This window comes from Petaurus breviceps, unplaced genomic scaffold (genome assembly GCF_028583685.1).
Source record: "Petaurus breviceps papuanus isolate PSGF00001 unplaced genomic scaffold, PetGlider_PUasm1.0 90784, whole genome shotgun sequence".
NCBI classification, from domain to species: Eukaryota; Metazoa; Chordata; class Mammalia; order Diprotodontia; family Petauridae; genus Petaurus; species Petaurus breviceps.
In genome coordinates, this window is record NW_027187345.1 from 5,353,328 (window position 1) to 5,497,506 (window position 144,179).

At 35.7% G+C, this 144,179-nt stretch overlaps 1 protein-coding gene across 1 annotated transcript; it reads right to left on the minus strand.

Moving 5' to 3' along the window:
* Positions 1–4,922: 4,922 nt before the first annotated feature.
* LOC138147346 (VIP peptides-like) lies at positions 4,923–119,027 on the minus strand. The gene is made up of 6 exons (XM_069069747.1): positions 118,674–119,027; positions 12,618–12,731; positions 8,719–8,859; positions 6,784–6,879; positions 6,095–6,153; positions 4,923–5,122 (listed from the first exon to the last, which is right to left on the minus strand). The coding sequence occupies exons 2-5, from the start codon at positions 12,719–12,721 to the stop codon at positions 6,132–6,134; spliced, it is 363 nt and encodes a 120-aa protein (XP_068925848.1). The 5' UTR covers positions 12,722–12,731; positions 118,674–119,027; the 3' UTR covers positions 4,923–5,122; positions 6,095–6,131.
* Positions 119,028–144,179: the final 25,152 nt, after the last annotated feature.

Genomic DNA, 144,179 nt, shown 5'->3' on the forward strand with positions numbered 1-144,179 from the left:
CATAACCTATTCCACTGTTCTACCTCTATTTCTTAGCCAGTACCAAGTAGATTTGATTGCTGCTTTATAATACAATTTAAGATCTGGTATGGCTAGGTCTCCTTCCCTAGCATTTCTTTCATTAATTCTCTTGATATTCTGAACCTTTTGTTCTTCCAAATAAATTTTCTTATTATATTTTCTAGTTCTACAAAATAATTTTTTTTTGCTGGTTTGATTGGTATGTGTAGCATCAATGGAATATTTACAGTTCCTATGATAACGATAAATCTACCAACCATAATTATAAATATTCCTACATGGTGCTTAATTCAAAATTTAACAAACTCTCCATATAAAAGACAGAAGCAAAACATTTATTCAGACACCAGAAAATCAAATCCCAATACAAGGAAACTGGATCCATCATAGCAACATAGAAGTTAATGGATTGCAATGCAGCAGAGAGCCACACCATACTTTAGCTTTCCCACAAACCAATACAAGACCAATATTTACTCACAAACCAGATAGAAGGTGGGAGATAGAGGATGGCCAGGCAAGGAGTCATATAGGCTCATGAGTAAATACTGCCTTACTGCATGTAGGGCAAGCTAGCTATCTATACCTGAGTATAACTAGTCCTCTAAACAATGTAAATCATATCTCGCCAAACCATATGTTCCTGGATACAGTGCTGGGATATCTTGCCTCACAGTCCAATACTCAATATTCAAGATCTTATGTGTCTGCTTTTTCTAATGTGCAGATTTGGGGTCATCATTCTGGCTAGAGGTGTATTTCCTCCCAATGGTCTATTATTCAAATTATGCAAAGCAGTGAACAAATTATCTTTTCTATGTTGATCAGAATTATTAGAACTTAACTTCCTTAACCTTTAAATAATCCATTCATTCTTTCAATTAACCCAGATGCTTGTGGATAATGTGGAATATGATATATCCATTCAATATTGTTTAATATACAATATCTCTTCATTTCATTACCTTTGAAATGTGACCCATTGTCACTTTGAATTTTCATTGGGGTTCCATCATATAGACAGGAGATTTTGAGTTTTACAGGTGTTTTTCTGGGTTGCATTCTTATAAGGACAAGTCACTAGTATACCTGAATAGGTGTCAAGACAAGTACATATAAATTTGCATCGTTTATCTTGTGGTAGGAGACCAATATAATCTATTTGCCAAATTTAGGCTGGGAGCTTTCCCCTTGCTATCTCCCCAGTTACCATCCAAGTAACAGTTCGTTCCTTTTCCAATTGACATATAAAACATTCCTCTATCTGTTTTAATAATGAATGAGAGATGCTAATACCTTGATCTTGTGTCCACCAGTGTGTGACCTGGGTCCTTAAATGTCTGGCTGTTTGATGGACCCATTTTGCTAGTACTGGATCATCAGTTGGTGTCAGAATTGGGATAATATGTCAAGTAGCAACTTTTGATAGTTGATCAGCATGTGCATTTTGATAGTTGATCAGTACTCACGTTCTGGCATGGTGAAGGTCATGTGAGCATCTACATGAAGAACTGACAAATTAGTCACCAAAGACATGTCCCATATATCTTCCCACAATTCTTTGCCCCAAATTTGTTTACCATGAATTTCCCAATTTTGATATTTCAAAATGGGTATCCTTGTAGCTAACCCATTAGCTACTGCCCATGAATCAGTAAATATGTGACACTGTTCTCTTTTTTCTGTCTGGATGGCTTGATGTACTGCCATAAGTTCAGCATGCTGACTACTTCCACCTATCCCAGTAATTTCCAAAGTCTGCCTAGTATATGCGTTATAGGCTACTGCTTTCCAGTGTCTTTTATGACCCAAATATTTTGCTGTTCCATCAGTAAACCATGCATGTTTCTTCTCTTATTCAATTAATCCACCATGTCCATTGTTCCATTTTACCAAGGATTGTACCAACTGTTGCTTTAGTTTAGGGAATGGATCATTTCCCTCAGTATCAATGTTTTCTATAGATTCATGTAGAACAGAAACTCCACTTTTGCCTTCTTTAGCTCTATTTTTAATATACCATTGCCATTTAATTATGCTAACTTCTTGTGCATGTCCACTTCTGTAAGAAGCTAGAGTACTCATTACTCATGTCATAATCAGGATTCCAGGCCTTAATATCATCACTTCATGGCCCAGAGTCAGATGTTCAGTCTCTACCAAAGCCGAATATGCAGCTAACAACTTCTTTCCAAAAGGTATATATTGAACTCCAGATGAAGGAAGTTTCCTAGACCAAAATCCTAAGGGTATATTTTGGTTTTGTTGTTTCTACCATAAACTCCAGTTTGCATAATCATCCTGTACAGTCACTTGTAATTACACAGGGTCATTTTTCATAGGCCATAAATCTAGGGTCAATTGTATAGCAGCCTTGGCTTTTTCAAAAGTTTTACTCTGCTCAAGTTCCCAATCAAATTCATATTTCTTCTGAGTAACTTTATATAAGGGTTTCAAAATCTGTCCCACATGTGGTATGTAAGGTCACCAATGTAGAAATAATTCTATAAACTTTTGGGACTCTTTCTTATTGGTGGGGATAGAAAAATCATAAATCTTTTGTTGGGTTTGTGGAAGAATCTCTTACAGTTCTCTATTCCATTGTGTATCCCAAAATTTTACATTTTGAGCTGGTGTTTGAATCTTTGCAGGGTTAATTTCCCACCCTTTGCTTTTCATATGCTCAATTAAAAGCATCAAACTTGCAATTTTTCCCTATAATATGTATATATATATATGAATATACATTATATATATGCATATATAATATCATCAATGTAGTAGATAAGCTGTACACCAGGTAGCTTTAATTCATCCAAATGTTTAGCCGCAATATTATGACAAACAGTGGGGCTATGCAGGTATCATTGTGGCAAGTGGGTGAAAGTATATTGTCTGCCCTGCCAAGTGAAAGCAAACTGGTCCCATTTTTTGGAGTCTATTGAGATGGAAAAGAAAGCATTGGCTAAATCAATAACTGCATACCAAGTCCCATCATATTTCTGGATCCTTTCTATTAAGGTGATAATATGTGGAACAGAAATGTCATCTCCTCCCAACCATCTATCTGTTCTGACTCCCATCTTCCTGTGGGCTCTGCTCTACCCTTCATCAAACTCCTCCCACCACAGGCTCCATGTGATTACATTTAGCCTATTAGGAGGTAGAGTATATTTTCAAATCAGGGAAGATCTTCAAATTCCCTTAGGCTTATTAAAGAGCAGGGAAGATCTTTGAAATTCCATTACCATTATAAAACTACAGAAATATAGGTGCCCATGCTCTTACATTTATACTATTGGATTAGCATCCTTATTAGTTTCAATGATTCAAGTCATTACCCTTTCTGGTTCATTTCTTCACATAGCTCCCAGATTATGTTCCTAAAGCACCAGTTTCCTTGCTCAAAAGGCCTCATATGGCTTTTTCATATCTTGTCAACGGACTAAAGTCCTAGCTTATTATTCAGGTATTTAGGTCCTCTACATTCATGTCCTCACCTCCCTACCTTTCCAGGTTCATCTTCCACTCATCTTCTAGATGGAAACATTCTATTTCTATCAAATTGATTATGCTTATGCAGCAAACGTGTTTCAAGTATCCCCTCTGATTTGTGTTATTTGTTATTCAGACTTTCCTCACTGCCACCTCCTCTCCACCTGTGAAGCTATCCTGACTACAATTTCAATGTCCAACTCAAATCTTAATTCTTCTGCAAAGTCTTCCTTGACCACTTAAGCCATAGTGATGTCTCCATCTTCATCAATAGGCCCTGGTAGGTCTTGGTAGCCTTATGGTTTCATCATTTTATTTACATATTTCTTAGATCCATGACTAGGATGTTACTTGAAGGTATGAATGGCATTTCATCCTTCTTTTTATATCCCTGGCATGCCTTGCACATAATTGATGCTCAATAGTAAATATTCATAGGTTCACCATAGTTAGATCCAATGTCCAACTCACCGTTGTTGGTGAAACTACCTATTCAGTGGTAGCATCCAATATCTGTGATTTAACCTCCACTTTTGAATCCATATTTATTGGTTATGGTGGCTACACTTGAATTAACTCAAAATGTAGACAAGTTTGAATTTGCTTTTTTCATGTAAATGTTGATCTATTAGTCATTATTTTTTAGTCAGTTCTCTAAGTACCTATATTTTTCTGAATGTGCTTTTCATAGATGGCAGTGGAACTGATTCCTTAGATCCTGGAGACTCACAGCTAACCCAATTCATACACATAAAAACGATTTTCAGTGAAAGTCAAATGTCTTTGTTGTCTACATTTCATTGGTTACATTTGTTTTGGAAAAAAAAAAATAGTTGTGTCCCTGGATCTACCTTCTCTATGAGACTACTAATGTCACTAGAGGCTTATAATGAGGGCCCCTGGATATATTTTGCTCCTGTAAAGCAACACAGCTATCCCAGCTATTCCAACATCATTGCACACCTCCTCAAACCTAGAATACAGTGAGCATTACATACCTCAGAGCTACTTCCGTGGAGCCAAACCCCTAAATCAGAAATGAATTTATTCCATTGCATATACATGCTTTGGAAATTGTAAAACCAAATGTGGGCAGTTTCTAATGATGCTCTAATGAAGGCTACTTTTTAGAGTTGGAATACTAAGAAACACTGAAAACATGAGGTTCCATGAACATGAGGGAATTATTAGTTTTCTTTTTGTATGGAATAATCTTACTTATACTCATGACTTATGGACCGTTTATAACTGGACATTCACAGCACAGTTTTTCATAATTTTTTTTCTCTTTCCATGCTTTTAAAAAGTTAGGGATCATGGAGTATTGAATATCAGTGTGCACTTCTTTTTTCAATGCATTTATTAAAAGAAAGGATACATAGCATAGGAAACCATTGGGTGTTCCTGATTTAAGACAAGATTTAGGTAAAGATCTCTAAAATGATATTTGCAGTGTAAACCCCACTTTTATTACATGAGAAGAAAGTAAATTACAATTTTTACTACAGTATATACTTGGATTGGTTTTGACATTGAAGAGGTTTCTTAGATTTATATAGAACTCAAAAAATAGCAATTTGTTCATTATAGATTTCTTTCAAAGATTCTGAAAAATAATAAAAAAACAATTATTTTAAGAACAAGCTTCATTTTATTTAAAACTTTAGTTTCATTTTTATAATAAACATCTTAAGGCTAATCAACACACTGTGGGCAATCATGACAGCTCAGAGAGGGGTCTACTTTTCAAAGTGTGTGACCCTTATACAAAGAAATGAAGTATTAGAGGCCTAGATTATGTTCCTAAATTAGAGCAGATATAGAATTAAATAATGGCCATTTCTATACAATGAAACATTAGCATTCTGTTTCAGAGAAAATTCATATGTATTAAGAAGATATCTAATCAGAGAGAAAGGGTAAGGATGAACATTAAATAAAGAACAAAGTCATGACTTGGTTCTGAAAAGGAAATTCAATTTCTGCTCCACATCTCAGCAAAAGAAAAAAAGGGGGGAAGGGGATAAATGACAAATAGGGCACCATTCAGAATATCAAACTGTTCACTCTTAATTCTTGATACAAGTGATGATAAGTCACAATGAGTTATTCCAAGCTGATTATTGGATTGAGTTCTATATCAATAGAAACCAGAATTGTATAACCTGAAGTGGTCCACCAATATGAAGTGTCTCACTCTTACGAGGTGATATTTCCCCCCAAAAAAGAGCATGTTCATGCAAAATGACTCTTGGATATAGAAGGGGGAAGAGGAATTTATATAGCTCCTGCTACATTCCAGGCACTGTGCTCAGTACTTTACATATTTATTCATTTGATCCTCACAACAACACTGGTAGGTCCATAATGTTATCCCCATTTTAGTCAAGGAAATTAAGGTCAACAAAAGTTAAGTGACTTGCTGAGGGTCACATAGCTAGTAAATGTCTGAGGTTGGATTTTAACTCAGGTTGTCTTGCCTAACCCAGCATTCTGTCAACTCTGCAACCTTGCTACAGACTTAGAGGGTGAGGCAATTGTCCCTAGAGCAGGATGATTAATGTTTAGTCAGACTTACCATTAGGAAGTAATGCATCAGCTCTGGTTCTAGAGCTTTACTTTGAGGATTTTTCTCCACTATGATAGATAAAGGAAAAATAAATTTAGAGATTCTAAAACAATCATAACTAATTGCTCTGAAGATTGGGGCCTCGTTTACCAACATTTGGGGAAGCTAGATGTGAGCAATACCCTGAGTATAGTTGGAGTGACCCCTAGAGGTGAGAGCAATGAGCCATCAAGAGAAGACTGTGTCCTTGGGGATAACTCACTACATTGGAATCAGTAGACATAGTACACAGTCTTGGCATTGGTACTTTCTCCATTTACACCAATATGTATATGTGTGTGTATGTATACACACACAGACATATTTCCTTTCCTTTTTCTTTGTTTCAAAAAGGTTTCTAAATATTTCTTCAATGCATCCTTTATCAGGTATGTTCTATAACTGTCATTGAAGATTGCATCAGTCTACTGCTTTTCTAGCATACAGGTCATGCTAATTTTCTTGTTTTGGAGGGAAAGGAAACACATGAGATTTAAAAGTTTTAGCAAATATGTCAACAAACCAATAATTTATGGGTGTGACTAGGTAAAAATATCATTAAAATAATATCCATTTGTTACACAAAATCAAATATCACTGTTAGTAAAAAATAAATTCATGACTAGTAGATTAAAATGCAGGTAGTAAAAATAGTTTACCTTTCTGGTTTTTTAATAAGCTCTTTAATTAAGTCTCTCATATGCTTGTCCTTCAAGACTTTCTTTAATTCACTTGTGAGTACCACATCAGCTTGTCTGCAATTTCAAAAATAGGGGAAAAGGTCATTTAAAGGTTAAATTATTCATTTTGCTTGAACATAATGGAAAATAAACATTGTCTTTCAATACCATGAAGAAAATTATTTGGAATACATTTTTAACAAATTATTTTAAGTTCTTTAAATGACAATTCTGATTTTAGTCTTATCACCTTCAATGCAAAATTATCTTTATCCAAATTTCATGATAACAACTCTTACTTTATAAAATTATAGCATGCAATTAAAGCTTTAAAATAATTTGGAAAATAGTATGAACCTAGCTATAATTAAAATTAGAATTTTGTGTTATGCTTTTTTTGGAAAGGGATTCATATCTGATTAAGCAGATTCTATAAGAATGCATTTATTGCCTTTATTTCTTATTCACTGACAGTTTAATTAATTACTTAATTGTATTAAAGTGAATGGAACAAAACACATTTGCAATTATAGAATTATGGAATGAAAATTGTTATTAAAGTCAAGTCCAGTCTAAGTAAAGAATCAGTGGCTCTCCCATTTTCAGCAAATTGCCCTCCAAATATAAATTTTGTAGTGATGGGGAACTCATTACTTTTCAAGATAGCAAGTTCAATTCTTAGTCTACCTTTAGTTTTTGAAAGTTCTTTGGATAGAGTTAAGATCTCTTGGCTACATGGAGAGCAACTCCATTGTAGCCTTTGAACATTTAATGTTCCTAGTGTATGGCTATAATGCCAATGTGATATTCACAGAGCCCACGGCAGTTATGAATTTGCTGGTGTAGGTGTGAATCACAAAATGTAACAGACTTTCCACGTGGATGACAGAACCAACACATTTATGCAAACACCAGAAAGCCAAATCCATCATAGCAACAAATAAGTTGGTGTTCATAACCAATGCAGCAAGCACTGCCTTCCCTCCATCAGGCCTTCAAAATAAAACAGGCCCACTTAAGCAAAAATGTCCATCTCTCACTCAGGCTAGCTGTTCTTCCTCCACGCTGCTTGCTCCCAGCTCTGTTCTGGCTCTCCCTTGCTCCTTCCATTCCACCCTTCCTGTTTCACCATTTCAGCAATTTCTTCCCCCTCATGGGTTCTATGTTATTAAATTTGGCCTATTTGTTATTATTATTCCTATTATAATGGCACAGATGAAGGCATTATCAGTATTGTGGAACAGAGTGCTATTGAAAGATCTGATAAACCTGACTCATTATAATGTATCTAGCAAACCCATAACTGCGGGGGATATAGAAATAATGTTAATGAGCTTTGGTGAACTAGATTGACCAACTTTATGGTACACATAGAACTACCATGTGGTATAGGAATGGCCTTCAGTAGTGCAGTACACAGCATCTTAATGTAATAATAAAGATAGTAATAATGATAATAGCAGTAGCTAGCATTTATATAGCATTTTGTGGTTTGCAAAGCAGTATAAAAATATGACCTCCTATTAGGCTCACAACCAACCTGGGAGTTAGGTGATGTAGTGGATAAAGTACTGAGCCTAGAATCAGGAGAACCTGAGTTCCATCCCAGCATCAGACACTTACTAGCTATTTGAGCCAGTGCTAATCACTTAACCTGTTTGTCTCAATTTCCTCAATTCTTAAATGGGAACCCTGGAGGAGACAATGGCAAACCACTAGTATCTTCCCCAAGAAAATCCCATAAAGATGGGACAGACATGACTAAACAACCTAACAACAACACAATTATATGTTTACAGAAAGAGTATGTTCTACCTAGGTTTACAAAGCTAGTGAGTATTGGAGCCCAGCTTTGATCTTTGGTCTTTATCTAACATCCTCAGATAACAAAATAATGAGCATAAATGAACTCACCTCCTAGAGGATTTGGGAGCATACAAAAAAGACAAGTCATTTTCAGGTAATAAACTTTCCAAATAATTTTCTACCTTCAATAAACCTAGATTTTGGTCAGATTCATTAGGGGCATCAAGCAGCATACCATTGCCCGGCTTGCTGGAAGAGAAAAAACTGTGAGTTTTACTATGGATTACCACATGACAAAGCATCTCTAGAAACATTAAAAACCATTCAAAACAAGACTCTTACAAATGTATCCTAAAAAATAATTCTCTATTAATAGTGAACTGATAATAAATGTAGATAATTCTCTGCTTTCCTATGATGTGCATGCATTTGCATGTGCATATATGCATGTGTGTGTATGTGTGTGTGTGTGTGTGTGTGTGTGTGTGTAATACAGACTATACAAATTGAAAAAATATCCAACAATGCCTGAGGGAACTATTCCTATCATGGTTTAAAATGAAAACAAACAGGGAGTCCAGAATTAGTATCACTGAGAGAGAGAGAGAAAGAGAGAGAGAGAGAGAGAGAGAGAGAGAGAGATGGGTAGGGAAGAGTGTGAAAAAATAATGAAATGTAAATGATGAGAATGTCTTGTTTTAGGCAGATTTGAGGGACAAGGATATGAAGTTCTGAGGAAGATAGTAAAATACAGGAAGAAAAAAGAGAAGATGGAAAGATATAGAAGGAATGAAAAGGTAGGAAGAATAAGTGTGTGGGAGGAATCTATGTTTGTTACCTTAGATGAGGAGGAACTCTTGTTATAGCTTTTTAAGGTTCATAAAGTACAACAGGCAGCACAATGGATAGAATGCTGGCTCTGGAGTCAGGAAGACTTGAGTTCAAATCCAGCCTCAGATATTTATTAGGTGTGTGACCCTCGGCAAGACACTTGACCTCTATTTGCCTCATATTCTTCAACTATAAAATGAGGGTAATAATAGTACTTACTTCACACCTGATCACTGTAAAGATCAAATGAGACAATGTTTGTAAAGTGCTGAGCACAGGGACTGGAATATAGTAAGTCCTATATAAATGCTTATTTCCCTTCCCCCATACACCTTTTCCCCATAACAACCCAGTGATGTGTGTAGTGTCAGTATTATTATTTTTTGTTTAAAAAATATTTATTTAGTTAGTTTTCACATTCACTTACATAAGATTTTGAGTTCCAAATTTTTATTCCTTCCTTTATCTTCCCCAAGATAGCATACAATTTGATGGGTGTGTGTGTACACACATTCATATTAAACCTATTTTCACATTAATCATGTTGTAAAGAAGAATTAGAAACAAATGGAGGAGCCACAAGACATAAGAAACAAACAAAAAAAGAGAGAGAGAGCAAATACTATGCTTCAAGCTGCATTCAGATTCCATGGTTCTTTTTCTGGGTGTGGCTAGCATTTTCTATCATGAGACTCTTGGAGTTAAAGAGGGAAGTCTATCAAAGTTAAGTCATTGCACAATATTGCTGTTATTGTGTAAAACTTTCTCCTGGTTCTGCTCACTTCACACAGCATCAGTTTATGTAAGTCTTTCCAGTTTTTCTGAAGTTCACCTTCTCATCATTGCTTATGGAAAAATATTATTCCGTTACATTCATATACCACAACTTGCTCAGCAATTCCCCAATTTATGGGCATCCCCTCAATTTCTAGTTCTTGGCCACCACAAAAAGAGCTGCTAAAAATATTTTTGTATATGTGAGTCCTTTTCCCATTTTTATGATCTCTTTGGTATATAGACCTAGAAGTGATATTGCTGGATCAAAGAGTATGCATGGTTTTATAGCACTTTGGGCATAGTTCCAAATTACTCTCCAGAATGGTTGGATCAATTCACAACTCCACCAACAATGCATTGGTGTTATAATTTTCTCTCATCTTCTCCAACATTTCTCATTTTCCTGTTTTGTCACATTAGCCAGTCTCATAAGTGTGATGTGGTTCAGTATTATTATCTTTATTTTACCAATAAGAAAAAAGACAGGCAAAAGTTAAATAACTTGTTCCTGATCATATAGCTAGAAGTTCATGTCAAAGCTGAAATATAAACCCAGGTCACCTGACGTCAAATACATCAGTCTTTCTACTTCACCCTGCTGCATCTTATCCTGCCTATGCACATGCCATTTGTGTGTGTGTGTGTGTGTAAGTGTATATACACACATGTGTACAGATATATAAATATATAGAAAAACATATGTACTACTGATGTATTTATATGCATAACAAATATATTGATTGGGTATATTTGCATTATGAATGTTATAAAAATAAGAGAAAGAGAAAGTTGATATATAAATTGTACTTACACTTTTTTCAGTTGTACATTCAGTTTTCTGGTGTCTGAATAAATGTTTTTTTGCTTCTGCATTATTTATGGGGAGTCTGTTATATTTTGTGATTAACCACTATACTGTTATGTTTATAGTGACCATTGGCACTGTGAATATTACATTGGCAGTATGCCTATTCAAAGCAAAGTGCCCAATGAAAATGTCAATCTTCCCAGAGTTTTTAAAATGTGCAATGATGCAGCATCCTACATGGGAATGTACCCCTCAGCAAGTAACATGGTTTAGTATTGCTACCTGGACCAAGAAGGTGGATGACCACTAAAAATTCTGTATCTTACATTATACTCTAGAATACTCTGTTGGTGCTGCCACTGTTCTGCCTCAGAACTGACTGCTTTCTGGGCAAATTTTGAGATATACAGGAGCCTGCTTTGATTGATTATCTTAGAGAATGAGTACTCCTGACAAAAAAACAATTTTTACTCAACTGGAAAAAAAAAGTCTCAGGAGTAGGGAATAATGAAGGGCTGCAGAGGATGACTAAGGATTTAATCTATGAAACTAGAAAGAGAGATTCAGATTGGGGATTTTTTCTTTTCCTTTTTTTTTTTTTGCTTTTTTTTGGAGAGGGGAAGGTAGGGCAATTGGGATTAAGTCACTTGCCCAAGGTCACATGGCTAGTTTTGTGTTAAATGTCTGAGGCTGGATCTGAACTCAGGTCTTCTTGACTCCAGAGCTGGTGCTGTATTCACTGTGCCACCTAGCAACCCCTTTTCTTTTCATTTTTGAGATTTAGCATAAATTTATTTTATACAAAACACTGAAATATATTTATTTTTTGCTTTATCTCCACTCAGTACAGAAAAATTTTTAAAGGTATAAAGTGTGGCATCCATCATAGAGAATTGAATAACTAAATATTTAGGGATAAAAATAAAATTATATTACAAATTATTAATACCACATATGATTTGCTTTTAAACAGACCTCATATTGAATTAATTCTGTCAATATCTATGGTTTACAGATTTGAGTCATTTATATATCCAAAATGATCTTATCTCTCTTGGCTGTGATACACAATATCAGAACATGCCAAAGTGCTAAAAGAAAAAATTTTGGAAAACATTATTATTGATGAAATATTTCATGAAATTTTTATCTAATGCATTCTAGAAGAAAGTAAGTGAAATGATAATACTATGCAGATATTTGATGATATATGAGAAACTGTACCAAGTTAATGATAGTTTTAGAAATATTTTTGTACTAATGAGACCTTAATAATGAAAGCAAAGGAGAAAAGCTTCCTTTTGGATTATTTGGAGATGTGCTCTGACCTACCCAAGGCCTACATCCTAATGCTTACCTGATGCTAGAGAAGTGAATTCCAGAGCTTCTTCTTAATAGTTTATATTATAGTCTTCAGTTGATTAGGGAGCAAAATGAGTAAGAACATCACATCATCAAAGATCAGCAAATCAAAAAGACACATTTCCAAATAGCTCTAACTGTAAGTGGTCAACAGGATATGGGTCCTCATCCTACTTCACAGCACAGTTGGGAGAGAAAAGGCAACTTTTCAAGTTAGAAGATAACTTACCTCATGGTAGAATATATTTCAAGAGGTAATGCCAGTGTTTGTGAGTAGAGAACACTAAGAAGTGTCAGTGATACCAGGAGCTGGGATTTACTTCTGGCTTCCATCTTTGCATATCTGAAATAAATGAGAAAGAAACATTTAGATCACTTTCAGTGGCCACAGATGTCATCTACAAAATAGCCCAGAATAGCACATAGAAATATACCAAGTTTTTGCCAAGGTCGGTCAAAGCAAAGGACTGTCATTTCATCAAAGGAGATAAAGCTGCACCATGGTTATAGATTCAAGCTACAGAATTTCTGCCATTTTCCTCCATCATTTTGAATATGTTAGCCTCCAGCTATATGTAACACTACATATGGATTTTACACAATTATATAATATATGCTGGTGTTTCAAAGAAGCACATATGAATCCAAGAAACACTAATCCTTTTTTGAACAGAGGCATGAATAGTCAACTTGAAATCCTATTCTATCTAAAGGAATACGTTTAAAAAAGGGACTAATGGATAATTGAGTTCTCATCTAGTTCTATCTTAATTATCTAGTAAAGATGGAGAAAATTATAGAGAGACATAGAGTTGTTGAAACATTGAAAGATCACTCAGAGGTCTCTTCCTTTGCTCCTTCAGTCAGACACCTTAAACTCTAATAATAACAACAACAAAAAATAGTTCCAAGTTCTCATTGAAGAGTATTGTTATTCAAGTATTCCTTTAGAAAAATGAAAATGTATAGAGGAAGTAAGGGATATTTATATCTATTCTCTTAACATATCTTTGTAAGTTTCTAAAAAGAAAGAGAGGATTTTGAGTTCTTCTATGAGAGGATTTACAAAATGAAATATTTAAAACAGCAAAAAGCAAAGACAATTACTGACATAATGAAGCAATTTATTTTAAATGAAAACTTCAGTGCTTGAATAAGACTCCAGCTGAAATCTTGTCACAACCACTGATTAAAGAGTGTTCACCTGTAAGACAGAAAGAAGTCAGTCTTGAAGCAAGAGAAATCATGTAATAGCAACTAAAACTCAATGAAGAAGAAAGGATAAAATATTTACAAATTGATAGAGCGAATAAAAGCAATTCATATGAGATACGCTTTTCTGTTTCATAGTATTACCTGAGAAACATGGTTTTGTTATTGATGTAAAGAAAAAAAAACTCATGGAAAACTTCTTGCTAGAGAGAGAAAATTCTGTTCCAGGGAAAAGAAAGACAAATAGAATTTCTACTCACCCTGACATGTAATGTCTTCTCTGTAATGAGAAGCGCTCCTTTCTCAAAGATACTGGTTAATGTTCAGAATCTTCCTATGCAGTGGATTCCTGTGAAACCACAAAGGACTTTACCTATTCATTAAGTAGATCTTAAGCTTGGGTACAGTGACTACTGTTCTTCCTAACTCCTGAGCTGACTCTTTGTTTCCTCTTCACTGTACTCTGACTAGCTTTTTAAACACCCTCCATTTTATAGGGTTTACACATGAGGCTAAACAATCACAAAACTATCCATGATAAATGTTGCAAGAGTTACTCCTCCAGAAAATGGACAATTTCCCTACTTTATGAGGCAGAAGATCGTATGTAATCCTTGAAGAACACACAATGTTCTTATTATGGATGATTTGTATTAATTTATGGTGAGTAAGTGCAAGATGTCAGGTACAGGGCAAAAAAAATCTTAACTTATTCAAATAACCACTAGGCCCATTCTTGGTAGGAAATAGTTTTTTTTCCCCTTTAAATGAATGTGAATATAATAAGATAATGCTTATGTTAAGTGAGTTTTACTGGTCATGAAGCATTGTTTTACAAAAGAGGTTTTTCCTGAAAAAAGTTTCAAAGGAATTGGAAATAAAATCATCTTGTAAAATCAAAGAAATGGAATAATTTGGGAGTTATGTATGTCTATGTGTAATCTCATGTGCAAAGACATGCATCACATTGATGAAATATTAACTAAATATTATTGTTTATTCTTATTATACTGGGAAAAGAACATTGTTAATACTTTAATTATTTATATTCCATTCTCATTATTATAATTTCTCTCTCTTGCTTAGTGAGATCTATGAATTATGATGGGACTTTCAAAACAGCTTCAGGATCATTTGAACATTCAGGGGTTATTGATTATTCCCTATAGAATACTGTTTTAGGACATTAAGCCTCAAAAGGTTCATTTCTTTAAAATGAGGTATTTTCACCTTTTCTCAGGTCTCACATATATTATATGGATACTTTTTTATCTGCAAAGTTTTCATTTCCTATTGGAAGACAACCTTATTGATACTTCCAGAAAAAATATAACTCTTGGTACATTATATAAATATTCATATATATGTATATGTGTATATATATTACTCTAGGTACAATTGTAGATTCTAATGTTTTACCACCAAACTTCAAAAGAAAAAGAAAAAGAAACTCATGAAATGATTCTCTTTGCAAATGGGATATAATATGGATTCCTAGGAAGGATGTGGATTTGGAGTCAAAGACCTTGGCTTTGAATCCTCCCTCTTCCACTAACTAGCTATGAGTTCTTAGGTCAATTGCTTAACCTCTCTGTGGACAAAATGATCTCCAAGCTTCCTTCTACCCCTAGAATGATTACTTCATCACCTTTTTTTCTGAAAGGAATATTGGAACATTCCCCAAATACCCTATATCAGAACAGCTATTCTAGTAAAGTATGTAGTTTTTTTTTTTTTTTTACTCTCTAAACAGTGACATGAAGGCCTAGTCATAGAACATTCTGGTGTGGTTGATGGGCAATCTGAGGTGGTTGAAACAGAATGCTGAGAGTGAGGACAAGTGCAATGGTGGATGTATGGGAATCACCTGGTTTATATTTCTTCTGCTGATTGCCTTTGGAGGGACATGGGGACCAGATAATTCTGTCTCCATGTGAGGAAACTTCATAGACTTTGTCCTGGCACTATTCATTCAGAAGCGTAGCTCAATGTATGTGCATGATCTCAAGCAAAGGAGATGATCAACACAAAAACAGGGTTCCGCTAGTTTCTGCATTCATTAGTGTGGTGTGAAACACTTCCCTATTTGTGGACGAATTGCCTTTGCTTTGCTCTTGACTGGTAGTCAATAAGGACTAAATTTCCAGGCTTTCTACTGTTGGTTATTTTTTGGGTGAGGTGGGGTAGGGTCAGAGAGGAGACTGATTGAGGGTTGTGGTTAGAGATATATGCATGGGAGAGCAGGCTGGTGGGGCGCACATGGTAGAGAGTGGGCTGGTGGCAGCAAGTTGATCCACCAACTGCAAGGGCCACTCCCAGGCCTATCACCACAGGGCAGGGATCTGTTGGAGCTGGGTAAGAGACAAATACAGGGCCCACAGCCATGTCAGCAGCTACTCCTGGGACTATCAACCCACAGCCTGAAAATTTTAAAAGCACCTATCTGAACTTCCAGGGACCAGGATGGCAGAGTGAACCCCAAATGCTCCAGTCTCCCCCTCTGACCCTGAAAACACAGAAATTATTGCCCCAGAGTAAAATTTTAAAATAATGAAGGCTTGGGAGTCCTAGAGGAAGGGCATGGCTAATGCTCTGCCTCAAAATGGGAAAAAGACAGATTGCAAAAACAAAAACTCTAGAATCATTTCATTGTGAGTAGGGAGCAACCAAATTCAGAAGGAGACAGCATTGACTTCACATTCACAGCTAAAGCCTCAACCGGGAATATGAGCTGGTCTCAACACCAGAAAGCATTCTTAGAAGAGCTCAAGAAGGAATTTATAAATCAAATTAGAGAGGTAGAAGATAAAATGACTAATTATTTTCAAATCAAAATTGTGAAAATAGAAAAACTTTTCAATGAAGAAAGCAGTACCTTAAAAAGAAAAGTGTGTGAAATAAAAATGAAATCTGAACATATGGAAAAGGAGCTTCAAAAGCTAATAGAGGAAAATAATTCACTAAAAATCAGAATCAACCAAATTGAAGCTAATGATTCTATGAGGCACCAAGAATCAGTCAAACAAAACATTAAGAATGAAAAAAGAGAAAAAGAGGTAAAATATCTGAATGGAAGAATAACTGACCTAGAAAACAGATCCAGGGGAGATAATCTAAGAATTATTGGTCTACCAGAAAATTATGATGAAAAAATGAGTCTGGACAACATCTTCCAAGAGCTCATCAAGGAAAACTGCCCTGATATTCTAAAACCAGAGGGTAAAATAGAATTTGAGAGAATCTACTGGACACCTCCTGAAAGAGATCCCAAATTGAAAACTCTGCAAAATGTCATAGCCAAATTCTAGAACTATCAGGTAAAAGACAAAATACTGCAAGCAGCCAGAAAGAAACAATTCAAATATTGTGGAACTACAGTGAGGATTGTACAGGATCTGGCAGCTTCTACATTGAAAGATCAGAGGGACTGGAATATGATATTTCACAAGGTAAAAGATCTTGGGTTACAATCTAGGATCAGCTATCCAGCGAAACTGAGCATAATCTTTCAGGCAAGGAGATAGTCATTCAACAATATAAGGGACTTCCAAACCTTCCTGATGAAAAAGCCAGAACTCAATTGAAAATTCAATCTCCAATTACAAGACTCAAGAGAGACATAGAAAGGTAAATAGGGAAAACACACACACACACACACACACACACAACTTGTTATTTAATAAGAGCAAACCATTTACATCTCTATATGGGAAGATGATGCTTGTTAATATTGATAATTATATACTTATTGTGACATTTAAAAAGGATATAGATAAATAGAGGGGGTGGGGATACATTAAACAAATGATGATAAAAAACCTATTAAGGGGTGCAAAGGGACCTCAATGGAAGAAGAGGAAAAAACAAAGCAGAAAAGGGTAAATTATGCCACACAAAGTGGCATAAAAACATATTATAGTATGGGGAAATAAGGGAGGGAGATGAACATTATATGATCTTTTCCCTCATTGATCCTGGTGTAAGATGGGAATAACATAATCAGATAAGTATATGACCATATCAAGAAGAGACATAAAACCTATCATAATAGAGGGAAAGAGGGGAGGGAGAGGAGCACTGCATGAGATCTGTTCTCATCAATCTTGGTTCAAGGAAGAAATAACATACTACATTAAGCATAAAAATATATCATACCTTACAGGTAGTAGGAGGAAGAAGGGCTAAGAAAAGGTGGGGTGATTAGAAGGGAGGGAAGAGGTAGTAAGGGGAAAGGGTAAGAAAAGGGAGGGGGGCTGATAAGGAGGGAATACTGAGGGAGGTGGGGGGTCAAAAGGAAAACTCCTAAGGAGGGGAAAGGAGAAGGGGAAAAATAAAAGCATAAACAGGGGAAGGAATAGAAAGGAGGGAAAGACACAAATAGTAATCATAACTGTGAATGTGAATGGGATGAACTCTCCCATAAAACAGGTGGATAAAACAGAATGGATTAAAAATCATAATCCTACAATATGCTGTTTACAAGAAGCACATTTGAAACAGGGGGATACACACAGTGTAAAGGTAAAAGGCTAGAGTAAAATATATTATTTTTCAGCAAAAGTAAAAAAAAATCAGGGGTAGCAATCCTTATCTCAGACAAAGAAAAAGCCAAAATAGATCTAATTAAAAGAGATAAGGAAGGAAACTATATCCTGCTAAAAGGCACCATCGAAAATGAAGCAATATCATTACTAAAAATTTATGCACCAAGTGGTACAGCATCCAAATTCCTAGAGAAGTTAAGGGAGTTAGAGGAAGAAATAGATAGCAAAACTATACTAGTGGGGGATCTCAATCTCCTACTCTCTGAACTTAATAAATCCAACCTCAAAATAGACAAGAAAGAAGTTGAGGAGGTAAATAAAATCTTAGAGAAGATAGATATAGTAGACCCCTGGAGAAAACTGAATGGGGATAAAAAGGAATATACTATCTTCTCAGCAGTACATGGCACATACACTAAAATTGACCATGTACTAGGGCATAAAAACCTCACAATTCAGTGCAGAAAGGCAGAAATATTAAATGCATTCTTCTCAGATCATGATGCAATAAAAATTATATGTAATAAAGGGCCATGAAAGGATAGACTAAAAACTAATTGGAGACTAAATAACTTAATCCTAAAGAATGAGTGGGTCAAACAAGAAATTATAGAAACAATCAGTAACTTCATTCAAGAGAATGACAATAATGAGAGAACATACCAAAATTTGTGGGATGTAGCAAAAGCAGTTCTCAGAGGAAGTTTTATATCCCTGAATGTATACATAAATAAAATAGAGGAAATGGAGGTCAATAAACTGGGCATACAACTGAAAAAAACTAGAAAAAGAACAAATTGAAAGTCTCCAATTAAATACTAAATTAGAAATAATGAAAACCAAAAGAGAGATTAATAAAATTGAATTTAAGAAAACTATTGAACTAATAAAACTAAGAGCTGGTTTTATGAAAAACCAATAAAATTGATACACCTTTAGCCAATAAGATAAAAAAAAAGAAAGAAGAAAACCAAATTATGAGTATCAAAAATGAAAAGGCTGAATCTACCTCCAATGAAGAGGAAATTAAAACAATAATTAGGAATCATATTGCTCAATTGTATGCACATAAATTTTACAGTCAGTGAAATGGATGAATATTTACAAAAATACAAGTTGCCCAGATTAACTTAAGAGGAAGTGACTTGCTTAAATAACCCCATCTCAGAAAAAGAAATCAAACAAATCATCAATGAATTCCCTAGGAAAAAATCTCCAGGGCCAGATGGATTTATAAGCTAATTCTATCAAACATTTAAAGAAAAATTGATTCCAATACTCTACAAACTATTTGGGAAAATTGGTGAAGGAGGAGTCCTACCAAAAACTCTTTTTATGACAAAAATAGGGTACTGATACCTAAATCAAGAAGAGATAAAACAGAGAAAGACAATTATAGACCAATCTCCCTCATGAATATAGATGCAAACATTTTAAATAAAATATTAGCAAAAAGACTACAGCAACTTATCACAGGAATAATATACTTTGATCAGGTAGGATTTATTCCAGGAATGCAAGGATGGCTCAGTATTAGGAAATCCATCAGTCTAATTGATCATATCAACAATGAAACTAGCAGAAACCATATGGTTATCTCAATAGATGCAGAAAAGGCTTTTGACAAAATACAACCTCCATTCCTATTAAAAACACTAGAAAGTACAGGAATAAATGGAATCTTCCTTAAAATAGTAGGTAGCATCTATTTAAAGCCATCAGCAAGTATTATATGTAATTTGGGATAAACTAGAAACATTTCCAATAAGATTAGGGGTGAAACAAGGATGTCCACTATCACCCCTCTTATTCAATTTAGTACTAGAAATGTTAGCAGTAGCAATTAGAAAAGAAAAAGAAATTGAAGGAACCAAATTAGGCAAAGAAGAGACTAAGCTATCACTCTTTGCAGATGATATGATGATATACTTAGAGAATCAAGCAAAAAACTACTGAGACAATAAATAAATTTAGCAAAGTTGCAGGATATAAAATAACCCCACACAAATCCTCAGCATTCCTATATATTTCTAACAAAATCCAACAGGAATAGATAGAAAGAGAAATCCCATCTAAAGTTACTGTAGACAATATAAAATATTTGGGAATCTACCTGCCAAAACAAAGCCAGAACTTATATGAACACAACTACAAAATACTTTTCACACAAATAGTCAGATCTAACTAATTGGAAAAATATTAATTACTCATGGCCAGGTCGAGCTAATATAATAGAAATGACAATTTAACCTAAATTAAATTACAAATTTAGTGACATACCAATCAATCTACCAAAAACTTGCTTTATAGAGCTAGAAAAAATAGTGACAAAATTCATTTGGAAGAACAAAAGGTACTGAATATCAGGGGAATTGATGAAAAGAAATGTTAGGGAACGTGGCCTAGTCATATCAGATTTTAATCTATATTATTAAGCAGAAGTCATCAAAACTACTTGGTATTGGCTGAGGAATAGAGTAGTGGATCAATGGAATAGATTGGGTACATGAGACTCAGCAATCAATGACTATAGTAATCTACTGTTTGATCAACCCAAAGACCCCAGTTTTGGGGATAAGAACTCACTATGTGACAAAAACTGCTGGGAAAAATGGAATATAGTATGGCAGGAACTGGGCATAGACCATTATCTAACACCATATACCAAAATCAAGTTTAAATTGGTGTACAATCTAGGTATACAGGCTGATACTGTAAGCAGTCTGGGATAGCAAGGAATAGTGTACCTGTCAGATTTATGGAGAAGGGAAGACTTTATGAACAACCAAGAGTTAGAGAGCATTATAGAATGCAAAATGGATAATTTTGATTACATTAAATTGAAAAGTTTCTGTACAAACAAGGTCAATGTAACAAAGATTAAGAGGGAAGTGGGAAATTGGGAAAGAATTTTTACCACCAGTGTGTCTGATAAAGGCTTCATTTCTAAAATATACAGAGAATTGAGTCAGATCTATAAGAATAAAAGCCATTCTCCAATTGATAAATGGTCAAAGGATATGAACAGGCAGTTTTCAGAGGAAGAAATTGAAGATATCTATAAGCATATGAAAAAATGTTCTAAATCACTAGTGATTAGAGAAACGCAAATCAAAACAACTGTGAGATACCACATCTCATGATCAGATTGGCTAAGATGACAAAACAGGAAAATGACAAATGCTAGAGAGGATGTGGAAAAATTGGAATACTAATGCATTGTTGGTGGAGTTGCAAACTGATTCAACCATTCTGGAGAGCAATCTGAACTATGCCCAAAGGGCTATAAATAATTGCATACCCTTTGATCCAGTAATACCACTTCTAGGTTGAATCCCAAAGAGATCACAGAAGTGGGAGGAAGACCCATATGTACAAAAATATTTATAGCAGCTCTTTTTGTGGTGGCAAAGGACTGGAAATTAAGGGGATGCCCATCAATTGGGGAATGGCTAAATAAGGTATATGAGTGTAATGGAATATTGTTGTGGTATAAGAAATGAGGAGCAAACAGACTTCATATTCACCTGGAGAGACTTATACAAACTGATACTGAATGAGAAGAGCAGAACCAGGAGAAATCTGTACACAATTATAGGCACAACATATGTATAATGACCAACTTGGATAGACTGGACTCTAATCAGCAATGCAAGGTTATAAGACAACTCCAGAAGACTCATTATGGGAAAAGATGTCTACATTCAGAGAAGAACTAGAATAAACACAGTTTGAATGCAGATTGAAGTAAACTACCTGCTCTCTCTTTTTCTTGTTTGGTTTCATTTCCTCTTTCCCATTGTTCATTCAATCAGTTACAATCCTTCTTTACAACCTGACTAATGTCTAATGTGAAAGTATTTGCAGATCCTATACTTGATTGCATGCTACCTTGGGGGTGGGGAGAGGAAGGAGAGAGGGGAGAGAAAATTTGAAACTGAAGGGAATGTGGAACTGAATCTTGTATAATGAAAGTAAATAAATTAATAAAGATAAAATTTTACCTTAAAAAGGGATATATGCATGATTGCTTTGCTATCATGGTGCTTATGCTTTTAAAAATATGAGTTTGTTTAAATGCATTCTAAAACAATATTAGGGCAATTAAGTGACATATAGCATTAGGGGCATAAGGAAATTTTCACGAAATAAGGGAAGATTGGAGATAAGAGATTGATTGGAGATCGCCCAATGAAATGATTGATGAACACAGGCACACATATAGATGGGCATTAAAACCTGAGTACATACCCGTAGGGAACCGAGTTAGCAAGTGATTGATAATCAGCTGCTTTCAGGATTTCAGAAAGAACTATAGGCAACTTGGACTTCTGGTGATAATGGGGTGGTAATTACCCTAGCATTGCCATGAATTCAATATCAAGATGCCCTGAATGTCTTGAGTAATATTGCCCTCTGCCTTGGTACTAATCACAAATAAAGTTGTTTATATTAAAGGGTGGTGAAAGAATTAACTGTCCATCTCCTTAATGGTCCAGAATAGCCAGGAATCTCTTAGACTTCTAAATAAAAGTGACAGGGAAATAGGGATATATAAGGAAAACTGGGTTGAAGAAGATTAGGTAGTTGACTTCATGAAGGAATAAAATCAAAATATGGTCCTTTGAGATGTTTTGGTTAAGTCCAAGGTCAAAGGAATCCATATAGTTTTTTGGCCAGTTCTCACTTTTGAGAACATGTGAAAACAAATTAAAAAATAACTATAATAGTGACTATAAAGGCTCTAATTTTGGAGGAAATTCTAACTTTTTATGTCATGTCATACTTGATATTAAGCAAGGTGAGACCATTTGACCACTTGTTCCTTATTTGAACATGTTTACTTATTGCTACATTTCAGGCCTTCATTTTGTCCTGAGGTACACACTAAATGGCCTTCTTGCCCTCCTCTCTCCTTACTTCCTCTCTCCCTTCCAGGTGACCCTGGTTAGGTTACCAAAGGGAAAGTGCTGAATCCAGGCAGCCATGGGAATACCTTGAGTAGCAACATTTCACCAATAACCTTAAATAATTTGTAGATTAACAATGTTACCAGCAAGACACAAATGGGGCAAATGATGGGAGAATGAAGTTTTCTTTCTGAGGCATTGTTACCAACTTCCTATTTTCCCCTGAGATCAATCTTTCTCTGTTTCAAGTGAATGAATGCTTCTCAGATCAGAGTTATATAGAGAGGATGAAACCCAAAAAGAGCTGTTGATATCAGAGAAGTAGGAGAGAAAGATTGACATGATTTTAGAGGTAATGAATGTGAACAGAAGGAAAAATGCTGTGTAATTGCTTCTCTTCCTCTCCCCTCATTCACATTCTATTAATAAAGCAAGCAAGAAACCATTTTGTTTTGTGCCCATAAAACTCTCTTTAATGGTGAATAAAGTTTATATGACTAGATAGTTCAATAGATAAAGCACTAGACTGGGAATCAGGAAGATGCATCTTCTTGAGTTCAAATCTGTTCTCAGACACTTGCTGTGTCTCCCATATACACGTGACCCAGGGTAAGTCATTTAACTCTGCCTTAGTTCCTCGTCTGTAAAATAATCTGGAGAAAGAAACAGCAAACCATTACAGTATCTTTACTAAGAAAACCACAAATAGGGGGTCACAGAGAGTCAGACAAAACTGAACAACATTTCAACAAAATTTACCTGGAATTACTATTAGTAAGTTTGCATTCAAGACAATGAAAGTCTTAGTGAGGACAATAACAACTGCTACCCCACTAGATAAACACATGTGATTCTAGAATCATTATCTGAAATGTAGACTGGGAGACTTTTGTGACTGAGATGGGAACAACTTCTCAACTTTCATGGTTTGTAAAAAGTCCTGATTTATTATCGTGAATAAATTCTGCTTCAAAGCAAGTGTGCACAATTTGTCTAACTAGTGTACTCTCTGCCTATTTTATGGTTTGAATATATGTGGTGTATTTCATTTGCATAGGACTTCTTGTGTGAATTGCTCTGCCTCTTATTTCATGGGTTTTTAGACTGTTGAAACTAGTGGAGAATATTTCAGATTCCAGGAATGTGCTTGGGAAAGGGCCATATTCACATAAAAATGAAAGGAAGAAGCTAAAGAAGGAAAACTATAGCCAGGATGGGGAACATCTGTGTGAAATCCAGCATAAGAGGCCTGTTTCACAAAAAATTCTTAAGGTTCAATGGAAGTGTTGGATTTGGGGCAGGAGGAAGCAACAAAAGTCCCAGACTTGGTTTGCTTTTTCAGAAACCTTTCTAAATTAGCCATGGCTTAACTCTGGAGCTGGTGGTGATGGTCAGCACAATATTATGGAGTGAGAGATTCTGCAGGAAGAGTTATTGCTTAATTTGCTTTCATTTTTTTTCTTTTTGGAGGGCAATTGGGGTTAAGTGACTTGCCCAAAGTCACATGGCTAGTAAGAGTGTCAAGTGTCTGAGGCCATGTTTGAACTCAGGCCCTCCTGACTACAGGGCTGGTGCTTTATTCACTGTACCACCTAGCTGTCCCCCCTTTTTTATTGCTTTCATTTCTTACCCACCATTTCCCTGGCCCCAATTCCCTATACTTCCCCTCCCCCCAACCAATTCCCACAACATAAAGCATGGCTCCATTGCTTTCACACAGCATTCTCATTTCAATATTACTCTCTTTTGAAAGTTCTCTACACTCCACTCATATTTTGTCTCTGTTTGAACTTCTCTGACCTCAGTATCTTTTTTTTTGCTTTTTGGAGGGGGGAGGGCAGGGCAATTGGAGTTAAGTGACTTGCCCAAGGTCACATTGCAAGTGTTAAGCGTTGGAGGCTGGATTGTAACTCAGGTCCTCCTGACTCCAGGGCTGGTGCTCTATTCACTGTGCCATCTAGCTGCTCCAGACCTCAGTATCTTTTAATGCAGACATTTTTGTGAATGACTTCTAAGGTCCTTTTCAACTATAGTCCCATATATTTCTTCCTTCTTGAGGCTAAACTCTCCTTTCTTCTATCTTTTTAATTCTCTACTGTCTGTCTTGTGATCTTATCATTCAAGTACTCTTTCTGTGGTTTAATTGTTTTCTGTTTTTCATTCTTGAAGTGGACCATGGCATCAAGAAGATGATGCCATGACTTGCAAGTGAATTGAATTTGAGTAAAGGAGGGCCATAAAAAGTTACTAGCCTCACTTTCTGGAGCCATCTGGGTTCAGTGGCAAGATACAGATCAGGACAACTGGAGATGGCTCCTCATGTGTTGGAAGACCTTGGCCTTTTTAAGCTCTCCATGGTTACTAACAATCTCTTAATTGCCAAATATCATAGCTGTTTCTTAATCCTCATTCTTCTTGACCTGTCTGCAGCCTTTCACATTGTTAATCATGCTAATTTCCCAGATACTCTTTTCTCCTTAGGTTTTGTGACACTTCTCATTACTAATTCTCCTGTATAATAGTAATGGAATTTAAAGATCTCCTGTGTTGGCTTGGTTGAGTGCTAAAACCCAGAGCTTGTGAATCTCACTTGTGGAATGGACTTGTTGACATGAAGATAGAGAGGGCTGAACTGGGAGGAGCTGGTGACATGGATTTACAGAGGCACAAGCAGAGAGAGAGAGAGAGAGGCAGAAGAAGTTTTTGGAAGCAGCATCGCAGAGGCAGAGTGAGAGAGAGAGGATTCCTGAGGGCCAGTCTGAGCTGCCCAGGACTTTTGAGAGCTGCCACCCAGAGCTGCCAAAGACTGAGAAGACATGGCTGTGATGCTGGTACTTTGTCTGTCTGTGTTGATGTTGTTTTGCCAGATTTGTCCACTGGTGAAGGACAGTACTGTTGTTTCAGAGGTCCTGAAACCTTGCTGTTGGTTCAGGAGTCCTGAGACTGTTCTGCAGACAGAGAGTGAATTGCGTCCACTGGTGAAGGCCAGTGCTATTGTGGCAGAGGTACTGGAACCTTGCTGTTGGTTCAGAAGCTCTGAAGAAGGATTTTCTTGTTGTATGTTTACAGAAATCCTGGAAGAGGGATTTGCTAATGTTTTCAGGGGTCCTAGGATTCTTCTGTGGCAGAGAATGAATTAATGAGGACACTGGCATTGTAACTTGTGGCCTTGCTAAGCTTTGTCTCCCCAGGAACAGAGATTACTGAGAACTTGCCTTGGGTCAAGATGAAGAGAAGATCTCTCCTTGGGTATTAAATGCTGTGAAGACATCTTAAGTTTGTTGTAACTCTGGGGTAGATGGCTATTCAGTTTTGATCCAGGGGTGGGAAATTTTTGACTTTTTTGTGCTCTGTGATTGCTCAAATGAATGTACTTTGTTTATGATTGGAAACTAATCTCCATTTGAGAAGAGAGTCTTTGGGATTGACTAAATGAAAGTACTGCTTAGGGGTGGAGAAATACTTAGAAATTATTGAATTATATTTGGTGAATGCTGTATTTTGAATTATGCTATATTTTGATTTTCTCCTTTCTTAATTTGTCACTGAATGAAATGGAGAGTGGCTATTCTGGTATTCTGAACCTTTGGGAAGCTGCCTTTGCTTGGCATTACAACCTGTCTGATTATTCCTTTTCATCCTGCTTTGCTAGATATCTATTCAGGCCACGCCTACTAATCATATGAGTCCTGGAAGGTTCTATCTTGGGCCTTCTTTTCCTTTTTCTCTATTGCATTTTACTTGGTGATCTCATCAGCTTTCATGGATTCAATTATTTACTTCTGCAGGTGATTTTCATATCACCTTATCCAGCCCTAACTTCTCTCCTGACCTCCAGTTTCTATCTCTAAATACATACTTGACAACTCAAATGAATGTCCTATTGACATCTTAAACTCAAAATGTCAAAAACTGAACTCATCTTTTCCCCAAAACTTTCCCCCTTCCAAACTTCTCTATTACTGTCAAGGATACCATCACCTTTTCAGTCTCCCAGGCTCACAACTTAGAGGTCATCTTCAATTCCTCCTTCTCTTTTACCTCCTTCTTGCCACTATATCTAACCCATTGGTAAATTCTGCCAAATTTACTTTCTAACATCTCTCTCATATGCCTTCTTCTCTCCTTGGACAATGCCACCACCCTTGTGCAAACCTTGATCACTTTACACTTGAACTACTGAAATAACCTGATGGTTGGTCTCCCTGACTCAAGTCTCTCCCCATTGCATTCTGTCTTCCACTCAGCTTTCAAATTAATCTTCCTAAAAGTCTAACCATTTCATCCCCTATTCAATAAACTCCAGTGACTTCCTGTTACTGTCAGGATCAAATATAACATCTTGTTTGGCCTTCAAAACTATTCACAACTTAATCCCCATCTCTACCCTACTCTTCCAGTCTTCTAATGCTTCAGTACAACCCATGTACTCTGAGATTCAGTGATATTGTTTTCCTCTCTATTCTTCAAATAAGACACTTGAAAGAAATGATTATTACCAATTAATATTGAGGGGATCCAGGTTTTTTCTCTATTTCCTCATTCAATTACTAGATCAAGGAAGCCTCTGAAATTATGTCTCTAATATTTTTCATTCATCACACATTCTGTCTTTCAAGTCAGGGCATTTTTATTGGCTGCACCCATACCTAGAATGCTCTCCTTCCACATCCCTACTTCCTGGCTTCCTTGGCTTTTTTCAAGTCCCAGATAAAATCCTACCTTCTAAAGTAAACTTTTCTAGATCCTTTTTAATTCTAGTGACATCTCTTTGTTAATTAGTTTCAATTTATCCTGTCTATATCTTGGTTATACATAATTGTTTACTTGTTGTCTCCTCCATTAGATTATGAACTTAAAAGCAGTCTTTTACTTTTCTTGTATCCACAAATAGCACTTAGCATGGTGTTTTGCACATAATAGGTATTTAATAAATGTTTACTGACTACCTCTAGATTTTATTGAATAGAGGGGTGACATGGTCAGACCTGAACTTTAGGAAGATCAGTTTAATAGCTGAAGTATGGAGATACTAGAGGACAGGGAGAACAACCAGCAGAACATTGCAATAGTCCAAGCTTGAGTCAATTATCTTGTAACTAGACTCCAGGTTTCTTAACCTGGGGTCTGTGATGTTTTTAGAAATAAATTTTGATAAATATATTTCAATATAATTAGTTTCTTATGTATTATGTTTTATGTATTTGAAAACATTACTCTGAGAAGGGGGCCATATATTTCACCATACTGAAAGGAGTCTGTGATACAGAAAAAAATTAATCACTCCTGTTTAGAGTTTGACAAATTTTAGGGAGGTCTTTCACCAAAAAGTTTGGAATGTGTTTCTTTGACCAAAAAAACTCACTAAAACAGTCTACTAAATGCACGTAAGTGTTGTGATTTTCACCAGTGAAGGAAATAAATGAACCAGTGAAATCATGTATTTTTTTAAGTGGGCAGTTCTTGCTTAAAAATTTTCCCTCTCTTGATGGGGTGGTGAAATATATGAAAAGGAAGCCTAGGATCATAGATTTAGAACTGGAAGGGGCCTCAGAGGACATATCCCCTCATGTTAAAGAGGAGGAAACTGAAGTCCAAAAAGGTTAACTGACTTTCCATGGATAGCAAGTAATAGTTAGGTTTTGAAGCCAGTGGATAGAGCCTGGGCCTGGATTCAGGAAGACTCATCTTCCTAAGGTCAAATCTGGCCTCAGACACTAGCTGTGTGACCCTGGGCAAGTCACTTAACCCTGTTTGCCTCAGTTTCCTCATCTATAAAGTGAGAAGGATGTGGCAAACTACTACAGAACCTTTGTCAAGAAAACCTCAAATGGTATCACAAAGAGTTGTGCAATGACTGAAAATGACTAAACAACCACCTCTGACTCCAAATCCAGTATATTTGTTCATTCTACCATGCTCTTAATAGGAAAAATAGGTAAGCAAATACTCCATTTACCCAAGCTGTTGACAACTATATTATGTGATTCTAAATTAGAAATCACGCTAAATTACATCAATCAGCAAATATTTAAGGTACTTAAATACTTGATACTTGATACTTGCTGTCAGAGTGACCATGATTAAATCACCTCTGTGAGCCTTGGTTCCCCCATGTGATGTTATAGCTGATCATCTGTAATATTATTTTAAGTAAATTTTGACTAAAAAAACCCCTTACATTTTAGAGTTAATAATTTGAGATATTCAACCCCCCTCCCCAATTATCTTTGAAATGTCACTCTGCTGATTTTTCCATGCTATTTTTCCTTCTCCTGTCAGCTGAGAAGATCAGGCAGAAACTAATTTCTTTTGCATCTAGTGCTCAGTCCCTTTTGGCAGCAAAAATGGAGTTCTTCATAGCAGGTGCTGAAGAGGGTCATTAATAGTCATTAACAGGGTTGGCCTTCATCTTCATGATTTCCGTTACAATCTGGGAGACACTTATTTGTTTCCCCAAGATTACACTGGGAGTCATGCATCTGGCCTTTGTCATTTCCATATAGGTTACATGGTCATACGAAGCCATTTTTTTCTAATTGCAACCCATTTTATTCCTGCTGGGAAGAGAGACATGACTTCTGACAGGCATTTTTTTAAAAATTAAGTATTTTATTTTTCCATAGTTACATATAAAATGATTTTTAAACATTCATTTTTAACACTTTAAATTCCAAATCCTCTGCCTTTCTCCCTCTCTACCCCCAACATTGAGAAGACAAGCAATTTGATATAGGTTATACAAGTGTAGTCATGCAAAACATATCTGTAATAGTAATGTTGTGAAAGAAAACAGTGATAAAAAAAACTCAAGAAAAACAAAGAAAGTAAAAACAAGTATGCTTCAAACTGTATTCAGACACCACCAGTTCTTTCTCTGGGAATGGATAGCATTTTTCATTGTAAATACTTCGGAGTTGTCTTGGATCATTGTATTGTTGAGAATAGTTAAGTCATTCATAACTGATCATCTTATAGTATTAGTTACTTTGTCCGTAGTACATTTCACTTCACATCAGCCCATGCAAATCTTTCCAGGTTTTACTGAGAGCATCCTGCTCATCATTTCTTGTAGTACAACAGTATTCCATCATAATACCACAATGTTACAACTTGTTCAGCCATTCCCCAATTGATGGACATTCTCTCAATTTCTAATTCTTTGCCCCCAGAAAAGAGCTGCTATAATAATATTTGTACACATAGATCCTTTTCCTTTATTAAAAAAAATCTTTTGGGATACAAATCTAGTAGCAATATTGCTAGGTCAAAAGGGTATGCAAGCTTTTATTGGGCATAGTTCCAAATTTTTCTATGGAGTGGTTGAATCTGTTCACAACTCCATCAACAATGCATTAATGTCTCATTTTTTCCCCTCCAGTATTTGTCATTTTCCTTTTCTGTCCTATTAGTCAATCTAATAAGGATAAATCAGTACCTCAGAATTGTTTTAATTTGCATTTCTCCAAACAATAGTGAGACTAGTTTTTTTTATATGGCTTTAGATATATTTGATTACTTCATTTGAAAACATACCTTTTGATCATTTATCAATTGGGGAATGGTCTTATTTTTTTTTATAAATTTGACTCAGTTCTCTATATGTTTGAGAAATGAGGTCTTTATCATAGAAATTGCTTCAACATTTTTTCCCACAGTTATTGATATCTGTATTTCCCTCTACCCTATTCTCCTCATAAATTCTATTCTCTCTCTTCTTTCACCCTATCCCTCCCCAAAAGTGTTTTGCTTCTGACTACTCCCTCCCCCAATCTGCTCTCCCTTCTATCATCCCTCCCTTCTCTTATTCCCTTCCCCTCCTACTTTCTTGTAGGGTAAGATAAATTTCTATACCCAACTGAGTGTTCATGTTTTTTCCCTCTTTAAGTCAATTCTGATGAGAGTAAGGTTCACTCACTCCCCTTCACCTCCCCCCCTTCCCCTTCACAGTAAAAGCTTTTTGTTGCCTCTTTTATATGATTTATATAAATGTTATCATTTACCCCCATTCTAACTCTCCTTTTCTCTTTCTCCCAGTACATTCCTCTCTCACCCCTTAATTTTATTTTTAGATACTATCCATTCCTGTCCCTTCATATTCAACTCACATCTGTGCCCTCTGTCTACATACCCTCCTTCTAACTACTCTAATAATGAGAAAGGTCTTATGAGTTGCAAATATCATCTTCCCATGTAGGAATGTAAACAGTTTAATCTTATTAAGTCTCTTATGATTTTCCTTTCCTGTTTACCTTTTTATGCTTCTCTTGAGTCTTATATTTGAAAGTCAAGATTTCTATTCAGCTCTGGTCTTTTCAACAAGAATGCTTGGAAGTCCTCTATCTTATTGAATATTAGTTTTTCCTTGAAGGATTATACTCAGTTTTGCTGGGTAGGTGGTTCTTAATTGTAGTCCCAGCTCCTTTGCCCACCAGAATATCATATTCCAAGCCTCCAATCATTTCATGTAGAAGCTTTTAAATCTTGTGTTTTCCTGACTATTGGCTCCACCATACTTGAATTGTTTCTTTCTGCCTGCTTGTAGTATTTTCTCCTTGATCTGGGAGGCCTGGGATTTGGCTATAATACTCCTGGCAGTTTTAATTTTGGGATTTCTTTAAGGAGGTGATTGATGGATTCTTTCAATTTCTATTTTACCCTCTGATTCCAGAATATCAGGGTAGTTTTTCATGATAATTTCTTGAAAGATGATGTCTGGGCTCTTTTTTTTTTCTGATCATAGCTTTTAGATAGTCCAATAATTTTTAAATGATCTTTCCTGTATCTATTTTCCAGATCACTTGTTTTTTCCAATGAGATATTTCGCATTGTCTTTTACTTTTTTTCATTTTTTTTTGTTTTTGTTTGATTGTTTTTTGATTTCTTATAAAGTCATTAACTTCTATTTGCTCCACTATAATTTTTAGGGAATTATTTTCTTTAATGAGCTTTTGGATATCCTTTTCCATTTGGCCAATTCTGATTTTTAAGGCATTCTTCTCCTCATTGGATTTTGAACCCCTTTTACAATTTGGCTTAGTCTGTTTTTTAAAGTGTTATTCTCCCCAGGATTTTTTTTTTTTGTGTCTCCTTCACCAAGCTATTGACTTGTTTTTCACTATTTTCTTGTATTACTCTCATTCCTTTTCCCAATTTTTCCTCTCTCTTACTTAATTTTCAAAATCTTTTTTGGAGCTCCTTCATGAGCAGAGACCAATTCATATTTTGCTTGGAGGCCATGAATATAGGAGCTTTGACTTTGTTGGCTTCCTCTAACTATGTGTTTTGATCTTCCTTGTCACCATAATAACTTTCTATCGTCAGATTTTTTTCCCATTATTTGCTCTTTTTTTTTTCCAGATTATTGACTGGTCTGTGCTCCTCTCTCACTCCAGTGCAGCAAACCTTTCCTGATGACCCTCCAAGTTGTCTTGGGCTGGAAATTTGTTTCATTCCATCTTTTTGTGGGTTCTGCTGTTCTAGAAATTTGTTCAGTAATTTTTCAAAGGTATTTGTAGGGGTTTTGGGGAGAGTTCAAGTGCCCTGCCATCTTGACTTTCCCTCTGTCTATCAGATATTTTTGAAGTTATTTTGTACTTATATATAAGGATAGACAAAATGCGAGTAGGCAGTTAATTTTAATACAGCATTTTGAAATAGTCAACTTTTGATGAGAATTTTTGACATTTATATAATGCCTTAAAGTTTGAAAAATACTTTACAAATGTTGTCTTCTTTGAATTTCACAACCCCACTTCATAGGTAATAAAAATTATCTTCATTTTACAGATGTGGAAACTGAGGCTCAAAGTGATTTAATCATGGTCACTCTGACAGCAAGTATCCATAGCTACATTTGAACACAGGCCTTCCTGACTCCAAATCCAGCATTTTAGCCACCCTGAGGATGAAAAGTTAAGTAACTTGCTCATGGCCACACAACTGCTAAGTATCTGAGGCAGGATTTTAAATTATATCTTAACTCCAAACGCAGCATTCTATACACTCCACCACATCTAGATATCTATCTTCTAAATCTTAAAGATGACTGCAGTATTCCTCCTATGCTCCCCCATCTCTTCTCTTATATGAGTTTTAATTTCTTTATTTGTCAAATTCAGATTATATTTCAGAGGGCTATTGTGAGGATCAAATGAAATAATGTATATGTAGCATTTTCTAAGCTTCTCACATAGTAGGAACTCAATAACTGTTAAATTGAAGACTTTTGTAGTTTATAAAGGGCTTTACTAATAAGAGACCAGTGAGCTGATCTTATTTCCCATATCTTACAGATGAGGGAAATGAGGCTTAGGAGGATAAAGTGGTTTTTGTACTTTAATTTGGTTAATAATGTCAAGGGTCAGGGTGATATTTGAACTGAAATCTTCTGTGTTCCTTCCTCAACATCCTACCTCTTCCCATCTGATTATATGAAAGGATTAGAGTAGCAGGCTAAAGGATACAAATCAGATATAAGTAGCAAATCATTGCTGAATCCTCAAGTATTGTTAATAAGGGAAAAAATACCAAAATTCTTCTGTTAGTGAAATGAGTCAGAGACCAGGAGCTGATGGATAAAACGAGAGAGAACCAGGAGAGTCTTTTGGGCATCCATTGACTCCATCAATGTCTCATCATTACACAAGAGTGGCATTTCCTCTTGCTGCCTGGGGCCCTCCAGGCCTCACTGCTCCACAGCTTGCTGAGTAAATGTCAGACTCAGGTTTTACACTGTTTTCTTGTTTTGTCAAAAAGTTCCTGTAGGGTTCCTGATTAACCAGCCAATTTTCTGACTTCACTAGTGCCTGCAGTCAAGCGTAAATTATTTCAGTATGAAACCAATCTCTGAGATACTCATCATCCCACCAGCAAAATGACCTCAGGGCTGTTAGTCATCAAGGTTCAAGAGATCATCTATTTTTAATCCAACAACTATAAGTAACTTTGATGCTTTGTACAAACCAAATCCCAAAGAGAGTGCCCTGAAATTCATTAAGGGTACTACTGAAAATCTGGACATACTCGTCAGTCTGGGCCAGTTCATCAGTCACCCCTTTCTTTTTTTCAATGGATCTTTTGCTGCCCCAGTACAATGAAGAACCAAACACAGACCTTCGGAGGTTTCTGATGGGATTTTTTCTTTCCTTCTTCAAATTAACTGACAAAATGGCCCTCTCTCTCTCTTCACCACTATCCTTCTCTTTTCCCCCTCATCTCCTTCTCCCTTTTCTCATTTAGACTTCACAAGAAAAAAGGGAAGCAAAATAATAGGCAGATGCTGATATCAGATCTTTGTCTACAATGTTGAGTCAGATATACTAAGAAGATACACAGAGATCAGGAAGTATAATGGAATGGTGATGAGAACATTGACTCTGAAGTTGGCTTCTCTGGGCTTCAATTTACTTATCTTTTCAATAAGTGGGTTAAATTAGATGGTCCTTGAGGTTCTTCTAACTTCAAATCTTTAATCCTGTGAATTATGACTATAAGAAACTTGGCATCTGAATTTGCATTAAGGAGACCTAGATTATAATTGTGTCCCTGACTCTTACCAAGTGTGTGATTATGGGCAAATCAAGGTACCTTTCTAGACCTCAGTTTTCTCATTTGTAAGATATGGATAGTCATACCCTCCTCACCATCTACATATCACATAATATTGATGTAAGGAAAACACTTTTTAATCCTTCAAGTGCCACATTTTTACTTCAGAAGAAAAAATGTACTTTTACCATCATAGACATTTCTTTATAAAAGTTGAGGGCAGAGACATGGATTTAGGAATGACTACAGAAAGGAACCCTTTTCTCCATGACCACTAAAAGACAGTATGTGTCTTGAGAATATGAAGCACCTAACCCAATACAGTTTCAGACTTGGACTTAGGATATATAGGTTAAAGTCCCAGTTCTTATCTTTGAGCCATGAGAGCATGGCCAACAATCTGTAACAAGTTGCTTCTCCATTTTAGTATGATCAAGTCTATCATTATTCATGGTTGTCATCTCCTGAAAATTCAGTTTTCTAATCTATAATCTATAAAATTGGTATATATCCCCTATCTATTTCACAAATTCTTGTGAGGAAAGTGCTTTATAAACCTCATGATGCTATAGAAAAGCAAATTATTTGAAATGGTGGAATTTAAATTAAAAATTCAATCCAACAAACATTTATTAAACATCCATTATATGCCAGGCATAGTGGTGGGTACTAGTGATATAAAGGTTAAAAAAATGACAACAATCTCTACCCTCAAGGGGCTGACATTATATAGAGAGATAATAGTAAGTATATGACATTCAGAGAGTTTTAATTTTGCAAAGTTATGACCATAGATGTAGAATTAGAAGGCACCAAGAAATCTTCTAGTACATATCACTCATTTCACAGATGAGGAAACTGAGGGAAGGCTATGACTAGATTGTGGTAATTTAGTTGAACCTTGAAAGAAACTGCTAGGAACTCTAAGAGGTGGATATGAGGAAATAGCACCTTTATGGAATGAGGGGAATTCTCCACATGGGCTAGAAAATGGAAAAGGAATATCAAGTTTAGAGAAGAGTTGGTAGGACATTTTTGAATGGGAAAAAGGATAGGGTAAAAACCAGTAAAATGAAATGTATTCAGAAAGACAGAGGCACAGAATGTCCCTACTAAAGTCTAGGTGACAAATGGTCATCCTGCTTCTCCTTGAAAAGCCCCCCAAAAGGGAAAGTCTACTAGTTTCTGAGACCATCCATTCCACTTTTCTCTCATTGTTTAGTAAGTTTTTCCTGACATCAAGCCCATTTTCTTTTGTGCAACTTTTACCCATTATTCCTACTTTTGCCCTTTGAGGTCAAGTAGAAAGAACCTAGATCCTTTTCTGCATAACCTTTGTAACATATAAAAAGTTAGAGAAACATAGTTTCTGAGTAATTAATCATTTTATTAATTGTGCTAGTGAGTTATTAATAAAAGGATTGGTCATCTGGCAATTTATCATGAACCAAAGACTCCTTCTGGAAGCCTCTCAACACTTAATAGTCCCTCAAAAAAAGCAGGTCCTTGACAGGTGGCAATCAACTCTGATTAGTTAACAAATAATGAGAGAATAAATATCACAATTAGAGGTGGACTTTTTCTAAAAAGGGTCTGGCAGATGTGACCCTGCTCACTCACTTCAGTCTTGGTCAAAAAGACATCTATACCCATACCACCCAGTCTAGGCTAATCCACTTCTACCCTGATCTGTATGACTAAAATACAATGGTATGGAATCTATCAATTCACCTAAAGTAGAATTTCTTTACCTTGTTATCACATCTAAATTTTCCCTCTCATTATCAGCCCTACATTTCAAAGGCTTCCTCAAAGCCTACATGAACTGATTTCTAAATGAGGAAAGAGAAAAAGAAAAAAAAAACTCTTAATCTTATTTCATTAGTTATTAATATAAAAGAAAATGATTTATTTCACCTTTCAAATACTCAAAAACAACTATCCTAGTAACTTATGTCTTTTTTTCTTTAGTTTCCTTAGCTAGTCCTCCTGTGACATGCATCCTAGGTAGGACTTTCACCATTTTGGCTCACCTACCCTTTTAATACTCTCCAATTCATCCATGTCCTCCCTGAGATGTGCTCCTCAGAGCTGGACAAAATAGTACTATAGGATTCTTGCTTTCTTACTTCTGGACATTATGCTTCTTCAATGAAGCCTAAGATCTCATTAGCTTTCTTTGCCATTAAATCATGTTATTAACTTATACTGAGCTTACAATACAACAAAAATCTCAAATCTTTTGCAGACAAAATGTAATCTAGCTATGCCTCTTCTATCTTTACTTGTGAAGTCAATTTTTTGAACCTCACTGTAAAATTTTATAGATTTGTTTTCATATTAGTTAGCCAGTTGTATGTTTTTAAATGTTTAACAACTAGCTCTCTGAGGAAAAAAATGTGTCTATAACACACTTTTAAGTCTGATCTGTCTTATTGACATTTCCTCCATCACTTAAGTGTAGATAATCAATGAAACAACAAATCAATCCCTGATTTGTAGTGTTTGAAAAATTCTGAGGTGTAAATATTCATCCTAAAAAGTTAATAATGGATTCTCTACAAGAGCTGGCTCCAGCACACTCCTGGTTAGCTTAATTTTCTTAACCTGACAACATTTTTTTGAATGCTGATTTAATTGGCTAATTATCCAAACCAATCTTGTGTCATCTACAGATTTGATATTATGCCATCTCCACCTTTATCTAAAATACTAATAAAAATGTTAGCCAAGATAATGCAAAATACAAAAACCCTAAGACATTCCACTGAGGAAATCCTTCCAACACAACATCAAACCTTTTGATGATTAATCTTTGTGTCTGGTTATTCACCAAGCTATGAATCCATCTAAATAGACTGTTGTTTAGCCCACACATCTCCATCTTTTCCACAAAAATTGAAAAGGGACTTTTTTCAAATGCTTTGCCAGAACCTAGGTAAACTACATCTGCAATATTTTTCTGATCTACCAATCTAGTAATCCTGCCAAAAGGGGAAATTATATTAGTCTGACATGACCTATTTTTGCTGAACTCATGCTAACTCTTTGTGATGATTCCTTCCCTTTAGAGATATTCATTATCCATCCCTTTAATAATACTTTTTTTTGTACTTTAGATAGATTGATGACAGATTTTAGAGGGCTTTAAATTATTAAGGAACTTGAAATAAAAAAATGAAGTAAAATTATATTTTATTTTAGTCAGTTTACACACATTTATTTTTATAAATCTCTACTGTTCAAATTGTGTTGATGATATGAAATCATGGATATTGAATCATAAAGGATCTTCTTTAGAGGTCATCACATCCAATCACCTCATTTTAAATATGAAATAACTGATGCAGGTAGAGGTTAATCAACTTGCCTAGGGTTACACAGTTAAAAAGTGATCAAGGATAGGATTTTAACAGGACTTGACTCTAAGAGCAGGGATTTTTCTACTCAATCACTCTAAAATTCCTCACCTATTCCACTTGCTTAAGTATTTTATTGGTAGTATGGTTGAATGCAATGAACACTGATGATACTGCTTGTCAAGAGACTTGAGTTCTACTACTGACTTTTCTGCAGTTGCTTGTGATCTTTAGTAAGTCACTTGCCTTCCTGTAATCTTAGATTCTTCATCTGTAAAATATAGCACTAGGGACAATAGATCACAGGACTATAGATTTAGAGTTGAAACTTTTGGCACAGACTAGGCACTTAATAAATACTTGTTGATTGATTGATCTAGTTCCCTGTCCCTTGTTTTACAGATGAGGAAACTGTCTCCCACAAAAAGTTACTCAAGATCACTGATTTGAGTCTATCTCATCTAACTAGAAACCCACTCTTTCCACTAACCCATGTTAGCACTCTATAAACTCTGATATTCTCTAGTTCCATTATTCTAAGTGTGGAGACTGTCCTGAAGTCCCTCATTGCACATTTAAAGATCAGATGACTACTGTAGCATCAAGCACTATGGAAGTCAGAGAAGGCTGTACTGAAGAGCTTTTTCATGAGTGTTATTTAGGATCATGGCAAAATTTGCAATTTATTTTAACTGTATTCATAGGGCAATGGAAACTACACATATTTATTTTGAATGAGAGTCATAAAATGTTAGAGCTATCCAAAATCTTGGAGATGACCTAGTTCATTTTTGTTTCTTTTTGCTTTTTGGAGGGCAATTGGGATTAAGTGACTTGCCCAAGGTCACATGACTAGTTTTTGTGTTAAGTGTCTGAGGCTGGATTTGAACTCAGGTCCTCCTGACTCCAGGGCTGGTGCTCTATTCACTGCTCCACCTCACCGCCCATCCTAGTTCATTTTCAACTGTCCATTTTACAGATAAGGAAACAGGACCAGAGACATGTAGTGACTTGCCCAAAGCCATACAACTCTTTTGGATGAGATTTATAGTACATCTCATTCATTTTGATTTATTTTTTTTCTCAAACTTGGAATTAAGTCATAGAGTTAGAAAATATTTTAAAATTGAATTGAATTAAATTAAATTAAATTTATAATTTTAAAAGACATTATTAAAGGGGAGGAGCCAAGATGGTGGCATAGAAGCAGGAAGACTCCTTGCACTTCCCCCCAAAACCACCTCAAATACCTATTAAAAATGACTCTAAACAAACTTTAGAGCTACAGAACTCACAAAGTGACAGAGTGAAACAAACCTCCCACTGAAGACAGCCCAGCAGGATGGCATGAAGGGTCCATTGCAGCATGCTGGGAGCAGAGCCCAACCCAGTATGAGCCTGTGGTTTTAGTCCCAGGGCAGCCTGAGCAGACATGGCTGGAGGGACTTTGGGAGAACAGATCACCAGCAGCTGTAGCAGTTTCCAGAATTATCAAACCATAAATGCCAAAGCAAAGTGAGAGGTCAGTGGACTTTGGGAACAGGGGGTCCAGGAATGCAGTTTGGCCTCTGCCCCCCCCCCCCCGGCCCCCCCCAGGGAGAAGTGGTTAAGGCGTAGTGGCCATGCAGCCGCTGCCACGTGGCTGCTTCAGAGCTCCTGGCCTACAGGTGGTAGGGGGACAAAACAACCATTCTGAGGGGTAGTTGCTCTTGCTTTAACCTGCTTGGATCTGGATTGCTGTCTGGGGTGGAGTTCCTGGGGTGGGTGACCAGGTGCCAGAGCTGGTGAAGGCTTCAGAGAGGGCAGCCAACTAATAGCTCTGGCAGCTGTGAAAACCCCAGTGATTTGGGACAAAGTTCTCTTCTCTGGAAGCAGAGTTCTACTGTGGCAAAAAGCTCAAAAGTCAAGTAATTGGGTGGCAACATGAGCAAGCAAAGGAAGCAAAATAAGCACAGCAATCCAACTTTGGATTCCTTTTTTGGGGGACAAAAAGGATCAAAACATGGAACAGGAGGAAGAAAACAAAGTCAGAACTCCTGCACCAAAAGCTTCCAAGAAAAATATGAACTGTTTACTGGCCATAGAGGACATTAAGAAGGATTTTGAAAAGCAAATAAGACAAGTGGAGGAAAAATTGGGAAGAGAAATGAGAATGATGCAAGAAAATCATGAAAAGAGAGTCAACAAGTTGACGGAAGAAAATAACACCTTAAAAAACAGACTAACTCAAATGGCAAAAGAGGCTCAAAAAGCCAATGAGGAGAAGAATGCCTTAAAAAGCTGAATTTGCCAGATGGAAAAAGAATCTCAAAATCTCACTGAAGAGAATCATTCCTTCACAATTATATTGGAGCAAATGGAAGCTAGTGACTTTAGGAGAAATCAAGATACTATAAAACAGATCCAAACAAATGAAAAAATAAAAAGCAATGTGAAATATCTCATTGGAAAAACCACTGACCTGGAAAATAGATCCAGGAGAGATAATTTAAAAATTATTGGACTACCTGAAAGCCATGATCAAAAAAAGAACCTATAAATAATCCTTCAAGAAATTCTCAAGGATAATTGCCCCAATGTTGTTGAAAGGATCCACCAATCACCTCTTGAAAAAGATCCTAAAAAGAAAACTCCTAGGAATATTATAGCCAGGTTCCTGAATTCCAAGATTAAGGAGAAAATATTTCAAGCAGTCAAGAAGAAGCAATTTGAATATTGTGGAAAAACAATCAGGGTAACACAGGACCTGGCAGCTTCTACACTGAGGGATTGAAGGGCTTGGAATATTATATTCTGGAGGTCAAAGGAGCTGGGATTAAAATCAAGAATCCCCTACCCAGCAAAACTGAGTATCATGTTTCAGGGGAAAATATGGTCATTCAATGGAATAGAGGACTTTGAAGCCTTCTTAATGGAAAAACAAGAGTTGATCAGAAAATTTGACATTCAGATACAAGAAACAAGAGAAGCTTGAGAAGGTAAACAGGAAAAAGGAATCATAAGGAACTTACCAAAGTTGAACTATTAACATTTCTACATGGAAAAACAATAATTGTAACTTATAAAACTCTTCTCAGTATGAGAATAATTGAAGGGAATATAAATGTGTGTGTATATATATATATGTCTATATAGGAAGGTATATGGGTGTGTGAATACATATGTGAGTGTGTGTGTATATATATGTGTATGGGTATACATAGACAGAGGGCACAGGACCAGTTGAATAGGAAGAGATGATACTTAAAAGATGAAATTGAGAGGTGAGAGGGGAATTTAATGAAAGGAGATGGGGAGAGACAGAATGGGGTAAATTAACCCATATAGAAGAGGCAAGGGAAAACTGTTACAATGTAGAGGAAGAACAAGAAGGCAAAAAGGAATGGGTCAACCTTACTCCCATTGGATTTGGCTTAGGGAGGGAATGACATATACACTAAATAGGGTATCTCGCCCTACAGGAGAGTAGGGGGGAAAAGGGATGAGAGGGGGGATGATGGAGGGGGAGGGGCAGGCTGGTGGGGAGGGAAATTGGAAGCAAACAGTTTTTTTTTTTTAAAGCAATCGTGGTTAAGTAGCTTGCTCAAGGTTACACGGCCAGTTATTTCTGGGTGTGGTGCTGAGTATCTGAGCCCAGATTTGATCCAGGTCATCCCAACACTGGAGCTGGTGTTCTTACTCGCTGAGCCACCTGGCCGCCCCTAAGCAATTGGGGTTAAGTAACTTGCTCAAGGTTACACAGCCAGGTGTTTCTTGGTGGGTGCTAAGTGTCTGAGCCTGGGATTCGATCTCCAGGTCTTCTCAACACTGGAGCCAGTGCTCTTACTCGCTGTGCTACCTGGCCTCCCCATAGGCACACACTTTTGAAAAGGGACTGGGTCAAAGTACAGAATAGAACAAGTGGGGAGCATGATAAGATGGAGGGAAATATAGTCAGTCTTTTACAACATATTCACCATGGAAATGTTTTGTGTAGCTACACATGTACAACCTATATTGAATTGCTTGTCTTCCCAGTAAGGGTGGGTGATGAGTGAGGAAGGGAAAGAATCTGGAATTTTAAGTTTTAAGATAAAATGTTTAATATATAATTATAATATTTTTTATTTTTTTTTACATGCAACTGGGAAATAAGTTATACAGGCACTAGGGTATAGAGATCCATCTTGTCCTACTGGAAAGTAAGAGGGGGCATGGGGGAGGATATAGGAGAGAGAAGATTGGGGGAGGAGGTATACAGTGGCATCACTGTTTTGGGATGGTGGATAGGAGAAAGATGGGGAGAAAATTTGTAACTCAAAATGTGGAATTGAATGATGTAAACTAAAAATAAACATAAAATTTAATTTAAAAAGACATTATTAAAAACTTTTTTCTCTCAAAATATAGCTCTTGCTGTAAATACACTCTTGATATCTTCTCTCATACATTCACTACAAATTTTGGTTCCCTGAAGGTGGAACTTATAAATGTCAGTAGTTGAATCCTACATTTGCCCAGCAATGTGATGTCTTGGCCAAGAATACTATACTGGGAATCAAGAAACAAGAATTTGAGTCTCAACTGTACTAATAGTGCAGTATGACTTTGGGCGTGTCTTGATAAGCCTCAGTGTCCTCCTCTATAAAATGGGGGGAGTTTTTGGCTCAGGAGACATTTCTGAGAGTGTGTGAGTCTATATTTATATTTTTTTGGTGCCCAACTTTTATTTAGAGTTTTATATCTTCCCCTTACCCACCCACCTTTTCGGGACAATTTCCACTAAATAAAATGTACTTCAAATGCTTCTGTATCACTTGAGGGGTAATTATTGTGATCTATAGCATTTTAATCACTTACTTTATAAACCCAGAAATTTAATGTTGCTAAAGGAGTGCACACTGCCAAAGAGTGTGACAATAAATCAGCATGGAACTGGCATCTGGTTTGATGTTTATTTCTCACCTGCTGAGAAATTGTCTTACCTCTGCTAATGGAGCCCTCATTGCTAATTCCCTCATGTAACTAAGAAGACTATAGTCTAAAGTGGTTAAGGTAGGCACTGGTATTTACACTGTCATGCTTTTCAAGTTTAGGGAATGATTTTTATAATGGTCTGGTTAAACAGACCAACATATTAGGATCTAATTCTTTTTAATAGGCTAAAATAAGATGGGTGAGGTGGAAAGGATGATGGATTTGGAGGCAGATGACTTGGTTCAAATCCCAGCTATGCTACTTACTACCTATTTGACCTTGCGCAAATCACTCTAGGCCTCAGTTTTCTCATCTGTAAAATGGGGAGACTAGGGTAGCTGACTTCTGGTGTCCTTTCTGGCTTAATATCTATGCAATGTGAAAATAATTATTTTACTTACATGCTTTTTTTTTCCCTTGGCTTCCATTTTTTTCCCTCATCTCCCATTAAATTGAAAAATATTAAAAATCCTTTCAGAAGAAAACATGTAAGTTTGTGAGCAAATCATTTAGCCAGAAACTCCCAGAAACTCTTCTCTAATTCCAGATCTTGTCCTTAACACACTTGACTGATGTTTATTCTTTGTTTCAAAGAAGACCAATGACTTCACAGGGTGATGTCTTGACTTCCACATGAACTGGACTTAAGCAAGGCAGAGTTGCAAAGTCACTCTCTTCCAGAGTCAATGACAAGGCAAACATCAGGACAATTGACGATGGCCCAGGAAGCAGTGTATGACTTTGACATTTTCTATGTCTGACCAAGCTCTAAACACTCCACAGCAACTGTTTCAGCTACTTTCATGGACATGGTAACAAATTGTTCTCATCCACCAGGGGAATCTGCCAGTAGAAGTCTTTACATGCTTAGGATAAGCATATCTCTAACTAACCAACAGGTCTCCCTGTAGAGAATCTGGTTTAGCCTGTTTCACTGGGTGGGACTACTGTGAATGCTACAGTTTCTTGGAGTCACGGGTGAGAGTTGGGTAAAATTGGACATTGTAGATGGATGAGCAGCCCTGAAAAGGACTAAGCAAACCCTCACACCAGAGGTGCTTATCCTCCTTGAACACTCCATACACCTCATTGACTAATAATGGCACAATAAAAGCAGAAGAAATCATCAGAAACATAGTGGCCAGGAATAAGAATGGAATGGACTTGAAAAAGACTTGAGTTCTAGTACTAAAGCTCATTTATGGCCTTTTCAATTTTTTTTTCTATGATAGGGTTATTTAAATATTCTATTCCTTCAGTTAATCTGGGCAATTTGTATTTTTGTAAATATTCATCCATATCACTTAGTTTGTTAGATTTATTGGCATGTAATTGGGCAAAATAGTTCCCAATAATTGCTTTAGTATCTTCATTGGTGGTAAATTCACATTTTTCATTTTTGATATTGGAAATTTGGTTTCCTTCTTTCTTTTTTAAAATCAAATTCACCAATAATTTATTTATTTGTTTTTTCTGAAACCATATCCTAGTTTTATTTATTAGTTCAATAGTTTTCTTACTTTCAGTTTTGTTCATCTATCCTTTGATTTTCAGAATTTCTAATTTGGTATTTAATTGGGGATTTTTAATTTGTTCTTTTTCTAGTTTATTTTAGTTGCATGCCCAATTCATTGATCTGTTCTTTCTCTATTTTATTCTTGTAAGCATTTAGAGCTATAAAATTTCCCCTAAGAACTGCTTTGGCTGTATCCCATAAGTTCTGGTACATTGTCTCATAATTGTCTTGCTCTCTGATGAATTTATTCATTATTTCTATGATTTGTTGTTGGACCCACTCATTCTTTAGGATTAGATTATTTACTTTCCAATTTGTTTTTAGTCTCTCTTTCCATGGCCCTTTATCACACATAATTTTTATTACATAATCTGAAAAGGATGCATTTAATTTTTCTACCTTTCTGCATTTGATTTTGAGGTTTTTATACCCTAATACATGGTCATTGTTTGTGTAGGTACCACACACCACTGAGAAAAAGGTACATTCTTTTCTGTCCCCATAAAATTTTCTCCAGAGATCTATCCTATCTATCATTTATAAAATTCTGTTCACCTTCTTAACTTCTTTCTTGTTTATTTTGTGATTAAATTTATCTAGTTTCTGATGGGGGGGGGAGGTTGAGGTCCCCATTAGTAAAGTTTTGTTATTTCTTTCTGTAACTTACTTAACTTTTCTTCTAAGAATTTGGATGCTATATCACTTGGTGCATATGTTTAGTATTAATATTACTTCATTGTCTGTGTTACCTTTTAGCAAGAAGTAGTTTCCTTCCTTATGTCTTTTAGTTAGATCTATTTTTGGTTTTGCTTTGTCTGAGATAAAAATTGCTACTCCTGCTTTTTATTATTTATTTATTTATCTATCTATCTATTTATTTATTTATTTATTGCCTTTTGGAGGACAATTGGGGTTAAGTAACTTGCCCAAGGTTACATGGCTAGTTTTTTTTGTGTGTGGGTGTTAAGTGTCTGAGGCTGGAACCGAACTCAGGTCCTCCTGACTCTGGGGCTGGCACTTTACTCACTGCACCACCTAGCCACCCCATACCCCTGCTTTTTAAAAATATTATATTCTGATATATATTATGTAATATTAATGTTATAATATATTCTGCTCCAGCTTTTTACCTTTACTCTCTGTGTATCTCTCTGCTTCACATGTTTTTCTGATAAACAACATATTATAAATTCTGTTTTTTAGTCCACCCTGCCATCCATTTCTGTTTTATGGGAGAGTTCATCCCATTTACATTCACAGTTATTATTATTAACTGTGTGTTTCCCTCCATTCTCTTTCTCCTGCTTTATGTTTTTCTTTCTCCTTTCACCCCATCCCTCCTCATCAGTGTTTTGCTTCTGACCACCACCTCCATCAATCTGTCCTCCTTTCTATCAGCACCCCAATTCTCTTTTCTTTCCACTGTTTCCTTTCCCCTCCTACTTCCTTATAGGGTAAGATAAATTTCTATGTACACCTGAGTACATTTGAGCCAAATCTGAGGATAGTAAGGTTCAAATAATATTCTCCCCCTCCCTTCTTTCTCTCTACTGTAACAGATCTTTTGCACCTCTTCATATGATATAATTTACCCTATTCTGCCTCCCCCTTTCCTCTTCTCCAAATACAATCCTCTCACTCTTTAACTTTTTTTATATCCATCACATCAAAGTCAACTTATATGCACGACCTCTGTCTATGTATTGTCCTTCCAATTGTCTTAATAGAGATACAGTTCTCAAGAGTTACAAGTATCATCTTCATGTGTAGGGATATAAACAGTTTAATCTTATTGAATAGCACCTTTTTTTTCTTTCCTGTTTACCTTTCTATGCTTCTCTTGAATATTGTATTTGAAGACAGACTTTTCTGTGCAGTCTTTCCATCAGGAAAATTTGTAAGTCCCTTATTTCATTGAATATCAATTTTTTCCCCTGAAAGATTGTGTTCAATTTTGCTGGATAGTTGATTCTTGGTTGTAATTCAAGCTCCTATGCTTTCTGGAATATCATATTCCAAGCCTTCTGATCCTTTAACATAGAAACTGCTAAGTCCTATGTAATCCTGACTATGGCTCCTTGATATTTGAATTGTTTCTTTCTGACTGCTTGCAATATTTTCTCCTTGACCTGATAATTCTGAAATTTGGCTACAATATTTCTTGAAGTTTTCATTTTGGTATTTCTTTCAGGAGGTGATCAGTGGATTTTTTCAATGAATATTTTACCTTCTGGTTCTAGTATATCAGGGCAGTTTGCCTGTCCAGGCTACTGTCCAGGCTCTTTTTTTCTTTTGAATATAGTTTTCAGGTAGTCCAATAATTCTTAAATTGTCTTTCCTGGATCTATTTTCCAGGCCAGTTGTTTTTCCAATGTAGTATTTTTTTCATTCTTTTGATTTTGTTGAACTGATTCTTGATGTCTCATAGAGTCAATATCTTCCATTGCTCAATCCTAATTCTTTTTTTTTAAACAACTGGGGTTAAGTAACTTGCCCAAGATTATATGGCCAGTTTTTTTGTGTGGGTGTTAAGTATCTGAGGCCGGAACCGATTCCGTGTCCTCCCAACTCCGGGGCCGGCACTCTTATTCACTGTGCCACCTAGCTGCCCCTCAGTCCTAATTCTTAAGGAATTTTTTCTTCAGTTAGATTTTGTATCTCCTTTTTCATTTGTCCAATTCTACTTTTAAAGGAGTTGTTTTCTTCACTGGATTTCCCCCCCCCCAATTTGACAAATTCTATTTTTTAAGGAGGTGTTTTCTTAAATCAATTTTGGTGCTTCCTTTTCTAAGCTGTTGAATCTTTTTTCATAATTCTCCTACATAGCTCTTGTTTCTTTTTCTAATTTTTCTTCCATCTCATTTGATTTTAAAAATCCTCTTTGAGCTCTTACAAGATTATTTTTGGGCTTGAAAACAATTCATATTCCCTTTTGAGACTGCACATGTAGGCATTTTGATGTCTTTTTCTGAGTTTGTGTGTGCTCTTCCCTGTTGCCATAGTAGATTTCTATGGTAAAGGTACTTTTTGTTTTGTTTTGTTATTGTTTGTTCATTTTTTAAAGTTGAGCTCTGCTACTGGGGCACAGGGGGCACTGCCCCAAGCTTTTTTGCTGGGGGTCAGGGGCCTGGCCACTGGCTTTCCTTAACAAAGCCCTTGGGTACTTGTAACTTGTACACCATGCTGGGGTGGCCCAACCTAGTCTGTTGCCTGGTTTCCAGGGCTGGCAATTTGCTTTCTACACTTTGGCTGGAGGCCTCACAACTGGCCTATTGTGCCATTATCCTGCTGAGTAAGGACTGAGGAGCCTTGGCTGCTGATGTAGGCTGTGGCTAAGAGCCTCCTGATACCTTGCCTGGACACCATCTTTTCTGCCCTTTCCTCTCCTTTTACCCGTGAGACAGAACTTTCCTGAAGTCATTCTAAGTCATCTTAAATTGGAAAATGGTTTCACTCTGTCTTTTTGTGGGTTTTGTTATTCCAAAATTAATTTAGAGCCTTGATTAACATTGTTTCTGAGGTAAACTGAGGAGAGCTCAGGTAACTTCCTGGCTTCTCTCCACCATCTTGGCTCCACCCATCCCTTCTTTGGAATTTTAAACCCTTAGAGTAGTAGTACCAGGCCTGATGCTTCTATGGGTCTTTGATACAAAAAGGAACTCATTGGGATTTATTTCTATTTCAGGAGAAATTCAGACCATGGGGTGGCACTATGAGTCTGAAAGACTTCAGGACTGTAGAAAAGGGCATTGATTATATTTATTGTGTATATGCCACCTGTATCAGTTTTTATATTTTCTGGGCAATAGATTAAGGTCTGTCCCCAACAGATTACACACATATGCATACACACATATCTTAAGCCCCCTTTACTTATTTCTGGGGGGACCTAGACATGAGCTATATTATTAAATTCTATATTTGGAGGTCTCTGAAAAGGAACTCTGAATGAGGGCATAATGAACCAAAGAGAAAGTTATTTGAGTAGTTACCCAAACTCAACCTGGTTTGTGCAAATCCAGAATGCTGACCATGAACTAATCTTAAAAATTAATCTTTATTTTACTATTTAAAAATATATAGTTATATCACAACATTTCTGAATATGTCTGTCCTCTCCAATCCCAACAATCCTTTGGAAAAAAGAAAAACAGTTTTGCCGGTAAACAAATGGAATTAGTCTAACAATATATGCATCATTATGCTCCTTACTCTCTTATCTAGAAACTGAAAGGAGAGAGGTACATTTATATATTACTAAGCACTTGTAAGTTTTAGGCTATAAGCAATGAAATGAGGACACTGGAAGGGTCCTCAGAAATAATTTCATCCAATCCCTTTTTCATATGAGGAACTTAATTAGAAATATGGAGGATTCATGTAAATGCAGGGCAACTTACATAAATCAGTTCACAATCATCTGAGTAAATCTAAAAGTCAATGTACTTCCAGACTAGTTCCTTGCTGGTTTGGTGTGATATATCTTCTCCATGTCCCTGCTTCTACTTTTTGACTAGGCAGATCCCTAAACAGACTACTCCTCAAGTAGAGTGTTCTAGAAGCCACCAATGATACTTCTTGGCAGGGGTCATTGCTACCAATACTGGGTACCCAGAGCAAAATTTCAAAATAGGTCCACCTTGCTTTTTATAAACAGTAAGTTCTCCAAACACTTCCTTTTTCTGTTGTGCAAAGAATCAAAAAACATATCCCACACTTTACCAAGAATCCTTTTTACTATTTTCCCAAGAAGTGATTCTTCTAGCAATGAAGTAGCAGTAGGATTTTTTTTTTCCTCTTAGAAGAGTAGATAAAATAGCTTCTGATGAGCAGTGGTAGCAGCTGCTGTACCTCTATTCTCTTGGCCATTCTGCTGCAGTGTATTCTTTCCTGACTCATAACCCAGAATTGACTGAGATAGCAGGAAGCTTTCATGGAAAGAGCAGGGAAGGCTAGGAGGAACTAAGCTAAAATCCTAGTTTCTGCCATTGATTCATTCACTGTGGGACTCTGGGCAAGTTATATGACCTCTTTGGTCTTTAACTTCCCAATTTAAATAGTGATGAGAATCAATCAGTCAAGTAATTTGTTGAGTACCTCCTATGTACAAACACTGGGCTTGAAACTCTAGGGGTTATAAAGAAGGTATAGTCCCTGTCCCCAAGGAAGTTATAATGATATAGCATTAATAGCACTAAACGAGATGAAAATTTAATATTCAGCATGATTAATGGAAACCATCAAGAAGGAACTGTCCACCTCAATTGTAACATAGCAATCAAAGAAATACAAGGAAAATGGACTAATAAAGTTAAATGACTGAATTAACACAGAAGATTAGGTTTAGACTTATATTAACAGATTATTAATTATTTGCCACTTTATAAGCTGCCATTTTATTTCAACTGAATCTAAATTTTGCCTGAGATTAATTTGTATTCAATAACTTCAGAATGCTTTAATGGAAACAAACTGGAGAAATAGAGTCATGTGGGGTGAATAGATCTAACCAAAACCCAAGACCCAGATTAATGTGAATAATGAATCCCATAAAGGGGTTGAATTATTTTAATTCACATTGCATAGTTCCATTGAGTTAGAATCAATTACCATATTTTTTGAGGGATTCAATATTCAGACTTTATTATAAATAAAAATACTGTTTTATCCATAACAAAATCCTATGTTGCATCCCTAGACAGCAAGGTTGCTGAGATAAAGGTGAGAAACTCAAGTGAAGGCATGTAAAAAAGGCCACAGTCAAGATAAAAAAAGTAGCAAATTCCAGGCAAAGAACAGCCATGTTCATACATTCCCCATGACAGCCACATTGTCAGTGCCATTACACAAAGGACAGATAGCTCTACAATGTAATAATGTCTGTAATGCAGGGATGTAATTGAAGAACTTTCTTATAAACAACAGCATACCACAGCACCACAGAGTTGAGGAAAGGAAAAACAGAAAGTCAACAGTCTCTGACCTTGGATCAAGACCAGCTAGAATGCACCTGGTAGAAGGAATGGGAGGAAATGGATGCTGGCAGACTCTCTTGTTTTTTCCTTCAATTTTGACCAGGGGAGGAGTGTTAATATATGACCACCTTACTACAAAAGCAGGTCAGGAAATACTGATGTAAAAACTTCATGTAAAAATATAAAAGCAACTGGTTTTATGGTAGCAAGAGGGACCCGGGAGGTGCAAAGGTGTCAAAGGGCAGAGGAATGCCAAGTCAGAATTTTTAGTAAACTCTAGCATACCCTGGAGGATAGCAAAGGTGGGGGTATATTCAGAGACTAAGTATTTTCCCCCATCTATATGGCATAGGCCCTGATGCTTTCTGGAAATCTAACAATTAAGCTCCCACATTTCACAAACACCCACACAGGGATGATGTCCATGAAATATTCTTCTACCTGGACCCATAATTGATTTCCATAATGGTGGTGTATACCCTCATAATAGGACCCCATAATGCTGCTGCACACAAGTAAATCTAGCATTGCCATTATATAACAGACAGAAAGGACTCTATAGTCTGCAGAAATAACTGTTTAGGGTAACCTGGTGCTATATCTTGGGGATGTATGAGGGGCTCTTTCATCTGTAGAGACTGTGTGTTCAGGTAACAACAAATACTATGGGCTAAAAATACCACAAACACAAAGCAATGGGTACAAAGGAGGGCAATGGAGGGGAGAACCTAATCCAGAGGAATTATAAATACCATATTTTACATGATTATAGCTTTGAATAGTGCAAATTCAAATATATAGGAATATTTCATATGTTTCATTATTTGCACTAATTTGGACATTGCTGATTCACATCTCATAACCTGAGATTTTCTTCTCCCAAATTTGTAGGGAGATCATAAAATCATAGATCTAGAAGAAATATTAGAAGCCCAAACCCCTAATTATAAAAAGTTGGTATTTTGCTTCAATTGCCTGATAAAACAATTTTCAATTTTTTTTTAAAGTTTTGAGTTCCAAATTCTAACCCTTCTCCCTCTCCTTCTCTGAGAGAGTAATCAACCAGGTAAAGGTTATACCTATGCAACCATGTAAAATATTTCCTTTTTAGTCATTTTGTACAAGATGATTTGAATAAAAGAAAAAGAATGAAAGAAAGAAAATGAAAAATAGCATGCTTCAATCTGTATTCAATTAATATCAGTTGTTCTTTCTGGAGGTGGATAGTATTCTTCATCATTAGTCCTTTGGGATTATCTTGAATCATTGTATTTCTGAGAACAGTTCTTCACCATACAATATTGCTGTTACAGTATACAATGTTCTCCTGGTTTTGTTCACTCCACTTTGTTCATGTAAGCCTTTCCAGGTTTTTTCTGAAATCATCATGCTTCTCATTTCTTATAGCACAATAATATTCTATCATAGTCATATATCACAGCATATACATACATATATAATATAATGTATCATTAACATGTTATATATCCATTCCTCAATTCCCTTTGATTTCCAAGTCTTTACCACATGAAAAGAGCTGCTATAAATATTTTGATGCAAACAGTTTCTTTCCCCACCTTTTTTAGATGTCTTTGAGAGATAGACCCAGAAATGCCAAACCCCTAATTTTAAAATATGAAAAAACTGAGATTCAAATGTATTAAGTACCTTGCCCAACATCTCATATGACTCCAGAATTAGAAAGCATTTTATTTGTTTTTTTTTTTGTCTTTTTGGAGGGGGAAGCCAGGGCAATTGGGGTTAAGTGACTTGCCCAAGGTCACACAGCTAGTAAGTGTTAAGTATCGGATGCTGGATTTGAACTCAGGTCCTTCTGACTCCAGTGTCAGTGCTCTACTCACTGCACCACCTAGCTGCACCTGGAAAGCATTTTAAAGAATAAAAGATTGGAGTTGTTAAATGGTTTGACTAAGGTCACCTAATGACTGAGAAGGGATGGGAGTAGAGAAGCTTGGGACTAGACAAGGGCCTTCATTTTATTTTTAGTTTAATACTCTTGACTATTTCTGTTTGATCAACAATGGAGTAGAAATACAGGTCCAACATTTTAAAAAAAGAACCTTTATTTGACTGACCCTGATTAAAAACTATCTAAAGAAATAAATGACTTGTCATAGTTAAACAACTGAAATTATTATAGTGCCTTTTAGGTTAGTAAAACACTTAATTGTTTCATTTAAGACTCCCAATAACTCTGGGAGGTAGGCTTTGCAAACATTATTGTTATCATTTTTTAAAGATGAGTAGGCAGTTTCAGAGTGGCTAAGCTACTTGCCCATAGTCTTATAGTCAGTAAATGTTAGAAGTGGAATTTGAATCCGAGTCTTTCTGACTTTGTTCACCATGCTTTCCATTGTACCACATTGTCTATCTAAATTATAGAAGGATGCAGATATTAAGTAATTTGAATTGTGAGATGTTGTAAATACTTGTTAGAGTTATATGAAAGAAGATTCTCTACTTAATTAAGACAAAAGAAAACTCTAGTCAAATGACTAAACTATATGCAGAACAAAGATGATAGGGATTGCATCCTATTGATCTTTCGATCTTCCTCCCTGCTTTGTGTAGTGTTTTGTATATGGTATTTTGACAAATCTATGTTTTCATCCATGTGGGTACTCCTTTTACTGGTACCAATCACAACCTCTCTCTACATTTTCAATCTGTATGGTTTTTATCTATTCCATCCCACAAGTCCTCTTGAAATTTGTAAGAATGAGATGATAGTTTCAATAAAATAACAGAATACAAGGTAAATCCACAAAAGTCAATAGTGTCTGTAAATAGCAACAACAAAATTCTGGGAGGAAATAATAGAAAGGGAAATATCCTTTAAAAACCCCAACAAGTACTACTACATAAGGCTGTGATGAATGAAAACCCCAAGAGACAGAGTTTCTGGGTAATTCACAATCAATTTCTTAATTAGGATAGCCTATAATCAATAAATTGATGGTCAGTGGTTTCTCTCAGTAACCAAAGATGCAAAGGAAGGTTTTGAATCATCTTAAATGCCTTTTGAAATGGAATTTTCCTGACAATTGAAACTCAACTCTTATTGGTGGACATTTAATGAGAAGGTGGACTAAAAGTCTTCAGCAACTCTGGCTGAAAACATGGCTTGATCATGAGATTCAGCAGCCTTAAGGCATCTCGTCAGGGGAAGCCATTTTCACCTAGATCTCTCTAGATGGTTTTCTCTTTTATAAGCTTTGTTATTTAGCTATGACAAGAGTCATTATCAAAGAGCGCATGTCTAAAGTTGAATTTGAACTCAGGCCTTTCTGACTTTAGACCCAGTTATCTATACACCATACCACCAACTGCTTCTATTGTTGGAGGCAATCACAAGATATAAAATAGATAATTTCAATTAAAAGAAATTGAAAAGGTTTTTCCCTAATGAAATTTATTAAAACTAGCATAAAAAGAGAAGCTGTTAATTGGGGGGGAAACTTTGCATCAAATATCTCTGACAAGGGCCTAATATCCAATATAAATATAGTGACAATGCAAATACATAAGACTAGGTAGGTGATATCAAATAAAGAAGGTACTAATAAAATTGTTTTGAAAATTTAGTAGAGAATTTACCCAAGGTGCACATGGGTGCTTAATAAAGGTTGTCAAATTGAATTGAAAGGATACTGATCTAGGCCAGCATTACCATTCTGACCAGAAAGCAACAGGGAAGATAACACAATTTAAAAAAAATCAAGAACTTCTTCTCCATCTCCTACCCCTCAATATTTTCCTATTCTATTAGGAATAGGAGTCCTAATCCTATTCCTATTTTAGTCAGTAAGGTCAAGTTTTAAGAGTATCTAGAGAAGAGAAAGAAGTGAATAGATGTATGATGAATCAGGCTTAGCTCTAGAAAAGAAGAAAAGGGATTTGCAGCAAAGTATAAAACTATTGGCGAGTCTAGAGGAATAAAATTTAGATTGTAGTTTGTACTCATAGGAGGAAGTTGGTATAGTTGTCCAAATACAGTTGATATTAACATATCAAGACGTGTACTAGATTTTAAGTAAGCTTTCAATATTAAATCATGGATATTTCTAATTGGGTCTAGAAAACCATCAGACCAATCAGTCACAAATCAAGAACATATTTCAGAACTCATTTAAAAAAAAATTCCACCCTTTATTTTTGTAATCATGAAAATAATTTTCGTTACTTTCTACTGAATGTTATCCCTGGCTGATTAAAAAAAAAAAACTTTACTAATCTTCCCTGAAGTGCTCAGTTTTGAACACTTTTTAATTAATTAAAATAACTTTATCAAACATTAACTAACGAAATGCCCTTTGAGGTTTAGTATACTAAATAGCCTCTTCAATTGATAGAGTCCCAAATTCTAATAACAACATGAACATCATTGTAGGCTTAAAGGTTTCTAGTACACAAGATATTGAATTGGATCAATGAAGTATAATGTATTCTTTGCTATTATTCTACTTGAGCTGTAGCTAATAATTTTTTTTTGGTGTTTTTTTTAGGGGGGAGTTGCTTTTTTTTTTTGGAGAGCAGTTGGGGTTAAGTGACTTGCCCAAGGTCATGCGGCTAGTTTTTGTGTTAAGTGTCTGAGGCCAGATTTGAACTTGGGTCCTCCTGATTCCAGGGCCAGTGCTCTATTCACTGCACCACCTAGCCACCCTTTCTAATATTCCTTTTTAATGTGCCCTGTGAATAGTGCATGACAGAGAGTCTGAATTAGTGAGGATCAACTGTGTGCATTCTAGTTGGGTAACCAGGTGGCATAGTACATAGAGTGCTGGATCTGGAATCAGGAAGATTCATCTTCCTGAGTTCAAACCTGGCCTCAGATTATTAACTGTGTGACCTTTTGCAAGTCCCTTAACCCTATTTACCTCAATTTCCTCATCTATAAAATGAACTGGAGAAGAAAATGGCAAATTACTCCAGTTTCTTTGCCAAGAAGACCCCAAATGGGTCATAGAGAGTCAGACACAACTGAAAAATGACTGATAATAACAATGAGCATCAACTGAAGTGGATTTTGCTAACTAGTTTGCTCCATGCCACGTCATTTATTTGACTAAATTTTAAATGTTGAATTATTTTCTGAAAAGCAAAATCATCTTGTAAAATTTATAAAGCTATTAATTCTTTATTGTATTAGCTAAAAGGAGAGAGGATTCTTCAGTGTTTCAGTCGGTCTATGACCTGATTCATGTAGGCATTCCCTTCACTTATATGTATTCCTTTCATGCCTTCTCATCCTGAGTACTTCTAGTCCATATTCTTTAATAGGTCTTCCACAGAGGGTCTACCCTGAGTGCTAGTAGCCTTCTTCTATGTCCTTTTATAATTTGTGGGTGTCAGGGAATCATTTTGGTTGATTATGTATTGTCCATTATTTTTTTTCAATTATATGTAAAGAAAGATTTTAAACATTTCTTTTTTAAACGTCAGGTTACAAATTCTCTCCTTCCTTCCCTTTCCCCCTTCTTGAGAAGGTAAGCAAATTGATATGAATTATACATATCAGTCATGCAAAACATTTTCACATTAGCTAGATTACAGAAGAAAATGCAGAGCAAAAAAAAAAACCAAGAATGATAAAGAAAGGAAAAAATGTATACTTCAATTTGCTTTCAAACTTCACATTCAGACTTCATCAGTTATTTCTCTGGAGGTGGATAGCATTTTTTTCATCATATGTCCTTCAGAAATAAATGTCTTGGATCATTGCATTGCTGAGAATAGCCAAGTGATTCACAATTGGTCATCATCTAATATTGCTGTTGCTGTGTACAGTGTTTGTTCTGCTCATTTCACTTTGTAACAGTTCATGTAAATCTTACCAAGTTTTTCTGAAAGCATCCTGTTCATCATTTTTTAGACTACAGTAGTATTACTTGTCACTCTTGCTATATGACTCATCTCTTTTTTGGAATGTACATTACCCTAGTAATAGCCCTTCTATATACTTCTTGGGCATAGTTAATCATTGGAAACACTCTAATGCCTACAGAGATAGCTGGTGGCATAGTAGATAGGTGCTAGACCTGGAGTTAGGAGGACCTGAAATAAAATCTGTCTTTAGATACTTACTTTCTGTGTGACTATGGGCAAGTCTTCATTCATTCATTCATTCATTCATTCATTCATTCATTCATTGTTCTTTAATTTTCTTTTTAGGACTTAAACTTTTTTTTTTAATATTTACTATTAGTTTGCAACATTCAGTTCCACAGGTTTTTGAGTTCCAAATTTTCTGCCCCTTTCTATCCCTATGGTGGCATGCAATCTGATATAGGTTCTACATATACCTTTACATTAAACATTAGTCAGATTGTAAAGAAGAATTATAACCAATGGAATAAATAATGAGGAAGAAGAAACAAAACAAAAAAGAGAGCAAGTAGTTTGCTTCAATCTGCATTCAGACTCCTTAATTTTTTCTCTGGATGTGAATAGCCTTTTCCATCATGAGTCTTTTGGAGTTGTCTTATAACCTTGTATTACTGAGGGGAGGCCAGTCTATCCAAGTCAGTCATCACAGATACAATGTGTCTGTAAGTGTATACAATGTTCTGCTGCTTCTGCTTTCCTCACTTAGCATCAGTTCATATAAGTCTCTCCAGGTTATTATGAGGTCCATCTGCTCCTCATTTCTTATAGCACAATAGTCTTCCACTACATTCATATACCACAGCTTGTTCAGTCATTCCCCAATTGATGCGCATCCCCTCAATGTCCAATTTTTGGCCACCACAAAAAGAGCTGCTATGAATATTTGTATACATGTGGGGTCCTTTTCCCAGGTATTGCTGGGTCAAAGGATATACACATTTTTATAGCCCTTTGGGCATAGCTCCAAATTGTTCTCCAGAATGGTTGAATCAGTTCACATCTCCACCAACAATGCAATAATGTTCCCATTTTCCCACATCTTTTCCAGCATTTATTATTTTTCTGTTTTGTCATGTTAGTCAATCTAATAGGTGTGATGTGGTACCTAAGAGTTGTTTTGATTTACATTTCTCTAATCAAGTGTGATTTATAGCATTTATCATATGATTATAGATATCTTTAATTTCTTCCTTTTAAACTGCCTGTTCATATCCTTTGATCCTTTATCAATTGGGGAATGACTTGTATTCCAGTAGATTTGACTCAGTTCTCTGTTTATTTTAGAAACAAGACCTTTATCAGAGACACTGGTTGTAAAAATTCTTTTCCTGGGCAAGTCATTTAACCTCTATTTATTTCAGTTTTCTCAACTGTACAATGGGCATAATAAAAGCACCTACCTAGTTCCTGGGAAAGAGTTTGTGCTATAGAATTACTTGTGCCCCTCTTCTTCCCCTTTGCACTCTCTGTCCCCATCAGACCATAAGACATCTCTCCATTGTCTGGGGTTACTCATACTTTAGAACCTTCAAAGACTGTAGTGTAAAAAGATATGGCATGTTGGGGAGAACATTTGTGTTTTTAAAAAGCAATGGGTGGGGGTGGCTAGGTGGCACAGTGAATAGAGCACTGACCCTGGAATCAGGAAGACCTGAGTTCAAATCTAGCCTCAGACACTTAACACTTACTAGCCATGTGACCCTGGGCAAGTCACTTAACCCCAATTGCCCTGCCCTCCTCCCTCAAAAAAAGCAAAAAAAAAAATAATTAAGTTAAATAAAAAACAATGGTTAGCAACTCGAGGTCATGAAAACGATTTTCAGAAATATTTCCACTCTTTTTCAAGTCTGGGCACAATTCAATATACATCTATAGAACCTGTCACTTAATTCAAAGGGATGGTCATCCAATGCATTTTGTAGTCTGGGCAAGATTGGATTAAATAAAATAGACAATCTCTTAATAGCTTGAAATTTATGAAGGAAAAAAAGAAATATGAAAAGATCTCTCTACTCCATACTCACATTCTACCAGAGTGCTTACCTTATATTTAATACACTCCTCCTATCTAGCATTTACCATAGGTAGCTATGGACAGGGTCTAAACACCTAGCCTTAATAAGTCCATAATCACAAATAGTTGGAATTCTAGCTTTGATAGTTCCACCGAATTATTCTACTAGAATGAAATAATGTACCAGTATGTCCATTACAAAGAAAGATCTATTATTTTTTCTTTCTGCTATCCTGCTTTGTTGTGAAAAAATTTGCATGAAATCATATGACACTTTGAAACCTTATTGGTTTTCTAGCATAAGTACAAAGACTTTTTAATCAGAGTAATTTGATTTTCAGCATTAATGTATTTGCCTTCTTCAGTATCTAACAGGGAAAGAAAACAGATATTGGCTTAACTCCAGACCACTTTAGAATTCCTTTTTTTTTATTCTAGAGACATCTCGTTAGCTTGAGGACTATTCCTAAAAGTACTCCACAGTGGTGGTGGGAATTATTGTTACTAAGTGTTTTCATTTTCAGATCAACACACAAATGTACACACACACACACAGATGTATATATGCATAATATATACAGATATAGCTGTAGTATGTCTGTAGGTAGATATAAGAACTATGTATGTATACTATACACACATACACTATACACTATAGAGCTATATGTATCTCTTTTTAAAAAGAAATATAAAGAGGAAACCTGACTTTATTAGATTCACTGACACCAAATTTTAAGGGTGTTTTAGTTGGAAAAAATACAAAATGGACTTTTTTTTTCAATATTACCATAATGTCATCACAAAAAAGGCAACTACACAATCCAAAAACTTCTTTAAAGGTGATAATGAGGACATTGACAGGAAAAACATTGCTTTTTGATCTGTTTCACTCCCTTAGATTTTTTTTAAAATATATTTTAACTTTCTTTTAAACAATTTTTGAGTTACACATTCTCTCCCTCCTGCACCTCCCTCGCCCACTGAGAAGGCAGCAATATAATATCAATTATAAATGAAAAACATATTTCCATAATATCCATATTGTAAAAAAAATGAAAAACAAGAAATATAGAAAATGAAAAAAGTGTGCTTTAATCTGTACTCAGTTTGTCAGTTCTCACTTTGGAGGTGGATAGCTTTTTTCATCTGGGGTCCTTTGGGATTGTTTTAGATCATTGTATTGATCAGAGTAACTAAATTTTCACAGTTGGTCATCATTTAATATAGCTGTTACTGCGTACACTATTCTCTTGGTTCTGCTCACTTCACTTTATATAAGTTCATATATGTCTTCCCAGGTTTTTCTGAAACCAACCCCCCTTGTCATTTCCTGTAATACAACAACATTCCATCACAATTATATACTGCAACTTGTTTGGCCATTTATCAATTGATGTGCATCCTCTCAATTTCCAATTTGCCACCACAAAAAGTTGCTATAAATATTTTTGTGCAAATATGCCATTTTCCATTTTTTTTAATCTTTTGGGGGTATACAGACATTGTTGGGTCAAAGGGCATACACAGTTTTATAGCCTTCTGGGCGTAGTTCCAAATTGCTCTCCAGAATGGTTGCACCAGTTCACAACTCCACCAACAGTAAATTAGTGTACCTATTTTCCCACATCCCCTTAAGCATTTGTTGTTTTCTTTTCTTTTTTTTTGGCACATTAGCTTAATTTGCTAGGTATAAGGTGGTATCTCAGAGTTGTTTTAATATGCATTTCTCTAATCAGTAGTGTTTTAGAGTATTTTTTCATGTGACTATAGATAGCTTTCATTTCTTTTTCTGAAAACTGTTAGTTCATATCCTTTGACCACTTATCAATTGGGGAATGACTCTTATTTTTATAAATTTAGCTCAGTTCCAGCAAAAATTCTTTATAATATCATAGAGGAATTTTAGAAATTTGATGTCATACTTGGTCAAATGATTTGCCTAAAGTCACACAAAGTAATAATAATTTAAATTTATAGAGTATTTTAAAGCTTATAAAATGCTTATATACTGATGCTTATGTATACATACATACATAAATATATATGTATATACACATGTATATACATGTGTATGTATTTTAACTTTACAATAGCCCTCTGAGGTAGGTGCTATAGGTACTACTGGTATGATCATTCCTATTTTACAGATGAGATTCTGAAAGGTTAAATAACTTCAAAGCAACTATTCAGGAGTAAGTATCAGAGGGAGTATTTGAAGCCCAGTCTTGTTGACTCCAAAGTTTATCACCCTATCCAATATGTCATGATGCCTTTCATATTGTGTAGTCACTTCTCTTTAAAAACCCTGCTTTTACTTGCATGTGATTTTGTGAAGAATTATCTTGCAAATTGATATCTTCTATCTCTTAACCTGCAATTTGTTTTAGTTTCTGCTGAATTATCTTAATTCATCTCTCTAGCCAGTTTTAAATTAGAAATGTATAATAGAATATTAAATTTTTTTTGCACTTAACACTTTTTAAAATTAAATTTTCTTCTAGCTATAAACAATTCAAACCAAATTTTGAAGCAGATAATTTCAAGTCATTAATTTTCCCCTGAGGATGATTCTTTTTTCCCCCCTAATTTAAAAAGAAAACAAAATCAAGATATAATTGAGTCATACATGATTGAACAATTGTGTGAGCATGCCCAGGTGGGATTAGTTAAATTTTATTTTAGGAAGTTAACCACAAACCAAGATAAATGAGTGCATGAATAATGACAACAGAACACATTGTACTTTGCATAAATGAGTTCAATCTAAATATTATCAATCTTACACTATGTACTTTAATATAGTGTAACTAATAAAGCAGAAATGATGGTAAAATAAGTGGTTTTATTTTTTAGGTCATCAATCTTTGCCAGTCAGATCGTATGAGTCAATGGTTTCTTTAGATATAAGATTATACTGTTAACTGGAAAGTTTCTTTCCTTATTTTTCCAATTTTTCATGCAAACTGATAAAGTAGGAAGGTCTTTTTTCTGAAAAGGAAAATGATTCATAAAGCCACTCTGTTTTCTTGGGTACACACACACACATACACACACACACACATATATATACACACACACACATATGCATACACATGTATATATGTTTCAATTTTGATTGACCATAGTAGATACACCAAAACTAGGCATTGATTTTATCTCATTCTTTTGTAGTTTCTTTTCTCATTAAGATCATAGATGATTGGGACATGCCATTTTTTATCCTTTTTTTTTGTTTTTCTTTCTAAATATTGCCCAGCTTTAAAGTCTAACATCAACAAATAATGAAAGAAATAAAATGTAGGCAAGAAAAATCACTTGAAAATGGCTATTTTTGCCCCCACCAAGTATTTAATTTCTTGGGTAAATGTACCCTCTGTGATTTTTAAGGCAGCCCAGACTGAAATAGTTTCCTCTCTCAATAGGTTACAGAAAATGAATACAATTGAGTCAGGGTCAACTTAGTGTTCAAAGACCTCCTGATTAACTTCTACTGAAAAATAAATTGCATAGCTCCATGACATGTGAAAGTTCCATTGATGAAACAGAGTACGTGATGACCTAGAAACCTTTAGAATTTGTGAAATGGAAGGAAGCATGACAATGCAAACTCTCTACCTCTATGGTCAGTTCTCAGTGGCTCAAAAATAACCATTATGTGAAGTTCTATACTGCCTACTCAGTCTGCTTTCAATTGGTCAGAAATTCTTGGATGACTGATTTTCCTCTTCAATTTAGCTTTGTGGATCACAGAACTTCTGTTGGCCTAGATTGGTTTCTGGACCTTGACTCATTTCCCATTAAGTTCTTGAAATGGACAATTAGTGATAGAGTAAGATATTGATACTCAATTTTCACTCCACTGTCATTTATTTGTACATGTTTAATAAATTTTTGATTTTGTGTTTGTTATCCTGTTACCTAAATAATCTTACATTTTACTAGGGAAAAGGATTGATGGAAGCAATTGCATCCATCATTATATAGATCATCAATTATTCATTAAGGAAAGCTTGTTTTTGTTTGCTATAATCTATTATGTCTTGGGTAGCTAGGTGGCATAGTAGATAGAGTGTCTGACCTGAAGTCAGGAAGACCCATCTTCCTGAGTTCAAATCTAGCCTCAGAGACATGCTAGCTGTGCGATTCTGGGCAAGTTACTTAGTGCTTTTGCTTCATTTTCTCAACTGTAAAATGAACTGGAGAAGCACAAAAAAAAAATTTAAAGGGGTGGCTAAGTGGCACAGTGAATAGAGCACCGGCCCTGGAATCAGAAGGACCTGAGTTCAAATCCGACCTTAGAAACTTAACACTTACTAGCCATGTGACCTTGGGCAAGCCATTTAACCCTAACCGACCTGACTTCGCCCTCCAAAAAGTTAAATAGATAGATAGATAGATAGATAGATAGATAGATAGATAGATAGATAGATAGATAGATAGGCAGGTAGGTAGGTAGGTAGGTAGGTAGATAGATAAAATGAACTGGAGAAAGAAATGACAAAGTACTCTGATATCTGCCAAGAAAACCCTAAATGAGGTCATAAAGAGCTAGACCTGACTGAAATGACAAGAACATTCTTTTATGGCTATGCAAATTTAAGGAGTAGAAATCCCTCCTTCTCTGAATACTTCTTTTTATTGATTCTTTTTTTGTTTCTTAATCTTTTCCTGGAAGGTAGAGAAGAATCATGCTTAATATTCATTATTCTAGTTTCTCTCTCTAGTACTTTTGCCCCTCACTAGTAAGCTGCCTTTATACTACATACATTCTCCTAAGGTCCATATCATTTCATTGTATTCTGACACTCAGTATTTGGGTAACCATGGGCAAGTCACAACTTTTCCTAGAATGAATTTGCTCATAGCTAGAATGGAGGTATTAATGATTTTGTACTTTCTCCACAGGGCTATCTTTGGAAGAAAATGTTTTCTAAATGTGTGGAAATTCAATTCAAACCAATTAACAAATTAGTGACTGTATGTGCAAAACTATATTTGAGATGCTGATTATGCATAAACACAAAGGAAAACATATTCCCTGTCTTTAAGAAGCTTACATTCTACTAGTAGCTTAAATAGAGCATTCAAAGAGATGAATATATTCAATTTAATTTGAAAGTAGGGACAGAGCATTACCTGTTATAAATGTGAGTTAGTCTTATTAACATCTTTACTGATATTTAAGGTATGACTGCTTTGTCTTTGTAAAATTCCAAATTTCATTTTAAAAGGACCTATAGCATATGGGCTAGACCAGTAGCATATAAGTAAAGGGAAATAAAGAATTTGATTGAGTCTTATGACAATAAGGGAAATTTAGTTACAACATAGACTTGCTAATTTTCTTGAGTTTGTGTACATTTACTGTGATTTGCTAGCTGAAAGTGTAATGTGATAAGTTTTGGAAGGCTTTGTAAAAACAGTGGGTCCTGAGGGAAATTTCAAAATAAGGTAAGAAAATAATTTTCTAGCTTACTTGAGCTTGGGACAGAATGAAAGAATAAGATGTGAAATAAAAAACATTCATTTTTTTCCACTTTCAAAAACAGAATATTCCTGAGAAACAAGGAATGAAGGGAAAAAAAAACATTAAATACAAATAATTTAGACCCATAATGGGTGGCTGGATTTATTCTCTGTGCAGTGGCCATTTAACAGGGAAAAAAGATAACGAAAATGAAGTTTGTTGGCATTGCTGCCCTTAGTATAAGCAGCTTGTGCTGACATCCTCATGAATGCCATCACCAAGAATGTATAACTTGCATCATTAGGAAGGTTTAGATCAGAGTAAATGTATAGTAATACATTATTTTTACCATACTAATATTCAGTGTATAGCTATGATTTTTTTCCCTTCAGTGACTATAATTGTCTTCAAAACTAATAATTTTGTAGAAACGAAGCTTTCTATGGTTTGGAATGGTTTTATAATCTCTCATTGTTTTTCTCAATACCTTTAATGCAATATTCTTGGAACAAAATTCAGCCCTTATGGAACAGAGACAGTCCCTAATGTAAAGATTCAGTGGAGCCCAAGAGAGGGAATAAAATATTTTGGTAGCCTGCTTTTTTTTTTTTTTTTGCCTTTTGGAGGGCAATTGGGGTTAAGTAACTTGCCCAAAGTTACATGGCTAGTTTTTTTTGTGTGAATGTTAAGTGTCTGAGGCCGGAACCGATCCTGGGTCTCCTGACTCGGCGCTCTTACTCACTGCGCCACCTGGCTGCCCCTGTGGCCTGCTTCTTGAAAAGGACTACTCTGGGATTCAGAGTGAAACCCAAAACTTAGTAGAAAGCTCACACTTTGTAGCTTAGTGTCACCTACCAGGGCAAATGCTACTTTTCTGTTTTCCCTTAAATTTCAAATGTTAATAATGATGCTTTCCTCAGAGGATTGTCTATGCTACAGCAATGATTATTCAAGTGATGATCTATACCATAGATTCTCTGAGTTGAGAAACTTCATTTTATGATTTCTACATTGATTAACACTACAATAGTAAAGCAACTTCATGGAGGCAGCTTGTGGCACAGTGCATTAGAATGCTGGGTCTAGCATCAGAAAGACCTCAGTTCAAATTTGACCTTAGACACTTTCCAGAGATGTAGCCTTGGGCAAGTCACTTAACTTTTGTTTGCCTCAATTTCCTTATCTGTAAATAGCACCTACCTCTCAGAGTTGTGAGGATCAAATGGAATAGTATTTGTGAAGTGCTTACCACATTGCCTGGCACATAGTAGACACTATATAAATGCTGGCTGTACTATTATTATTCATGTTCAATCTATTAAAGCCTACCTTCATGGATGTAAAGAATCCTATTGTTTTACTGAGTACGTCACTTCTTTTGGAACTCTAAAAAAAGGCAAGAGGATTATTAATTGGCAGTTGTCTTGGAAAGAAATTGAGGCCACCAAATATGAATAGGCTTTTACCCCTCAAGCTAGAGAGCCAAATGATACATTTTGTTCCAACTTCTTTAAGGCTATCTTCTGTCAGTTAGCATTTTAATCTTCATCACTAATCCATCTTGCCCTTTCTGATATGCCCACTATATAGATAGATGTCTAGAATAAATGTTTAGAATGCCTTGAGTTTGTGAATGTCCATAGTTTAAATGAGCAGCATGGTAGTGTAGATAAAGCAACGGGCTGAGCTACAGGAATACTTGAGTTGAAGTCTGACTGCTGACCGAAAGCAAGTCACTGACCTTTATTAAACCTCTCTGTAAAGAGAATAGATTGGTGGGGCAGCTAGGTGGCACAGTGAATAAGAGCACCAGCCCTAGAGTCAGGAGGACCAAAATTCAAATCCGGCCTCAGACACTTAACACTTACTAGCTGTGTGACCCCAAGGTCATTCAACCCCAGTTGTCCTGCCTTCCACCCTCCAAAAAGCAAAAACAAAAACAAATAAAAAAAGAGAATAGATTGGGTTGAATATCCTTTAAAGTCCCTTCCAGCTTTAAATCCATGTTCTTATGACTTTCTGGATGACCCTAAAAAGTGCCTATTCAATTTTATATCATTTTTAAACATGGAGATCAAAAGAAAGAAAATGAATGCAGAAAATTATATAGAATCATTTATTTTTCATATTTTTTATGCCAAGGTAGTAAATATCACTAAACGTTTCAGTACACTCATCAAGTTTTTCTTTTGTAAGGTCAGGTCAGTCATGTCTATGCAAGTTAATGGGCAGTGGGAATATCAGAAAGGGCAAGAAGGATTAGTGATGAAGACTAACATGGTAACTAAGAGAAGATAATTTTAAGAAGTGGTAACAAGATGTGTCATTTGGTTTTCAAGCTTGAGTGGCAAAGGTCTAACTGTATTTGGTGGCTACAATTTCTTTCCCAATATCCAATTAATCATGCTTTTGCCCTTTCTTAGAATTCTAAATGAAATTTCATGCTCATTACACCAATTATATCACAAGAAACACTGATAAACCATGTGGGCCCACATTTCTCACTGCTCACATAGAAAACAGGATGGTGTTATTTCCAAGAAAACTAGAATGCATAAGTCTAGGTCAAGTTTTCTATAGTTTTCTACAGAACTCCAAAGTTCACTAAAATTCAATAATATTTAGGTCCAGAAGCCAACCTTGGCCAAATTTCTGTTATCATGGTCAAAGGGTTTGTTTGTAAAGGTTTGAAAAGGAAAATATCCATAGTTGAAATTCTTATTCACTCAACAATCATTTTGGAAGCTGAAGGATTATTGGCTAGGGTTAGGCTTTTAAGTATGTAATTAAGTATGTAATTGACTGTGAGAGCACTGATAAGATATATTTTAGTGAATTCCACATTGAGGAGGAGCAAAGAGGGTCCAGTCAGTAAATCCCTTGCCATATAACTTGAGGTATACCAGATGTTGGCAAAGGTTAAACTTCAGAAAATTTCTCGTCCAAAATGAACAGCTCAAAGGTAAGAGTTGCCAATTTAATGGGTGTCCAGGTGGCTCAGCTAGCAAGAGTACCAGCTCCAGTGTCAGGATGACCTGGGGATCAAATCCGGGCTCAGCTACTTAGCACCCACCCAGAAACACCTGGCCATGTAATCTTGAACAAGTTACTTAACCCCTATTGCTTAAAAAAAAAAAGAGTTCCCTATTTATCTGACTACTTGGCACTTTCAGGTAACTATGGTGTTAAAGTTTGATAGGTGTTAAAGATCATAGGACTCCTCATTTTAAAGATGATAAAATAAGCCCAGAGAGATAAGGTGACTCAACCAAGGGCACACAAAACATGTGGCAGAGCAAGGAGTTGTACCTGAAACTCCTGAATCCAACCCTGATCTCTTGCTAAGACTCTACAATTCTGATGTCTTGTCTCAAGAAATACTGGTGACCATGGAAGATGGCTACCCAAGGAGAGAGAAGCACATAGGGATTTATTCTGGTGCTTAGGCACATCACAGACTTACCAAGGGAAACCTGGGAGCTTTTGACCAACTAATATCATGAAAAAGTTGGGTTCTGGGTTAGAATCCTTCATCAGTTGCCCTGGTTGCTGAGAGAAATTTAATCTAATTATAATGTCAAAACCCTGATAGTTTCTAAAATAGGATTAATAGTTCTAGAACTTGAAAAGGATCTCAGAATCTAATCCTCTGTGAAATGAATAGATGAGGAAACGGAGGCTCAGGAAGGCTATGTGACAGCCAAGGTCGCACAGCTAGTAAGCCTCAAAGGTTGGATTTGAACCCATTTTCTTATTATACTTTTCTCCTAGAGCATGCTGCATTTCTTATATCACTGTTCACTTTAGGTGAGTGAGTAAGAGCAAGTTGATTCATTTAAATACAAATATGGCATAGAGGACTGGAGATATTTGATCTTGGGTTGAACCAAGGGATTGTTTCTGGTTCAAAGAAAATGACTCAGAGTGAGGTTACTTTAACATTGATGAGTTCTTCTTTCAATATATTGAGATTTGGGGGCAGGAAGAGAAATTTGTTTAGGTTACTGCCTAAGAACAAGATATTTATCAGGCCATGGGTCTATTTGTTTTTGAACAGCACTCAAATCTGACTGGCAATGCAGTTTTCTTCCCAATATGACAGTTTGTGTGTGTGTGTGTGTGACTTTCCCAAATGATTATCTGGAATTGAGAGGGGCAGTGGTAAAGATATCTTTTGTTCTGACATTTCCACTTTCAACAATAGTCCCTGTGTGGATGTTGATTCAGTAGACATTAGTGAAGAGGAAAAGTTTCTATATAGCTTTTTTCAGGCTTTCACCATTTTACAGAGAAAACATTCGTGCCACCTATGCTAAATTTATCAAATGCTTGTTATGAGCAAGTTACTTTGCTACGCTAGGGACCAAGGGAAATACAAGGGCAAATAAGGTACTATTTCTGGACTCAAGAGACTTGCTCCAAGTAGGGAACATGAAGAATATAGTGAAATAACTGTATTATAAAATGACATCATGAGGACAGAGTAGTGAGGAAAATAACTACACAGGTAATCTTAGTAAGGAAAGCAACAAGTCAATTGCTCAAAGATTAATTTGATTTTTAATGTGACTTAGGAAGTTTTTTTCCCCTTTGAGGAAGAGGTATGTGGATGAAAATTGAAGTTTGCTATAGAATGGGAAGATAATGAATAAGCATGCCTGTAGAAGGTATGTTAGACTGAAAAATCTTTGCAGCATCAGAAAGCTTTTATAGTTATGGTTTCTATACATTCATAAAACTGTCATTTGATAATTAAACTCTCTCAGATTTATAAGTGGAGCAACTGGGTGCAAAGTAGAGCTATTTACAATTCATTTACATAGTGCTTTCTAGTTTTTCAAAATATTTTCACATCTATTATCTCATTAGGTGCTCATGGTTTTTAAAAAAATTACTACAAACCTATTCCTGGCTCAGATTAACTCTCTGAAAGAGGTATTATCATGGAGATTTAGTGGAACAGAAGCAACTAACTATAGAGGCATTGCCACTACTCAGACTAAGTTTCCAGGACCTTGGATCTTGAATGAACTCCCTTCTGGAAGAAGACAGGCAAAGAAGTTATGGAAAGACAGAGTAAGAGAAGGTTATGTGACCCATCCAGTTTCATGTTTCTCTTACCAAGCCTAATGAAAAGACTGGATTTAATGCTGGATTGCTATTGCTGAAGTCAGGATGCAGCAGAAAGAAGGAGCTAAGGAAATGAACTGGGGAAGGAAATGGCAAACCACTGCAGTATCTTTGCCAAGAAAACCCCGGAGGAGGTCACAAAGAGCTGGACATAACTGAAATGACTAAAAAATAACAGTCTACAACCATCTTGCCCACAAAGATGATGTGAGATTTTGTCAAACACTTTGTTAAGCTTCAATTATAGTACTGTCTTCATCTACTAGTCTAGAAATTAAAGGAGAATGAGATTGGTCAGGCATGTCCTCTTTTTGAAGCTGTGATGGCACTTAGTGATCATAGCTTTCCACTTCTAAATGCTCAGAAATCATACTTTCATAATATACTATAGAATTTTGCCAGAAATCAAGTTTGAACTCATCATCCTATAGTTTGGTGACTTCACAGTATTTGGCTGCTAGAGTGTTGTAGCACCTCTACCATACTGTATGATTATTAAAAGATCATTGACAATAATTCAGTAACTATAATTGAAATTTCTTCCTGGTCAGTAATAATTATTTTGTCTAGACTGGCAACTTGATTTCATTGAGAATAAATGTATGTTCCCTTATGATCTTGAATATCTTGCTTTTCAATCTCCTGTTAACTTCTATTCATCCTTAGTTGAAGATTATATTCCTTTTTATAGAAATATTTCATTACTCCAGTACCTTAATGGATATGTAATAGCATTGACTTGAATTCAACCTCCAATCACAGTTCATCCATCCCACACCTATACCGTGTAGCTCTTGACTGTATTCTTCAATAAGTTTACCACAGGGATTTTGTCCAGTGTGCTAAGAGTCTACTTATACTCTATTAACATGGTGAAGATAACAGTGGAGTGCTTGGCCTTTTGTCTGGTTATGCCTCACTTTCACAATGTGACCAGTTCATTATTTTGAGCATACATTTCTTTTATAACATTCTTTACATAGCTTCTTCTGTATAATCCTTTGGAATGTTCTGCATCTTGCCAATACCTCTTGTGGGATTCTTTGTGCTCTTTTGTATAACCTTCACCTTATATCAGAGACTGACATTTTGCCTGATTCACATCTTTGTAATAGTAATGGAATTTAAAGATCTCTTTGTATTGGCTTGGTTTTCAAGGTGAGTGTTAAAACGCAGTTTGTGAATCCCACTTGTGGGATGCACTTCTTGATGTGAAAAGAGAGGGCTTAACTGGGAGGAGTTGGTGCTGTGGATTTAAAGAGGCACAAACAGAGGAAGAGAGGCAGAAGAATTTTTGAAAGCAGCATCATGGAGGTAGAGAGAGAGGATTGCTGAGGGCCAGTTCGAGCTGCCCAGGACTTTTGAGAGCTGACACCTGGAGCTGCCAAGGACTGAGGAGACATGGCTGTGGTGCTGGTACTTTGTGTGTTTTGATGTTGTTTTGCCAGATTTTTCCACTGGTGAAGGACAGTGCTGTTGTTGCAGAGGTTCTGGAACCTTGCTGTTGGTTCAGGGATCCGGAGATTGTTCTGCAGATAGAGATTGAATTAAATTGCATCCACTAGTGAAGGCCAGTGCTGTTGTTGCAGAGGTCCTGGAGCCTTGCTGTTGGTTCAGAAGCCCTGAAGGAGGATTTTCTTGTTGTATGTTTACAGAAATCCTGGAAGAGGGTTTTGCTAATGTTTTCAGGGGTCCTAGGACTGTTCTGCAGACAAAGAATGAATTAATGAGGAAACTGGAAACGTGTCTTGTGGCCTTGTTGAGCTTTGTCCCCCCAGGAACAGAGACTGCTGAGAACTTGCCTTGGGTCAAGATGAAGAAAAGACCTCTCTTTGGCTATTAAATGTTGTTCTTAATCTTGTTGTAACTCAGGGGTAAATGGCCTTTTCAGTTGTGATCCAGGGGTGGGAAACTTTTGACTTTTTTGTGCTCTGTGACTGACCAAATGAATGTACTTTGTTTAGGATTGGAAACTAATATCAATTTGAGAAGAGGGTTTTAGGGATTGACTAAATGAATGTACTTCCCAGGGGTGGAGTTGTACTTAGAAATTATTGAATTACACTTGGTGAATGCTGCATTTTGAATTATACTGTATTTTGATTTTCTCTGTTCCTAATTTGTCACTGAATAAAATGGAGAGTGGCTATGCTGGTATTTTGAACCTTTGGGAAGTTGCCTTTGCTTGGCATTACAATCTATAAAATGTCGCTGGAAATATTAAAAAGATAGGATTTGATTTTAGGTAGAAACTTGGAGTTTTAAAATAACTTTTCATTTTCTCAAAGGCAATCTCAACTCTCTCTCTCTTCCTCATTTTTAGAGTCTATTCAAAATTTATACTAAGTTCCATTAAATAGCCCCATACTGGCCTTAGATTTGAGTAAATGAGACCCCTCTTATGGACCCCACATCTGAGGACTCCTGTGACTTGAAAGATATTGCTCATTGTACACACAAAAGTTATTAAGATAAAATGAAATAAGCAGAATAAAACAAAAATAATTATGAATACCTTACAATCAAGTGAATGTTACCTTATTTGTGTGGGATATAGGAACATCTGAATACACCTAAATTAAACCAACCAATTCTTCAGGACTATACTGGATAGTTCTAGATTCACATAATATCAAATCTCTGTATAGTGAAGAGTCCCAGAACTTGTTCTACATTCCCCCAATGTATTGTATTTGCCCTGTGTTTCCATCAAATCACTTGAGAGCTTGTAGATTTATTACTCATTGTTAGCTGTCATGAGTCACTTGAAAGTACAATGTATATTGTTGACTGAATATATTGCTGTGGATGACAAGTTTAATGATAACATAAATGCTTATTAACACATCCAACAATAATGTGCAGAAGAACCTTATGCACATAACTAGAAATTACTTCATAAGATAAATTGCGAGTAATGATGCTAAGCTAGTGGTCAGTTACAGTTAAAACTTGCAATGTGGACAACATTGATCGTAATATTCCAGTTTATGACCTTAAGTTCATACGAAAACATTGTGGAATTTTAGGATATTCTTTTGACATCTCATATATTTCAGGTTTATGACATGAAAATACATTAGGGCTCAAGAATATTAATATTTTAGATATTGATGTTAGTAATATGCTTCCTCTTTTCTGAGTTTTTGATGTCCCATATTTGCTTGTAGTTTCTAACATGTCCTGCATTGGTTGCTTAAAAATTCAAGTTACTTTATAGAAATTCTTAATAATTCACAAAATAAGCCAAATTTGCTTAAAATACAATCAGTAATGTTAAAATTAAAACACAATCAGTAATGTTACAATGGTAAATACAATAAACAATTAAAATTAAGTTTATATTAACAATTGAAATGTAAGTCACTTGATTTCATTTTCTTTTTTTCTTTTTGGAGGGGCAATTAGGGTTAAGTGACTTGCCCAAGGTCATATTGCCAGTTTTTGTGTTAAGTGTCTGAGGTCAGATTTGACCTCAGGTCTTCCTGACTCCAGGGCCAGTGCTCTATTCACTGTGCCACCTAGCCGCCCCTTTGATTTCATTTTCTAAAGTGATAATTTTGATGTATTTTATGTAGTTAATATTAAATGGTTGTTTTAATTTTGTGAAAAATTACATTACTGTATATGAAGTTTCAAAAAAAATCTGTGAAGACAGCATCAATATTCCATTCTCTGGTTGATTTGTGCTGCTAATACAACAAATAATATTTAAAAATAACAATTAGAATTTTAGTGTAAGACACAATGCATTATCTTTAAAACTTTTTATTCTATGAAAATGAACATCATTATCAGGTTCTTCTTTGAAGGGTATTTTTTTTTTAAACGTGAAAAGTGCCAAAACAGAATTCTGATCTATTAAGTTTTTTTTTCTCCCCACTATCTCTTTGATACACACTGTTGTAAAAAAGGCAATATTTTAAATTTTTCTTAGATGTGTATTATTGTAGATTAATAGATAGCTATTCACATTATTCTAACTTCTAAATATCAGGTATAAATGGTCTTGAAAACACTTCCAGAAAATTAAGCTGTGAATATTTGTGAATGTCAAGGAACTGCAGGCAGTATAGGAGTCAGATGAACCATCACAGTGTAAAATATTTTTTCTGAAATATCTGAATACTGTTTCAAAGAGCAAGGAAGATAGATTGGGAAAATTCACTCTTTAACCAGCAGTGGTTTTACATGCTACAAAGATTTGTAAGGTAAGTGAGTATGTAGGTTAAAATATTAATCCAAATTTAGACAGTCATTTCAGCTTTATATAGTTTGTTGTTTTAAATTATAGTACTTCCTGTGAAATGGTAAATGTTGTAAACAAAACATTCTAAATTTTTATTAATAAATTAGAATGCCTCAGATGAGACCATGATTTCTGTAATATATTTATAATTGCATTATTTATATAGACAGGTTCCCACCAAAAAAAAACCAAGTTGTCTGGGGTCTCTGCACAGCCCAGATGACTACCCTGTCAACAGCATATTATAGTTTGGACAATTGACATTCTTCATCTTCTTTGTTTTTTTCCCACAGGAATAGTTAGAACAAACTCTTTAATGATTATGGATCTCATTTTGGTGGGGGGGGGGCTCTGCAATGTTCTGGGGATTTATGTAAGCTTCCCAATATCAGCAATAACAGGATCATCTGGAGAACCTCATCTTCTATAGGGAATCCTTCTTTGTCTTGGAATCTGTTGGATTTCCTTCACGACGATGGTGAGTAACTTTGGTGAGCATGTATTTCTATGTTATGCCTTCTTAAGTATAAATGATCACAGAGTCACCCAAAAAGCTCATCAATCTACTTACATCTTTCCAGGAATTCTTAATGAAATTTTAACCAATGCATTGAAGATACTTTCTATGGAGTGGAGCCTATAAAATGACATTTTGTTCTACCAAATCAATTTTTTTTTTCTATAGTGACAGACAATAAACACAATGGTGAGGGTAGAACCAAGATGGTGGAATAAAGGCAGGGGCTCACCTGAGCTCTCTCAAATTCCCCTCCAAACAACTTTAAAATGAGAACTCTTTGATTTAATATTCAACCAATTTGAAGTAACCTATATCATATAGACCATATGAAATCTAAAGAAATAATCAACTAATTTTAACAAAATGTTGGATAAAATATCAAGGTGATATAAACTTTATTTAATATCTTATTTTTTCCAATTATATGTAGAAACAATTTTTACATTCATTTAAAAAAATATTTTGAGTTCCATATTATCTCCCTTTCTCCTCTCTGCCCTCATTGAGAAGACAAGAAATTAGTTGTAGGTTACACATGTGTAGTCATGCAACCATATTTTTATATTAGTCATGATGTAAGAGGAAACATAGACTGCCTCCCCCCCCCCCAAAAAAAAGCTCAAAGAAAAATTAAGAGCAAAAAAATTGTATGTTTTGATCTGCATTCAGACTCCACCAGTTCTTTCTCTGGATGTGGATAGAATTTTCATTTTAAGTCCTTCACAATAGTCTTAGATCAATGTATTGCTGAGAATAGCTAAGTCATTCACAATTGATCATGGTAGAATGTTACAATTACAATGTACAATGTCCTTCTGGTTCTGCTTACTTTAGTTTATATCAGTTCATGTAAGTCTTTCCAGATTTTCCTAAAAGCATCCTGCTCATCATTTCTTGCAACACAATAGCATTTCAACACAATCATATACCATAACTTGTTCAATCATTCCCCAACCAAAGAACATCTCCTCAATTTCCAATTCTGGGGTATGACTTGTATTCTTATAAATTTGACTCAGTTTTTTATGTATTTGGGAAATAAAGATCTTTATCAGAGAAACTTGCTATAAAAAAATTTCCCCTCAGCTTTTGAGTCATGCAGACTTGATGATAATATAATTAAAAGGATCCAAAAACCATCAGATTACACATTAAAGAGTAATTGTTAATAACTCAATGTCATACCTTTGGGAGGTCTTCATTGGAGACTCTCAGGGATCTATCTATGCATTACTCAGCATTGTTTCACATTTTGATCAGTTACTTAGATAACAGGATAGATGGCATGCTCTTCAAACTTACAGAGGGCAAAAGGTGAGAAAGGATATCTAATGACAGATGCAGGAATTTTAAAAATACTCATAGTCTAAAGAACTGAAGTAAATTTAATTCCATAGAGATCACTGTTAAATTTTACATTTGGTTTTGAAAAAATCAACTTCAGAAGTATAAGAGGGGGCAGCATTTTTAGTAGTTTGCCTGGGAAAGATCTGGTGGCTTCAGTGGACTGCAAATCCAATGTAAGTCAGTAGTGTGATATGGAACCCCCCCCTCCCCCCCAATGTGACTTTGGGATACTTTAGAACAGTTTAGCTAGAGGAATTGAGAAAATGGCAATCATATAAACTCTGTACTGGTCAGGCTGTGCCTTGAGAATTATTTTCATGTCTGCGTACCACCATTTAGGGAAGACAAACTGGTAAACTGCAGGGTGTATAGAGGAAGATAACCAGTATAGTGAATGGTCTTGATTCCATATCATATAAGGACAGATGAAAGAAATGTTATATTTAGGTGAGAAAGGAGTAGACTTGTGGGTCATGGTAGCTGTACTGAAATAGTTAAAAGACCATTATGTGAAAGGTGAATTAGACTTTGTCTTTTTGCCCCCAGAGGGCAAGTGCAATGGGTGGAAGTGGGGAGGAGATAAATTTAGGCTTGAGGTCAGGGAAAAATTCCCAATAGAACTCCCAAAGTGGAAAAGGTTGCCTTATAAATGAGTAGGTTCCCCCCCTCCATTGGAGGTGTCCAAGCAGAGGATAGATGCCCACTTGTCGGGGTGTCTTAGAGTACTCATTCCTTTTCATGTGTGTATATATTTCAATATAACTGGTTTTCTTTGTAATTCTATGGATTTTATTTTTTGCATTTAAAAATAAGAGGGCTCCAAGACACAGAAAAAGGTTGATAACTCCTGCACTTGGTCAGTGCTAGACTCCAGTTCAGTCCTGCTAAGGACCCTTCTAGCTCTAATCCTAAGACCTAACAAATAGAATCCCCACCTCCCTCCTTTGGCCTATTCTATAACTTCCCTTAAATTTTCCTGTCAGGTATATTTCTCCTCAATGTAGCACATTCACATTTCTATACAATGTTTATCATTCCCTTTACTAGCTTTACTAGTCCCTGCAGTAGGATTTCTGAAAGAAATCTTACAATCAATGCTTCTTAAGTTGTGGGCTTCCAGTATCTATTATCACCATTCTTTCCTTTTAAACACAAATATCCTTTATTTTTTTTCCTTTCACAGTGTGCTATCTGTTTCAGCATCTCTCAAATGCTGCTGGAAATAGTTGCCAAAGGTTTGCTCAGGCAAAATGAAATAGCAGCTACAATTGGAGGACTAAAATTCTCCAAGAAGGAGTTCTTTTTTGTGGTGCAAAGTAGGGAGCAAAACTAACTTTAAAGAAATCCTGTTCAGAGATTTCCCAGATGCCCTACCAAGGGATTCAGATTGTTCTGTGCAATGTAGTTGTATTTCCTAGTCTCAGTCAAAGGCTCAGTTGAGAGTTGGGGTTATGAGATGAAGGTTTGGAACTGGGAGAGCAGTCTATTATTAGAATGCACAGATGGCCTAGGGTTCTTTCAAGGGGTGGCTTTCTGAATCAGATCCATTGCAGCTGGGTTATGGATGAAGGGATCAGGTGGCCTTGGCTTATTTTCAAGAGGGTAACCATACCATAGAATTGGGCCCTAATACAATTCTACTAAATTTCAGTACACAAGGCCTTGTGATTCCACTGTTTTCTCTCCACAAAGAGGATATTTCCTGTACTTCTCAGAGAATCACCATTTTTGAGAACCTGGAGTTCTGTAAGTTCCCTCATGCCCCAGGTGATCTTGAGGTAACATAGTTGATATCAAACTTTTACTTAATGGAACCCTCTTATTGTATCTTTGCACGTGCCTTTTGGGGGGAGGCTTTTGCCATTTATAATCTTGAGAAATATGTGCTGAAGAATAGTTCAAAACCTTGATTACCTGGGAAGAGAGGCAATCAGGGACAGGTCTTGGTTTATGACTCTGCCTCTTTCTCATGGGAAGAATGCCATTTTCCTCCAACTTTCACATATTCCCAAGAGCAGTGGTTAACAGAAAAATAGGCACCATGTACTTTCAGGTTGAAAAGAACTATTGCTCAATCTTGGTAGCTCTGCTTTGTACACAGAAGTGGTAATATCAATGTTAGTGTCTTGGATGCTTTCAACAGAAAACAGTGTTTAGCTGGGAAATAATATAACATAGAGGAAACTTCTTGACTCAGGATGTGATAACTGATGATGATAATTATAGATTTTCCTCACAGAACTATAGAGGTTCTCAAAGATGTCACATAAATATTCTGTACTCTGCCAGGTCAAGAAACCTTCTTCAAATATCTGCAGCTCTGCTCTCCCTTTATAATTAGTGTCTTATCAAGCATATCACCCTTCAATCAACTTCTATATTCCTTTATGCTAATTCATTGTTAGTTGCATGCTTAACACTAGCCTCATCATTTAACCAAAGTTAAATATTTAATCTAAGCCTTTGTGAGAGATGGGAGCAAGGTGGGAGGTTAGGGTAAGTGAGAACTGTGCTTTGTACATAATTGTTCCTCAATAAATGTTGATTGAGAATGGTTTATTTTAGTAAAACTATGAAGAGGTGAGTTTTAAGTGTAAATTCACATCTCTGATATCTTTTTTTTTAACCCAATCACTTATATTTTGAATATAGATTCAAAAACCTATTTGAATTGGAAGGAACCATTGATATTAACTTGTCAAACACCCTCATTTAACAATTAGGGACACTGAGGACAAGAGGGTTAAGTGACTTCTCAAATATCACATAAAGGGGGCACCAGGACTAAAAATGCAGTTTTTTCTGATTCCACAGCTCTTTCCACTATACAACACTCCTTCCTAATTTAGGGGTTATCTCTAGTTTTTATTTGTAGACAACCAAGCACAGTACTAAATACAGAGCAACCACTTGATAAGGGTTTGACCAGCTCCAGATTTTAAATTCTGAATATAATCTATGCTGAATTTTTCCATTGTCATTAACACCCATACAAAGACAATAACAGAAATGAAATGCTTTGAAATTGGGGTTGTCAGAGGACCAAACATTTGAAAAGGAAGAAAACATTTTGACAAATGTTCAAAATGGCAAATTGATCAAACACAATATTTGCGAAAATGCATAGCAAACTACTGGCTAGGATTGGAAAAAGGAGTTATCTTGAGTAAGTTGTGTGTATACCATAAAAGAAGTGATGCATTCAAAACTGGAAGCCACATTGCTGAACATTTAATGCTGTGTTAAAGTAGTTGGAGCAGTACGGGAAGAATGGAAAGGAAACTGTCTGTGCAAGTTTGGGTGTGGAGCCCAATGTTACTTCTCATTCTTAACACATTTCCTTATGGCAATAATCCTAAAAGCACAGAAATTTTCCTGCTTAGCTTGGAAAATGAGTAATCAAGAAGTCAAAAGAGAAAAAAAAATAGAAAAAAATATAAACCTGCTATTTTCTCTTTTGCCTCTCATAGGAGACAACCAAAGTCAGTGACTCTCAAACTTTTTTAATCAAATACCATTCTAAATCATCTTGTACCTTCCTGTCCCCAAATACTCGATGGTTCTTTATTCTCCATAACATGTCTCCACTAAGAAAAAGTAACCACAGTTGTCTCTCTTGGCATAGGAGTAGATATTAAAGACATTAAGGAATATGTAGAGAGGATCTAGGAAATTAAGAGGCTGTTTTACTCATCTGATCAAGTCTACAGTTATATGTGGCCAGTATACTATTTTATTTTAGAACTATTCAGTTATGTAATAATTGTTTTAGTTCTCAATAAAAGTCTCTCTTTCCCTTGAGAAGAAAGTTGTCTTTGAGTCAGTAGAAATGGCAGGAACCAAAGAAGTAATCAAGACAATTCTTACAGTCTTCAATGGAATATTAAAGTATGTCATTATCAGCTTTGCTCGTCAAATGCATTCTCTGTTTGAATAATTCATGTCTTTCCATAAATTTTCCACAGAGGATTTATTAATTAAGATCCTAGAAGTCCACTGGAGGTCGTTTAATATTTCTTAGATACCAATGAAACATTAGGTTGTTCATATGTTATCCTTTACTCTTTATATGACCAATCCATCTCCTTTTCTTATACATTTCCCTGAGGATGACATATGTTATATCACTTCCGGTATAAAAGTCATCCTGGGTACTATTCTCTAGACTACTTACAGTAGCCATATAGCTCTCCAGTGCCACTTAGGCCACCCAAAATTTTGTTCTTTAGAGATTGTGGCATTTCATGAAATGTACATGGTATCATGAGAAGTATTGAAAAAATAGGGTCAATATGGTGGAATAGGAGGAACAAGGCCAGCTCAGTTTCCCTACTATGCCTCCTCCATGAAGGTTTAGAAAACTAAATAGATCAAATTCTGATCAGGAAATCCAAGAAAAAAAATCACAGTGAGTCATTTTTCCTGCCCAGGTAAGCGTAAGAGACAGATAGAAACATGCACAGACACTGGATCAGGATCTGGCCAGGAAAGTTGCACAGAGTACCTAGCACACATAAACTCCAATATGCACTGGGAGAGGAAGCACTGAGAAAGGAAAAATTCCTAGAGGTCTCTGAATTAGGACAAGGTGCCACAATGGGTGTCATCAGGCAAATCTGTTGCTCACTACCCAGTTCTGGGTCACATATCTAAGGCAGACTGAAATTGGAGCCTGGAAATATGGGTGGTAGAGAGAGATAGTCCTAGTCAAAGGCCCTACAAAATGCATGGAACTTAGCTATGTAGTGAGTGAGGAGCAAGTTCAGAAGCACACAGAAGCTGAGTGACTTTGATCTTTGGCACAGAGCAGGGATTTAGTTCTAACATCTAGTCCAGGATAAAACCTGTAGTAGAATAATAAAAGCAGCTATCCCAGATCAAAGGGGAACCTGCAGTTTGATCACTTTGAATATTCAGAACCTGAGTCTCTGAACTAATACTGACTGAATAGAGCAACAGTCTACTGAAACTTTCATCCAGGGACAAATCAGAAGTTTTGCTCATACACAAAACTGTAGAGTTCAGACCAGGAGGGGAGTGTGCAGACTTTTCCCTAGGTCATGTCACTTTCCAAGCACTAAAAGCTAGTAGGTCGCCAGTCTGAGTTGTCCCTGGGATCCTGGAGTAACACAACATTTAAGACTTCAAGAGAGTAGCAGACGGACCCAATTTCAATCCAGATCTTCCCTCCAGAAGGCATACATAGCCCCAACTTTAAGTAAAGTTTGAAGCCAGGAAGTAAATTGGAAGAAAGAGCAAAAAAAACCAAACAAACAAAAGGATCTCACCATTAAAAGTTATGCCAACAGAGAAGCTCAAGACATCAGCCTGGAAGAAGAGGATAATCCCAAACGTTTATGAATAAAGCCCCAAAGAAAAACAAAGCTTGGGAAGAAGTCTAACAAGATTTTGAGGAAGAGATAAAATGAGTTTTTAAAAAGAGCTAAAAATTATTTTTAATGCCAAATGAGAGGGCTAGGTGAAAAAAATGGGAAAAGAAATGAGAGCTATGAAAGAAGGATAATAGCTTAGAAAAGAGGTACAAAACCTAACCTAAGGACAAAACTCCCTTAAAATTAGAATTGACCAAATAGAAAATAATGATTCCATGATCCATCAAGAAATATTAAAATGAAGTAAAAAGACTGAAAGAAAGAAGAAAATGTAAAGTACCTCAAAGCAAAACCAAAACCAAAAACTGAACTGGAAAACAGGTTGAAGAGAGATACTATAAGAATAATTGAACTACCTGAAAGCCATGACCAAAAAAGAGTTTAAACATCATATTTAAAAAAAAAAAACTATCCAAGTCTACTAAAATCAGCAGACAAAATAGAATAGGGAGAATCTAGCAATGTCTTTGTGATAGAAATTCCAAAATAAAACTCTCAGACAAAATCCAGAGTTCCCAAGTCAGTTTAAAAAAGAAAATACTGCAAATTTCTAAGAAGAAAGAGTTCAAGTATTGAGGAAGCACAGTCAGAATCACATATGTTTTAGCAGTTACATAAAGGAGTGGGAAACTTGGGATAGGATAGATGGGAGTTGAGGGGAAAAGGCAACACTTGAACCCCACTCTCATCTGAACTGGTCAAAGGTTAAAAGAGCACACATACAAAGAGAGCCTTGAGTAAATAATTTCATCCAGTAGGGAAACAGGAAGGAAAGGAATTAAGGGAAAGGAAAATAGGAGGGAGGATAAGTTAAGGAAGGGATTAGACATAAATAAAACAAATTCTTTAAGGTGGCAGGAAACAAAGAGAAGGTAAAATATGTCAACCCTGAAAAAATAAAGTACTAAAGAGCTTATAGAGATTATAGGAAAAAATAAAAGCTTTCTTTATTCCACTGAGGAGAGAAAACTAGATATATGTGCTGGGTCTATGACTGAGGAGACCCAAGAAAGTCAGATAAACATAGATACTTATATGTGTGGTGAAATAGAATCATGTAGTGAGGTGTAACAGTAGCATTGTGGCAAGTTTGTTTAGTAACAAAAAGGGACAGAAAGTTTTTAATGATCAAGGTGTGGCTCCTGCAGTGCATTCCTAAACTCAGGGACCACCTGTAGCTGGTTTGGAACCAGTTCTGTGTAGTAGAGTTCATACAGGAAGTAAGTACAAAGGATTGTTGCTATGCCACACAAAGGACACAGATTGCTTGCTGGGACTTACCCCTGGAAAAGTAGAGGAAAATACAAAATTAATCATCACAACTGTGAATGTGAATGGAATAAATTCACTAATAAAATAGAAGGGGAGGACAGAATGGATTAAAAACTAGAATACAAAAACATGTTGTTTATACGCAACACACTTGAAAAATAAAGACACATAGAGTTAAAATAAATGACTAGAGCAAAAATCTATTACATTTCAGTTGAAGCTAAAAAAAAGGCAATGGTAACAATCATTATCTCAGACAAAGCAATAACAGAACTGACCTATTTTAAAGAGATAAATAGGGAAACAATCTTTTTAAAATAATGTTGATAATTAATTCATACAGGCAGCAAATGGCATAGCTTCTGACTTAAAGGAAAAATAAAGGGGACTATAGGCAGAAATAGACAGTGAAATTATGGTAGGAAGCTTCAATTTACCTCTCTCAGATCTAACCTATTAAAAATAATGAAGGATCTAAATATAATGATAGGAAAAATTAGATATGAGAAACTTCTGGAGAATAATTAATTAGAATAGAAAGTAATACATATTTATTAGCTATATGTGACAATTTCACAAAAGTTGACCAGATATTAGGACATAAAAACAAAAAAATGCATTAATATTGAATGCATTTTTTGCTGACCATAATGTAACAAATTGTATTCAATACCAAAGCCTCTGAGGCAGAGATGAAAAATTAACTTAAAACTAAATAACTTAATCTTTAAATAATGGGTGGATCCAAGTCAGAGAAGCAATCAATAATTTCATTAAAGATAATGTCAACAATGAGACAACTTACCAAAATTTGGGAGATTCATTCTTAGCAGTACTTAGGGAAAATTTATTTAAACATTTTCATCAACAAAAGAGAGTAAGAGCAAGTCAATAAACTGGGTAGGCAATTTAAAAATTGAGAACACCAAAATAAAAATTCCCAACTAAACACAAAGATAAATATCCTGAAAATCAGAGGAGAGGTGAACAAAATTGACATAAAATATTTAATTAATAAAGGTAGAATATAGTAAGTAAGGATATTTTTAAGAGGTTACATTATAAATATTGTATCATTCAATATGCATAAAAAACTTGTGAATGTTAGGAATAACATAAGTATGGCTGATTGTATCAATACAAAAACAACAAAAATCATATAATTATTTCAGTAGATTCAGAAATCTTTTGACAAAATACAATGTGCATTTCTGAGTTAGAAAAAAACAAACTAGAAAGCAGTTATAAACGGGACTTTCTTTAAATTGATAATCTTCATCTAAAACCAAGAACAAGCATTATTTGTAATAGGGATAAGCTAGACGCCTTTCTAGGAGTAATGCAAGGATGTTTATAACCACTATTATTATTCAATATTGTATGAGAAATTCTAGCTTTATCAATAAGACAAGAAAAAGAAATCAAAGGAATAAGTAAAGGTAAAAAGGAATCAAAACTATCATTGTTTGCAGATGGCATAGTGTTTTACCTAGACAAGCTAAATAATCATCTAAAAATTAATCAATACAAATAACAACTTTAATAAATTTGCAGGATATAAAATATACTCACTCACTCACAAATCATCACCATTTCTGTATGTTACCAACAAAATCCAGCAGGAAGAAATAAAGAAAAAGATAATATTTAAAATAACTACAGAGTATATAAAATACTTGGGAGTCTACCTGCCAAGACACAGGAACTATATGAATACAATTACAAAACATATTTCATACCAATAAAGACAGATCTAAGTAACTGGAGAAATATTAATTTCTCATGGCTAGGCCAAGACAATATAATAAAATGACAATATTATTTAATTTATTTTACTTATTTATTGCCATACCAAACTATCAAAAATTATTTTATAGAAGTAGAAAAATAACAAAATTCACCTGAAGGAACAAAAGGTCAAAATTATTGAGGGGATAAAGAAAAAGAAGGGGGGAAGAAGAGAGACTAGTAGTACCAGATGTCAAACTATAGCAAAAAACTAATTTTTAAAGCAAATTCCTATTGGATAAGAAAGAGGATGGTTCATCAATGGAATAGATCACTTACACAGTATACAGAAGCAGGTGAGCACAGTAAAGTAGTATTCACTAAACCTGGAGATTTCAGCAATTGGGGCAAAAACTCATTATTTGACAAAAACTTCTGGGAAAACCAGAAAGTTGTATGGCATAAACTAGGCATAGACCAATATCTCACACTGTATAACAAAATGAGCACAAAATGGGTGCAAGATTTAGACATAATAGGTGATATCATATGCAAATTAATAGATCAGCAAAGAAATTACCTGTCAGATCTATGGATAGGGGAAGAGTTCATGATCAAACCAGAGAAAGGTTCATGGGAGGCAAAATGAACAAATCTGATTACACAAAACCAAAAAGTTTTTTCACTAACAATAATTCCATAAATTGACAATTCAGACTCAAAGTACAGATTGAAGCAAGCATTTTTCTCTTTCTTTTTTTGGAACAAGGCTAATGAAGCAATTTGCTTTATATGATTTTACATATTTCTTCTTAATTGGGTGGGAGAGGGAGAGAACTTGGAAATAAAAAAAAAGAATTAAACAACTGTGCTTTAAAAATGAATAAAAAGAAATTAAAAATCTAGTATGAATTCATAATTTTTATTTCAAATAACAAATCTTCTCAATTTAGTATTTATTAAGCATATTATATATACCAGGCACCATGAAGAATGCTGGCTATACAAAAGCAAAACAGTCCCTTCTCTCAACAATCTTACTTTTATTTCCAGTATTTTTCTATGTATATATAATAAAGAGCACATCAAATCTACAATATCAAGATTAAACTTTGAAAGCAAAAAGGACATCATAAAAATCAATTTCCAAACCCAATATTAATAAGTCCAAATACTTGAATTCTTCTAGAAGAATTTATTGGCCTTTGTGGAAAAATATACTTTATTAAAAATGATCACTAATTGAAGGTTGATCTCTCACTTCTTATCCCCAACATACACATATATATCAGACTGAGGTCTCTAAGTGTTAATATTAAAATACAAATTGAAGTCTTCAGGATATTTAAAGATCCCATAGATCTTTCAAAGACATACATGTATCATGAAAACCTGAATCCATACACCTCACAACCCAAATATTTTCTGTAATTGTTTCAGATTAGTTCTTTTGCTTCAAGCTCATGCCACAACACTCATATTTCCTCTATGGGATCCCTTTCAGGGAATATACAATTGTGATGAAAGATGCTTCAGATTAATTGAGTATCTTTCATCTTAAAAATTCTGGGAATTTTGCTTGCTCTACGGTCTCCAGCTGCTGAGCTCAAATATTATGGCAGAATCTTCAACAAATTCATCTAAAATTCTTCCCACATCTCTAAAATATCACTTGCAGAGTCTGTATAGGGTTTATGTACACCATGAGCAAATGCTGCAGTGGAATAAAAGTGATTTCTATTGAACAGTTGATTGATTCACTTGACCAGATAATTAGTTGAAGTTTATTAAATTAGCTCATTATATTGTATCTCATAGTCAACAGATGTGTTCTACTATTAGGTAATTCATCTCTTATTAATGATGTACTTAGATCTCTGGATGAATCTTTAAAAATAATTTTTAAAAATAGTTTAAAAACTATTTACACTGGAAAGCTGTACTATAAAGCATCCAGGTACTGCTACAACAAATTTCCCCCATACAAAACAAATGCTTTGTTATGTTTTTATTTTTTGCTTTACCTAAGTTGCTGTTTTATTGAAAGCTAGTTTCTTTTGAGAATTTAAAAAGTGAATTATATTCTATGCCTTCATCCAAATAATTCATTACTTTGGCCCAATTTCTACACCAGTGCTTTGCCATATCCTTACCATCACCCACATGTGAACACCGTTCTCCATGCCCTAGTATCCTTTCCTCTCCTGTTGCTGTTAAGTCTCCTAGACAAAGGTTAGAAAGTAAGATCCTTGGGGGTGGCTATGTGGTGCAGTGAATAGAGTACTGGCCCTGGAGTCAGGAGAACCTGAGTTCAAATCCAGCCTCAGACACTTAACACAAAAACTAGCCATGTGACCTTGGGCAAGTCGCTTAACCCCAATTGCCCTCCAAAAAAAGCACACACACAAAAAGAAGGTAAGATCCTTGAGATCCTTGATAGTAAGGACCATCTTGTTTCCCTCTTTTTGGATCCCTAGTTCTTAAATTATTTAGTTAGTCAACAGACATTTAAGTGTTTATTATGTGGCAGGCACTATACTAAGCACTAGGGATACAAAGAAATCTAAAAGACTGTCTCTGTTTTCAAGGAGCTTTCAGTCTATCCATCCGTCTGCCTATCTACTATCGCTCTCTCTCTCTGCTGAAGATGATACCTTTCCTGACTATTTTCAAATTCTATAAACATGCTAATGGATTTGTAACTTCAAGCATTTGAAAATATCTGTTATCTCATGATCATGGTCTCACAGTTTTAAAGAAATTCAGAGGCCACTTAATCTGACTCATACTCATCATGAATCCTATCTGCAATCTACACTAGCTGACAGTCTTTGCTTAAAGATTTTCAATGAAAGGACACATACTACTTCCTGAAGCAGTCCAATACACATTAGAACAATACCCATTACCAGGCAGTTTTTCCTTATACCAGTTATAAAGTGCAACTCACTCAAGCCTTTTCATCCTGTGCAATTCTTAATCAAGTTTCCATAAACACCCCAAAGAGGAACCATCAAATACTATGGAGTCCCTCCTCTGGGTATGCTAGTACTTTGTAGATACTGGTGTAATTGGGTAGTCTCGCTGTTATTTATCTCTGTCTCTGACTACATTTTACTTATATCCATCAACCATTTTGGGTCACCTATAATTTTGACTCATCAGAAAACTGTTCTGTGGTTTGGTCACATAATATCTGTGGAAGAATAAAAGTATTAAAAAGATGGCTTATTGTTTTTAAAAAAAGCAGCTTCATGTAGCATTTATGAAATAATATCTAGTCTACTTCTCTCTCTCCATTTGGTTTGGGGACCATTTCACTGTCTATCTGCAGTTCCTATCCAAGACAGAAGCAGTGAAAGAATGAATCAATAGAGAGTCTAATATATTATAATATGTAATATATAAGACACAAACTGGTCATATACTGCATTATTCATGTATTTGGTTTTCCTGCATAACTTACTAGGTCTATCTTTTTTTTTTTTTAATGACCATGGGCCTCAGTGAGGAGGCTCTGCAGAAACTGAGTAAATTTGAATAATTTCAGCTGCAACCTGAGCATCTGGAAAACTTCACTATTCATAGGGAATTTCTCTTTGATTTCAATTTTTGGAGGATGTTCTTAAAAGTTGTACACAACTTTGATGAATATATCCTCCTATTTTATGCATATGTTAGATAACAAATATTTAAAGAATCATTAAGGTTAATTATGTTTTTATATCTATCAAGAGATTTTATATGGTCTTAATATTCACCTGTGAGACACTTTGTTAGATGAACACCTTTATGACTGTATATTAGTCTACCCTGGCACATAATTTTTGTAATCAACAAACACAAAAGAATTCTGCATTCTCTATACCTTATTTTGTGTCTGAAAAGATGTGGTTTAATACAAGTACCATTCATGAAATCCCATCTTTTTCTCAAATTTTTCTCAAGTACATTCTTTATACCTGAATAGACCATTTTTAAAAGAGATTTTAAAGGGATGAGAAAGTAAATATGTAAGTTGGTAATTACCATTTCTTTCTCAATTACCTTTTTTTTTGGTTGGCTAGTTCATTTATTTTAGGGTCACATGTGACTTTTTTGTCTATTGTTTTAGAATCTTCTCTTCTTTCAGGTCTTTTAAGAATTGATCCCTTGATATCTTTAACAATTGTGAAACATCCAACATGGATTTCCTCTGTATTTATTTGGTCTAATTCAGCTATTTTTTTCCAAATTATAATTTCTTAAGTTCCATTTCCATATCTTCATACAAAACATTAGATATTGAGTTTTTATAATCCAAATGTAGGGTTTCCATCATCAGTAATGATGGATATAGATCACCATAGAAATACTTTAACATTCTGATTGTCTTCTATTTGTTGTAATCCTCTGAGTTTCACCTATATATGCTGTAGGAATAATTTGTCTCACACCACAATTTCTCAAGACTAGTTTTTTATTCCACTGCCTTTTGCTATTTTGTGAGATGATATTTTGTACTCTGAACTATTGTAACTACCTGTTGCCTCATCTCCTTGGCAAAGAAGACAAGTGTTTTCTGAATGAAATGATTTTTGGGTTCTTTTGACTTAATCATGAAATATTTCACATTGGTTAAGCTACTTTACAAAATGGAAATGATTAGAGTCAATGTCTTTGTTGTTATTCATTTCTCATTTTTCAAGGCCAAATATATTTCAAATAGGTTGGGTTGGACCTGGTATAATTGAATGCAGAGTGTTTTCATCTTAATCATTTTCATTTCTGGTTAATTTTAACCTTGCTCAAATCATCCACTGATCAGAATCATTTTGTATTTCTTTCTATTTTGTGAGTTGCCATGGTCAAAGAATTCATTAACCTTGTCCAACTGTTAAGATGAACTTTATTATACTTGGTGATTCTTACCTTTGCATGGTAGACACAGTTTCATGATAAGACCATACTAAAAGCCTTTCCATCTTGGTAAAACCTTTCAGATATTTTACTTAAGCTACCTTTGAAAGTCTGGTTCATTTCCAACCATTTTGAAAAATTATTTTGGGAATTTTTGAGTGTAGTCATAAAGCATTTTATAAATATGAATTATTGTGGTTTTAACAGATATGAAAAATATTTCCTAGAAACTAATAATTGCAAATATTATATTGGAGAGATTATGTATGATTTTTTAACTGTAGCAATTGTTATTCTTATATTTGGGACCAAACGAAGACCTCATGCACTAATATATACATCTCTGAGGAAAAAATTTTTTTGACAAAGATAACTTAGAGAATAGTTTCCATAGCTATAGCACAAAACAGAGAAAATTAAATTTTCATCAAGTGATCAAGGTTGGAGGTTTAAGAATGAACATTTTATAATATAATTATATCATAATATATGATATGGTAATATAAAATTAACAATTATTTAATAAAGAAAATTAAATGAATGATAAGATAGAAAAAATTATTGATTTAAAGATAGTGGACTTGGGTTCAAATTTCTGTTCTGTCACTTTCTGCTTTTGTGGCTTTAGGAAAGTTGCCAACCTTTCTGCATCTCAATTTCTTTAGTTGGGCCTTAGCTGTGAAATGAGGGGGTTGGACTAGATAACATCCAAGGTTTATTTGATTTGTAAATCTAAATTTTTTTCATCCTGTTAATTAGTTTGATATTAAAACAAAGAAAAGATGTCATTGGTAGGTGAAAACATATAAGAATTACATTTAGGAGATTAGGCCAATAAAGAAAGACAAGAAAAAATAATGACTGACGACAAAAATTAAAAGTGCTTAAAGACAATAAGAATCATTCTGGACTACCTATCTGAATGTCCTTTTGATACCCATTGACCACCTTCTACTTCTTGAAACCCTTTTTTTTTTTACCTTATTCTGCATGAAAGTTCACTTTCATTTCTCTTCCTGCCTTCTGCTGGCATCATCTGTGTGTCCTTTAATATATCTCCCTCCTTCTTTTGATCCTTAACCATGAGTATTTCTAAGACTCAGTTTTTATTTCTCTATTTTTACTTTACCTTCCCTGACTTTGATAATCAATTTAGTCTTATAACTTTAACCAGAATCTTTATGTACCTTTGAATAACTTCAGTTTTTATTTCTAGCCCCAATTTCTCTGTCAAACTCTAATTCTGAAAATCCATTTGCATGATGGTTTTCCTTGAATGTCTTACTATCTCCCTAATTGAAAGTCTAAATATAATTTCACCATTATCCTCCCTCTCCTGACTACTAAAGTAGTTTTAGTGAACCAAGGGATTCAATGAAGTATAAGCTCCAATAATTTATGATCTAGGTATCACTTATATTTTTATTTAACTCAATGTATATGTCTGTTTTATCTCCCCAGCCAGTATATGAAGTCTTTGAAGGCAAGAGGTAAATATTAATTAGACTTTCTTGTGTCTTTCCCAGCCTTGAGCACAGTGCTAGATACACTAAACATTGTAGACACCTAATAAATATTTGTTGAGTGAATGAATGATTGGGAGGATAATCCAATAGAATGGAGCAAAAAAATCTGGTTATTATGAGTGTTTTTGAAATGATTAAAACTGATTGACTCAGCATGGAAGAGATAGTGTTTTATGTGAAAATAATAATAAGAAAAAATGCACTCTATAGGCAAGAACAGTAACAAGAATACATTAAATTATGAATATTACTTTTGTCTAGAATCTTTACTCATTGGGGCAAAACAAGGTAGTCAGAAGAATCTCTGATTGAGGGACCACTTCACTTCAGGATCAAGGACTAGGCACTTAAAAGCATATGCAAGTTCTCATCTTTTCACACACTTCAGTAATGAAGATATTTCTTACTTCTTAAGTACCACTACCATTGTTTGAAAGAAAAGACTCTCTTGAAATATAATGCATAGAAAGAAAATAGTTCTTAGTCAATCACTCTAAGTATAAGCTTATCTCATTACTTTTTACTCTACTGTCTTTGAGTGACCAAGTCAATCATTTAAACTATTGTTTGAATTTAGTACTCATTTGCTTTTGTGTCCTCAAGAATAAATTAAAATTTTTTGAATGGTACATTTTCATATGATACTTAGAAAAATGATTATTCTGATGGCTGATTCCTTAAATCAGCTTAGTTACTAGAAACATATAAAAAATCAACCCAACTTCCTTCATTCAAAAGAGGCTACCATTGAAAAGAATATATGTACTCATAAGCATCATGTGGCCTGTTGGAAAACCTGAATTCCTTGGAACCTGGATGGGAAATGAGGATGGTGGGAAGTGGTCTTCTTTGGAGTGGTTCAGAATTCACATGCCCCACTTTCATGTTGGAATCCTCTGCATTCCTCAATTGACCAAATACTGCAAGTACCTGTTAATAATTGTGAACTAAGATAGGTCTCTCATGGTCCTACAGATATAGAACCTAAAGTTGTAAAGAATCTAATCACATTGTGTAGATAAGTGTAAGGAGAATAAGCCAGTATGAGGGTAAGGAGTTTTAAGCTTTATGGTCAGGGACTTACTTATTTTTGCATTCCTCTCAATGACTAACTCAGTGCTTTATGTATTATGGAGAGTTTTTATTGGTGGACTCACTAAATATATGAATGATGGATACAACAAGAGGTCCAGTGACTAGCCCTGTATCAATTAAAACAGAAGCTAGTACACAGAGGCCCTTCAGAGATATCCAATTGATAGAGTAGAGTGAACATAAAATACTACCACTATATATATTAATTCTAATAATTGAATATTAATCTCTCCATTCATGTTAGTTTTCTGGTGGAATTTCTAATATTACTTGTTCTTGTCCAGTTGTTATTATTTGTCTTTCATTTTTTTTAAAGCAATTGGGGTTAATTTACTTACTCAAAGTTACATGGCCAGTTATTTTGTGTGGGTGCCAAGTATCTGAGGCCGGAACTGATCCCGAGTCTCCCGACGCTGGGGCCGGCGCTCTTACTCACTGTGCCACCTGGCCACCCCTTTGTCTTTCATTCTTGAAGACATCAGTGACATCATAGGGAGATATCTTGACTCATAAGTGAATTAGATTTAAGTGAGGCAATGCTATAGAAAATATCAGCCTCATTCTCTCTTCCAGAGTCACCTAAGCCCAGTGATAAGACAAATTCAAGATAACTGGTGATGGCCTGGGATGCAGTGATGACCTTGGCAGGGGTCTGACAAAGCTCTAAGTGCTCTACAGCACCTGATTCAGCTGCCCTCCTGGCCATTGGGACAATTTGTTCTCATCTGCCCATTCCTTGAGGGGGAGACATCTTCACATGCTATAGACATATCTCTAACTTACCAATGGGTTTGTGACCCATTGAGATGATTCCTAGGGTGTAGCTGCTGTTTGTGCTGGTTTCTTGGGGAGAGTTGAGTGCCAGGTGGACACCAAAGGTGGATGAGCAGCCCTGAAAAGGACTCAGAAAGCCCTCACACCAGAGGTGCCCTTTGTCTTTGAATACCTGTCCACCCCTTTGCCCCAGTAAGGTAAATATTAAGGAAACTTCTTAAGGGTGACAGACAATTCGTTATACTTAGATAGTACCTTTCCTGGGAAAGTTCAAAGTACTTACTAGTCTATTAGTTCTTTAATCCTGATGGAGGAAGTTTGATTTGCATTGACATTGTAAATGTTTGTTATTTTTAATTTAATAGGAGCTAGGACTGCCTAGGTTAAAAAATGAAAAGTGCTAGAAACTTGGAAATAGCACAGGCAGCTACATTAATGAAGAGGGAGTTCTAGACAGTAAGTAAAACCAATTCGGTATTATTAATGTGTTGAAAGGCCTACTACAATCTGCAACAGAACTTCTGTAGGACAGAGACTGTGTTTTATAGGTATTCTGATACTTTCTTTACACTATTCGTGTTCAACAAATAAAAATATTGAGCAATTTCTAAAGGTCAGTACCTTATTCCTTTGTTTCAATAGACTAAAATAATGGAAGGAAAGTTTGGTGTTATAAGACATTTCTGTTGAGCACTTTATATGCTATCCATGGAGTGTTGCTGTTGCTAGACAGATCTCAACAATTCCTTAGGTGAGAGAATAATTAGATCTGGGGGTCATTAAGTGGTTCACAGATGTTTCACTAAAGCTCAACTGTTACATCAATGCTAGACTGTTCTCTATTGACCGAGGATAGGTTCCGTAGATGCTTCTCAAATACCTGGACCTCACTTAAGTACCTGAAAGGAGGATATATTGGAGCAGGGATTTTTTTATCCCCAGCCGTTAATATTGTATCTGGTATATAATAAACACTTAATAAATGCTTGTTGGTTAGCTAATGGTTTCTCTCTTTGGTACTGTTTTAAGTATTTAACTTCTTAATCTGGGCATCAGCAATTTCTCTGAGCCCAAGGAATCTATTGAATATAACACAAACAAAATAAGAGCATATTTCTGAAATAATGGCAGACAATATATTTTTGTTCCAAATCCATGAAGGATAACTTGGCATGCAGATGTAAAGCCTATGAGAAAAAGTGAATGGAAGACAAGATAAAGGAAAAATAGAGTCAAGAGAGAAAGTCTGGAACAAAGTAATTCATGAATTCCTTCAATAAGTACTTATTAAATACTTTGTCAATTTGTATTATTAGCAATTTGTTGTGGCAGATTAATCTGGACTTGGACACCACAGACCTGGGCTCAAGTCCTAATTCTTTAGCCTATTGCTTGGATATCTTGGTTAAGTCACTTAATCTTGCTGAGTGTCAATTTCCCCCTCTGTAAAATGGGAATAATATTAAGACTTGTGCTAAGTAACTTCCTCACAGGACTATCAGGAGAAAAGCACTTTGTAAAGCTGTTTACTAATGTCAACTATGATGATGATTAGGACTACTAATATTAAGTGATATTAGTTTTTTTTCTGAAAGCAAAATTAAAGACAAATAGTAATTGCTCTTATGAGGAGCTTAATGAATATTTACTGAATGAACAGATAAATAAGATAATGTAGTTCATCCAATAACTTTTGCAAGAAATATTTCCTTCCAAATGGTAAAATTACATATATATATATATATATACTTACTTCCCCCAATATGTGGGTGATATAATTGTTTTCTTTCCCTGAATCACCTAAGTCTCTGTAGAGTTCTTAGCTTAGCTCTGGTCCTATAGAACACAGTCCCAGTTCCAAGTACTAAACCCTTCTTGGGCTCAAGTTCCAGGCATCCTGGTTTCAGTGCTTGAGTAGCTTGATGTATCACCTGCCTACAATTCTCATATCCCATGAGAATCACCTCTGGCACCCAAAATTGAGGAATGAGTACCACTAGATCCATTTCAAAGAGGGGTGAGGAGGAGAAGGAAGGGGGAAGAAGGGAGGGAAGGAGAAAGAGAGAGACACACACACACAGAATGCTCTATTGATGTGCTGATGCATAGGAGCAACTGTTGTGCATTTATAAATTCTTAGCCTGCCTAAAACAATAAGAAATTAAGTGACTTGCCCAAGGCAGCCCTACAGAGTTACCAGAGGGAGCTGTAACACAACCTGGCTTTCCCAAACTCTTTAACAAATTTGAATAATCTAAGATTAGGCCAATTTGAGATAATGTCCTTGCTACTTCTGGGAGTAAATTTTGAAAAAAATTAACATGAAACAGGATGACAAACCTTTACAATTACAGAATCCTCAAATATGAGCTGAAAGCAAACATTTTTCTTTTAGTTAAATAAGTTTTTATTGTTTTCTTTTGTTTTTTACATTCTATTTTCCATAGCATCTACCCTCATCCTCCCAGAGAATCATTCCTTCTAATAAAAAGTAGTTTTTTTAAAAAGGAATAAATATGAACAGAACTGATCAATATATTGAAAAAATACAAAACATCTGCAATGTGTAAATCCTTTTGACCTCTAACCTTCACAAAGGGTTGGGAGTGTCCTGGCATATTTCTTCTTTTGATTCATAATTGATCTCTTTGTAATTTACTACATCCACTTTTTAATAAAATCATTTTTTGTGTGTGATTGCCCTTTCCTTTTATATTGTCATAGTTACGTGGTATATTTTTTTCCTGGATCTGCTTATTTCACTCTGCATTGATCATGTAGATCTTTCCATGCTTTTCTGTATTCACTAGATTCATTTCTTTACAAATCATTCATCCCAGTAATATTCCAGTATATCCATTTACTAAAATTTATTTAGCCATTCCTCAATTATGGATTTTGCTCATGCCTGCCAGTCTTTATTTGTTTCTTTCTCTCTTTTCCTCCCTTCAAACAGAATCTTTTCCGTTCTTCACTAGAATTGAAGTGTCACTGCCAAGTGCAGCAATATGCACCCCAAGAAATACTCAAAAAATATTACATTGATATAACAGTTGGTTTCTGAGTTAAATGGGGAGTTATTACAATTTTATTCCATTATTGCTCCACAGGGAAAAAAAATTACAAAACATCTGCTGATTACAAAAGTCTTGTTGTTTGTCCTTACTTCTCAAGAGGAGTGATGACATCACAAGGGTGATGTCTTGACTTGCGCGTGAATTGTATTTATTTGAGGCATAGCTGCACAAAGTCATCAACCTCTCTCCTCCAGAGTCATCAAAGTCCTGTGGCAAGACTACTGGTCAAGATAACTGGGGAAGGCCCAGGATGCAGTGGGTCATCTTAGCCTTTCTAAATAAAGTTCTTCCCCAAATTTCAGTTTGTCTGAGGCCATGCCCATTCAATAACTAGAAGCATGTGCAAAGGTTTATCAGCTTTTGTAGAGTTGAGGAAAGATGAGTATGAAGAAATACTATTCTTAATCAGGATGTTTTCTTAGCTAGAGTTTAGAGATGTCATAGAATTGAGTCAACCTAACTGGACATTAATAGCATCAAATTGTCCCACTGGGCAATTGACCACATAGGAGAACCCAAACTCTTTGCACTTAGGAAGTGCTTAACAAATACTTTTTTATTCATTCATTCATATATATATATATATACATACATATATATGTTATATGTATTTCACATATGAATTCTGTCTTTGTCTATATCTCTCTTTCTTTCCCTTTCTCCTTCCTCTTCCTTCCCCCTCCCCCATTTCTGCCTCTCTGTCTTTCCAATGTAACAACTTTAAAATTATCTGGACCTGTAATTCACTGCACCTCCATATTGTTTTTCATGTTATATTCTCCAGCTTTAAGCATGTGTGTGTGTTAATACTTATTATCTATTATTATCAGCAATTGTTAACATTTCCAAAGTATTGTTACAAAAAAGCTTTTTTATAACTTTTCCAAGTATTGTTGACTAAACCTGACATTCATTTGACCAGTCATTTCATATTTAGTTGTTAGCAACAATTACACACTAAAGGCTTTTATTCTTTCACCATTTTGAGTTACCAATATTTACAACCTGAGAATGGCATTCTGCAATATATTTAATATCCAAGATGATTTTTGAGCCATTTTAAGCAAGCTTTCTTTAGACCAAAAGGACCTTTTTTTGCCATAAGAGATAAACATTTCCTTCTTCAAATTACAAATGTACTAGGTACAAATATAAAATTTGACTTATTTTGAAATGATTATAAACTCCGTGAAATATATTTTTCTTGCTTAGAAATTTTATGCAAGGAAAGCAGTTCTTAAAAATGTCAAGACCTTAGTTCATAATAATAAGCTTATGAAACTATGTAAAAAGCGATGAAAAATTCAATGGCTAAGTTTAGGTGAACCAAGGTGGGAAAAGAAACAAATGAAATGAGAGAACATATTATGGTAAAATAAAGGAAGGAAACAAGCATTTGTTAAATGCCTACTATGTGCTAGGCACTGTTAAACTTACAAATATTATCTCATTTGATCTTTAGGGATTTCTCTCATGTCTGCTGCTCTTCCTTCCTTCCTTTCTTCCTTCCTTCCTTCCTTCCTTCCTTCCTTCCTTCCTTCCTTCCTTCCTTCCTTCCTTCCTTCCTTCCTTCCTTCCTTCCTTCCTTCCTTCCTTCCTTTCTCTCTTTTCCTCCCTCCAAACAGAATCTTTTCTCTTCTTCACTAGATTTGGACCATTACTGAGTATCCATACAACTGCCTAGTGCAGCAAATCAACTCAAGAGCACTCAATAAATATTACATTAAATTACAGTGAATTAAATTCAAATAATAGGCAGGGTTGGTTTCTGAGCTAAGTAGTGAAGTTATTACAATATCTACTATATTACTGCCCACAGAAATTAAGAAATGTTGTCAATAATTCATTTAAGTAGATCAGGTTATAATTATTTTCATTATATACCATATATTTTTCTAATTTATATTCCTTCTTTGTAATAATTTAATTTTTTTTCCTCTAAGAAGACAGTGCTCTAGGTATATAGGGTTAAGTCAGAAATCACTCACACTTTGTCATTTCCTTTTAATTAAGGAATTTTATTTTTGCTATGCTATTTGGTGCTTCCTTTCCCCAAAGAAGGTATTCACGAGGTAGAACTGTGAGGCTTCTGTATAGTCAATTGTTGGCCTTTGGTCTCTCTCATCCCTTATTTCGGAATCATATCTTTCAGTGTATTTTCCCTTTCCTTCTTTAGGCCCAGTTTTTGTGGAATTCTCAAATTGTATTTTTATTTTATTTGGTTTTCATCAAGTTGTTCATAAGAATTTCTCTACCATTCTCCTTCCTTTTAAATTTTTTCACCCATGGTAGAACCTTTCAGAGTTTGTACTCTACTAGCAAAAAACCCAGTATCACTTCCAAACCACAATGAGGAACAATGTTCTTTGTGTGAGCTTTTAGGAGAATCAGATTCAATATTGTGTGTAAAATGAAAGACAAGAATTATTTCACTGTAAAATGTGAGCTATTATTCATAATGATGCCAGACAGCAGTTTAGAATGAGGTGACTCTTTTCAATTCATTTCAGCTCAACAAATATGCAGTCTGCTATGTGCAAGGCTTTGAACAGTAATTGGTTCTAAGAATATAAATGTAAGAGTGAGTCATTCATTCAACCACACAATCACTCCACCTGTCTTAAGTAACTAACAAGATGCTATGCTCTTATACCTTAACCAGGTGAGAATACTTCTATTGAATCAATCAATAAAAAGCTTTAGACTAAACATGAAAAGTCCTTATCCAATTTAGCAGTCCTTGGAAGCCATTGGATGAAATAGAGTAGTGTTATTCAAAAAGTATATTCAGATTGGTTGAGGAGACTTGGTCACATCCTGTGCAGTTTGTATAAAACCAGAAAGCTAGTTTGGAATTGCATTTTTGAATTTCTCCTGACACCATCCACCCAACCTATAAATTCCATCTTACCGTCCCTTTCAATTCTGCTAGTTTAGTGTTAGAAACCTTCTAGCCAAATGCCTATGAAGAAATCTCTTGGGGAGTAGGGGTAGAGCCTTGGTCTCCCTTTCCCTTTGACCAGAGGAGAAACTTTGAACTTTGGAGGGTCAGAGGATTCAGAACTTTTCATTGGTGTCCTAGGTCCTAGAAGCATTCACAACATAGTAGCAATTGGTGTCAATGCCTGCATTGGAGCCACAGACAAATTAGACATTCTTAGAACTGTAGCAGGATCCCAGCAGAAGTGGCACCATACCTTGAATACCTTGAGGACTCCGATAAAGAATTCCAGGAGCTGTAAGTTACCCCCTATGATACATCTAAGTCAAATTTCTAACTACTTTCTCATGGACCTTGTATGTATTGGTGGAAGTCTGTCACAGACTTGGGTGAGGAGGGTTGTTTTTGCCAACTTTTTACTGATGTACCTTAGTAAATATAGCTTTCTAAAAGATAATTAAATCTGGGTGACTACTCAATAGCAGGGGGACTAAGGTAATTTTTCATAGAAACTGAGTGATTAATTACATAAGTAAATTTATATAGCCCTAATACCGATGTATTTGCCAAAATGGTCCACTATGGGAAAACTAGAATATCTAGGACTACAGCTTGAGGGAAGAGAAAGCGAAGTAGGAAGGACCTTTCTGCTCCACTCCATTTAGTTATTCTCCTTCAGTCCCCTATTCTCTTGATTAGGGGAGAACTATCCATGTACCTCAGGGGTTGTGAGGAAGGAGATAAACCCAGAGAAGTTGAGGGTGAGAATACGCATTGAGGACATGCTAAAAGACCTAAATTGTTACAGGAATGCATCCTAAAGTAAAATACAAGGAAAAATTTAGTGAGAAAATGTGTGTTTAGTAAATATGAACTGCCAGGCATAGGGAAAGGATAAAGAGGGAGGGGAAGAAGGAGTGGAGGAGAGAAACAATATCTCTACTACATAAAAAAAATCATCATGAGAACATTAGAGGGAGATTTTGAAATTGAAAGGGATGAGTAGATGGAATTTATAACTTGGTTGGATGGTGTCAGGAGAACAAAAATGAAAAAAATTCAATAATAATTTGATATCTCTATAATAATTTGATAAATTGATAATCATGGGAAGAAGCATAGGTAGGAGATTATGAACTATAGTACATTTTTTAAAAGCCCACTACTTTTTTGTCTTCTGGTATACCCCTAGAGGGGAAAAGTAGCTAGTTTTATTCTCAAGACTTGACTGTAGTCCTAGATATACTACTCTTAGCACATAGGTAAGAGATGGTACTTGAGATGACCTTGAAGGAATATATGTATTTTAGAAGAGGAAGTGAGTGAAGAATTCATTCCATATGTATTAAGGTATGAAGGCAAGAGGTGGAATGTCATTTAGGTTTGTTGGACTAGAATAGTGAATGGGTCAAAGAGAAAAACATAAAATGAGACTTGTAAGGTAGATGGGAGCTATATTGTGGGAGAGTTTAAATGTCAATATAAGGAATTTATATTTTTAAGGTCAGTATGACTTCTGCTTAAAATAATGAAGGTTGACTATAAATTTTAGATCCAGGCTTATTACAGTAGTAGACTATGAGGTCAACAGTAGTAATCACAAGCCAAAAGACTGTCATTATGACTGAGTATTGGGAAAAATATTGTCAGTGCTTTGGTTGTTTCAGGCCCAGAAACATACATTTAGCAGCAGTAACTTCTTTGATCCAAAAGGATGATAGTATGTTTCCTTCTTTTTCCTCTTTCTCCCTTTTCCTCACAATGATACCATGCAATTACTTTACAGTGGGATAAGCCACTGCTACTAACATGAAACCATGAAAAGCAAATGGTGAATGAAAAGTGAGTCCAATTCATTACAAATCTACAAGCATTGGTGTTTGTCCTTTGTTCTTTAAGAGGATCATGACATCAGGGAGGTGATGCCAGGACATGCAAGTGAGTTGGATTTAAGTGAGAGAGGGCTGTGCAAAGACACCATCCTCACTGAACACTGATGATGTGTGCAAGGCCCTAAAGAGAAAAACAAAAAAGAATAAGTTTAGTCCATGCTCTCAAAGTGGCTATAGTTTAACAGCTAAAATAAGTATGAATACGGGGTGTTCCTAAAGTCTTAGTGAAGTTTTAATAGCTTAATGAAAAATTTTAAGCTTTTAATAGCTTCAGGGTATTTTTTATAAATGTAATTCAAAACAGATTGTGTTTTATAATGTAAAAGTCACGAGAGGTACCTGAGGTGGAGAGACAACAGTAAGTCCTTTACTCAACAGTATATAGAAAGGGGAAAAGAAAATTCAAATAGTAAAGTTGTTTTTAAAATCAGAAGGATTTGTAGTTCCTAGCACAGTCAGTACTTGAATGCTAAGCTGGTTCCTAGAAACAACAAAACTATTACTATCAGGTTTTCCTTTTTTCAGGCGACCCTGACCTGGGCAGGATAGGAACTTGATATAAAAGAGAAAGACTTTTGTGCATATCTAATTTCCTCTACACGTGGTGTTAATGAATAGTTAGACATTTTAAAGAATTATTTCAGAGGAATAGGAGTATGCTAATCTACATGTAGGTGGAAATCCTGTGAGTTGGATTTTGTTGTGGTGAAAGGTTCCCACAATAAAATGTCTCATTGTAGTATAGAATTTTAGAGTTGGAAAGAACCTCAAAGGAATTTAGTCCAATCCCCTTGAGGGAGAAGTATGGATTTCCTAATATTCCAAGCTAATACTCATCCTGCTTTTGTTTGAATACCTCTAATTTAATTTTAATTTTTTTTTTGCTTTTTGGAGGGGGGGAAGGTGGGGCAATTGGGGTTAAGTGACTTACCCAAGGTCACACAGATGGTTTTGTGTTAAGTGTCTGAGGCCAAATTTGAACTCAGGTCCTCCTGACTCTAGGGCCAGTGCTCTATTCACTGCACCACCTAGCCACCCTTTGTTTGAATACCTCTAGCAGTAGGTAACACCACATCAAGATATATTCTATTTCTTTATTTGGCAGAAAGGGAGAGCAATATTGTACACATACACACACACACACACACACACACACACACACCAAATCTCCTTGTTTATTCCTTGTTCTGGGGTCAAGAATATGTATACAATACATTTACTACAAGATGTATCCTCTAAGCCTTCAAGTTTCAAAATGACTATCACATCCTTCCTGAGTCATCTTTTCTTCAGGCTGTATATCTTCAGTTCCTTTACATGATTCTTATATGGCTTGTTTTTATACATTGTTGTTTGCCTTGTTGTCTTCTGCTTTAGGCTTTGAGCCCTTTAGGGGTAGGAATCATTTTTTTTTTTGGCCTTTCTTTGTATCCTAGGACTTGACACAGAGCCTCACACATAGTAGGTATTGAATAAATGTTAATTGATTAACATCATATTTTTTTTTCAGGAAGCACTCTAACCTTCTCTCTTGTATCTCCCTAAAAATTTGGCACTTGTGGCTAAACATAACATGGTCTGACCAGGGCAGAGTACAGAGGCATCATTACTTATTTTGTTTTGGATACTATACTTTTCTAAATTTCACCTAAGATTGAATTCCATTTTTGCTGCTGCTATTGCTGTTGTAGCTGGTTTACATGGTATACTTTTAGCTCATGTTACTTTGGTTTAGGAATCCTTGAGTCAAAAAAAAAAATAGAATCCTAAAACCCAGAAGAGCTCTGAGGTTTGATCTATCCACAGGATGAAACCCAAATCATAAAGCTTCCCATGATCCTTCCCTACACTAGTCCTCACAGACATAAGTGATTTCTTTTTCACTAATGAATCAGAGCTCTCAAGATGGAAACTTTCCAAGTATGGTACATTCTTTTTATTGCCACAAAGTCCTGCTTATGTCTAGCTACTCTAATTACTTTTCAGCAAGGTAATAATGCAGGCCACATAGCATCATGACATTTTCATTTCTGGGGGAATTCCCAGGAATCATGGTATGTGTATACAATGCAGAGGAGCTGGTCCATTGTAGAATTCTCTTTGCTTTATTCATTTTGATAAAGTAAGCAGAGAAAATAAAATCAGATCTAAACTAGAGAGGGAGGCAAAGAAGCCCAAAGAGTCATTGTGTCAGAGTGTGGGAGGAAAGAATCCCTTTACAGTATGTAAGATTATATTAAAAAAAGATAGATGTCTAAGTGAAAGTTTATAACTAACTTCCAAAAGGCAAAATGTACATCACAGGGGCATCCGGTTCAGCCTTGGGGGTTGATGAGATGGGAGGTTCTGATAGTCTCCCTGGAAGATATTCTATCTAATGCTCTAATGACTAGAACTAGAGATTAAGCTATCCACTAAAATAAAATCTAGTTTTCTAGGCTAGAGCATCTTTAGGAATAATGCATTTTATTTTAGGATTTTTTTCCTGTTTAAAGACCTGCTGTGTTTAAAATGTTTCCTTTTCTACTTTTCCTTTGATGTCTATTTGTATAATATCTAAAGAAATAGAGAAAGAATATTATTTCATTTACAGATAAAAATAGTTATTATATGTTGGGGTCCTGTTGTCAAGCAATTTGCTTGGCACCTAAGCTATTAGTCTTAGTTCTCTTAGCTCCCTTCTCCTATACTGGTTAACAATGAAGAATTTAAATTTTAATGAATAATTTTCAACTTTAGTTTGGGGACAGGTAAGTGGTACAGTGAATAGAGTGCTGGGCCTGGAGTCAGGAAGACTCATCTTCAGGAGTTCAAACTGGTCTCAGATGCTTACTAGTCATGTGACCCTGGGCAAGTCACTTTACCCTGTTTGCCTCAGTTTCCTCATCTGTAAAATGAGTGGAGAAGGCACACTCTAGTATCTTTGTCAAGAACACCCCAGATGGGGTCAACAAAGAACTGGACATGACTGAAATGACAGAACAACAATAAATTTCAATGCTGGGATAGAACTCCCCATTCTTTTTTTTCCTAGACTGATAAGGATCAGAGCCCCTTTCCCTTTGAATATGTGAGAAGACAAATGAATATTATAGTAGAACAGTGATTGAAATGTTTATTGACTGCCTGACTTTTTACATATATCTGACTATTTGAACCAATAATGTAACTGGAGTGATCCTTAGCAGCCAGGGGAAACATCAAGTCCTGGGATGCTTATGTTGCTGCTATTTGGACAGCTGCTAGTGTGGGCACCAAAGGTAAAATGCCTCATGCATCTTTTATGCAAAATTATCAACCATATCCTTCTATCCTTATGTATGGCTTTTAGCTGGTAATGTAGTCCTTAAGGTTTGTGAAGCACTGTGCCTACATTATTTCACTTTACATATGAAGAAACTGAGGCTAGAGAGGGTAAGAAACTTGCCAGTATTCATAGCTGATGTTTCTACACTTCCAGTATTCTACATATAGTTTCCAAACCTAGTTGTCTCAACTCCGAGTCTGCCACTTTAAGTAAACAATTTGACTCACAAGGTAGAGAAATATTGCACTGAAGTAGATGGCAATGTTAAATGAAGGGAATGGCAGTTGCTACAATAAATTGGATTAAAAATGAATGGGAGTATGCTAGGGTGGGTGAGTTCACTTAAGTCTTAAATGCAGTCAGTCTTGAAATGAATTTATTTTAAACTGAAGTCTGAATATTTACAGAGAACTAATAAAGAGAGGACCTGGGTTTGAATCCTAACTTCCCAATTACTATTTGTGTACAAAAACATTAACCTCTTCAGTCTTCTGTTTCCCCAATTATAAAATGAGGGGAGTTGACTAAATTAAATCTATGATCTCTTTTATAATGCAGAAAGTATGGTCCAAACCCACATCAGAGGCTTCTGGGATTTGACTTTTTTGGTTCATCTCTTGATACAAGTAAGTATCTTGTGATATGGTGATGCAGGCAGGTCTAGAAAAGAGTCCAGAAAAAGCAAAGAATGTGTATATGGAGAGGAGGGGACGTACTGCCTCTGGGCTGCTTGGAGAGTAGGACAGGAGGAAGAAGTAGTAGAGGTGGTTATGTAGAACAGGGGAACTGGAATGGCTGTCTGAACAGCAGCCACATATCAATATTTTCCCTCTCTGTTGTTGTTCAGTCATGTTCAACTCTTCATTATTCCATTTGGTGTTTTCTTGGCAAAGATACTGGAGTGCTTTTCCACTTTCCTTCTCCAGCTTATTTTAAGAGGTGAGGAAACTGAGGCAAACAGGGTTAAGTGACCTGCCCAGGGTCACACAGCTAGTAAGAGTCTAGGGTCAGATTTGTTCAGGCCTGGTACTCTATCCATTGTACCATCTATCTCTCCCTCACCTCCCTAGACCACCAAAAAAGTGAAGAAAAGATAATGATGAAAGAGGGAGGTACAATAGTGGCTGATCCCACTCTACCCATTCAACTGGGTCTTACTGGTTCCTATTTCTAGGCACATTTCTATAATATATCATAGAACTGTGTCACCTGATAAGCTCCTATGGACAACCCAGGAATGTGTGTTTCCTTGTATCCATTAGTTCCAGGAATGAAGGTATAGGGACAGTGATGGGAATAACACAGGAGAGATAAAGATGCTTCCTAATTCAGGGTAGGGATCCTTACCAGAGCCCACTGTTAAAGTCTCTTCCACTTTCTCCTTCTCCCTAATCTTTTCCCTTAGGATTTAATTCCAAGCCATACTGTAACTAAACTTAAAAGGGCAGAAGGAATAAAGACTTAAGTCTTTCAGTGTGCCCCATCAGATGTTAAGCCTAACCTTTGGTTTTGCTGTGTAATTCAAGTGTTTGACTCACGGAAAAGGATGGTGGTGGTGCTGTGAGAGCTCCATAATGATACCCAGTGCTGCAGATGAATAACAAATGCTATTTCTTCTTTTGTCATTTTGTCTCAAGTGATTTGTGTATTAGTTTTGAGTAAAATGGGATAAAAAAGGAAGGGGGGAATAAAGTCAATTTGTAGAGAAAAGTTAACAAGTTAGTAGAAATTGATAGATAAAAATGTAAAGGAGAGGGGATGATTGTGGGAACAAAGTCTTTTAGAATCTAAACTTTAAGAGATTGTTTCAAGTATGGCTTTGTATTCCTCATGCCTAGCATAGTGTATTGGCACATAGTAGGTCTACTTGATAGAAGGAGGTAGAAGGAGATGAATGAATTAATCAGTCAAACATTTTCAAATCTTTACTATATGCCAGCAATTGTACCAGGCTCTGGGAGGAAAAATGAAACAGTGCCTGCCTTCAAAGGGTTTATATTCTATCAAGGGAGACACTCTGTGTGTGTGTGTGTGTGTGTGTGTGTGTGTAAGTATAATAAATACAAGAAAATATGAAGGGAAATGCTAGGAACAAAGAGGGCCAAGGAGGACCTCATGTTGAAAGTGGCATATAAATGGAGGCTTAAATAATCTGGGGATTTTCTAAGAGGAAGAGATGAAGAGAGAATGAATTTCAGACCTGGGGGGCAGGCAGGCTGGGCAAAGGTTTAAAGACAGGAGATGGAGGATTGTATGTGAGGAACAGAAAATAGGCCAGCTTTGCTGGATTGTATGGAGTTCATGAAAGGGAATAATGTATAAAGTTGAAAGAGTACGTTCAAAGATAATTTTGTAGGGGTTAATCATGGCATGGAGGTAGAACAATTTTCAAACTGAGACAGAATGGAGTAAAGAAGAAGATGAGTAAAGGTACCGGGGGTGGAGGGGTGGAGGGCTAAGGGGGGGGGGGGGTGTTGGAGATGGAGGAGAGGGCTCTCAGGTTGGAGAGTCTTAATATTTTCAATAAAGTAGGAGCTAAAGTAATTTGCTTAGGAGGAGAGTCTGCATTACTGATGGGCAGGAGAAAAGATGGGAACTGCCATGGGGAATATAATAGGAAGTAAGGAATCTATAAAAAAGGGCAGTTAAAGTGCAAATGGATAGAGTTCCAAGCCTGAAGTCAGGAAGGCTCATCTTCCTGAGTTCAATCTGGCCTCAGATACCAGCTGTGTGACTCTAGGCAAGTCACTTAACCTCATTTGCCTCAATTTCCTCATTTGTAAAACAGATTGGAGAAGGAAAGGGCAAACCACTATAATATCTTTGCCAAGAAAACCAAAATAGGGTTACAAAGAGTCAATATGATTTAACAATAACCATTTATAGAAGGAATGCTAAGCATTGGTGAAGGTTCAGCTGAAGTTACTTAGTATGAATCTGCTGTAAACCTAATCAATACAATTTCATGATCCTCATTCCCTGCCCAGTACCCTAGAAATCATCTGCAGTTGGGTAATAAAAAAGAAAGAGGATGGTGGGGGCTACCCTGGGCTTGGGAATAAAGGCGGGAATGGACAAAAGACTGAAGGATTCTAGAGTGCTAGCAAGAGCATTACTAATCAGGAAATTCAGGATAGACTTGGAGAATATGGTCAAAGGTCTATGAGGAGCCGAAAAAGCGGGTACTTTGGGAGTGCATTATTGGGAAAAGTTGGAGGATGCTCATGGTCTGAAAATAAATTTTGAGATTTGAGATCTTTTAGGTCAATTGAATAGCTCTGAGTGATGATGAAGAGATACAAGAGGTGAAGAGGTGGTCATTCAAATACACTTTGGACAGAATAATGTACTGAGAAGAGTATTAGCTATTGAAATTGTGTGAGTGAGCCAATTAAATCTTCTCTAGCATCAGAATAGCTGAGAACTGGGAAGGAACAGCACCAACTACGTATACATTTTGTTGAGATGAGAATGAAGAAAAATTTGGAAGGAAAATTCCCTAGTCCTAGGAGGAGCACTGACGGGGAGGTAGAATCTAGGACAGTCAGGTAGTAATAGAAGGACAGGATAAGGGAAGAGGGGAGGGAAGAGGATAGCCACAATCCTCCATCTCCTGTCTCTAAACCTACGCCCAAAGAATGCAGAAAGGGGACGTGGGAGGAAATTTTTTAGCTTTGTTCCCTTCACAATTTTGTCTAAAGCAGGCCCAGCTCTTTGACCACCTGTAAGTCCTTTCTTAGTCTTCCTATTCTCTTCCTCCTTAGCTATATTGTATTAATCTATTTGTTTATTTACTTGAATGTTGTATCCTTCCCTCTCTCCTCTGCCCTCAATGGAACACATTTGTTGAAAGTGGGGGTTGATTCTTACTGTCTTTGTATTAGTAGGTACTTAATAATGTAGTTGCATTGAATTGATTTTATGAAATGATAAAGATTCATCCAAGGTTTTCATATCTATAATCATAGGTACAAGAGAAACTTTGGTTTTCACAATGATATTCAGTAACAAACAAAGGATAGAGTCTGGTATGTTAATAAAAGAGGGGATCAGAGACTTAGTGTAACATATTGCTATTCATTTACTGGTTTAGGGGAGATGATTCATCTAAAGATCAATTTAAGGCTGAAATAAATGTATGAACACAATGAGTCATTTTTAAAACAAATATACCAGAACATATAATAATAAAATAAACAAAATAAGTATGAAAATAGCTGGAATTTATATAAACTAGAAATCATTAACTTTACTTCTATCTCCCTTAGATATCTCCTTTAGTCTGTCAATAAACATTAATTAAGTATCTACAAAGTACTGACAATAACGTAGAGGCAAAGCAGTTGGTGGTTCCATGAATAAAGCACTGGGCCTGGAGTGAGGAAGATGAGAGTTCATATCTGGCTTCAGATACTAGCTGTAAACCATTTGACCTCTGTTTGCCTCAGTTTCTTTAATTGTAAAATGGAACATAGTAATAGCTTCCCAGGATTGTTTTGAGGAATAAATGAGATACTTGTAAAAATTGCTTAGCACAGTATCTGGAAGAAGCATAGTAAATACTAAGTAAATGTTTAGTTCCTTCCCTGGATAAAAAAAGAAAGACAGTCACTTTCCTCTACGAACTCATAGTCTAATGGGGTAAGACACGCAAAAGGAAGCCGAAAGGTGGGGGAAGAAAATTTACCTGGCATATGACAGAATCTAGTCCAAAGGAATATAACTGGGTGGGTAGTGAAGAAATGGCTAGCCTGGGAGCCTTCTTTAAATGGAGGCTTTGGGAGAAGTTTTCCCCACTACTCTTCAATAAGAGGAGTATAGGGTACTGATAAAATACCACTTAGAACAATCCATTGATAGATTTCAGGAGGTCCATGGAATTGGATGAAAAAAAAATCTTTATTTTCACTAACTTCTAACTGAAATTTAGCATTTCCTTCAGTCATGAATGTAAGAGACGAAACTTTATTCTGAGAAGGATCCATACTTTTCAATCAGATTACTGAGGGATCAATAACATAAAATGAGGTCAAGAACTTCTGATCTATTCCTTTAAAGTTTCCAAGACATTTTACATATGCTCTATCATTTGACCTTCATAATAAGTCTGTGAAATAGGTTTTGAAGGTACTATAGATACTATCTTCATTTTACTGATGAAGAAACTGAGGCTTAGATAGGTTAAGTGACTTGCCAAGGAGCACACAGCTGCTAGGGATCTAAGTCAGGATTTTAACTGAGGTCTTCTTGCCTCTGAATCTGGCATTTTATCCACTCCCTCAGACTCTCTATTCTTCTGCTTTTGATTAAACAAACTTTGAATTCTTTAGACTTTCTTTCAAATATGATAAAGTCCTTAGACCTTTGGAGGCTCATAGGCATTTCCATTAAATATCTGAATTCAACATTTCCCCTGAAAATGTTTCTTTCAACATACACTCATTGTAAGCAAGAGCTAGAGTTGTTTTTTTTTTTGCTTGAGTCATCCTTCTTAATAGGCAGCTGGTCTCTCTTACCAGCTGATATTTCATATTAAATTGTCCTCTAGATATTTCATCAAAATGGTTTGTGGCATATACCCTGCATTTACCTCATGTCCTTTTTGTGGTTCATTGTAACTTTGCACAATGGGGGAGTCTGGGTGGCAGCTGCAAATTTTCTGTTTCTCAATACACATAGCATATTTGTCAGCAATTACATCTCAGCTTCTCTTTTTGCACTTGTATTCTTGGTATAGAGCAGAGATGGCAAATTAATTATTACAATGATCTGCACTGTGCATTCCCTTCTCTTTAGTTCACTCTGAAACCCTTTCAATTTAGACACAAAAAGCACATACACAAAAAACATGGTCTCAGTATGATGGAAAATTCTTAATGTCTCCTAAACTTGTCTGCCCAAAGTGGGAAAAATATTTAATAATTTCTCTATTCCTCTACCCCATGCCAAATAAATGGATCATATGTATTTGTTGACCTATAGGATTCTTCCCAGGGAATCTAAGCTACCTCTACTTTCACTTTGGGGTTTGTTGATCCCCTTGAAAAATTACTTGATACTACATTTTGCCACCCTTGGAAACATTTTTGTTGTATAAACAAAGCATGCTTAGAGTCAAAGGACTTGGGTTTGAATCCTGGCCCTGCTTCTTCCTACTTGGGTGACTTTGGGTAATTTACAACTTCTCTTCATCTGATCTCATTGTTTGTGCAGTGAGATGGGTTTACTCCACTTCAATTATTTAAATCAACAGATACTTATTAAGCACACATTATGTGCAAAACAGTGATAGACTCTAGGGATATAGAGACAAAAATGATGCAGTCCCTGCCCTCTAGCAGCTTACATTCTATAAAGGAATACTATATATATATACATATATATACACATATATATGTGTGTGTGAAGCATATATGAAATGCTTATATATATATAAGCATATGCAAAATAAATGTAAATCGATGGTAGGAGTGGGGAGGCTGCACTGTCACTTGAGGGGCAGAGGAGGTCTAGTGTTAAAAGTGGCACCTGAGCTTCATTTTGAAGGCTAATAAATATTCTAGGGAGGTAGAAGTGAGAATGAAGTGAAGTCCAGGTATGAGCAGCAACCTATGTAAAGGCAAGGAAGTCATGGGTAAGGAACAGAAGGAGAGTTTGGGTTATATAGAGTAAGTGAAGGGGAGTAATATAATAAAACTAGAAAGGTCTATGTAACAGATTGTAAAGGGGTCAGAATGCCAAATAGAGGACCTTAGAGGTAATAGGGAGTCCTTAGAGTTTATTGAGTAGGGATGTGACATAGACCTATGCTTAAGAAAAATTACTTTGGCAGCTGTACAGAGGAGGGATTCCATTTTCCATACCACTCTCAACATTTTGTACACTAACAACTACCTTAAAAAAATTAAACTGGTGAACTTGTAAAATCACTGGAGAAAATATTTCCTTTGGAGCCATGGCATTAGGAAGACTCAGTCACAAAGAGCAAAAAGCACCTATGAACAAAAGCTTTAGGCAAAACCAAGAGATGATCTTCATTTATGTGTTATGCTGACACATGTCTATGTTTAACCATATTCCCACACATGATCAAAAATATCAAAAATAGTAAAGTTTGAAAATAGACACCTCTACATATATACTCATACATACACACACACACACACACATATATCTATATACTGAAACTGAAGGCTTCCTTTGTTATGCCTTCTTTTCCAGTAACTTCACATCCTAACCAACACTCATCCTTCATCTACTTTTCATGAAGGACATTTTAGATGTGAGTTCTTTTAGTCATGTGACACGATATTGCTATATCTGAGTTCCATCTGTCTTTTACTATTAGCCTAGGTAGGAACTAATTTCCCTAAGATCACCATTCATTTTAAAAACTACATGAATACTATGTGATTTACAAGGTAAGCCTTTTGTCATCACGTATTACTTTATAATTTTAACAAATCAGAGATTTAACATGCAAGATGCATATAGAACTTCAAGAATCCAATATCCAAGGGGCAGCTAGGTGGCACAGTGAATAGAGCACTGGTCCTGCAGTCAGGAGGACCCGACTTCAAATTGGGCCTCAGACACTTATCACAAAAACTAGTCGTGTGACCTTGGGCAAGTCACTTAACTCCAATTGCCCTCCAAAATAAAAAAGAATCCAGTATCTTTGCTCTTGTCCTTCATCTTAACTTCAGTCACCCTTTCAGTAGGAACAATCTCAATTTCCTGTAAAATTGGCCCCTCAGATATCTTCCAGCTCTAAATTCTTATGAACACAAAGGACAAAGTATGTACCTTTTCTTGGCTCTGATTTTGGTCTTTTTCATTGACAAATGCTATTATATTCAACACCAGATTTCACCACCCAGAACCTAAGCAATTGTACCAAGTGCTAGTTCCAGCATGGGATACCCAGTAATGTTAGCATAACAAGAAAGGCAGTGTGGCTGAACCATATGGGTGAAGAGGGAAAACAGAAGTTAGCTGCTCTGGGGACTTCAACAGCCTCCTTTCAAAACTCCAGTTCCAACTGCAACCAAGTATGTTTATTCAAAGCTTAGGCTTTTCATGATGGTATTTGTAAATGAAAATCTTATCATTCTGGAGAACAGAGCTCTTGCTGTTGTCATTGTTGTTGACATTTTTGAAGAGGATCAATGACATCATGGGATGACAACTTGACTTGCTGAAAATTGGATTTGAGGCAGAATTACAAAAAAGTTGCCAGCCTCACACTCTCTTCCAAAGCCATATAAATCTAGTGGCAAGACAAAGCATATGACCTTGGCTTCTTCAGTGTTTGACCAAGCTCTAAGCGCTCTACAGTGTCTGCTTCAGCTGCCTTTCATGGCTTTTGGAACAAATTGTTCTTATGTGCCCATTCCACTGGGGAAAGTCTTTACATGCTTGGGGTAGACATCCTTTACCTCACCTACAGGTTTGAGTCCCATTGGTAACCCTCAACCTGGTTTAGCCCTTCTGCTAAGATGGTTTTGCTGAGGTGTATACTACAGCTTCTTGGAGTCACAGGTGAGACTTGAGTGCCAGGTAGACACCAAAAGAGGATGTGCAGCCCCAAAGAGGGCTCAGTAAGCCTTCAGACTAGAGGAGCTAGTCCAGCTGAGCTCCCCATACATCCCAAAGAACAGAGCAATAGTGCAGACCAGAGGGCAGCAGACAGGACTCATGTGGTGAGAATCCAATTAGTATATCCATTATTTTTTATATGTGTTAGTGATTCCTGTTTCACTGATCTTCAGAGATTAGTTTTTGCCTTTACTCTAATTGAGATGTTGCCCTGGAGTGCTGTGTGGTTAACACTGTTTGGGAGTATCTGTGATGACACTGTTTTTAGGGTCAACAAATGTGAGAAACTGCTTAATTCCTATCCTAGACTATTCCCATTTAGAAAATAATTGTTAGGTTCTAGAATGCAATGGAAAATATTGGTTATATGCATGTTTGAATTTTTTTTAATTTGAATTATCCTGTGTGATGCCACATTTGAAGGAAGGATGCAAACAAACATTTATTAAAGGCTTACTGTGCACTAGGCTCCGTGCTTAGCACTATACAAATATCTCATATTCTTCTTCAACAAGAGGTGGGTGTTGTTATAATCCCCATTTTATATTTGAGGAAACCAAGCCAGAGCTAAAGTGACTTGCCCAGTGTCTCACAGCTAGTAAGTGTCTTTGGCTAGATTTGAACTCAGGTCTTCCTGACCCTAGAGCCAGGTCTAACTATGGTGTTATGTATGAACTCCCCCTTACATTTTTTTTTAATCTTACTAGAAAGGAAGAAATGGAAATAAAATGACAATAGATCACTATGTCCAATTTGATTAGGACTGAAAATTACTATTTCATGGTATCTCTTCACTTCTTATTATAGAAATAAGCATGTTAGCTATCCACTGGGGTTCATATATGCAGAGATGACTTTTGGGTGGGCAAAAGAAGAAAACATCTTAACAGTTAGAGCTTCATAAAAGAAGAATGAGTGGCCTTGGGAAGAAGTATTCCTTTTCCTTATAGATGTATGAACAGAGGCTAGATTTATCAGGTATCTTGTAGAGGGGATAATTTTTTAAGCCTCAGTTGGACTAGATGGCCTCTAACATCCTTTTCAGAGAAGGTAGGTGGTGCTATAGTGCACAGAGTGCTGGACCTGGAGTCAGGAAGAATCATTTTCCTGAGTCCGAATCTGGCCTTAGATACTTACTAGCTGTATGACTCTGGGCAAGTCACTTAACTCTATTTTTCTCAGTTTCTTCTTCTGTAAAATTATCTACAAAAAGAAATGGAAAACCACTCCAGTATATTTTCCAAGAAAACCCCAAATGGTGTCATGAAGTCAGATATGACTGAACAAAAAAAAAGATCCCTTTCAACTCTGATTCTATGATTCTCTCTTCTAGTAGAATGTAAGCTACTTGAGGACAGGGAGTATGTCATGTTGACATGACAGAGCCTTTATTAAGTGCTTATTATGTGGCACTATGCTAAACACTAAGGGTATTAAAAACAAAAAAACAAAAGATGGTTCTCTCAGAGAAGTCACATTCTAATAGAGGAAGACAAAACAAAAAGAAGGGATGGAACCTACTCCCTTGTGTGACAGTTATCCAGAGTGGAGGTGGAATGGGCAGGAAGGTTCACCATCGTGGCCAGAGGCTTCTCATAGTATAGCAGTTCTAAGCAGGAACTCATCAACCATTAATTCAGTCTCAAAGTGGGGTCTTTGTATCTTCCTAGTATGGACCTGTGCACATTTTTATTTTTTGTTTAGGGGGAAGAGAAGGGACCCATGCTCATTGGGGCTATGGGGAACTTCTAGTGTGGACATGTCCTCTACCATTGTACACAGGAATGTCATCTGCAACTTAGAGTTTGAGAGAATTGTCTGGGGGCACAGAGAAGTCAACTTGCCCACGGTCATGCAGATTTGAAGGGCATCTTCCTGGCTCCAAGGCTGTTTTTTCATCCTCTACAGCACACTTTGCCATTCACATGGTCAATTTTTAGCAAATGTTTGTTGAGTTGAATTCCCACTCCGAGGTTACCAAGAATTGCTGAAGCAAGTCATAAGTCTCTACTTAAATAAGTCCACTGCTAATTTGTGCTATTAACCTTACTTGAAGTTTCACTGCTAAAAAGTGCAGAATTGGAAAATTAAGCACATTTTCCTTAATTTCATTCAGACATAAAATTAATTTAGGTTCACTAAGAGTTACTAGAGAATTTCTGGATATATTCTTTTTTGCAAAACATGAAATGGTCTTATTTATAAATGTAAAATTATTAATATATAATATTTAAATTGTATGATATATGATGAATGTTAGTATATAATTAATTATATATAATTATTAACCTATATTAGCCCTTGTCCCTTTCCAAACAATGAAAGAAATGATTATTAATAACATGATTTATGGACATCTGGAGTTTCCCCTTTTTCTATAGTCCTCATTTCAAAGTTCAGTCTCTTGAAGGATATTACTGATAAAGAAATTGAATTAACTTTCCTCAATCTTGGTCAGAACTCAACTAACATTAAAAGGAATTTAATCCCGTTGTGTTCTATCAGGTTTGAGTGGGGATAAATTCTTTAATTAGATTTCCCAAGACTTGGGGGGTAATTTAGAAGCAAATGACATAATCAAAGTTCATTAGAATAAATCCAGCCCCTCATTGTAATACTCATTACCTCTCATTACTTGTTCATCCATCAGAGTTGGTTACCTCCCTTTTGAACACCAGCTTTTCCAAAGCCATATAAGCCTTGAGTTTGCCTTCATGATTGTTTTTAGGCATTTTGAGTGTCAGTGACCTCTTTTATTAAAATGTTAGCATTAATAATAAAATACCTAATTATTCAGAAATTATGTCTCTCCAACTTTTTAAATGTCACTATAGCCACACACAGAAAAAAATCACTAGAAGTAATCATGTTTAGAAATGGACATGTTCTCTATTGGTCCACATACCTTTAATATGTTCAAATAGTCAATCAACAAGCACTTATTAATGACTACTTAAGTGTCAGATACTGTAATAGGCCCTAAGGGACAAATATTCTTATTCTCAAAGACCTGGCCTTCTATCACAAGAGACATGTATAGTACCTTTTTGGCATATAGAGAAATCTGTAGTTATTATTCTGTGTATTTTTATATAAATAAGAATAAGGATAGGGACTAGAACAAGAATTCTTTTCCTGGAGTCAGTGAGCTTCTTTTAAAAAATATTTTGATAACCGTATAAGTTGATTTCCTTTATAATCTTATGTATTTTATGCATTTAAAAACACTATTCTGATAGTAGTGCATAGGTTTGACTAAATTACCAAAGGAGTTCCTAGCAAAAAAAAAGACAAGTCCCTGGACTAGTCCAATATAGAGAACTCCTGGGTGAGGAAGTGCCCCCTACCAGTGGAGATGTTTCCTACAACTTATAGTCTTTGAGATTACTGATCTAGAACGTCTCCAGATCACTGAGAAGTTACGTGATTTGCCCAGGATCACATGGTCAGTATGAGTCAGAGATAGGATTTGAACCTAGGTTTTCTTGGTTCTGAGGCCAGCTACCTATCTAGTATGCCAGGTTGAATTATATATGTATATGTGCAACTTTCTCAAAATTTACACCAGTTCTGTATAATTATTATGAAGACTTTGTGTTAAATTCAATCAAAAATATGAGCTGCCTAGTTAGTAACATCAACCAGATAATGTATATTTTTTATCATGTTCTGTGTCCTCATAGCAATGGCTAGCAGAGAAAGTCCAAGTTGGAGACCTAAGGATGTGAGAAATCATTACATCTATTTCCTACTGGAGTCTCCCCCAACATTTCTAACAAATGCTAATTCATTGTGTCTGGACATATCCAATGTGCCCTTGTGGACAACCCATTTCAGTTCTGAACAGCACTAATTACTAAAAAAAATATTTCTGTATATTGCACCAACATATTATATAAGGCAGAATTTAAAACTTTATTTTTGTTTGATAGAATGTTTTCCAAGAGATTTCTAGGTCTGAGAAATCTAGATCAATTTTTCAAAACAACTCTAGCTAATAGCTTCCAGTAACTGATTTTAAATAAGTTTATTTTTCTTTCCCACTTAGAAAATGAAACTTCCCAGCTATGTAATAGATAATAAGGACAAGAACATATTTCTGAAAAATAGTTAGTTTACAATAATAACAGCTAGCATTTCTCTGGTACCTAGTATGTTCCAGGCACTGTGCCACATAAGATTTATTAAATGTCTACTATGTGCCAGGTAATATATAAAGGACTTTATAAATATTACCTCACTTTATCCTCAGAATAACCTTGTGAGATAAGTACTATTATCATTTCCATTTTATAAGTGAGAAAACTGAGGCAGGCAGAAGATAAGTGTCTTGGACAAGATCACACAGCTAATAAATTTCTGAGGTCACATTTGAATTCAGTTCTTCCTCAGTCTATGTTCAACATTTTATCCACTGAGCAACCTAACTACCTGTGGGGGAGGGGGAGGAAAAATATGAAATAAAATTTCAAAGAACTCATTGATTTCATTGTTCTTATCCATTTCTTATGGCGCTTTAAGGTTTGCAAGACACCTCACATATATTATCCCATTTCATCCTTATAACAACCTTGTGAGGTAGGTACTAATTTTTACCTCCCTCTTATAAGAAGACTGGGTCTAAGAAAGGTTAAGTGATTTTTCCAGGGTCAAAGAACCAGTAAAGTACCTGAGCTAGGATTTGAACTCAGGTCTTTGTGACTGCAAGTCCAGCAGGCAACCCACTACCTAGCATTGCCATCAGCAGTATCTACATTCTAGACCATGTACAAGAAACAGAATCCATCCTCTAGAAGCTTATAATATAACAGATGCCATAAACATACTGATAGAGTTTTTGAGAGACACTGACCAGGCGCCAGACCAATGGGTGTTGCATTGATAGGTTATGAATTCATATTGTAGTACTTCATTATATTCCAATTAAGGTGAAGGAGAAAAGCAAATGTAGAGAAACCTGAAGGTATGTCCATTAAATATTTATGTACTGGGATCTCTAGAGGAATTTAAATTCCCCATCAAGGTATATTTGCTTCACTTAGAGTGTGATGATTAGATTTCCAAGTCTCTGAACAGCAGCTACAGATACAGATTTTTCCTATTCTGTTTCATTACTAGTTGATAATTCTATCTTGTACGTCTTTGGAATTCATCTCACAAACTACTATATGTTTTCCCACTCAATTGTCCTCCTTGTTGCCTGATTCTCATTGACAGCCCATACACATAATGAAAAGCTGGCCATGTTATTTCTGCAGCAGCATTTGATCCCTGAAACATTCCCCAATTGAATAACTAAATGAATGACGGTGAGAACAAGAAAGGGAAAACCTGAATAAAGCTATGCTCAGAAGAAACTGTTTTTCCTTTAAGATTTAAAAAAAAAAATGGAATTTGGCTTATAGAGACTGCATGTATTCATATAGTTGAGACATTATAGATATTGGAAATGAAATCTCTACTGAAATGTGGTCATAAATGATAGGCCATGCATGTCCTTTCCCATGATCCAAAAAGAAAAGCATCACAGCAAAACTGTCATGAGCTCTGATAGGTCTTTCCTAAAACCAAGTTTCTATATCACTTTCCAGCTAGTTGGCTCAGTGGCTAGAGCACTGAGCTCTATCAGATCAGGAAGACTAGACTTTAAATCTGGCCTCAGACATTTAATAACTGTGTGATCCTAGGCAAGTCACTTATCCTGATTTTAGAGGCAGAGGTTAATAATAACACCCACTTCCCAAGGTTGTTGTGAAGATTGAATAAGATAGTATTTGTAACAGTAACAGCATAGTGCCTAGCACATATTAGGTACTTAATACATGTTTGTGACCTTCTCCTTTCCCTATCTGACCACCAACTCCAAAGCATGCTGCCTCCACGCCAGCCATCATATAGTTGGAAGTGGGGAACCTCCTTCCCAACAGGCATGTGTAGCCCTCATAATCCTAGATTTTTAGCTCCCCTTTATGTATTATTTCCTGACAAGCGCTGTACCACTTGCCTGTTTTGTCTTTTCAACATTTAGCTGAGTGCTTGCCACATAGTAATCATTTCATAAATTCTGTGTCCATCTAAGAAGGAAAGTGTCATAACAATGGGACTGATCTTAGTGGTAGGCAGAACAAGATCTCTGTTCTTGTTTGGTATAATTTCAGGGATACCAAGAAGAAATTTTAGTTCTTCAAAAAGTATCCTATATCTGATCTCCAAAGAAATAAATTTGACAAAACATTTCATTTCTACAATAAGAGGTGGGAATGAAAATGTAAATATCGTTCTAAAAGGAAATGATAGATTTAAATTTCACCAAAATATAAATTATACAAAGTCTTTATCTGGGAGCAGATATGGATACAAAGAAGAATGGAGAACGAATGGGGAACTAGGACTTAAAAGTAGGAAAGGGTGTTGTGGACAAAGGGTGTCCATGGATGGTGGGGAGAGAGCAGAGAGGAAAGACTGAGTTCCTAGAAGATAAAGATTGCCTAAGAGAAGCAGTATTGTGTATATATTAAGAAAAGTAAGAAAAGGGAAAGTGACCTTGTGTAAAGCCATGCATGAGTAGCTTTCCAGAGGACTGCTGCTGTGAACAGCTTTCAAGGTTTTGATTACAGCATATAGTGAGCTCTCTATTTATTCAATAATAAATCAGAGCAAAACATTAATAGAAAATCAAAATACAACATTCACAATGTTGCAGCTTATCACAGAAAACAAAAATACAGCATTCACCATGTCACAACTCAACAACTTATCAATAAAATGGCCACATAGTTCTCACCAAAGTGGTCACAGTTTTCAACAAAGTACAATCATTTAGTCAATAAATCACTTAGTAACTCAATCTAAAGTACAAAAAGGTCAATGTCCTCCATCCATGGGGCACACTAAGTTACAAATCTGTCACTATGCAGTCATCAGTCACTATTCAATCATCAGTCACTACTCAGTCATCAGTCACTACTTCATACTCTCTTAAGGGGTAGTGGGAAATATACAGGCCATCAACCTCTCCATCACAAGTAAATCACAATTACATCACTACTCAGTACCTATGGAGAGGCCTTTTCATCTTGACTCAGGGCAGGCTTTCAGCTTCCCTGGATCCCCTTCCCAGATCCTACCTGGATTCACCAAACTGTCACCTGGGTTCAAAGGCAGACAGCTCCCAGTTCCTTGTCCAGCTCTCTGTGCAGTTCCTGTTCCATGCTGAAGCTCACAGTGTCCAGTCCACCTTAAATCCTCCACAGTCTCTATTCCTGGGAAGCCAAAGCTTAACAAAGCCACAAACAGACAAAGTACTGACACCACAGTCCTGCCTCCTCTGGAAGCTCTGGCTGGCCCTTGGAAATCTTCAGCAGCTTGACTGGCCCTCAGAAGGAGCTCTGCCACCACAAGTTCCCAGGAAATTCTGACTTTCTCAGCTGGGGTTTTTCCTTATAGACAGTATTGCTTCTCCCTGTTCATTCCCTTCCTGTTACATCAGAAACAGGGGTTCATACCTTCTGTTTCTTTAACAGAAGCTTAATTTGAAACTAGGTGCTAAGTACCTGTCAGTTTAGCAATACAAAGGGATCTTTAAATTTTATTACCATTACACCTTGGAAGTTGTAAAACCTGTATATCTTGTGAGATTAAGAATTCTCTCTCTACCATTATGATCCTAATTTTCTCTCTATTCTTCTCCCTTCTAATAGTCTTTCTCCATTCTCCCCAGATCCCTCAGTTGGGAAAAAAAAAAGCAAAACAAAACCAAAAATCAAAACCTACTCCATTTTGGAGAAGTTTGAGAGATTATGAGGATCAGAGAAAATATCTAATCTTCCATCTTGTTGGTCACATGATCAACAAATGGGTTCACTATACATTCGTATGATACAGAATCTCAATTAGATCTTTTTTTCTGCATGGCCATCCTTTTTTTTTTCCTCTCCCCAATTGATTCTCCCTTGCACTTTCCACAAAAGATGATCCAAACCTTTTCTTCTCTCCTCGAATCTCTTAAAGTATGACATCTTTTCCACTGTCTCTCAGCAGAAGACCTCACCTCTTACTTGACTCACAATACAGATGCCATACCATATGCATTTCCTCTTATTCCATAACCTACTCTCCAATTTGGCATATCTAAAAAAGAATTTAGTATTTTCTCTTAAAAACCTATCTCCCCTCCCAAATTTCTTTTTCTGTAAGATGTACTACCACCTTTCCATTCACATGATTTTGCAACTTCAGAATCATTCTTTATACATCCTTTACCCTCTGAGATCCAATCAGTTTTGGAAATTCTTCTTGCACAACACATTTCTTATCAATGTTCTTCTCTTGACCCACATGACCACCATCCTATAACAAGCCTTTTCTGAATACCTAATTGTTAGGGCTTTTCCCCTTCTCAAATAATCTTATGCCTGAACTTAGCAGTTTACATTTTATATCCTCCCAGTAAAATATAATGTCCTTCATGTCGGTCTGTTTTTCGTTTTGCTTTTGCGTTTCTATCCCAGTGCCTTTTAAACACTTAGTAAATGCTTGATGCTTTGGGTCTCCATGGCTGACATCTATTGCTTCTTTTTTGTATTTCAACTGCTTCATGGTCTTTTCCCCACAGGAAAGTCATCTCTCAGATCTTCAACCTTCTTAGTCTCTAGCTTATTTTAGCCTTTTTTGATTCAGTTCCCTAGCTATAGTCAGTTAGTCAGACAAAGAAGATCACAGCAATTGTCTTTTGAATTTTTCTGCCTCAGTTGCCCCTTTTGGATTTAGTCTATTTTTCAATTTAGGGTGCAACATTTTGTTTAAATGTCCATAATTCCTGTCATTGTCAACTGGGTCTATTTAAATCACCATTGGATTTTCTCTCAGATGATTTGAGGATTTGGGAAAGAGCAGGGTAGAACTAATAAAATTTTTTTGTTCTGAAATTCTGTCAGTAGCAAAATCACCTCTCTTGCTACACTGACAATTTATTTAAAAGCATAACACATAATTGCATTTTTAATTAAAACTGAGATTTGCTGGGATTTTTTTCATGGAATCGAGAAACTGACCTTTGCAAAATTGTCAAACCAAGCTTAAGCCAATGGCAAATATGATTTGTATCCTCTGGTGATTCAGTACTTCACATGTATGTATGAAGTAAGTGAGAAATCCCTTCATTATTAAAATATTTGACAGGATTTTAAAAAGTTAAGGAAAAGGAGTATTTTTCCCATTAAAAAAATCTTTCTCTGATCTTCCACTTTGTACAAAAAGGGAAACAACATTTCATTCTGAGTACAGTATCTCTGCAAACCCAAGTAGGCATTCACTTATTTCTTATCTTTATTATGGGTGTTCTGTCCTTAGTCATCAAAACAAGTTTTGATAAGTATCTGACTAAAAGGGACAAAATATAACTTGTCTCTCTAATTGTTTCACTATAGCTTTATCTCTCCAGTGCCAGCTATCACTAACTTTCTCTTCTTAAGAAGTATTTCATTTTGCTTCTATTTGTAAAGTATCCCTTGGAAGTTTCCATTATTAATGATTTATATTCATAATGGAGCAAGATAGTGTCAAACTACTGATGATCAGTATGACTGTGTTAGGCACCTACTTGGTTGGGATAAAGATTTTTCAAAGTTTGAATCCAATTCCACCTTGGGAAATTTAAAAACTCAATAACCTGAGCTTTAATTTAATTAGTTTCTTATAGGTTCACAAAGACAAGTCTTTTGGGGGAAAGAACACACATTAAAATGGGAAAAAAGTTTCCAAATATTTATAAATGAAAATGAGAAACTTATTAGTAAAATTCTACTTTTCATTTAATGGCACAATTTTTTTGTTTCCAATAACCCTACTTGGGGTGTTAGCAAGTTCTGTGTTTTAAGAGTCACAATACAAGTTGATGAGCAATATCCAAGAAGGTTTAGTTGAATTATTTTTTTTTAACTGGAAAAAAAATTAGATAAAAACACAATCCTTTCCCATGGGAGTTGATTACATAAAGAAAGAAAGGTTAGAACTTTTTTGTATTTTAAAACTAAGAAATTTTCAATGAAGCCCCAAGAGTGAGTAACCTCATGGATGTGTTAATGTAGTTTTCATGAAATTCATACCATTTTAGTCCATATATTTAAAGATAGCATAGTCCAGTTACAGAGAGGAACTTAGAGCAAAGACAATGTGAAATGGTTATAGGGAGAGTTTCCAGGGTTAGCACAAAAGGTTGGCTGAACCAAAGTAAATGGAAAGAATCCCCAGGCAAGACAAGACAATAATTGCTCTCAGACAACCATGACAGACTGGGGGGAAAGGTTTCTGCTAGAAGGTCTTATCTCTGCTAGGAAATTCACTTAATTCTTTCTTTCCCCCATTTTAAAGTTGAGTAGAAGAGTAAAGTATCTGCTGTATCTTTAAGGAAAGACATCGCTTATAATTATCTCCCTTCTTTTTTCAGTTCCTCTGAAGGCCTTTGTTTTGCCAAATATCAGAGTTTTGTTGTTCTTCTTATTGCTGTCCCAAGCCAACACTGAAATGACAAAAACATCTATAAAAATTATTTTCAAAACAGCTGGCTTTTTGAGCCAAAATTAATAAAGGGCCAAACTTTTTCATGGTTAATGTACTTTTACTTTCAAAGTTTTATTTGATATCTTTCTTATCAAATTTCCAAATATTATTTTAATAACAGGAGCTACCATTCATCTAGCGCTTTAAGTTTTGCAAAATGTTTTACAAATATTATCTCATGTTAGCCTCACAATAACTCTGACAGATAGGTGCTATTGTTATCCTCATTTTACAGGTGAGGAAAGTGAAGCAAACAGAGGTTGTGACTTGCCCAGAGCTATACAGATAGTAAATGCTGAGACTGAAATTGAATTGTCTTCCTGACTCCAGGCTTATAACTCTCTATCCATCTGGCTGCCTAAAGCTAGGGTACTACAGTCTGTATTGCAAAAAATCTCTTTAGGAGAGCCAGGAATGGAGGGAACAGTGTAGGATTCCTGTCTGGGCTTGAAATAGAACTCAACACCTTATCCTACACTCTTCCAAGAGCCCTAAACTATGGAAATCAACCCTGAAGCACCAGTATTGCAGTTCTCTGAACTGCTGGTGTCAGCCAAAGAACTGAGAGAATGGAACAGGTCTCTGGAAAAAGTTGCTCTATGTATGTGTATAGAGAGGGGAGGAGGGTGGTAAGTAAGTAAAGCCGAGAAAATAATATATACAATAATAGGAATGACAGTGGAAAGGGAAAGAACCACACACCAAAAATACAAAAGTGAAAGTAAGCCTGACAGAAAGATCTAAGCATCCAACTGGGGTCAGTTTTAACTCCCCTCCCCCGCCCATGGCCCAGGTCATTTTGGCTCAGAGACCTAGGCTGGTAAACAGTTAATTGCCCAGAGTGAGAGGAGGTTGAGACATTTTGAGATCCCAGACCCAAGGAAACTACTATCAGAGGGGAGGGAATCAGAAAGTGATTAATAGGAGAAAATAAGAGGGGGGGAGCTGAAATTACCAAACATCTCAGGAAGAAAAAAACTCAAAGATTTTGAACATAATCAGATAAATCAATAAGAAAAACACCAAGAACAGAAAGAAATGTGACCTCTAGATTTAGTAAATTATTTCAGGTATCTATGAATAAACATTGTAAAATAAAGGAAAATAGTGTAACACTTGATGAGACAGAGGACCTTGTGGAAAGTAAAGAGAACATGGAGTCATGATACACTGTACTTCAGTGGTTCAAGAGTGATTAGAATCATGAGAGCAGAATTTACACCCTGTACAGTAAAAATAACAGGTAGAATAGGAACTGAATTCTGCCATGGCAAATCTCACCCACAGGCCACATCAACATAGTTATACCCAGTGTTTTTCCCTTTTCCCCTCCCAAAAAGCTATTCCTTATAACAAATAGTATTTTTTTTAACAAAGGAAAAAAAATTAGTGTAATATAATAAGATTGAAAAAATCCCAAGACACATGTAATGTGTAACACCTGTGGATCTCCCACCTTCATAAATGGTTGGATTAGAGACATCTTCCCAATTCTCTTCCTTTGAGTGGTTCTTGCTACATTTACTTTTGTATTTTTGGTGTGTGGTTCTTTCCCTTTCCACTGTCATTCCTATTGTGTATATTATTTTCTTGGCTTTACTTCACAATGCATCAGTTCATCTAGATCTTGCTAGGTTTCTCTATACTCATCACATACATCATTACTTATAACACAATAATATGGCATTTCATTTATGTATCATAATTTGTTTAGCTCTTTCCCAATCAATGTGCATCTATTTCTTTCCAATTCTTTGCTATCACAAAAAGTGCTCCTATAAATATTTTGGTGTATATGGAAACTTTCTTTATATCAATAGATTCCTTGGGGTATAATCCAAGCAATGGAGTCTCTAGTTCTAAGAGTATTAACTTCTCAGTTATAAACTTCATTTGTATAATTCAAAACTGCTCTCCAAAAATGGTTTAACTAGGTCACAACTTCACCAATGAGACTTTTGCAAATCAGTATTAGAGATCAGACTTGAAAGTACTCTTCTGACTCAAAAACATTTGGCATTAAGCCCTATTCCTTTTATGGTATGAGCAGGAGTCTGCATAAAAGATGTTATAAATGTGATACAATTTAGTTTCAGATAAATCCTCTAAATCTATAAGAATGCTCCAAAGTCTTGTTTTGGTACTTCATCATGGTATGGAGATGACTGGTTATTTGAAGACCATATCAGTGGAAAGTCAACTCCAGAGAGCCCTACAAAACTGGAATGTTCCAGTGATGGATCATATGCCTATCATTTGAGAACCAGCCTAGGGAGAAGTTTATAACAAAGTTATTGTCAAGGTAATGAATTCTTTTCATCCCATAAACATTCAAATACTCTTTGCTAATCATAAAGAGGTTGCAAATTGCAACCCTGGAGGCAGCAGATAAAATCACAATTCCTTGAAGTGTTTATTTTTCCCATAACAACCAGGACAGGAATTCCAATGCTTCTACTATGTAGAGTTTCTGGTGATCTGATGAGAAGTGGTAGCAACAGTAGAGACAAGTTGGAAAATGGCCCAGGTGAAAATTCATGTCATAGAATCATAGATCTAAAACTGGAAGGAACTTCAGAGGTCATATAATCTGACTTCCTCATTTTATAGAAGAGGGAATAGAGACTCATGGAGAATAAGGGATTTATTCTCTAATCCAAGAGTATGATTAGTCTTGATATAGTTCAATCTAACCAATCAGCATACCTGTTGTTATTCTGTTGCTCTCTGATAGGCCTGCTCACTGGTATCGTATATGACCCTTGGTATTGTGTATGTGTTCCAACTGGTTTTTAAGTATCCAACTATTTTCATTGTTACCTAATGCCAGTTTGTCTTCAGGGATTTTTGTAGTTAGTGAACCTTCCCATTATAGAGGGCTGTAGATTTCTTCAGTCACCTTTCTCATGAAATGGTGATGAAACTATCCTCTCTAGCAATACTACAGGTAAGTGAAGTCCAGGCTTGACCTCTTCCCTTTGCCACTGTCAAATGGTTCAATATCATCGGTCAATGGCAATGATATTAAATAAGATGCATCATTATCTGCTTTGCTGCTGTATGCTAAGGACTTCAAAGCCTTTCTATCTGACTTGCTGATAAACCTCTTTTATGTGTCCTCTCCACGGTTAGAATGTGTGATTCTCCTTGAGTCTTGCTTTTCTCTTGGTATCCCAGGATTTAGCACAGTATTTTACACATTGTATGGTTCTTCATTCATTGTATCCATTAATTTATTCTCTCAAATACTTTCTCTTCTACTATTTCCTCTGAATCCTTCTGTTCAACTTATGTCTAAATATGTTTTCGTTATAGAAAACATTGCGTTTTTCCTGATAGATGGTAAGCTCTGGGAAGACAAGGACTATTTCATGTTTATTTTGGTATCCAAAAAGCCTAGTGTAGTACTTGCAACTTAGTAATTGCTTAAATAATAAAAAGAATCAGACATCATATAGTGACATAAATTATTATAATTTGACTTTGAAATAAATATTTACATCTGACTTACTGTGATGACCTGGTGTTTAGAGCACTGACTTAGAGTCATGAAGACCTGATTTCAAATCTGGCCTCCACTGACCGTATGACCTCAAGCTACACAGGGAATCTCCCTAGGGTTATTGTGAGGATTCCATGAGATATGTATAAAGTCCTTCACACAGTTCCTGGCACATAGTAAACATTATTTAAATGGTAGTTATCATCATGATCATTACTATTTGCATTGTGTTAATAGATACTGTTGGATCCTTTGAGGTATTCCCAAATTCCAGTCCTTCTATTAATGAATACTTCTAGATGATTGATTATGGTTGATCAGAAACCCATTTCAGTGCTTAGGTCTTTTCCAAGTGGAGGAGGAAAATGTCCCCAAAACTCTATTTTCTAAATGGAAAATAAACTTAGTAAAACTGTGCTGAGGAAACAGTTTTTAATCTCTCCCATCACACTACTTTCTTTAATCAGAGGACAAGGGATGGACTTGCTAGAGAAGTGATTTTTTTCTTGCTTTTTTTTTTTGGAGGAGCAATTGGGGCTGTGACTTGCCCAAAGTCACATGGCTAGTAATATGAAATGTCTGAGGTCAGATTTGAACTCAGGTCCTCCTGACTCAAAGGCTGGTGCTCTGTTCACTGTGCCACCTAGCCGCCCTGAGAAGGTGATTTTTACCTCATGTTTCGCTAGCAACAGTTCATAATCAGATCTCTTTCTGTTTTCTCTTCAAATGTTCAGTTGTCAAGGGATAAAGAGAAGGCTTTTTAGTTTTTTTTCCTTATCCAACATCAATACAGTCTAAATTAAAACTTCAGTTCCACACTAGGACTTTTAAGTCCTCCTTCCCCTTCCCCCAATGCTCGTGTCGTTTTTAGATCATATGCTATGATCCATTGTATGCTTCTATTTCCTAATCTCAAAAATGAGAAAATGAAAGGATTGGAATAGATGGCCTCTAAATTCCCTTCTAGCTCTAAATCTATAATTCTTTAATTCTACAGACCTTTGTAGATAGTTTTCCCTCAATTCAAATAACCACCAGGGCCTTCCCAAGTTTCCTTGTTTAGGCAGTTCAATATATGTTTGATTACTTTAAAGGAAGAAAAACACAAAGTAGTAAAAAAAAAAAAAAAATCCAGCCTTCCTTAGCTTCAATAGCTATGGTTCTCCTGAACTTACTTGAGTGTTTCTTGCTTATTTATGGAAAAGTAACTCTGACCTCTCACTAGTCTGTCTGTAGACCCTGGTTTTCACCAAGGACTTAGCTCTTTATCCCTTCAAAATTTGCCCTGAAGATAGAACCTTAAAGACTTGAGATCTAATAAGATTGCTTTCTCTAATGGACCTAAGCATTTCTCTAAACAAGTGCTTTGGGTGGCCTTTTTTTCCCTCTGACTAAGCTTCCTTTTATCTTTCTTTTCTCTATGAAATTTCCTAATGCTACTTCTAGTCTCCTAACAGGAAAATAGCATTTTGATCCCAGGGTGTACAACTCAATCGTGAGACTGAGAACTGACCTCTGGGTTCTGTGTGTCTCCAGTACAATTATTTTAGCTATTTAACATTAAAAAACTCTGTCATTTTTTAGCAATTTCCTGAATAATTTTCAATTTCCAAGTCATTTGTACACAGGAAACTGCTGTTTAACAAAGGTTGTATTCAGTGAATTCAAGAACAGTCCATCTAATTATGAACTTGACCAGACATAAGTTTTCATATCAGAAAGAAATAAGATGGAAATGATAACATAGGATCATAGGTTCATAAATTTAGAGCTGGAAAGGACTTCAGAGGCCATGCTGTCTAATTCTCTAGTTCTATAGATAATGGAGCTGAGGCAAAGGAATATTAATGATTTACACTAAGTTTATAAGTATTGAATGTTAAAGGTATTCTTGGATCCAAATTTAAAAGTCTTAATATCTTTGGGTCAAAGGTAACTCATTCATTGCTCTCAGCTGTAGTTTTCCTATCTGTACTAACTTATGGTTGTAGGTAGGAAAGTATTTTATAAACTCTTAAGTACTTGAATAAATTATCTGTACTAACCTGGCCATGAAAATTTCAATAATGGAGGAAAAAAAGGAGAAAGAAGAATGTTGAATTTAATGTCTTCATCAATTTGGAAATAAAGTGAGTTTCCAATATGTGTCATCCCATTGGTTCCCATTTATCTCAATTGTATGTAGGGCTAAGGGCACCTAGGTACTACGGTTTATAGAGTGCCAGACCTGGAGTAAGGAAGACTCATCTTCATGAGTTCTAATCAGGCCTCAGACTCTTACTAGCTATATGACTTGAGGTAACTCACTTAACTCTGTTTGCCTTATTTTCCTCATCTCTAAAATGATCTGGAGAAGGAAATGGCAAAGAAGAGTGGAAAGATATTAAAAATGTATCAGAGCACCTAGGCTGGTATTCAAACTCTGATATTAGTAGTATGACATTAAGGAGATCTTAATTTCTCTGACTCAGTGTCCTTATCTGTAAAATGGAAAAAAAATAACATACTCTTCAGTTAGAGTAGATAGCAGAACTTCTATTTAAATATGATACAGTTCCAGTTCAATTACATGTTCAGCATATATATATTGAAGGAAAAGGAAGAGTAGTTATATTATAGTTAATGCTATAGCTTGGACTAAAGTCTAGAAAACCAAACATTTTATAGGACTAGCTTCTATGTCTTCCATTTCCTCATTATAAAGTTTTTAATCCATATACTGGTGGAAATTCTCTTCTATGGAGATATGCCTCCAATTTTGGTGGCACACATCTATTCTATAGAGTAATGGGCCTCTATAGAGTATTAATCAGTCAATAAGGCAGTAAGCATTTATTAAATACTTACTATGTGCCAGGTACTGTGCCAGGTACTGGGTATAATACAAAGACAAAAGCAAAATACCTCCTACCTTCAAGGAGATTACATTCTACCAGAAGAGACAAGAGTGTATTCATGTATGTGTGTATGTGTATATATGTATGTGTGCACGCATACATATATGTACATGTATATCCATGCATATACATACATGTGCATGTGTAATATGAAATAAAAACCAGATAATTTGGAATAGGAGAAAGAGGAAAGAACTCATGTGGAAGGTGGAACCTGAGCTAATTCATCAAGAAAATAAGGGATTTTAAGACAGAGAGGTGAAAAGAGATTCTATTCCATACAAAGGCATGGAGATGGGAAATGGAGTTGTGTGAAGAATGGCAAGGAGGTCTGAACCAGGAAGAGAGATAGTGCAGTAATGTATAATTAGGTTGAAAAGGTATGTTTTGACCAGGTCATAAAGGGTTTTAAATGATAAATTAGGATCCTAGAGGTGAGAGGGATGCATTGGAGTTTGTTGATCAGGGAGTGACATGATCATATTTGCTTTTTAGGAAAATCACTTTGGTAAGTCTATAGAGAATGAATTGGAATGGAGAGAATCTTGAGGCAGAGAGACAATCAGGAACCTATTAAAATAGTCAATACATGAAGGGATGAAGTCTAAACTAGGGTGGCGGCCATGTGATTATAGAGTGAAGGGGATGGATACAAGAGATGTTATGGAGAAAGAAATTGACAACTGACTATACAAACAGAGTGAGGAAATGAAAAATTAAGGGTGATCCTGAAATTACAAATCTGGGTGACTGGAAGGATGATGACAAACTTGATAGTTCAAACAAGAGATGAGTTTTAGAAGGGAAGATAATGAGTTCTGTTTTGGCCTTGTTGAGTTTGAGATGTTATAGGGCATCCAGTTTGAAAAGTACACTAGGTAACTGGTGATGCAGCAGAGATAGTAGAATAATTTTATTCTCTCATTTTTTTCTCCAGTCTTTGCCTAGGTATCCAAGAAGAGCTCTGAGTGAGAGATAAATAAATTATTCTATTTTCGGCAGCAGAAGAATTGACTTGTATTATCCCCCAAAGTCCAACCTCAACTTCTAAGCTATAAAGGACCATATTATAGGCCCTTCTCTATTTTTCTCTTAACAGTAAATCAAATGACATCAAATAAGTGAATATATTTTCCAATTCTGTTAATTCACCCAAATTTTCTTTCCTCAGAAATTGTTTTTGATTTTCAGATATCTGAATAACTGCCCCATGACCCCTTCATTTTGACTATGAGACACAACTTTAATTTTTTTAAAGCAAAGTTTCTACATGTAGTCAGAAATTCATACTGTTTCTCATGTCTTACAAGTATAGAGTTCTTTATGTCTAACCCAATTTTTCATGGTTCAAGTTAAATATATTTCTTCTCTTTCCATTCTTCTTGGCCCACTGGGCTAACAGTCTAAATTTAGACAAAGAAAAGAAAGGACAGGAAGGGAATATATTCACTCCAAGGAAAATGTTTGTGAAGATATGAAGGTCAAGAGTGATGAGTAAACCTTTCTTTTGTGATTGTTTCTAGGGATTTTTTTTAATTCTGGGAATTCTGTAAGACTATTTTTTCACCTCTGGCTCTGACCAGGCTCTGCAAATAACCAAGTTCAGAAAGTACTGATAATCTATATTGGTGTGTTCTAGAAAGAAAAATTATGAAAAAAAAATCCCAAATCCTATCTGTTCAATGATCACCCTCCATCAAATGTGATGTTTTTATATATTGTGAATTTGACTATTCTTTTTTCAGAGTTTTTGTGGAGTTTTTTTGGCTGTGTTAATCCTTTGAAAAACTTCAGTCTAGAATATATTAAAGAATTAAATTAATCAAATATTTTCTGAATGATTATTTTATTCATAGCACTATGCTAGGTGATGCTGAAAAGATAAAGAAATAAAAAATATCACTCTTGTTCTCATGTTGCTTATGATTTGGTTGGGACGAAAAGGCATATAAAGTAATGATACAAGTTAAATAGCAAAACATAATCTATTAATAATTCATATAAGTGTAATATTTTGCTTGCTTTTTATGCCCCCCAGAATGAGGGATGTGGAATACCTGTGCTTCACTTATGTAGCAGCAAGCACCCCGGCGTCCTCAGGGTTTGCTGCTACCATAGGTTCTTGGATCTGCTTTGATAAAGGAAAGCAACTCAAAATGGGTTAACAAGCTTACTTTAATCAGTCAGGCATATATCATTTACCTTGTTCAGGGGAAAAGGTCAGCACCCCGAACTTCAAAGTATACAGGCAGAATTATCAAGACAGAAACAGATCAAGTAGACAGATTTCCAAACTGTCCAACCATTACATCTATACCCAGTCAACATCTGGGTTTCCACATCTGGGTTTTTCAAAGCCCGGGGGACCCTGGACAACGGCTTCCCAGAATACAGATCAAATCACAGAACACTTCTCAAAGTGAGCCCCCAAAACAAAGCCTCACATCAGGGCTTATATAGCCTTCTCCTGGCTCAGAGAATGTAACAACCTTATTGACTCACTGGCCAATCAAGAAGTATCTACTGAAAAACAAACCTCCCACCCCAGGCTTCAGGTGCACTTTAGCCTAGGGGCAGGGAAGACCTTTAAATTTGCATTTCCATTACAACTTACCAGATGGAGTACAAGAAAGGAAATATGTAAGCAGGGGTGACAAGGGAAGACAGGGTGGTGAGTGGAGGAGAAGGAATTTCTCCCATTTGTTTTTTCCTTTGCTGACAGTTCTGCTCTACACGTAAGGATATAGCTATGTGGAGGAGCAATCAGAAGTCCCTACCAAGGACTTGCAGTACATTGAAAAGAGAAGCACTAGCTGCCTAGGATGTCCCTTCATACCAGTTTCTGAGCAGGAACAACTGAGTGCCAGGCCCAAAGCTTCTGAATCTTCATCTAATGACCAGTTTTAGGGATCATCTTCTCTTCTTTCTATATATCACTTCACTTGGTGATTTCATCAGTTCCCATAGATTTAATTACTAACTCTATGCTTATAATTCTCTTTCCTGTGCCAACTTTTTTTCTGATCTTCAGTCTCACATTTGCAACTGCCTTTCAGACACCTCAAACTAGATGTCCAGTAGTCACCTTTTATTTTTTTATTTATTGCTTTTTGGAGGGCAGTTGGGGTTGTGACTTGCCCAAGGTCACATGGCTAGTTTTTGTGTTAAGTGTCTGAGGCCAGATTTAAACTCAGGTCCTCCTGACTCCAGGGCCAGTGCTCTATTCACTGTGCCACCTAGCTGCGTTCCCCCCCCCCCCCCCGTAGTCATCTTAAAACTTAATATGTCTAAACAGAAATCATTATCTTTCCTCTAAACCCATCACCACGCATAATTTATTGTTACTATAAAGGCAAAAATATCCTCCCAGTCCCTCAGGCTCACAACCTAGATATTATCCTGGACTCCTCAATGTCTCTCACCTACTGTAGTCAATCTGTTGCCAGGACCTGTGAATTTCACCTTTTCAACATCTCTAGGATATTCTGTCTTCTCTCCTTTGACACTGCCACCACTCTGGTACAGGACCTCATCGCCTCATGTCTAGTTTATTTATTGCAATAGCCTGCTGGCAGGTCTGCCTGCTTCAAGTCTCTCTCCACTCTGATCCATTCTTCATTCAGCTACCAAAGAGATTTTCTTAAAATGTGCATCTGACCATGTCTTCTTCCTATTCAGAAAATTACATTGGCTCCCTATTGCCTCCAGGATTAAAAGGAAATTCTTCTGTTTGGAATTCAAAGTTCTTCATCATCTAGTTCTTTCTTACCTTGGTCCAGTGATACTGGCCTCCTTGGTCTCCCATGAACAAGAGACTTCATCTCTTGGCTCTGAGTTATTTACCCTATGACTCCAATGTTCTCCCTTTCCATCTGCCTTCCCTTCAGTTTCAACTAAAATCACATTTTCTACCAGAAAGTTTTGCCAACCCCTCTTAATTTTGATGCCTTCCCTCATTAAATTACTTCCTACCTTTCCTGTATCGAGTTTCTTTGTACATATTTGTTGTCACCCCAATTAGATCGTTAGCTCCTTGAGGACAAGGACTTTTCTTTTGCCTTTTTTTAAATCCTCTGATCTCAGTATACTCCCTCCTTTGTAGTAGGCACTTAATAAATATTTATTGATTCGCTGATTGATTGAATGGCTTGATCTGGACATGAGCTGGCAGCTGTATTGTATCTCATAACCCGCCCCCCCCAGACTTTTGGAGCTAAACAAACTGAACTGTACCCTTTTCAGAAAAAAAGAATTCTAGATTTCAAATAGCTTGTGCACTAAATGGGGGGGTGCCTTAGTCCAGGAAACTCTTTAGGCATATAACTTGCAATAGATGCAGTAGACTATGTATTGTTTATTGTTTTTATTGTTCTTATGCAATGAATAAAACACTCTATACAGCTGAACAAGCAGTTCCCATGGGAGTAACTTTATTATAAAGTAGGGGTTCCGATTCAAGGATTCTAGGAGAATGGAACAGGAGAGAGGTGGTTCAGAGCTTCTTCTGACTAGGTAAATCTCAGCCAATTCCCTAGATGGACAAGATGGCACTAGTCATCCAAAGAGAGGCAGAGCATGGCAGATAGAAGGCCATCCTCTCTGAGAACCACAGAAAATTATATAATTTCTCAGCACCTTCCACTCAGTGGAATGAAGCAGAGAGGTGGTAGGGTCATAATGGGACTTTCCTAGCTTTGTATCTTTCAGGCCTGTAGTATTAGGGACCTAGGGAGACACTGCATGAAATATAAGCAATGGAATTTCTATTTATTCTTTATGAGGAGAGTAAAAAATTAAGTGCCAAATGGTAAACCTCCTCACTGTAACTTTGGCTATATTTTTATTTGGGTGTCAAATTGTTCACATTAAAAATGCAAAGCTATTACTATTGGAAACATGCAAAAGGCCATGAGAAAAGTAGAGGGGATGGACCTAGAATGGAAAAATATGATCAGTATATGAGAATCTCAGCACACGGAAAATTGTTCTAGCAAGAACCAAATAGAAAATAGGTCTTGGGATTTAATATTAGCTTGAGCCTTCTGTATTTAATGCATCTGGACCTCAGGCAAAATCTGTTCTGAAGAAAGGAAACATCATACTGTCAAAATACATAGTAGTGCCCCACACAGCCACATTTATGGTCAAAAAGAGTATATATTTTTTTCTGTTCAAGACAAACCAAGAGCAAAGAATTCCAACAAAACTAAAAGTCCCCCCCCCAATTTGGCCCAGAACAGATCTATTCTTAAAACAATATTTTAATCTCCAGTGCAAGTTATTAGAAAATTATAATTCCATCAATAAAGTTAATAACATTGAGTCAGTGACTTACCATGTCATGATATGGTTTTATATAATTGAATCACTGTTCTTGTGGTGTTTCTTAGATTCAAAGCAATTTTGGTTTTCTTAAAAATAGCTGTTACTTGTATAGTATTTGATGAACTGTAAATGTTTTGCATTTGTTATATTATTTGATTTCCAAAACCACTTTATGAGGCAAATACTGTAAGACCTCAAGTTATTCTCATTTTGCAAATTAGGAAGCTTGACCCTCAGAGATATTAAATGACTTTTTTTCATGCCCAAACAGCTAGCATACTCCAGAAACAGGATTAGAACCCAGTTTCTCCTGACTATTTCTAGGTCTCTTTTTACTTCTCCGCATCACCTGCCCATGCTACTTTGAATAGAGATGACCCAAGTTCTCTTCTGATTATAGAAATCTTCCTCTGAGTAAGTGTCACTTAAAAGAAACTTTATTTGTAAAAGTGTTTAGCACAGTGCCTGGCATGTAGCAGGCCCCATGTAAATCCATATTCCCATCCCTTTTGCCCTTCTTTATTTATACCATAAATTATCTCTTAAAATGCATTTGTTTTAGGGATGCTAGACTATGAGAACAGGAAGATTTCTTATAAATGAAGATAAAAATGTTGATTAGCTTTAACAGAAAGTGATCTTAAATCCTCACTTACCCAGAGCAAAATGACCATCAGACCCTATCAGAGTTTATAGTCTGACACAGCAGACATAGACAGATGTATTAGGAATATGAACAGAACACTGTCTTACCTTTTCTGTTGGTATCCCCAGTATTTTGTGCATTGTGTGTCAGTGTGTGTGTATGTGTGTGTGTGTGTGTATGTATGTATTAGAGGGACAGTTGCATAAAATTGATTAAAGCCCTCATTCAATGCAGTTTCTTACCACCCAGGCAAATCACCAGGAATCAATAATCAAGGATTTAATCAAACCATACCAATTCAACCAGTAGATCCCAAAAGCAGTCAGAGCTTTAAATTAAAGAAAAAGTCTTTGTGTTTATTCACTGGGACAAAGACATCTGGTTCCATATCCATTTTCAGCTACAAGATACTAGTAGATAGTAAGCACTTATGCCCTTAATTGTCCTTTTTTTGACCCAGTAGGATAGTAATTCAATTTGAAAAGCATGTTTTAGAAGGTGGAGGCAAGATGGCAGAGCAGGAGAAGGAACTCATATGAACTCTTCTAACATTCCCTTTCAAAAAATCTTAAAATAATGTCTAACATTTAATTTTCAAGTGGCAGAGCCAATAAAAGGTCAGGGTGAGACAATTTTCCAGCCCAAGACAACTTAGGAGGTTGGTAGGAGGGGTCTGTCACCTTGGAGTGGTGGTTGGATCTGGAGCATAATACAAGCCCCTTTCAGTGATTCTAACAGTAGACTTGGAAGTGACTATAAGAGTGGCAGTAGTAGTTTTAGGAGCTCAGAAGAAATTAGAGGGAACCCTTTGCTGGCACTGGGTTCATGACTCTGGTGCTTGCCCACATACAGTTCCATATCCTAGATTCCAGAGCAAAGAAGAACACTGTGCTTGCAGCTGCAGGAGTACAGGGATGCTGGTCACATTTCCAGGGTATAGAAGAGTGCTTGTGCTCACTAATGAGGGAGTAGGGGCCATGGTTCTAAGGCAGAAAGGAGCAATGGTGATTGTGGCTACAGAAGAGAATAGCATCTGGTCATAGTTCCAGGGTCAAAAGGAGAGCTAGTGAATTGTAGCTACAGGGAAAAAAGACCAGGAGAGGAGTGACACCTTCCTTAGATTATACGACTTTGGAAAAATGAAAACTTACAGACACCCAGAGCTAGTTTTGAAAAGATCAACATGAAAAACCTGAAGCTTAGGACAATGGCCCCTCCACCTAGACTGGGAAAATGAGCAAACAACAGAAAAAGAACCTATTTTTAAAAAAATAAGTTGATATGATGACAGGGAAGATCAAGCCACAAACTCAGAAGACAATGATGTCAAAACAGCCACAAGCAAGTCCTCAAAGAAAACTGAATTGGACACAAGTCCAAAAGGAATTCCAGGAAAAGCTCTAAATTTTTTAAAAAATCAGATAAGAGAAGTAGATGAAAAACTGGCAAGTAAATGAGAATGATGCAAGAAAATTATGAAAAGACAATTAACAATTTGATAAAAAGGCATAAAAAACACTGAAGAAAACAAACTGAAAAACATAATCAATAAAATGGTAAAAGAGACACAAAAAATCCACTGAAGATAACTCCTTAAAAAGTAGGATTGGCCAAATTGGGGAGGAGGAGGGGAGGTACAAAAGCTCACTGAAGAAAATAATCCCTTAAAAATTGGATTGGGTAAGTGGAAACTAATGACTCCATGAGACATCATGAAACAACAAAATAAAGTCAAAAGAATGAAAAAAAATAGAAGACAATGGGAAATACCTCATTGGAAAAACAACTGACCTAGAAAACAGAGCAAAAAGAGATAATTAAGGAATTACTGAACCAACAGAAAGGCATGATAAAAAAGAAAGAACTAAGACCTCATATTTCAAGAAATTGTCAAGGAAATTTCCCTGATTTCCAAGAACCAGAGAGTGAAATAGAAACTGAAAGAATCTATCAATCACTTCCTGAAGAGATCCCAAACTGAAAATTCCAGAGCTTCCAGTTCAAGGAGAAAATATTGTGAGCAGTCAGAAAGAAACAATTTAAATGTCTTAGAGCTACAGACAGGATCACACAAGATTAAGGAGCTTCTACATTAATGGACCAGAGGCCTTGGAATATGATATTCCAGAAGGTCAAGGAGTTAGGTGCAATTACAACTAAGAATAATCTACCCATCAAAACTGAATATGATACTTCGGGGGGGGGGGGAAATGGATATTTAATGAAATAAAGGACTTTCAAGTATTCCTGATGAAAATATCAGAGTAAATTTTTTTAAAAATGTGACTTTAAAATATAAGACTTAATAGAAGCATTCAAAAGGTAAACATAAAAAGATGTCATAAGGGATACAATAAAGTTACAATGTTTACATTCCTATATGAGATGATGATACATTTAATATTCCTGAGTCTATATATCAAAATTGAATCCTTTAAGAAATATTCACTGACACCCAAGTTACTAATACTGTTCAGGTTGGGATTTGTAATATAAACTGACAGAGAACACACAAGAATATTTGAGGTATTATCTAAAACATATTAACATGACTATAGTAAAATCCAATTTAATCTTCAAACTGAAACAGAGCAGTTAAGGTAACATGCACTAGCCAGTAATCAAACTAAGGATTGCTAATTGAATTGAACTGCAGGAGATAACAACACACTTGACAATGCCCAGCATGTTCTGTAATTGTTGCAAATTGCTGCTATGTTTGAAATAGAACAGTAGTTATATTTTGACTGTTTTCCAGGCCCAAGAAAAATGCCTGAATATCATTACAGACTGAGAGATGCTTGAAAATTTAAACTCTATGTATTTTAAGAAAATTATTTCACACCTGTGGAAAATTTTGGATTTTTTTTTTCCCATTAAAACAATGTGGTCAGTGAATCCAGTCTCCCTTTCCAGGCATAACTTAATACATTACTCTCTTTATGCATTTTCAGGTTCAGCCAAATTGGACTTCTTCCACACACCCGTCTATCTCCCATCTCCCCATTTCTATGTCTTTGGAAAGGCTATCCTCCATGCATTCGCCTTTCACCTATACCTCTTAGAATTTCTGGCTTCTGTCATGACTCAAATTCCATTTTCTAAAGGATATCATTCCTGATCAAGTCCACCCAGCTCCTAGTATCTTCCCCTGTTGATATTTCCTGTCTTTAGTATGTTATATATACTTATTTTTATTTTTGTGTCTTTAGCACCTAACCAGGCCTGCCACATCGTTTCCTCTATTGTAAAACGGGGTTAATAATAGTGCCTTCCTCCCAGGGTGATTGTAAGGATCAAATGAGATAACATTTGTATAATGCTCGAGGCTTGGCCCTTAGTAGACATTATCTAAATGCTAGTGGTGATGATGATGGTGATCCCAATTGATGTTGATTGATAGGTTGAATCCATCAAATACAAAGCATAGCCCACCTATCCCAACATTATTAATCTAAAAGAAGGATCTAAAGATCTAAATCACCATACTATGGTGTTTGAAGTTTTGCAAAGCCCAGTAGCCTTGTGGTATTACCCCAATTAAACAGATTAGGAAAACTGACCTTCTGAGAGATTAAATAAATTTCTCATGTAGATGAAATTACACATCCCTGAAATACTGAAACATTGAGGAATATCATATTAGTTCCTTTGGATGCTACATTATACTATTAATTCATATGCAGTTTAAAGACAAACCCGAGGTCTTTTTCACATGAATAGCGTTCTCCCTCAAATCTAATTGCTTAGTATATTTAATTATTTTTATTTCTTGGGTAAAATGAACTCAACCAACATTTCTATATGCAAAGCTGAGCAGCAAGATATGATAGTGTAGGAAATTGTACATCTCTATTGTATATCCAGTTTGCAAAATTTAGTGTGATAGTACCAACACTTCCATATTCCTCTCTGTCTCCTTTGCATTTACTTCTGCTCTCTTTTGCACATTTTAAAATGTTTTATTTATGTTCTTTCCTTAATTTTTTTTTGCATCGCTATTGCTCCTCCCTGATTTCTCCTCTAATTCCCCCATCAAAAATAAAAAAAAATCCTTATCTTATAACATTTTAACATAGTGAGGCAAGCAAATTCACGTATTTGTCATGTCATTCTGAGTTTCTATTTCAACACCTCTCTATGAAGAGGTGGAAAACATGCTGTCTAATTAGTCTTTTGAAATTATAGTAGATGATTGTGTTGATTAGAGTCTTTTAAGTCTTTCAAGTTGTTTTCTTTCATATTGATTTAATAGTTGTTTAAATTGCCCTATTGTCTATTGTTCACTTAACCCTTCATCAGTTGACATAATATCTTCTTATTTTTCTCTGAATCTATCCCTTTTGTCATATCTTGTGGAGCAATAATTGTCTAGTATGTTCGAGCTATACAATCATTTTCCAGTTGATGGGCACCCATTTTATTTCCAGCTCTTTGCTATAAAAAAAGTATTGTTATAAATATTTTTGAACATATGAATCTTTTCACTTTGTCCTTAATCTCTTTTGGGTACCTGCCTAATGTTGTTGCAAGGTCAAAGGGAACATACAGTTTCATGACTTTTTTTTTTTACTCTAATTACAAATTGCTTTCAGAATGGTTGGAGTATTTCACTGCTCCACCAACAGTGAATTAGGATGTCTGTGGTCCCAGATCTCCTCCAACAAAAGCAATTTACCTATTTTGCCATCTTTAGTAATCTGATGGGTGGAATTGTTTTGAAATTTACTTTCTCTTAGAAGCAGAGAGTTAGAACATTTCCCCAGGATTTTTGATAGCTTGCATTTCTTCTTTTAATGACTTCTTATTACTGTCATTTGATCATTTCTCTATCAGGGAATGACTCTGATTATTTCTACCTGTTCTCTCTAATAAAACCTTTATTATAGACATTTGTTGCAATTTTTGTCACTTTCATTACATAATGCTAACTACATTAATCTTTTGTAAGATTTTTAAAATTTTATGTAATCAAAATATCCATTTTATCTCATGATCATTTCTAATATTTACTCGTCAAAAACTCTCCTTCTATCTACAATCGTGGAAAGTATCTGCTTCCTTTCTCTTACTTGTTTATGATATAATTTTAAATATGTAGGTCATATATCCATCTGGAGTTTATTATAGCACATGGTGTCAGATACTGGTTTAAACTTAATTTCTCCAAGTATAATTTGCCGAGTAATTTTTGTTGCATCCCAGTAAGGTAAAGGGCTTATTGAACACTGTGCTACTATAGTCAATTGCTTTTAAATCTTGTGTATCTCCTTACTTAATCTGTTATATTGATCAACCCTCCTATTTTCTAGTCAATACTAAATAATTTTGATTATTACTAAACGGCAGTATAGATTGAGATTTGATACTGCTAAAATGCTTTCAGTTTTTTCTTCATTATTTTCTTTGACATTCTTTAGGTTTTGTTCTTCCAGATTAATTTTGTAATTTTTAATAGTTCTATAAAATAACTTTTTGGTAGTTTTATTAGTACAACAGTGAATCTGTAAATTAATTTACGTAGGTAGTATTATTATTTTCTTCTATTATTAAAATTAAGCAATAAGCAAATTATGTATCTCCAAACATTTGCACTTCTTATTTCTATAAAGAGTGTTTAGTAATTGCATTCATATAATTCCTAGATGTGTCTTAGTACCTTATCTTCCAGGTATCACGTACATTTTGTATTTTTTAAATGTAATTAATTTTACCATATTTTCTCTGAATTTTGTTGGTAACTTACAAGAAGAGTGATTATTTTGTGGGTTTATTTTATATCCTGCTACTTTGTTGAAACAATTATTTCAATTAATTTTTATAGTTGAAACTCTACGGTTCTCTAAACCATTTTATCATCTCCCCACAAAACCCCAGTGGTTTTTTCCTTCTTTGTTTGTATTTATTCCCTCAACTTATTTTTCTTTTCTTATTGCTACAACTAGCATTTCCGGGAAAAATATAAAATATCAATGCTGACAATGGATATCTTTATGTTGCTTCTAATTTTATTGCACAGGCTTTTAGTAATGATAGTTCATTATGAATAATTCTAGCCCTTGGTAGATATTAGTTAGCATATTAAGGAATGATTTATTTATTTCTGTGCTTTTTGATGTTCTTTACACAAATAGTTATTTTATTTTGTCAAAAGTTGCATCTCATATAATTGTATTATGTATAATAGATTATATGTCTATTGATGGAATCATGTAATTTTATTTTTTTGTTATGATAATGATTTATTATGTCATTGTTTCCCTAGTATCATGCTTCTTTTTGGTAGTTGTTATTATTTTACATTTCCTGTATTGGTTCTTAGATTTTCAAGAATCTATTCTTGCTTTTAGTTTTTTTTAATTTGTTGCTTTTCAACTTTTGAAGAAATCTATATGCCTAATTCATTAATTTATTCTTTCTCTTTTCTGTTGGTAAAAGTGTTTAGAGATATAAAATTTCAATTTATGAGTACTTTGAATTCTAAAAGCTTTGCTTATGTCATTTCATTAATTTTTTTTGTGAAATTATCTTTTTTGTTTGTTTCTTTGAGTTGTTCTTTGACTCACAGATCCTTTAGGATTAGCCATTGTTTAAACATTGTATTCTTTCTTCATTTGTCCTTTGTCAATTATCATTTTTATTATATTATGGTTAATAAATGTTTTATGATTTTTCTGCTTTTATATATTAATTTATGAGTTTTTATGTGACACAGTGGAGAGAGTACCAGACCGGGAGTTGGTAGACCCAAGCTCAAGTCTAACCTGAGATACTTAATAGCTGTGTGACCATGGGTAAATTACTTTACTTCGGTCTCTTTCAATTTTCTCTTTGTAAAATGGAGCCAAGAGTATTGGTACCTCCCAGGGTTGTGAGGGTAAAATAAAATTGTATTTATAAAACACTTTGTAAACCTTAAAATGCCATGTAAATGCTAGTTATTATATTATCTTATATTAATTAAATGTGCCATACACAACTGAAATATACTATCTATATCTATCTATCTATCTATCTATCTATCTATCTATCTATCTATCTATCTATCTAAAACTCTCCATTCCTATTTAGAAATCACTAGAAATCTATAATAGCTATTTTTTTTCTAAAATTCTATTAAATTCTTGAAGTTCTTTATATTTTTTGTTAGTTTTTTTTCCTACATCTGAAAAGGGCCTTTTGAGGCCCCTAACAATTATTATTTTACACTTTATTGATCCATATAATTTGTTTACCTCTTCCTTTAACTACTTAGATGCAATAATATTTGGGAAGGAGGGAGAGACACAGAGACATACACAGAGAGTGGGAGAGAGAGAGAGGATGATAATGTATGTTATTAATATTATTTCACTATTTTTGGTGCCTTAGAGCATAATATAGTTTCCCTGCTTATCTACACTCAAACATTTCTAGGTTTCTCTTTTTAAATTTTTTTTTCTTCATTTCAGAGACTCTCATGGGTAGGGAACCTGCAGCCTTGAGCCCACATGTGGCCTTCTAGGTTCTTGGGTATGGCCTTTTGACCGAGTCCAAGTCTTGCAGAACAAATCCTTTCATTAAGGGGATTTGTTCTGTGACATTTGGATTCAGTCAAAGTGCCACAAAAAAAAAACAAAAACAAAAACAAAAACAAATCCTTGTTTTTCTTTGGTGGAAAAAAGGCTTGGGTCGAATTCATTCAGGCAAGACCTGTGTGTCACTGTTTCAGGGTCCCAGTACCCCTAAACCTCCACAGGGTAGTATGACTCTTTTAATTTGTCTTCTTTGTTATCTGGATTCCACTGCTGTTGCCATTCTGGATGGGATGTCTGACAATAGATCCAACCCTCTGTCACAGTTGTATTGTGCATACCCAGCAATCCATCTCTGTGCAAAATGAACTCATTATCTGTTACCTAAAACATACTTATCTTCCCAATTTTTCCATTTCTTCTAAAGGTCTCTACCATTTTTGCATTCACTCAGGTTCACACCCTTAGTCATCCATTATTCTTCTCATCAATTCCCATATTTAATCACTAAGTTTTGTCATTTCTATACCCACATCTTTTATTGCTTTTCCCTTTTTCTGCTTTTATGGCTACCCCTTCAAATTAAGGACTCATCACCTCATCACCATTATTAGGACAATTACAATAGCTTCTAATTGGTCTTCCTCATTCTAATCTCTTCCTTTCTTCAATCTATCATTTGTATGACTGACAAATTAATATTCTTTCAGCACAGGGTTAACCATTTCCCTTCTCAAGACACAAACACATATACACACACACACACACACACCACATTACTTCCTTTTATCTAAGGTCACTAATAACCCCTTCATTAATAAATCCAATGACCTCCAATCCTCATCTTTCTCCATCTCGCTAGAGTGCTTGATAGTATTCCATGTTCCCTCCTGAATATTCTTTTTTACCTTGGTTTCCTTCACTTGTTCATCTTCCACCTTTCCCCCTAAAATGTTAGGTTTTACCCAAGTTTCCACTCTTGCTATTCTCTTTTCATTTATTCCCATGCCTTTAATACTTACTTCTAGATAGATGGTTCCCAAATCTATATATACAGTCCCAATGTCTCCTAAGCTACACTAGTTTCTTTCCAAATGGATGCATTGGGTCTTATGTCACATCAGAACTTTACATTTGACATGTCCAAAACTGAACTATCCTCTTCTTTTCAAATCTGCCATTCCTTCCAATTTGCCTTTATAATGGCATCACTATTCTCCTATAAACTCAGGCTCCTTCTACTTACAAAGAATCTGCTTTTGATTCTTCTTCTCTCTCTGTCATCTACTCATTCAAACACTTGCCCAGTCTTGACAATTCTACCTCCACACTATCTTTTTTTTTCTTTCTTTCTTTTTGTTTCCTTGATGAGGCAATTGGGGTTAAGTGACTTGCCCAGTGTCATACAGCTAGTAAGTGTCAAGTATCTGAGATTGGATTTGAACTCAGGTCCTCCTGACTCTAGATACTGGTTCTCTATCCACTGCCCTACCTAGCTACCCTTCCCACAGTTTCCTTAAAATGAGCCTAGTCCTTTCCATTCATACTGCCATGAATGAGTATGAGTATGTGTTGGAGCTCAAGACCTCCTTACCATTTGCCTGGCCTAATATTAGGATACTAACTGGTCTCCCTGCCTCTTGTCTTACTTCTACAATTCATCTTTTGCATGTCTGCCAAAATAATGTGAAAATATAGTCCTTATTCCCTTTGCTGCTAAAACACCTTCAGTTGCTTTCTGTTTTCTACAAGATAAAATAACAAACTATTTAGCCTGCCATTCAAGACACTGTATAATTTTTGAGTTGTCCAGCTTTATTTCATTCTATCTCCCTCCCTATACCCCAAGTTCTAGCCCACCAGTTCTCAAGCCTTTTGATATCAGGACTCCTTTATGCTCAAAAATTAGTCAGGACCCCACAAACAGCTTTTGTTTGTGCAGGTTATATTTATTAAATACATTTTAATATATTTATTAGAAATTAAAACATCTCAGTGTTGTGGAAAAAGTTTTGGCTCTGTAGAACCCCCGAAAGGTTTGTGGGGACCTCTACAAATCCACACATCATAATTTGAAAACTGATATTCTTACCTAATTGGACTACTACACTATTTAGTAAACTTTCCCCCCTCCTCTACCCAATGCATTCACACAGGTGGTCGTCTCTGCTTGGAGTACAGACCCCTAA

What these genes read in the sequence shown, in the direction of transcription:
- LOC138147346 (XM_069069747.1), bottom strand. Translation starts at nt 12,721, where the DNA reads ATGGAAGCCAGAAGTAAATCCCAGCTCCTGGTATCACTGACACTTCTT. An exon ending in GCTCCCAAATCCTCTAGGAG is followed by an intron (nt 6,880 to 8,718) that starts GTGAGTTCATTT and finishes TTGAAATTGCAG; the next exon opens with ACAAGCTGATGTGGTACTCA. An exon ending in CTTATTAAAAAACCAGAAAG is followed by an intron (nt 6,154 to 6,783) that starts GTAAACTATTTT and finishes TATCTATCATAG; the next exon opens with TGGAGAAAAATCCTCAAAGT.